General features: G+C 33.3%; 9 protein-coding genes and 1 pseudogene across 9 annotated transcripts; 4 read left to right on the top strand and 6 right to left on the bottom strand.

The window, feature by feature from the left end:
• The first annotated feature begins 3,850 nt into the window (after window positions 1–3,850).
• On the top strand, window positions 3,851–4,491 carry LOC133326314 (peroxiredoxin 2). The gene has a single exon (XM_061534983.1). It carries the CDS (start codon window positions 3,857–3,859, stop codon window positions 4,439–4,441), a length of 585 nt encoding a protein of 194 aa, XP_061390967.1. The 5' UTR covers window positions 3,851–3,856; the 3' UTR covers window positions 4,442–4,491.
• A 12,474-nt stretch (window positions 4,492–16,965) lies between these two features.
• LOC133326313 (small ribosomal subunit protein uS8A-like) lies at window positions 16,966–18,353 on the bottom strand (annotated as a pseudogene).
• A 10,799-nt stretch (window positions 18,354–29,152) lies between these two features.
• Window positions 29,153–64,620, bottom strand: LOC133326312 (CKLF-like MARVEL transmembrane domain-containing protein 4). Its single transcript, XM_061534982.1, has 3 exons — window positions 64,477–64,620; window positions 36,244–36,411; window positions 29,153–29,362 (listed from the first exon to the last, which is right to left on the bottom strand). The coding sequence occupies exons 1-3, from the start codon at window positions 64,618–64,620 to the stop codon at window positions 29,159–29,161; spliced, it is 516 nt and encodes a 171-aa protein (XP_061390966.1). The 3' UTR covers window positions 29,153–29,158.
• Window positions 64,621–67,053: 2,433 nt separating this feature from the next.
• On the bottom strand, window positions 67,054–67,881 carry LOC133326318 (lectizyme-like). Its single transcript, XM_061534986.1, has one exon. The coding sequence runs from the start codon at window positions 67,879–67,881 to the stop codon at window positions 67,054–67,056; it is 828 nt and encodes a 275-aa protein (XP_061390970.1).
• A 1,336-nt stretch (window positions 67,882–69,217) lies between these two features.
• On the top strand, window positions 69,218–74,990 carry LOC133326319 (transmembrane protease serine 9-like). Its single transcript, XM_061534987.1, has 2 exons — window positions 69,218–70,039; window positions 74,149–74,990. The coding sequence occupies exons 1-2, from the start codon at window positions 69,218–69,220 to the stop codon at window positions 74,983–74,985; spliced, it is 1,659 nt and encodes a 552-aa protein (XP_061390971.1). The 3' UTR covers window positions 74,986–74,990.
• A 1,852-nt stretch (window positions 74,991–76,842) lies between these two features.
• Window positions 76,843–77,676, bottom strand: LOC133326317 (lectizyme-like). The gene has a single exon (XM_061534985.1). The coding sequence runs from the start codon at window positions 77,674–77,676 to the stop codon at window positions 76,846–76,848; it is 831 nt and encodes a 276-aa protein (XP_061390969.1). The 3' UTR covers window positions 76,843–76,845.
• A 4,624-nt stretch (window positions 77,677–82,300) lies between these two features.
• On the bottom strand, window positions 82,301–102,897 carry LOC133326311 (cytoplasmic dynein 1 light intermediate chain 1-like). The gene is made up of 7 exons (XM_061534981.1): window positions 102,787–102,897; window positions 87,453–87,643; window positions 85,239–85,639; window positions 84,931–85,160; window positions 84,736–84,847; window positions 83,291–83,470; window positions 82,301–82,602 (listed from the first exon to the last, which is right to left on the bottom strand). Exons 1-7 carry the CDS (start codon window positions 102,888–102,890, stop codon window positions 82,351–82,353), a joined length of 1,470 nt encoding a protein of 489 aa, XP_061390965.1. The 5' UTR covers window positions 102,891–102,897; the 3' UTR covers window positions 82,301–82,350.
• Window positions 92,729–97,936, top strand: LOC133326320 (armadillo repeat-containing protein 2-like). Its single transcript, XM_061534988.1, has 9 exons — window positions 92,729–93,062; window positions 93,159–93,270; window positions 93,391–93,722; window positions 93,797–94,071; window positions 94,777–94,914; window positions 94,988–95,685; window positions 95,744–95,930; window positions 96,855–97,100; window positions 97,166–97,936. The coding sequence occupies exons 1-9, from the start codon at window positions 92,729–92,731 to the stop codon at window positions 97,934–97,936; spliced, it is 3,093 nt and encodes a 1,030-aa protein (XP_061390972.1).
• Window positions 102,898–105,505: 2,608 nt separating the features above from the next.
• Window positions 105,506–108,172, top strand: LOC133326310 (V-type proton ATPase subunit d 1). The gene is made up of 3 exons (XM_061534980.1): window positions 105,506–105,650; window positions 106,032–106,540; window positions 107,755–108,172. Exons 1-3 carry the CDS (start codon window positions 105,524–105,526, stop codon window positions 108,169–108,171), a joined length of 1,053 nt encoding a protein of 350 aa, XP_061390964.1. The 5' UTR covers window positions 105,506–105,523; the 3' UTR covers window position 108,172.
• A 12,608-nt stretch (window positions 108,173–120,780) lies between these two features.
• LOC133326322 (neuroglian-like) lies at window positions 120,781–132,581 on the bottom strand (the record flags this gene model as incomplete). Its single annotated transcript, XM_061534990.1, has 6 exons — window positions 120,781–121,004; window positions 128,842–128,942; window positions 129,020–129,397; window positions 129,466–129,630; window positions 129,698–130,274; window positions 130,345–132,581. Coding segments are annotated over 6 exons (3,682 nt in total), but the record flags the coding sequence as incomplete, so codon positions are not given.
• Between the last annotated feature and the right edge of the window lie 11,598 nt (window positions 132,582–144,179).

Genomic DNA, 144,179 nt, shown 5'->3' on the forward strand with positions numbered 1-144,179 from the left:
AAAAACTCTACGTTGTTGCTCAGTCATTTTTGTGATGTTACCATTATATAATGTTTACGTTACTTGTCCACTAATCCCTTTGTTATGGCTGGCAATGCCATAAATTCAACCCTTTTCAGAAAGCTTATCTGTGTAATAAAAAAGCTTTGTTCAACAACAAAAACAGATGCCGGCATTTTTGCGCCAACAAAACTTTCTGCACACATTTTGTTGTTGTTGCTGTTTTTTCAATAATTTCTTCGTGACAACGAACTATTGGCAACGACATTCGTGAGAATTTGCTTGCGCTAGACGGACACGGTATCGCGGAGTTGCGCTATTCACACAATCGCTAATTTATTCTTTTATTAATTAACAACAAAAAGAAACAACATTTAAAGGTGAGTTGGAACAACAACAAAAATATTTGTTAAAGTGCAAACAAAAAATATGAACAATTAACAATATTTCGATATTTATCTATGTAGAAAAGTGTAATGTGTGAAAGAAAAATTGAGAAGCAAAAAATGAAACGAACTGCAAGTACTCTTGCAATTGTGTTGGTGTCGTTCGTCAGACATTTGTTTGCGGAAATAATTATTTTTCAAGAGTCAAATTGCCATTACATTGTAAATTTTGTTCTCTATTTGTGATTGTGTTAATTGTTTTATAACTATATAAATTATTTATGAAATGGCTAATCAATAGAAGTTCATAGAAATTTATAGAATTTTGATCGATTGTGCCTCAGTCGACGGCCGGTCGTAACAAAATGTGAAATAGTTGTTGCTGTCAAAGATTTGCAAAGTCATGATTTTTTCAAAGTTCTTCATCATCATCGAAGCCGACCAAAAGCAAAAGGGAACATAAAAAACAGCGGAATTGTTGCTTCTTTTCTTCCCCTTTATCTGTCATTGGATGTTGTGTGCGAATTTGTTTTATGCCCTGGGGTATAAATTTTGCACATAAGTTTTGTAGAAAAAACAACAACAACTATAATAATACTCAGTTCATCTCCCTATATTCGTGACACACGATTTACTCATATGTTTTGTGTGTTTCTTTTACAAATTCCCATCATTTGAGGTGTTTCATCGGATGAAAGAAACTACCTAAGAAACCGGTTTTCAAATTTCTTTTTTTATGGGATTTCAATGTGAAGGGGAAAAATCCATATTTCTACATGGGTAACCTTCGAAAGGAGTTGGCTGGTCTACTCATATCACAATTTTGTATTGCGTAATTATTTTTATAACATTTCTTGTTGCTGCTCCACATATCTACCGGTTTGATGGTGGTGTAGGCTTGTTTGTGCAGACCCATTATTTATCAGGAAATGAACTTTAAAACTTTGTTAAATTTCAAAAATTTGTTCTTGTTTTTTTCCAAAGCTATTAATCTTCTCAATCTACTAGTATGTAGTAGTGATGATCTTATCACTAGACGGACGGATCGGGTTATCTGTAATTTATTGCATTGACAACTAGTATAATTATTGTTATGTGTTTATAATTTTTAGCGATAATTTAATGGTATTTTTTGAATAACAACAAACAAATACGACATTTGGGAATGTAAATTATGTGAGCTCACTGTTGGGAAGTTTCCAGAAGTTCGATGGAACACACGTCAATATCAAATTAATACCATATTTGACTATTCGAAAGTCGGCGGTGACGTTTTAAATATGATGGATGGATAAAAGATTATATCAATCGAGTAGAATGATAAATATCTGATTAAGGTGAAAACAATCTCCGGACGTCCTAGCATTTCAGACTAATATGTATCAATATCTGTTATACATTTCAGGAAACAGGAAAAAACATAATCAGTTTGCACATTGAATAAATAATTTTTTATATCCTCCACCATAGTATGAAGTGCGTTTTTCAACCGAAATTGCTGAAATTTGCTACATTGGGTTCTTATTGGGTCCTAAATGTATCCACTAAAAATTATAAATATAGATCCACTTTCTCTGGTAGGCCCCATATAAGGGTACCCCCAATTTGCAGTTTTTTTGAGGGGGGTTTTGGCGGTGTTGGCTGTAATTTAGTACGTTGGGTTCTTATTGGGTAGCAAAACTCTCCACAGAAAATTATATATATAGGTCAATTTTTTTCGCTGTTTCAACCAAATTCAAAGCCTTCAGGCCCATTAAAGATAAATTACAATATGCATATGATGTGCTTAACCTAATAAAGGATAAATTACCCCAAAATAATAACAATAAAAATTAAAACATAAATTCATACAATCGTAAATACCATAATAAAAACTACTCCTGTGCCAAGTTTGGAGAAAATCGGTTCAGATTTAGATATAGCTCCCAAATATAGTTTCGTCCGATTTAAGGTAAATGTTGCACTAAAGTCCCTACATATCATCCGATTTGCATTAAATTTTGCATAGAGTACTGAATTAAGTGCAGAATGATGTGTGCTAAGTTTCGTAAAAATCGGTCCAGATTTAGATATAGCTCCCATATACATCGGTCTCCAAAGTCCCTATATATCTTTCGATTTGCGCGAAATTTGGCATAGGGTACAGAATTGGGTCCAGAATTATGTGTGCTAATTTTCGTGAAATCGATTTGCACGAATTTGGCATAGGGTACTGAATTTAGTCCAGAGTGATGTGTGCTAAGTTTCGTGAAAATCGGTTCAGATTTAGATATAGCTTGGCATTGGCATGTGTAAGGATTGATGTTAGTCGGTTTACTTATAGATAAATATCGCATCATTCGAAAAGACGACATCTGTAAAGATGCATATGTAGAATATCCCCAAAGTGGTGAAAGGTATCATATAGTCGGCCCAGTCCGACTATACTACTTCCCTTACTGGTTTATATTAAAATAGTTAACTGATTTGTTCCGGCTTTTGGGGTTGCCTCCATATACCTGTATGGGGATATGTTGTACTCGGAATTGTCCGTATATATCCTAGATAGTATGGAATTGTAAGACGATTTAGTCGATTTATTCATATGTTGTAATAATTCTTCCTTTGGAGGATATCGATATACAAAACTAGATGGTCGGGTTCGAGAATGACTATATCGGCCAGCATTTAGTCATAGCCCCTACATGAAACCAATTGGCTTAAATTTAGATATGGGAGCTATAACTAAATCTGAACCTATTTTCCCCATTCGAAGGGTATTATTAGCTTCGAAATTGAGCTATAAAAATAATACAAACAATGAATATTATTTATTATTATTATTCTTACACAATATTGTCAATATTGATCCCGCTTTAAGTATGCCTCATATAACTTTGCCCTCCAAATTGCCGTACCATGCGTTCATAATGTAGGCCCAAATTTTGGAGTTTTGAGTTTTGTGAAAACCCCATTAAAATTGCTGAACTTTGTATATAGTCTACATTATCTACAAGGGCGAACCCTATTGAATTTGGAGAAAATCGGTTCAGATTTAGATATAAGTCTCATATATAGGTTTGTCCAATTCCATAATAGTTCATACAAGCCGCAATGTTTGCCCGATTGTGACAAAATTTGGCACAGCGTTATATTTTGCTGAAATAGGTTCAAATTTTATGGAAATTATGCACCCAACACCCAAGATTTGTCCAATTACGTGGGATTTTGGAACAACGCTTCGTATTGAGATAAGAGTTTTAAAAGTAATTGTTTCCTTATTTTCTTATTTTTAGAAGAAATTGTGCATAGTGTATTGAAATGAGTCCAAAAGTTTCCTATAATAATTACATTTCGCATAGGGCGGTTTAGTTTTAAATATAGCTACCCTTCCCTTAAAATAATATAGTTTAGTCCTTATTTATAATTATCTCATTTAATTGTCGACAATTACTTATGACTATTTTCCAACCTTTTTGCTGTGTTTTCAGATGCCCCAATTGCAAAAACCAGCTCCCCAATTCAAGGGTACCGCCGTCGTTAAGGGCGCCTTCAAGGACATCTCCTTGTCCGACTACAAAGGCAAATATGTTGTCTTGTTCTTCTACCCATTGGATTTCACCTTCGTCTGCCCCACCGAAATTATTGCCTTCTCTGATCGTGCTGCTGAATTCCGCAACATTGGCTGTGAAGTGATCGGTTGCTCTACCGACAGTCAATACACCCATTTGGCATGGATCAACACACCCCGCAAACAGGGTGGTTTGGGTGAAATGGACATTCCATTGTTGGCTGATAAGTCAATGAAAATTGCCCGCGACTACGGTGTATTGGACGAAGAAACCGGTATTCCATTCCGTGGTCTCTTCATCATCGATAAAAATCAAAACTTGCGCCAAATGACCGTCAACGATTTGCCCGTTGGTCGCAGTGTCGATGAAACCTTGCGTTTGGTGCAGGCATTTCAGTTCACCGACGAACACGGAGAAGTGTGCCCAGCCAACTGGAAGCCCGGACAAAAAACAATGGTCGCCGATCCCAAAAAGTCTCAGGAATATTTTGCTGCCGCTTCGTAAATGTTGTGCGAGTAATCGTATTTACGATGAAGAACATGAGCATATTCATATTAATTAATTAACAAACAGGGGTGTACAAACATTCGCCCCCTACACCACTATATCAACAGTAATCAAACAGTAGTTTCCTTAAACATTATATTTATAGTTTTAACTCTGGTAGTTAAAACCACTTTTTTCTATTATTTTCGTATCACTACATTTGTCATTCCTGCTGTCACCATTTTCACCCAAACAAAAAACAAAAATGAAATTTGTATCCCCAAAAGAGGCAGCTAAATAAAGTTAACCCTTACAAAAGGGGTTTACTTTGTTTAGCTTTAATAAATTTAATATTAAAAAAAAACAATAGAATTTATTTTTTTTCTTTTATTTGTTTTTATAAACAATTTTTTTTCTATATTTGTTTTGTTTTTTTTTCCTGCACATGTTAGGGTCTTCGACGACACACCATACAATACTTTTTTTCCTCATTATAAGTACACTTTATCAGTACTTTTTCAAATATAGGAAATATATATAGATTTGTGTGTGTGTTCACAACACCTACGAGAGCAATAACAACTATTACAATAAAAAATAGCTTGTTGTATATAACCATAATTAATATTTCTTTTATTTGCTTTGAATTCTCTAGAAGGAAGGCAAGGTGTTGTTTAGTTTCATGGGAAAATGACGTAGCTGTTTCATATTTCTATGACGTGTTATGAAGGAAAATGGACCTTAATAATAACATTAATTCAAAGGTGTATTAAAGAATATGTCCAATCGTGCTATTGTATTTTATTTTAACTTTAACCATTAATTACATTAATAATGGGTAAACAGCGCTATCCAACAAAATGAAGCTATGGTCTGGAAGGTGGTAAATTCCATTTAGGAAAATTTCATAGGTCAAGTTTTGATGTTATGGCGGATGATTTTTTTGCTTTTGCGGCACAAACAAATTTACATCTTTTAAAGTAGTAGGTTAGCCAGTTTATAAAATATTCTTTTAATAGGCGTGGATTTTTACAATACCCTGTGGTACAGCGTATTATGTCTTTGTGCATATGTTTGTAACAGGCAAAAGGAAACGAGATAGACACATGGGCCCTTTTGAGAATATGCATAGAAACACTTCCTGAGTCGATTTATGAATGCCCGTCCGTCTGTCTGTCCATGTTAAATTGTAAACAAAATACAGGTCGCATTTATGATTCGAATTGGATGAAATTTGGCACAGCCCATTTGTTTGGCCCAAGAACGAACCCTATTGAAATTGGAGAAAATCGGTTCAGATTTAGATATAGCTCCCATATAAATTTTCGTCCGATTTTAGGAAAATAGTGCACCAAAGTCCCTGAAAATCTTTAGATTTTCACGAATTTCGGCATAGCGTACTGAATTTTGTCTAGAATGACGTGTTCTAAATTTCGTGAAAATCGGTTCAGATTTAGATATAGCTCCCATATATATTTTCGTCCGATTTAATGTAAGTGGTGCACCAAAGTCCCTACATATCTTTCGATTTACACGAAATTTGGCATAGCGTACTAAATTAAGTCTAGAATGATGCGTGCTAAGTTTCTTGGAAATCGGTTCAGATTTAGATATATCTCCCATATATATTTTCGTCCGATTTAAGACAAATGGTACACCAATTTATCTTTCGATTTGCATGAAATTGTTCATAGCGTACAGAAATTGGTCTATAATGATGTGTGTTAAGTTTCGAGAAAATCGGACGAAAATCTATAGCTCCCATATATATTTTCGTCCGATTTTATGTAAATGGAGCACCAAAGTCCCTATATATTTCTATTTGTACGAAATTTGGCATAGCCTAATGAATTAAGTCTAGAACGATGTGTGCTAAGTTTCGTAAAAATTGGTTCAGATTTAGATATAGCTCCCATATATACTTTCGTCCGATTTAAGATAAATGGTGCACCAAAGTCCTTATATATCGTTCGATTTGCACGAAATTTTGCAGAGTGTAGAGTGATGAGTTTCGGGAAAATCGGTTCAGATTTAGATATAGCTCCCATATATATTTTCGTCCGATTTTATGTAAATGGTGCACCAAAGTCCTTGAAAATCATTAGATTTGCACGAATTTTCGCATTGCGTACTGAATTAAGCCTAGAATGACGTATGCTAAGTTTCGTGAAAATCGGTTCAGATTTGAATAAAACTCCCATATATATTTTCGTCCGATTTAATGTAAATGGTGAACCAAAATACCTATATATCCTTCGATTTGCACGAAATTTGGCATAGGGTAATGACTTGAGTCTAGAATGATGAGTGGTGAGTTTCGGGAAAATCGGTTCAGATTTATACCTCCCGTATATATTTTCGTCCAATTTAATGTAAATAGTGAACCAAAGTCCCTATAAATCTTTTAATTTGCACGAAATTTGGTATAACGCACTGAATGGGTTCTAAAATGATGTTTGTAAAGTTTCCTAAAAATCGGTTTAGATTTAGATATTTTTTGAGGCTATACATAGGCATTGATTTTTGACACATTCTTGCGGACAATTCAAGTTTATTTTTAGATTATTTTGATTTGAGATTCTAGGATCAGGTCGTGGAGCTCATTATGTCAAAAATCAATATTGGATCAAGGTCTTGCCGCATTTTCAACCGAAGTTGCTGCAATTTGTACTCCAGGTTCTTCAACAGTGAAAACCATGTTTAAAGATAAGCATATAATTGACCAATATACTATGTCTTTGGGCCAATAAATATGTTCCGGGCCGTCACATAAAACGGAACATAGAATTTTTCTTCGATGTGGAAATTTTTGCCTACATTTTGGTGAATACTCGAAACATACGTAAGCGCCCGTTGTTGAAATTTCTTTCACCAAAAGCATGACACATTATGATTCCAAAATAGAACCAGTAGTTAATCTTAACATGTGTCATATTCAGATCAATAAATTTAAACCCCTATCTGGGGAACTATCAATTATAAATATTTGGCCCCCATTATGATTTTATTATTTACATTAGGGAATTTAAAAAAGAAATATTTATTTATATATAAGTATTTTTTATTTTGAACTTCACCCAATAAATAATTTTCAAACAAACAAAAACTGACCACTTAACACCCACTTTTTGAAAAAATAAAAACAAATTGATAAAAACCTCAATCATCAATGGCTTTGGACTTCCTTAAAGTCCAATTGTTATTTTGTTAGTGCGTCTGCTTTCTGTGCACAAAGTGCACACGGTATACTCGTTCTTGATACGGGAATCCGCCATGTCTATGTTAGCTAATCTAACGAAATGTTTATGACTCGCATTTTGTTGTTACGTCGTCACACCCCCTTACTCTTCACACCATCATGACTATTATCGGAAAGCATTCCACGATTCTTTCTAGATTTGTCATTAAATAAATGTTAATATATTCCAAGCTGTTGTTGTTTCTGTTCCGACACGTTGCTTTGTCTGTAGATATGTATGAATGAATGTAGGTTTTTTTGCAAAATACAATCGGCGGGTAATAGCGTCATATAATTGCGAAATTAAGTTCGACAGTGAGTGAACCAGATGCTGGTTGGACACTGTTTCCATTTCCGAATACTAATGGAATGGAATAAATTTGGCAAACCAATTTACATTAAAGTTGTTTTAATAAAATGAGTAATTTATATTGTAAATTCCTTTGATCATACATCAAATAAATTATGGATTATTGTAAAAAGTGTAAGTTTAGCGTTAAAATAAGATAGAATAGGGTGTCACATTGGTACAACGTTCTTCTACGGACTTATTAACATGTTGGTATACAGTATTTTCTATTAGAATCTACAAATGGGGCTACATTCTGCTGCATTGTGTATTTATTTATTTTTATTTATTTATTTATTTATTCCAAAAATGCAATTTGAAGCCATTAAGGCCGATTTGATTTAAATTGCAAACTATACTACTCCATTTAACAAGATTTCTTAATGATATCTTAGATGGTATTATTCTAAAAATAATAATATATTTCAATATTTGGCAAGTGGCTAACTACTCAAGTAAGTGTATTAATATCACATATTCAATATTTAGTAATAAACAGCATTGTATAAAATATAAGAATTTAAATTTGTATATTATAAAAAAAAGAAAAACCCCAAATCATTTATATTCCAGTGTCATTGTTCACAAATGTTCTACTTATTATCGTTGTTTTATTGTAATTAAATATTGGTGACATGTAAAATTAATTGTTCCGCATTATCCAGCTTATAAATGCTTTCGAAAAAAAATGCTGGCAATTAAAAAATTAATTTGCAAACAATAGAACGAGATCTGTTTCCGAATAGTTTAATTATACGACACAAAGTTCGGCCGATTCGAACTTGTTGCAACCCTCCATCAGGAGGAGTTGTTGTAGGTTGTACAAATCGAAAGATATATAGGGACTTGCTGCTCTATTTATAAAAAATCGGATGAAAATATATATGGGAGCTATATCGAAATCTGAACCGATTTTCATGAAACTTAACACACATCATTCTAGACTCAATTCAGAATGCTATGCCAAATTTCGTGCAAATCGAAAGATATAAAGGAACTTTGGTGCACCATTTACATAAAATCGGACGAAAATATATATGGGAGCTATATCGAAATCTGAACAGATTTTTCCGAAACTTAACAAACATCATTCTAGACTCAATTCAGAACGCTATGCCAAATTTCGTGCAAATCGAAAGATATAAAGGAACTTTGGCGCACCATTTACATAAAATCGAAAGAAAATATATATGGGAGGTATATCTAAATTTAAACCGATTTTCACGAAATTTAACACACATCATTCCAGACTCAATTCAGTACGCTATGCCGTACAAATCGAAAGATATGTAGGAACTTTGGTACACCATTTACATAAAATCGGACGAAAATATATATGGGAGCTATATCGAAATCTGAACCGATGTTCAACAAATTTTACACACATCATTCCAGACTCAATTTAGTACGCTATACCAAATTTCGTACAAATCGAAAGATATATAGGGACTTTGGTGCACCATTTACCTTAAATCAGACGAAAATATATATAGGAGGTATATCTAAATTTAAACCGATTTTCACGAAATTTAACACACGTCGTTCTAGACTTAATTCAGTAGGCTATACCAAATTTCGTGTAAATCGAAAGATATATAGGGACTTTTGTACACCATTTACATCAAATCGGACGAAAATATATATGGGAGCTATATATAAATCTGAACCGATTTTTCCCAATTTCAATAAGGTTCTCCCTTGGGCCAAATAAATGAGCTGTGCCAAATTTCATGCAAATCAAAGGATATAAAGGGTCTTTGGTGCACTATTTACGAAAATTCGGACGAAAATATATATGGGAGCTATATCTAAATCTGAACTGATATTCACGAAATTTAACAATTAGGTGCACTATTTACATAAAATCGAACGAAAATATATCGAAATCTGAATTGATTTTTCCTAAACTTACCACACATCACTCTAGACTCAATTCAGTACGCTGTGCCAAATTTCCTGCAAATCAAAGGATATAAAGGGCCTTCGGTGCACTAATTACGAGAATTCGAACGAAAGTATATATGGGAGCTATATCTAAATCTGAACCGATATTCACGAAATTTAACACACATCGTTCTAGACTTAATTTAGTAGGCTATACCAAATTTCGTGTAAATCGAAAGATGTATAGGGACGTTGGTGCACCATTTACATAAAATCGGACGATAATTAAGAATTCACCAATAATTAAATATTTTAAATTTTATCTACTTGGAATAATCTCTAGTCGGCGACATACCAATTAAACCAAATACACCTCCGAAAATATTACCCACAAATCACTGCGATCACTTCGTGCATTCAAATTCATGCACAATCTGATTTCCTTATTACGAATTTGATGTCGCAAATGGCTTCCACTCGTATGACACACCGACCCACTAACATGGCAAAATTTCCTCCTTCTTTCCACACACTCACATACATTTTCATGACAACAAAATGATTTCAATGTTAAGTGCAGCGTGTTTTCGTTTCTTTAACACTTGTGCGCCTAGACTAGCTACAATGGAAAACTTGTTTGTAGCCAGAGAAAAACTGTTTAGCTCTCTTGATTGTCTGCATTGACTCTCTCTTGGGGGAATTGCATGACCACCGCCAATAGATTCACTTTTTAATTCCAATACCCCAATGGAGATTTAATTTCGAACAGGTTTTTCTGTATTACATGTGCACACTGACCGCCACCTGGTTAATTTGCAATAAAAAATGAAAAGAATTATTACTACTGAGCGGAATAATATGAAATTCTTACATGCTAGATATAAGCAATTAGTATGCTTACGATTCTCGCTGCTCGGTGTATATGACTTGCATAGTAAATTAAGATTTTTGTACTATTAGAACACCATTTCTCTGGGGAACAATTTTTCTTAAAATTATGAATAGGACTGGTATAACAACGACCCTTAATGATCTTGCAAATGAATTGTTATGGACTAACTATACCGTGGTTATATATATCGGAAGCCGAGAAGTGTGTGCTTCAATTCGTCCAATTCTTCCAACAATTTCCAGTTGAGCAGAATAGCAGCTGCTGCTGATTAGTACAATTTGGCTAGAGGTGCACAAAAAAGAGACAAGACGATATGTGCGAACTATAGAGGAATAAATATTTTTTCGCATCACATATAAAGTGCTATCCAGCGTGCTGTGTGAACGAATGAAGCCAATGGTCAATGTTATTATTGGATCATACCAATGCGGCTTCAGGCCTGGCAAATACACCATTGACCAGATCTTCACTCTGCGCCAAATGCTGGAAAAGACCCACGAAAAATATATCGACACATTTTACCTATTCCTCGAATATACAGCCGAATTCGACAGCCCTATCCGTTCCGAGGGGTTTAAAGCCATGTATGCGTTCGACATTCCTGCAAAATTAATACTGCTATGAAGGATAACTTTTAACATGATCAGGAATTTAAGTCGGAAAATATCTATCGGAGCCCTTTAATACCGAACGAGGATTCATCTTCGTGTGATCTTCTTAACATCTTGGTGGAAAAGGTCATACGATAGGCAAAGCTGAACAGAAATGGCATTCTGTACACCAAACAACACATCGATATGATCGAACATTGCGGGCGGTAACAGGATTTACACGTTTCTCTATGAGTGTATAGCTGTCGTATGAACTAGGATAAAGCCAATCGGTGAGGATCTTCCTTATTTTTTAACTAGGTTTTTGGTCAAAAATCGGCAATTTTCCAAAAATATTTTTTCAAAGGTCCGCCATTTTGTTAATTTTAGAGCGAAGTCAATAATCCTACTTCATACGAGAGCCAGACATGTACTCTTTCTAACACCGTTGGAATTTTCGGATTCCGATGTTCCAGTGAGGAGTTATCATGTCCGCCATTAAAAAAAGGACTTCTCTTTAATTACAAAAAACAACAACAAAATTACAAAATTTTTTTTGTAAATTATTTTTCTTCTCTTTTAAATCTTCATATATATATATTGATTTACCAGCCCATTGAAAATCTTGAAAAATTAAAATCGAGAATGGAGGGGGTTCCCTTAAAACGATTTTAAATTATTCCTCTAACCTATACTTAGCAGCCCATTATTAATTATTTATTGGTCATTAATAAAGTAACTACTAATTTTGGCCAAAGACATACACTAAGCCATAACCACAAACACCTCCCAATGTAATATTTTGCAACAACCCCAATTACTTTCTATTTTCAGACCTTTCAATATTCACGCATTTTTAATCAAATAATAATTGAAGGTTAGTTGGGAAGACACACTTATGGGAAAATATTGACATAAGTTGCTAAAACACGAAAAAAGGTGTTCCATCGATAGCGTGGGAGTAAAAACACATTGGATTCGTTCGTACTTAGCATATGTTCGTGATCCCACCCTCAGAAAGTTTGGTGCTAATAAATCAATTAAATGAATTAGAATAAAAACGAAATTGTTTATTAATATGATATGGCAAATTGTTATCAACACATTACGATATATATCAACAGTAGTGGTAGGGAACAGAAGTGATGAGCAAGTGTATCTCAAAATGCTAATCACCTTGTTTGGTGATAATAATCTTAGGGGTACTTCAACACTTAATCACCCTTAAATGAGACACTGTTTATGAACTTGCAATCAAATATCCATTAAGCAACTCACTCAAACCTTTCTAGCCATATGTTAATTTTTTTTTTTTTTGTAATTAGTTTGGTAAATAACTTTCAAAGGTGTATTGAAATTGAGAATATTTCAATTATATTTATTATTAAACAGTTGAATCACAATAAGTCGTAATTACAAAAAAATAAATTTGAAGTATAATTTTTTATTTTCTATTATTAATTGGGCAGCTAAAACTTGAATATAAAAGAAAAATAGGTCTGTTCCATATCCGGCAAGAATGTAGAACATTTTAATACTATAGCAATTATTATTAGCTGGATTAATATGACTTTTGAAACTATTAAAAAAAATATGTAAATAACCTAAGTTCTATGGGTGTCATGACAAATCGTTAACGAATTTCATTTGTTTGGAATACGAAACATCCAAACATATACATTTAGGCATTGATCATGATTACGAAAGAGGTCTTACGGAATCTTATGATGGTGATTAAACACATAATTGATACGATTTCTCGATGGGATACAAATGAATGCCATACAAATAATTTTGCTAACAAATACGAAAGCATTTTAGATGTCCATCTTTAACTGGTTAAATAAAAATGAATATAACCTCAATACCAGTATACAAATAAACAAATATTTATGAGTAAATAAAATAATCGACAATGGTCGTTTAGAAATAAATACTACAAACCAAACAATCTTAAACAAACGACATTCATAAATGGGCTTTTATCAAAAATAAAAAAATGACAGTCTTTTACCTCAAGTGATATGATTGACTTGAATTAAAAAAAAAACAGTTTTCTTGTATACTGTAGATGTTATTGTTGGCGATTAGAATATTGCATGTATTATATACGTTACTACTTATAAATGTGTATTTGAAGGTGAAATATTCTGGCAGAATACTTTAAAATAAATACAATCGTGACGACGGTCAAGAGCGATAAGCGACATGTCGTTTTACCCTATATCAAATAAAGGCTAGAACATTTCTCAGGACTTTTTGGGATAAGTCGTTTTAACTGGCATGTTGTAATTGAACGACTTTGACTGTTGTATTATATCACTTGAATAAATGATAACAGTTGCTTGACTAATTATATATCAAATGGTAACTCCTAACATTAAATAAAACATAATATGTAGCATACTTTAAGGAGGAAAACAAAAAATATTTCATATTAAAATAATTTTTTATAAAGCCACGTTTGCATTGAAACAATTAAATATCCCATTTTTTAAAGACAATTAACAGCTAACGACATTTATGTATGTTCCTGCTGTTTATCAATATAGAGGAAAATAGCATTAATATAATATTAAAACTATTGCACATCGTCAAATTTTTACCTAACCTAGACGTAGGAATCCAACGGATAACTCCCTCTAGTACCTCCCCCACAAATGGGGCAACATATTTTATTTTATTTATTTCTTTCTTTCAAAAATGCAATTTGAAGCCTCAAAGGCCGATTTTAAATAAATTGCAAACCATACTACTCCATGTAATAATTAAATCTTAATGACTATATCTTATAAAGGTATGATAATCCGAACATATAATATAATTTTAACATGTTTTTTTATACATATTTATCGATCTCTAGTTATTCTAGCAATTTCTGAGCCATTAGCTTCTTTATTTGTATGACTGCCCCAATTTTAGGTTTGCAGTACGAATTGTTGCCAATATAAATAGATTTTACATAATTTTTTTTTAACTTTTTCTTCTGAAAACGATTCAACAGACGGAATTTGTTAACACGAAGTGGTTTTTTATATATATTTTTAATATCAACGGCCTTTAATTTAAAAAATCCAAGATGTGATAATTACGTGTCCCTCTCAAATTTGACTTGTTTCACAAATACCGTTATATATCGTTTGATATATCCCCCAAAAAACGGTACGTACTCCCAAATATCCGTGGTTTTGGTGACTTTTTGGTAGGTTTTTCAACTGAGTTGGATGTATTGAGTTCCCATTGCGTAGCAAATCTACCTACGAAAAATGGGTTCTCTTAACAATATTATTGAAACAAATCAACCCAAACCTTTAAATATCTCAATATAAGAATAAATGGCCTTAAACCACTTTAAAATAAACGGCTCATATAATAATGTTTGGTCCTACCTTGTCAGATCTTTATATACTAATCATAGATTTAGTGAAATTATCGGTTATATAGAACCATCATCTCTAGTACATCCCCCACGAACAGTCACACGAAACTATACAGTTATTCCATAGACATCCACAAACCAAAATAAAGTACAAAAGCCTTCGGCCGGGCATTTAAGACTGTCTCCTATGGACAGATAGCAACTACGGCTACGCGACCGAATCTCCTTTTAATTAGAAATGTTTGTGGGTAGCCTCAGTAAAAATCGTGAGAAAATATAAGTGTCTTAAAAAAACTTTGGATGCCCATATCTCCGGAAATACCGATTCCCACAAGAAAAAAAGGAACAAGTTTAGTCTAGGGGACGCGGATCGTTTTGAAATTTTTACCACATGTAGTCTTTGGGGCCCTGATTACAACAGTATATTTTTTCCTGTGGAAATCGGTATTTCCGGAGATATGTATTTGTATTTTCTCATAAATTTTTAAAATCCACTAAGGCAATATGGGTACCCTTTTAAAGCATTTGATTACAAAAATATAATATTCATATCAAATAAGTTCATACTTTCTGAGATATCGGTCTCCAAAAATTCCACGAGATCCTTTTGAAAAACAATATGGGTATCAATTAAAAGCGTCTGAAACACAAGTAGCAAAAATGTAACTACGACTACGTGACCTAATCTCCGTTTAATAAGAATAGTGTTTGTAGGCAGTCGGTCTTCGGCCGGGGATTTAAGACTTTTTCCTATGGACAGATAGCAACTACGGCTGCGCGAGAGAGAAGATATAAGTGTATTAAAAAAATTATAGGCCCATATCTCCGGAAATACCGATTTCCACAAGAAAAAAACGAACAAGTTTAGTCTAGGGCACGCGGATCGTTTTGAAATTTTTACAAGTAGTCTTTGGGGCCCTGGTTACAACAGTATATTTTTTGTGTTTGTATTTTCTCATAAATTTTTAAAGTCCACTAAGGCAATATGGGTATAATTTTAAAGCATTTGATTACAAAAATATAATATTCATATCAAATAAGTTCATACTTTCTGAGGTATGGGTCTCCAAAATTCCGCGAAATCCTTCTGAAAAACAATATGGGTATCAATTGAAAGCGACTGAAACACAAGTAGCAAAAATGTAACTACGACTACGTGACCTAATCTCCGTTTAATAAGAATAGTGTTTGTAGGCAGTCGGCCTTCGGCCGGGGATTTAAGACTTTCTTCTATGACAGAATTTTCTCTTAATAAACATTGTATCACCATGGCTTTACTCTTTAATACATATGTTTAAAATGATACCCATATTGCCTTTACCAATATTACACAATAACAACATGGGAGGTACTTATGAGAAAATACAAGGGTCCCAACGGAACTTTGGAGGCCCATATCTCTGGAAATACAGATTTCCGCAAGAAAAAAGATCCTCGAGTGGGCCCTAAACTAGACTTCAGCCGTAGCAGCTCCGGCTATTGTTATCCGCTTATTGTAATAAGTACCTCAAATGCTTTAAATTGATACCCATATGTCCTCAGTAAATGTTAAAAATCTAGAGAAAATATAAGGGTCCCAACGGAACTTTGAAGGCCCATATCTCCGGAAATACCGATTTCCGCATGAAAAAAATACACCGTTGTAACCAGGGCCCTCGAGGGGGCCCTTAACAAGACTTAAGCCGCTGCCACCAAAGGATACCATAGTAATCAGGACCCCAAGGACCTCGAGGGGCACTAAACTAGACTTAAGCCGCTGCCACCAAAGAATACCATAGTAATCAGGTCCCCAAGGACTACATGAGGTAAAAGTTTCAAAACGATCCGCGAGGGGGCCCTAAACTAGACTTGTTCCCATATTTTCATAGACATACTTGTACTTTCTCATGGAAACGTCTCGGTCCGAATGAAAATCTTCAATAATAAATTACAGCCAATTATTGCTTTAGTCGATGAATTATGAACAACGACAACACACTAGGGTAGCTGTTTTTATATCTCGGATTCACAACCGGGTTGCAAACTTGACTTGTTTTAATTCGAAAACTGAACTCTGAAAAAATTAACTCTACTTTGTTAAAAAAAGTGTTTAATAATACCATATTTTCCATATTCAATATTTTCAATACCTTCTAAAGTTGAATAAATTCCATAATCATTCCTTGGTATTCCTTCACATTTCCAAATAAAACGGGTTGTTGAAATTTGAGTTTTTCTTTTGTTTATTTTTTTCCTCCTTCTTGTGCTTAAAATTAAGCAAAAATCATTATTTTTTATAATTTATAAAAAAACGTTTGTTTTTATAAAAACAAATTAAAAAAACAAACATCTACCGATTTATAGCTAAACACATGTTGACATTGTGTTATGGTTGCTGGGGCGATGCCGCTGCTTTCCTTTTTTGTGGACAACAGAATTTAAGCGTAGATTTTTGTTGTTGTTTTTATTTGTCTGCATTTAGAAGAAGAAACCCAAAATTTTACCACCCAAATGTTTTCTTCTGGCCTCTTCGTGATCCATAATACCGCCAGAGGTGGTCAAAACAACATAACCGAACTGACGAGAGGGCAACAAGTTGTTGGTCCACTTTTCAATGTCATTGATGGGAACATCGAAACGGGGGAGATGACGCCGCACTTGTTCAAGCGACCGGTAAGATTGACAACAATCTTGCCAGAACGGTGATCATCGACAATTTCGAATTCACCAATGTAGCCATGTTTCATCATGACAGTCAAGAACTTGATGATGACCTTGGAGCAGGGACGGAGGAGGACCTGACGTTTGCCACGCTTTTCAGCGTTGTTAATGCATTTCAAGGCATCGGCCAATACGTTCATACGCACCATGGCTAAAAGGAAGAAGGAAAAAAAACATAAAATTAGTAAAACACACTTCGACATGCATATGCGAAAATAATTTTTGGCGACAACAAATTTCAATGAAATGATTTTTAAATGTAAACAAATTGCAGTTTTAATAATTCGAATCGATTTTGATCGGTGATATCCAGAGCAGCTTCAAATCTTGGTTGGTTTTAGTAAACTGTCAAATCGGGCGGACAACGACGGCACGGCATGTACGAACGAAAACAACAACAACAATGAACATGTCTGCAGCAGACAACTCCGACAACCGGTAAACATTCATCAAAGGCGGTGTAAACAATTCGTATAATCCTTGGAATAGGTCATTCAACTTGAGAACACTTTTCCCCCAGTTATGGGTAACAATAATTTAATGAACAATCACAAACTCTCTCAGTAATTTTCGGGGCATTTATTTACTCATTCCGAGAGTCCATTTCACTCAAGTCTATGTCCAAAACGTCAATATTCAAACAAATTGCAATTTATTCACATTTCTCTAAAACATTTGGTCGAAATTTCATAACCACATCATGGCCAACATTATGCCGGACAATATTCACATCATTTCATTGAAATTTCACTAAATTTTCACAAAGATTACCTAAGATTTATTTTGTGAAAATTTTTAACAATTTTACACGAACGCGAACGTATCGAAAAAGAGGAAGTCCATTTTACGTCAGTTGCCAGTACTGATTTTTGACGTTTCACAGCTGTCAAAAACAGCTGTCAGTTGGTGGCGCCATCTACATGTGAGCGTGTGTTGTCAGTGGGTATACAACCCTGGGACAGTTGAGACGCAAAATAACTGTAAAGTGAAGTTATAACTATTGCAACGCTGACGCAAAGTTTGTTTGTGTTTATAATAAATTGTGAATTGAAAAAAATATTGGAATATAAATTAATTTTAATTTGAATAGCAGTCGGAAGTTGAAGTTTTAACAACGTGAAGGACTAAATAATGTAGAAACAATACGAACTAAAACAAATTGCATTTATGAAAACAATAATTGGTGAAGTTTGCCCTGAACATTTTAACCTTCTTCAGAATAAAGAACATTTATTGGTTGGGCATAAAGATCTTGCAATAAATACATCCATCCTTCGGTCAAATGTAAGATTTGAAGCTTTTCACATTGAAATTCAAAAGAAAAGTTCGTGTACAGAAATTCGTTTACCACTATAACCTGGATAGCGGAGTTAAGCCACTGTGAGTCAGATTCGATATCCTTATTTTCTAATGATTCTGACTTCAATTCGAGTTCAAAGGGAAAAAGAGAGTTCCTGTGTAATTGGTAAGTAACCACATACATAGTTATCAAATGGCAAACATCAAGAATTGTAAATAGTTTTATATTGCAGCGGCTGGCAGGGGCTATTTATTAGAGATATATAGCAAAATTAACCGATATAAACGGAATATATCAGAATATAATGCAGCGCCAGTGTATTAGAGGTAAGTGTGACATGGAATTTTATACAAATACATCTTGCAAAACTTTGGTACACTATAGGTGTCCCAAAGTTCCAGATGTGGACCGATGGGTCCCAAAAGCATTACGGTTTACAAAGTTTGAATCAAATCAGACATTCCATTCCATTTGATATTGAATTAACAAATTTTCAAAATATTGACACTTTGTGGGGAAGTTGACACTTTAAGGATTTACGTATATTAAATTTTCCGCCATTCTGGGTGCATTCTTTCCATTATAATGTACTAAGGCTCATTTGTTTCGAAATTTTGTTTACTTCCCGATGGTATGAACAAATTTTGAAATCTTTTTTATGATAAGTGAGCAAATTGATAATTAGGTAAAATGGTGTTTTTTTGCCAATAGAATATTTGATTAGGGTAAGTGCACCTATAGTTGACACTTTAAGGATTTTCGCACTTTAAACGTTTTACCATCCCAAGAGCATTTTTTTCACTATATTGTATTTAGGTTCATATGTTTCCAATTTTGTTTTAGGGACTCTCCGACGCAATAACAATTTATTTAATTACTTTATATTAAAGTAGATTAAATTGCTAATTAGGTAAAATAGTGCATTTGTGCCAATAGTCGGCACTTTTTCCAATTTCCGGCATGTTGTATGTTAATTAAACAAATTTTATTTATTTAATCGATTTTTCTGGCATTTTCATTAATAAATTATTATTATCGGACGTTTCCATCAGTGTTGTATTAAAAAATGTATATAAAATAATTTCATTTATTAAAATATTGCAACTATAAAACATGGTGCCAACTTCTGGAACCTTTTATCCAATTCTCGACATGGCTAAATAAGGCCAAAAGGTTCAGAGGTTAAAAGAATTTAAATTAAAACCATGTCTTCCATTCACCACTCAAAATGATTTTTTTATAAATTAATCGTTATTTAGAAGACTTATTTAACATTTTTTTCAATTTTAATCCAAAAGCATAGAAAAAGTGCTTATTATTTACCCATATGCCAACTATAGGAAAACATTAAAAATGTTTGTTCCTAAGGGCGGCATCGATAAAAATATAATTATAAATCATTTTTAATAATTTTAATTTCTAAAGTGTTCTCCTGTATGTTCTTAACAATTTCGAAACAATTTTAAGAGTGACAATTCTATTCATTATTGCATATAAATAAACATGCTATGTACAGACATACTAATTTTTATACCCTACATCATAGTATGGAGGATATATTTAATTTGTTTTTCCGTTTGTAACTCAGCGTAAAATTATATGCCGATTTAAGCATGTCCGTATGTCTGTTGCAATAGAGTCATTTATTGTCTGCTGACAGGTCATGTTCGAAGATGGGCTATATCGGTCCACGTTTAGGCATAGCTCCCATATAAGGGTAACACTCAATTTCGGTATTTTAGGGTTCTTGAGCGCGTTTTTCAACTGAATTCGCTGAAGTTTGGTATATTGGGTTCTTATTGTATGCCTAATATCTCCACTAAAAATTAAAAATATCGGTTCACATTTTTCGACCGAATTTGCTGTAATTTATAAAATAAAATTATAGGTCCATTTGCCCCATATAAGGGTACCCTGGTAGCCCCATGTAATGGTACCCCCAATTTTCGGTATTTTGAGGTTCTTGGTCGCGATGTAATTTGGTATTTTGTAGTCGTATATAGTAACAAATCTCCCTACCAAAAATTATTAATATCTCTTTTTAGGGAAAGTCCCCATATAACCTTTTTTATTCCCTTCACCACACTGTGGTACAGGGTATTATGTATTTGTGCATATGTTTGTAACTGCCAAAATGAATCGAGATAGATCCATGGTTCCTTTTGAGAATATGCATAGAATCACTTTCTGCATGTCCGTCCGTCCGTCTGTTGATGTTAAATTCTAAACAAAGTACAGGTCGCATTTATAATCCGATTTGAATGAAATTTGGCACAAGTCACTTATTTGGCCCAGGGACGAACCCTATTGAAATTGGAGAAAATCGGTTGAGATTTATATATAGCTCCCATATATATTTTCGTCCGATTTTAGGTAAACTTTATACAGAACATAGGTTGCACAATGGCATGTGTAGGGATTAATGTTAGTCGGATTAGATATAGATTAAGATCACATATTTAAGTTCGTTCAATTGCATGTCAATGTTCCTTCAAAAAGGCGACGTCTTTTAGGATACATATGTAGTATATTCCAAAGTGGTGAAGGGTATCATATAGTCGGCCCAGTCCGTAAAGTCGGACTTTCCTTACTGGTTTATATTGAAATAGTTAGCTGAGTTGTTCCGTGTGTTGGGTTTGTTCCCATATAGGCGTATTCTGTATCCTACAAAGTGTGGAATTCTAAGACGATTTAGCCATCTGTTGTAATCATTCAGGCTTCTAAAGATATCGTGATAAAGAACTCGAACCTGCCGACAGTGAAATATATCGGTAGGCATTTAGGCATCTTCTCCATATAATGATACCTCCTAAAGGAAAGAATTGAGATACAAAACTAAAATATTGGGCTCGAAATTGACATATATGGGTTGGTTAATTAGGCATAGCCCTAATATAATTATAAACCCAAATATTGGATAATTCCTACACTACGTAATCGATATTGATCCCCTCTTGACCTAGTTTGAGGATTTTATAGACATGTCCCACACTACCATGCACTATCAACGATTTTAGGAAAAATCCCCATTAAAAATTGCTATCACTTGTATTTGGTGTACATACTGGTTTACATAAATCGTTTTGTAGAATTGTCGATATAGGTCCACTTGTTGGCATGTTCCCTATATTTTAATTTCAAGTACCCGTCAGTACACCTATGTTGGAGGGTGTCCAAAGTTCGGCCCGGCCGAACTTACTTGTTTAATCCTGACTTGCGGTCAATTAAATGCAATGTAACAAATATCTACATTTTTTTGATCCATATTGTTCTTAAGCTATATGTACGGTGCTACAACTTATAGAGGGTGGGAACTTCAAAATATTAAACATTTTGTAATTATTGCTACTGAAAACGTGTTGTGCGTACATTTCGAAGGAGGATATTTTCATTTAAATGTTGAAAGCTGAATGTTGTCAAAAGTAAAATTATGAAAAAAATGGAATTATATACCCGCATGAGACTTCCTTACGTAATTATGCCATGATATAGTTACAAGCATGGTACACTTATTCAAGGTAGGCTATCGAAACTTTAAATTACAAAATTTTATATTTGGTTTGATTCACTTTGCCATTGCTTTTTAATTTGACCTCAATTGCACTCTCCTTGAATCTAAGTATTTTTTGGTCCCAATGGATTACAAAATCTACATAGAAACTATATAGCCGGTTCGCAACCTCGGCAGGTTTATCCTTTCTTTCCCATATTGTTCGCTTCCCTATAGTTCATGTATGAGCCGTAATATAGGAAATATTTAAAAGAAAATTGGTTGAAATTAATACACATTGGGTCGGTACTTCTATTCTGTAAAATTTAGTAACATTGGTTATGACTGAACTTTCATTTGTTATTGTAACACCTGCAAGCAATCAAATGAAATTGTTGCCAAAATTTGTAAAAGCTGCAAAACAGATGTTTAGATGTGTTATATACATTAAAAGGTGCGTTTTTATTGAAATATATTTAATAGAATACTGTTTTATAACAATTTTTAGATTATACACAAGTTTTTTTTATTATACACATATTAATACTCAACATACTTCCTTATCGGATTTCATATTCATATATGTATGTTATTTCATGAAATATAATAGGGTTATAGTATGTTTTTTTATGATCCTATGACTATACAAAGATACATATTATCTTAATTAGTGACAATATATCTACACTGTAAAGCTTGTTTAATATGAACATAATTTTATTTACATATATAATTTTATATATATATATATATATGTATGCAGTAGTATGCATATGAAACAATATGCAATATGAAACAATGTTCGACTATTTTATCAATATATCTTTTTTGGTCAATTATTAATTATTTGTTGCAACATATAAATATAATTGTAACCACTTTTGACTATATGATTAACAGTTAATTACAAGAAAAACTAAAATATTTATATGATAAGAAACTTAAAATAAAATGATTAGAGGTAAATTCAAACTACATTTACACATTAAAAGATGGGAATATACACAGACATATATTTATATATTCGATATTTGGTATGGTTTTGGAATCTATGAATTTTTGGTGATTTCTTTCTCATCTTCTCATCATCATTTTTTATATAGTTGCACCACTTCGATGCTGTATAAAAAGTAGGAAGGTTCCGAATCCATAGGCCACACAATTGAAACAACCAAACACCCCAGCTGCAATATTTCGTGTGTGACCCGGTGTATGTGGATAGCCAGACCATTGAGCCAATTGTATTACAAAGCTGATGAAATATAGCAGTGCTGATATGCCCGTTGTTAGAAGTTCCTAGAAAAGAGGAAATTTAAATTGTAATTATTAATAAAAGTATACAAAGGATTTTAAAGTAATAGTATTTTCCTAGAAAAGAGAAAATTTAAATTGTAATTATTAATAAAAGTATACAAAGGATTTTAAAGTAATAGTATTTTGTCTTTGTACAAAGTTTAGAAAATGGAAGAAAATCTTCAGAAGGTATTATGTGTAAATCTTTGAAAATAATGTTTGGACGACCTAAACACGGTTTTGTTCTTCCGTTTGCAATACCTCGAAATAATCGGTCAGACCCTATATAAAGAATATATACCCTTTATTGTCGATTATAATAAAATGATATGTCAATTTAGCCATGTCCAACTATCTGTCTGTCTGTAGAAATAAGACAAGAGATCGCAATAAATTAGATAAAGCTTTGAAATTTTGAACAGATATCGCTAGTACTTCTAGAATTTTTGATAATGTATTGGGATATATCGGTGAACATTTTGGTATAGCTTCCATATAACGCTACCACCCAATCGTCCGTATTTTGAGGATGTAGAACATTTTTTTCAAGCGATTTAGCTATAATTTGTATTTAAGGTTCTCCTTCCTACTAAAAAGTATTATTATTGAGGTCCATAAACATTGGTTGATCTTTTCAATTTTTTCCATCGATGTGATTATAGTTTGGCATTACGAAGTGGTTGCAGTTTTCGTATTTTGGGATCTTGTTGCGTAAACAAAAATCCTTCACTGAAAATGCTCAATATAAGTTAATGTTTCTACACAGTCTTTATAAAAGTTCATTTTCAATATATTCAGGTCAGAGAATATTTTTTTTTTCAATCTGAGTGCCTGTAGTTTGGTATTTCGTATTCCCTTTGGTAGCAATATATCGTGGAGGGAACAACATAGTCAACACGACCAAACATAACGACATTTTAACATGTTAATAATAAATATAATAACGTTTTTTTCAATAATAATGTCAAACATTTTTTGTTTAGGTTTTCATAATGGAAGTCAATTCACAATAATTGAGGCAGCTGATATCCAGTTGGTCTCCCTGGACGGCCTTATTTATAGGCCTAATGTAAAAAAATGGACCATTATTGTGAAAACGGAAACAAAGACCAAAAACAGCTGACTCTCGCTAGCTGGGTGACCTTAATAATACACCTGATTTAGACTTTGTTTACATTTTCATACTGGAAGGCAATTCACAATGATGGATTTTGACAGCGAACTTGGGAAGCAGCTGATTTGGATTTTAACAGCAAACTTGAGAGACAGCTGATATCCAGCTAATCTACCTGGACGACCTTATTTACAGGCCTAATGTAAAAAATGGACCAAAGCCTATAAATAAGGTCGTCAAGGGAGACCAGCCGGTTATCAGCTGTCTCTCAAGTTTGCTGTCAAAATCCATTATTGTGAAAACGTAAACAAAGGCCAACATTTTTACATTAGACTTGAGAAAAAACAGCTGACATTCGCCAGCTGGGTGACCATTTTAATAGATCTTGATTTGGACTTTGTTTACATTTTCATAATAGAAGTCAATTCATAATAATGGATTTTGTCAGCAAACTTTAGAGGCAGCTGATTTCCAGTTGGTCTCCATGAAGATTACCTTATTTATAGGCCTTGTATGTAGTCAATCTGAAAAATATATAATCTTAGGTTGAAGGAGGTCCTTCTGTTCGTAGATGACCTTGAGAAAACCCAGCTGACTTTAACCAGTGTTCGCAAAAAAACGGTACACTATCGTAGTGTACCGTACCAGGAACACAAACACTAAAAATTTTTTAGCGTTAGTGTTCCGGTACACAAACATTAAAAAATATTTTAGTGTTACTGTTCCGGAGCACAACGAAATTCGTAGTGTACCGCGGTCGGAGCACTAAAAATCGTAGTGTACCGCTGTCGGAACACTAAAAAACCGTAGCGTACCGCGGTCGGAACACTAAAAATCGTAGTGTTCCACTTGCCGGAACACTAAAACTCGTAGTGTTCCACTGGCCGGAACACTAAAAATCGTAGTGTTCCATTTGGCGGAACACTAAAAATCGTAGTGTTCCACTTGGCGGAACACTTAAAATCGTAGTGTTCCATTTGTCGGAACACATAAAGATGTATTAATTATATTTTATTTTTTGTATGAATAAAATTTATATATTTTTTTTAATAGATTTAATAAATAGAAAACTTGTTAAATTTGTATTTGTTTATATTTTATTAAAAATTAGTAATATTTTATTAGCATCTACAGTTTAACATAATAAATATTTTATAACTATAAAAGGTCGTCGAGTGAAAATTCAATCTGATGCCAACTCGCAACTGAAAATTCCATTGGATTACATTTTCGCTGATAATCGATTGCGCTGATCGGAAAAATGTATTGCATAAGACTACCTGTGCAAAAATCATAAAGAATATGTGGTTTTGTAAAATTTATCCCAAAATCATAAAAATATTTTTTTCATACCCGCGTAATTTGTACACTTCTTTTAATGAATAAGCAGGTAATAATTATGTTGATTGTGTGACAATCACCAAATTTTGAATATTTTTAAAAACAGACGTGGAACGCTACTTTGTATTGTTCCGACCAGTGGAACACTATGATTTTTGGTGTACCACTGCCGGAACACTACGATTTTTAGTGTTCCGGCAAGTGGAACACTAAGATTTTTAGAGTTCCGATAAGCGGAACACTAACATTTTTAGTGTTCCGTCCAGAGGAACACAAAGATTTTTAATGTACCGCAGTCGGTACACTACGATTTTTAGTGTACCGCTGTCGGTACACTACGATTTTTTAGTGTACCGCAGCAGGTACGCTAAGATTTTCGTTGTGCTCCGGAACAGTAACGCTAAAAATATTTTTAGTGTTTGTGTACCGGTACAGTACGTTATTTTAGTGTACCTATCCACCTTGGTACGGTACAGAACACTATGGAACGGTACCATAATGTTTATTTTCGAACGCTGACTTTAACTTGAGAAAAAACAGCTGACTTTCGCTAGCTGGGTGATCCTATTAATAAACCTTGGTTTGGACTTTGTTTACATTTTCATAGTAGAAGTCAATTCACAATAATGGATTTTGACAGCAAACTTAAGAGGCAGCTGATTTCCAGTTTGTCTCCCTGAATGGCATTATGTATATAGTATGAAGTCAATCTGAAACAATATATGATCTAAGGTTGAAGGAGGTCCCTCTGTTCGTAGAAGATCTTCAGAAAAACAGCTGACATTCGCTAGCTAGTTGACCTTATTAATAAACCAGCATGTCTTTCTGAAAATGTCTTTATTTATATGCCTTGTATGTAGTAAATATGAAAAAAATATATGATCTTAGGTTGAAGGTGATCCCACGGTTCGTAGAAGACCTAAAACATATTTGTCTATAAATGATCTATACAAAATCTTTTCTAGTATATGAAGCGTAAAATTATCTTGTTGAAAGTGGTAGCTGATACCCAGCTGGTCTCCCTGGATGACCTTATTTATAGGCCTTGCATAGATTTTTTGAATTTAGGAGTTTTTTTTCTCTTATGTTGGTAAAGATCAATACCAGCTGGTCTCATCCAGAGAGTCCAACTGGATATCAGCTGTCACTTAAGTTTGCTGTCAAAATCTATTATAGCGAATTGACTTTTATAATGAAAACGTAAAAAAAGTTCAAATTTTTGACAATTGAGAAAAAAACTGTTTTCCGATTGCTAACTGGATGACCTTTTTAATTGGTCCTGGATATATAACAGATATTGTTATTTGATAAATATGACACAATAAATCTACGCTCCAGAGTTGTATTTTCCTCTACTAATTTATATTTATTATTAATTTTAAAAAGTTTCTAAAAATGATTTTCTAAGCCTTTCCCTGATTCATAAAAAAACATTTATAAAACTATTTTAAAAATTTTATTTTATTATTACAAAAAATAGTAAATGAATTACAATTGTAAAAAAATGTTTGCAGTTACATTACATATACATACATTTCAAATATAATATATGATTAAATTTATTGATAAATAAATAATAACAAAATAAACGAGTTGATGATTTTCATTTAGAGTGTAGAAGAAGAAAAATTAAAAACAAAATATACATTTACAGACGGACAGCTATTTAAAAAAAATTAAGGAAAAATAGTAAACAAAAGATTTATAAATAAAATAAAACTTTACGTTTTTCTTTATACAACTACAATTACATAATATAAATTTAAGTAATTTAACAATGTTTTATATATAAAAAAGTTATTGTGCTTTGTTTATTAATTTATTTTTTTGTTAAGGATTTAATTTGAACTGTTGTAACTTAGATTTGCGTATTTTTTATAAAACTATTTCTTGACAATGACTATGAGTTTGATATTTCATATTTTTTATTATTCATGGTCTGTTCCCGCACTGCAAGAATCTACTAATTTTTACTATTTTTCGTAGTAACAAATTTTTCATTAACCTTTCAGGTTAAGGAACAGACCTTTTGTGTGTGTATTTTGGGATATATAAATCGATAAATCGAATTTGGTGTTAATACTCTACATCGTAGTCAAACATTCGCTTTCAAGACCAAGATCTATAAATAAGGTCACCCAAGTAGCAATCAAAATCGGAAAACAGCTGTTTTTTCTCAAGTCTAATGTCAAAAATGTCGACTCTGTTTACGTTTTCATAATGTAAGTCAATTCACAATAATGCATTTTGACAGCAAACTTGAGTGGCGCAGATATCCAGCTGGTCCCCCTGGGTGACCTTACTTGTATGCCATGTTCAAGACCTATTAATAAGGTCATCAAGGAAAATCAGCTGTTTCAGCTGACTTCCATTATTAAAATGTAAACAACGTGCAATTTTTTGACATTTAACAGCTGTTTTTGACATTCTGAGTGACCCCATTCAAGATCTATTAATAAGGTCAACCAGATAGCGAAAATTTGGACTTTGTTTACGTTTTTATAATGGATGCCTGGATGACCTTATTTATAGGCCTTGGTCTTACTAAATTATAGAAAAATTTGATTTATATTCCTTATGCGATGTTTTTTTTATTAAATAATTATTATTTTTTTTTAATTTATTAAAACTTAAAATAACAAAAACATAAAATTTTGTTAATTCACCTCTTAATTAAAGTCAACGGAAAACAAAATGGTGTGATGTGCGTGTGTGATTGAGGAGTCATATAAACCTATGCATATTTTTTTATATATAAAATATTTTTTTTTAAATTATAATTTGTTTTGTTCATAATTTTATCGGTTAGACTGGGGTATGTTTTGTGTGGTGAAGTAATAAAAAAGGTAGGTAGTCGTTTTTTTATGCAGACAACAACCATGCACATTTGAATGCGGGCGTTACAATCAAGCTCCACATTTTTATTAGCTAAGCGCACAATACATACATACACAAAATATGAAAATTGTCTGTCGGTCTGTCTGTCATTCATTCGGTTGATCTGTCTAGGCTATATATGGTTTTGCATTTTAATTTTATTTCTTATTTGTTTGTATTTTTTGTTTACTTCTTAATTTATGGCAGAATTTTTATTTTTCGAAATCTGTGGCGGCGGCTGGCTGCATTTTTCTTCTTTCGTCCATTTCTCAAGAGTCAATCCGCATCTTAGATTGTGGCACCACTCTTATGTTCCAAATACAGGAAATATGTACCGGCAGCATAGGCCAAAAAGTTGAACAGACCAAAGACACCTGCAGCAATATTTGAACCATAACCATAGGACTCCGAGGAATATGATGACCACTTGGCCAATTGTACAATAAAGGCAATGAAGTACAGAATGGTGGCAATGCCAGTATTGAGCAATTCCTAGAGAGAGACAAATAGAGTAGAAGAATGAAAGTGAATTAGTATGTATTGAAAGCAGCTGATTTGATTGGTAAATCATTAAATCGAATTATTACAAATATTAGATAATTTGCCAATTTTGTAAATGTGTGGGTTTTTCTGACAAAGGTGCTGTTAGGATAATTTTAATTGCTGTTTTTAATTAGTTTTTTAAAAGCGTTTAAGTTTTTTTGAAAATTCCGATAGGTTAAATGATTTTTGATTAAAAAATGCCAAGCCGAGCCACGATTTCGCCAAAAAGTCAAATGTTAAATAAGTAAATTTTAGGTTAGGTTACTAGGTATTTGGAATTAGTTGATTGTGTTTAGTAAATCTTCTTAAAAATAGTAAGAAAAATATTCATTTTTAAAATTGTCCTCAGATTGAACGTTTTCATAATGCGAATTCCATTCACAATAAGGGACTTCGACAACAAACTTGAAAATCATCTGATCTTCGTGGATGATCTTGTTAATAGACCGTAGTTATCATTCTGTGAAGTCAATTCCAAATAATGTATTTCGCCAGCAAATAAGGTCTACATAGAAGGGAGAAACCCTTATGTAGAAATTGAAAAACAGCTGTATTTCTCAAGTCTAATTTCGAAAAAATTTCGACTCTGTTTACGTTTTCATAATGGAAGTCAATTCACAATAATGCATTTTGACAGCAAACTTGAGTGGCGCAGATATCCAGCTGGTCTCCCTGGATGACCTTATCCATTATTGTGAATTGACTTCCATTATGGATACGTAAACGAAGTCCAAATCTTTGACATTAGACTTGAGAAAAAACAGCTGATTTTCGCTAGTTGGTTGACCTTATTAATCTTGGTCTGTTTCCCAAGATTGCTATTAAAATCTATTAATTCGGAGTATTACAATGTAAAAAAGCAAGCAAGGCATATAAATAAATTAATTTAAGAACAAAAAATGAATTCTTTAATTTTGGGCAACTTCTTTCGTAAATCGCATAATTCTTTAATATTTCAACAACTATTTGTTATATAAAATAGGTCTGTGACCGAGCTATATTAATAATATATCTCTCAAGTTTGCTGTCAAAAACATTATTGTGAATTGACTTCCATTATGAAAACGTAAACAAAGTCATCCAGGGAAACCAGCCGAAACCCATTATTGTGAATTGACTTGAACGTAAACAAAGTTCAAATTTTTGACATAAGGCTTGAGAAAAAAATAGCTTACTTGTGCCGGCTGGATCTTGTTTTCGACTGTCCAACAATTACGTATATTTTTGTAGATGTTCGATGTGTCACAAACCGAACTAATATTTAAAACTCATATCTCAACAATAAAACGCGTTAGAGTTAGGGACATGCAAGTAGACTTTCTAATAATAGATTAATTGACTTGCTACGCGAAGGAATATCCTTTTAAATAGAATAGTTTTTTGAGTGGGGATTTAAAACATTCTACTATGCACAGATACCAACAATGGCTACGCCAAAGAATGTCCATGTTTTTGTAGGGTTCCATGGCCCATATACATAGTATAAACCGAAATGTGAATCCTGTGTGGTCTAAGCCTAGCATGTACAATAACCATAAATTTAGCGAAAATATCGGATACACCACCATAAAAAAGTACGAAAAGTATAATATGGTACTATATTTGGTACAAATTTAATTTGGAGGTACAAGTCGAGGTGGAATCCTGAAAATTGAAATTAACATTACTATCGGAGTGTAGGATTGGGATATGTACGTAGTTTTGGACATTTTTTACTTATGTATACGAAAAGTACTAAATCGTACTATAATTGGTACAATTTGGATTTGGGTGAACCAATAGAGCTGGAACAATGAAATTTGGAGTCAGGATCACTGCTGGGATGTAGGATTGGGGTCAGGATTCAGTTTAAGAAATTAATAATTATGGGTACTGAATGGTACTAAATTTAGTACAATTTAAATGTTTAGTGGACCGATGGAGCTGTAATCCTGAAATTTGAAGTTAGGATCACTGTTGGGATTTGAGATTGAGATATGTAGGAAGATTTGTACTAAATTTGGTACAATTTAAATTGTGGGTTAAGCGATAGATTTGGAATCCTGAAACATGGATTTAGCATCACTGTGAGGGTGTAGGTTTGGGTTAAGTAGAAAGTTTTGGAAATTCGTACTACTGTGTACAAAATTTGGTACAATTGAATTGTGGGTGAACCGATAAGGTTGGAATCCTAAAACATAGATTTAGGACTGTAGGTTTAGGGGTGTAGGTTTTGGTTAAGTAGGTGAAACGATAGAGTTGAAATCCTGAAATTTGGAGTCAGGGGTGTAGGATTGGGGTATGAGGGAAGTATTGGAAGTTGGTATTACTATGTACTAAATTTGGTACAATTTGAATTGTGGGTGAACCGATAGAGTTGGAATCCTAAAACTTGGATTTGATTTTAGGTGGGTGATTATGGAAATAATATGTGCTCAATGGAACTAAATTTGGTAAAATTTGAATTTGTGTGAACCATTAGATCTCCAATCATGAAATTTGATACTAAATAGTACTCAAATTTAATTTATTGTTATTATATTTTCCATATTCGCTAACGAAGTAGCGGGCATATGCTAGTAAATTATAACCTAACTTAAATTTAGGTTTAAAAAGTCGCTTCGATTTATTAAAAGTGTATATGCACCTATTGCATTCAAATCTTTAGGGAGACTATTTTTCATAATTTTACTATGTTTTCGGAAATGTTGTGCTAACGGAAATTGTTTAAGAAAATAGTCATAGTGTCTTTTAAGAGAAAATTCTGTATATATTTTTTTTTATTTTTTGGTCCCGGTCCAATAAAAGTCATTGATATGGAAAATGTTCCACATGATCGATAGGGTCATGCTTACTGAACTTTCCAATTCATTGTCATTGTATAATAATTAGTTAAATAGAAAGAAGAAAAAGAGAAGACATGTTGAAGAATGAATTGTTATTTACGCAAAAGGGAACGATCAGCCCAAAACCATTTACCGTGAAAACATAAAATTTGTGCTTTTAAAGAAAAAATGACACACACATATTTATATATTTAGGTAATTACATACCTGTTGGTAAAATTAAATTTTATTTTTTTAAATATTTTTTCTTTTGTGTTGTAATTTTTTAAATATTAAAAATTAAATATTTGAAAAAGAAACACTTGTTACACTTATGTGCTGGCTTTACGAACTTTGGCATAGAATTAGTTTCTGAGTGGATTTATTATGTATGGCTCATTTAGCATAGAGCGTTGAATATATATTTTCGTTCGATTTCATATACAGAAGGGCCCACCCAAGATGCTAGGTCTATACGATAGAGAGGATATTGTTCATCGTCATTTGAGAGAGGAGCATCTCTTGTGCAAACCCAAAGTGTGGTGGGGTATCATATAGTCAGACACGTCCGATTTTTGGTTTTTTCTTATTATTTTTTTTTGGATATCTTTTGGGTTCCTTTACTTGCTTTGTGGTTAATATATTTTTTTCTAATAATCTCAAAATCGTTTCAAATGACTATTTATGACGAGATTGTTATTTATCTTGCCGTAACATTAATATTTGGCCTCAAAACTGAACTTGTTTCAATATTATTTCGAAATTCTTTTGCAAATCAATTTACAACTTAAATTCCAAACTTCAGACCGTACAATTACTCTAAGAACCCAATTCCATAACAGCAACAACAACATACTGACCAAAGGCAATAACCAACAATAACAACAACAAGAAAATTCTAAAGAGAAAAAAATTAAAAAACGGTTAACAAGTTACTCTGCTACACCATGCATCTAAAACCGTATTCTAAGCAAGATTTTATGCGATTTTCAAGTACGTTGTATATTTTGCTTGGCTTAATGTGGTTTCTTCAGACGCACACATAGTCTGTGGCGTTTCGAAAACCGGTTGGCATGACGTTTATTAATAAATGTACTTGGCCAACAAAAATCTAAATAAAAACCACAAATCATTACAATGAACGGAATGGAACGGGTCTGGAGTACTACTACATACTATAAAATAAAACAAGTGCGCCAGAGACTTAGTTGGTCGCGCCTCCATTACTGTAAACGCCATTCATTGACGTTGTTGCAATGCGAACATTGTTACCAGCCATGGGAGCACGTCGTTGTTGGGTAGGCAAGCAGGCAGACAGGTTGTCATTATATCGCAATGCTTGACCGACCAACTGTGAAATTTCCACTGAATTTGAAGTTTGTAACTTAGAAATATTTACTCATTTTTTTTCGAAGTAGTAAATGTGGAAAAGGGGTTTGGGTTGAAGAAGATAATAATTTGGGGGGTTTCACTTAGGAATGACACATTTAAACAATTAAATTACTAATTAATCATCATTTTTGGTGTGATGGATTTACACTTCATTATCATCAAAGGGAATGACCGAAATGTGTCATTTTGAATGTTTGACTGATATGAGTAATAAAATAGGTCAGCTAATTCCGAACCCACCATTGTAGGAGGCCTACAGTTTATGCCCTCCGCATTATGGTTAATGAGGGTATAAAAACTTTGATAAAGTTAAAATGGGCCTTATCGAAATATTGGTTTTTGGACCAAATCCCTTTCAGGGAATTTGGAGTCGATTTACAAATATCCGTCTGGCCGTCTGTCTGGTGCACGATAACTCTCGAAGAGACTAATCGATTTCATCCAACCTTTGCACATCTTAATATTTCTTCCTAAGGTCAAATACAGGGTGAGATAAAAAAAACTGCAACAAAGTCAAACGCCATAATTTTTACATTTTTTTTTAATTTTATTGAATGAAAGCAAAACAATTCGGAAATAGTATCAAATTTTAGAATACGTTTAGATTTGTTCGAATTTGTCACGAATTATGGTCTTCAAACGGCTAATGCAACCGTCACACGCTGCCAGAATGTTGATCTGCGGTATTTTGTCCCATTCCCAGTTTTTTCATCCCGATGAAAACGATATTTTTATAAAGCGAATAATAAAACTTGTGTGTAATTCCGAAGACATACGCAAACCATTGGCTGAGGGAATATATCTGTCGGTATATTATATATGGGCTATTAGGGTATTATGTATTTGTACATACGTAGTCGAAAGTAAAAGTTGACTTTCAGACTTTTCGATTTTTTCTGAGTAAAAAGTTGACTTTTCGATCTTTCGATTTTGCCAAACCTGCTCAAAGTCGATTTTCGACTTTTAACGACTAATGCAAAATCAACTATTTTTTAGGCTTAAATATACTTTACGGGCACCTTACAGATCATTTTGAACAGCATAAATTTTCTCGGGGGGAAATCAGTACTTCCCGAGATATGTGGTTAAAAAATTTTAAAAATAATTTTTATTTTTTTCCTCTAAGAGACTCAACTCGGATTGTTCTGATTCAACAGAGGTATATGAAATCTCTGGCCGAATGCCTTCTATTCTGAAAAAATCATATTAAAAGAAAATTCTGCTCGCGTAGCCCAATGTTCCACCTGTCCATAGGTGAAAGTCTTAAATCCCCTGCCGAAAGCCGACTACTCAGTACTCCTTAGTTTTTATCTTTTTGCCCTAAGAGACCCAGTTCGGATTGTTCTAGTTTAACAGAGGTATATGAAATCCCTGACCGAAGCCAGTACTCCTTAATTTTTATTTGTTTGCCCTAAGAGACCCAATTCGGATTGTTCTGTTCTGAAAAAAATCAAATTAAAAGAAAATTCTGCTCGCGTAGCCCAATTTTTTTTTCCACCTGTCTATAGGTATTATGTGGTTGTGATCAGCACCAAAAGGACCAAATATTAATAATGAAAATCGAAAGTCTACCTTGAAATGTTGACATTGCGATTTCCTCAAAGATCACAAGTCGACTTCGACTTTTAGGCCTTTCAATACAGAAAGACGATTATTAGTCGAAAGTCGAGTTACTTATCCCTAGTTTGTAACATGCATAGGCAAACTGCATGAACCCGTAGTAATTTTTGAGGATATACTTAGCATCACTTCCAGAGTAGATTTATGCATTTTCGTCCGTCCATCTGTTAATGTAAAATTGTACAGGTCGCATTTATTTTCAGCATGAGATGAAATTTGGCACAGTTCATTTATTTCGAAATCGGTTCAGATGTAGATATAGGTCTCATATATAATTTTATCCGGTTGTGTGTACCCAATGTGAAGTAGAGTATCATAAAGTCGGTCCCATTCTTGTGTGTACCCAATGTGGAACATTGGCAAAAAATTACTTCAGAGTAATGGCCTTGCACATTTGGTCCTTCGAGTTGCATATAAATTAATCGGAGTTTAATATTATAGTCATACATTTGGTCCTTTGAACTGCATATAAAGTAAGTGCGAGTACGATATTGTTGTTCAAGTGTATGACCATTTATGTCTGATACGAGCGCAGTTCGGAAAGTTCTTAGCCTAGCACAAAAAGAGCAGAAAAAGTTAAAGTTAAAAGTTTTGTTCAAAAAAAAAAAAAAAAACGCATCCGCAATTTTTTCACAATGAAAGCACGCATTTCTAATTTTTCCATTGTAAAGCATTGCGGATGCGTCTTTTTTGAACACCTGCTTCTATATGAAGGAGTTGCCATATCGAAACAAAATTTAACATGTGTTCAAAACAGAGAGAGAGTTTCCAAAACACTTTACTTCTTTCTGTTTATACCGCGCTTTTTGTGCTAAGAACTTTTCGAACGGCCCTCATATTAATATATATGTATATGTCCCATTTTTAAATTTGTATAAGGTTTTTAATCCAGGTCCATTAACCCATGTGATCAGTAATAGCAAAATAATTTTGATTAGTATTTAGTAATTTTTTTAAATGCCAGTCATTAATAAAAATTATTTTTTTTAATATTTGGGATCAAATCAAACTTACCGTAAATATCCAATTGATGGCAACATTCAATGCCTCCCTAATACCCAACAAATAGGCGAATATCCATAGCAAAGTGGCAATAAATGAGACTACAGCAACAAAAAGGAAGAAGGCTGTTGCGGAAATATATGAGGGTGATGCGCAGGCCATACAAATAATGCCAAGGAACTGCAAATAGAGGAGTAACAATAAAAGTAATCATTAAAAAATATTTAAAAAAGTGGAAAAATTAAAAAAATCAAAAGCCTACAAATGTGTCTTCAATTATTTCTTTAAGTTTTGGAATAAAAATGTTAAATAAGTGGAAAGAACAAAAAATCGTATTGATCGATTTACTCTGAAACATGACATGACTTTTTACAGCATTTTTTAAAATTTAAAAATTATTTAAAAATTTAAAAATGATTTCATTTTTATTATTTGCAAACACAGTATTTTTCAAACAACCGCTAATGTTTTTTAATTAAAACAAATGTGGGTGTCGGCAAAAAACACACATTTAAAAATTAATAAAAATTACTTTGTATTTGAATAATAATTTCAAACACACTAATATACAAACAAATAAAATAAAAACAATATTCATATTGACATACAACTGCTGCATTTATTTCCTCCAAATATTCGCAACATCTTAATAGCTCCCCCACAAAAAAAAACGTATTCTCAAAATTTAAATGATCTCCGAAACAAAATGCTGAGCTCATCACCCGCTGACATAAACATAATGCACAACAAATACAATAATCGCGACAACACAGCGTTTTCATTCTGTATTCGAACCTAATTTTTGTTGTTGTTGGTTGGTAAAAAACGCTAAGAAACCAGTTTCCAGTCTTTTTTATTAGCTACTTATAATACGTAAACAATTGTTTATTAGCACTTTTATTTAGTCAACAATGCAAATATTTATAGTCGTGAGCAATAAAAGAGCATACAAGAGGGAAAAATTCTAGAAATTAAAAAAAAAACAAAAATATGTTTTAAATTATAAAAAATATATTAATTTTGAAAAATATAAATTAAAAAAAATATAAAAAATATTTTTTAAAAAATGTATATATTTTTTTCAAAATCTAAGCCTACTGACAATATAAAAAATATATGTTTTTTTAATTTATTTTTCTTTTCAAAAACTAAGCCTACTGAAAATACAATTTTTTCAAAATCTACGTCTATTGAAATTATAAAAAATACGACTAAAGTGATTGACTGACTGACTTAACAATTCATCAACGCCCAGACGAAGCGGCTGAAGCTAGAATCTTGAAATTTTTGGGTGGGGGTCACTCTTGGTCCAAATGTGACAGATAAGGCTGGGTTTTTGGAAATTCGTACTATAACGGTACGAAAAGTAATAAATGTGATACCATTTGTATTTGGCGAACCGGAAGAACTAGAACATTTGGATTGGTGGTCGTTGATGGAGTGTAGGATAGATATACCAAAGGGTTTTTGGAAATTCGAACTATAATCGAGCTGGAATCCTGAAATTTTAAATTACCATTATCGTCGGAGTGTAAGAATGGGATATGTCGTAGTTTTGAATTTTTTTACTGTTGTGTACGAAAAGTACTAAATCGTACTATAATTGGTACAATTTGGATGAATCGATAGAGCGGAAACAATGAAATTTGGAGTCAGGATCACTGTAGGGGTGTAGGATTGGGGTCAGGATTCAGTTAAAGCAATTTATATTCATGGGTACTAAATGGTACTAAATTTGTTACAATTTGAATATTTGGCGAACCAATAGAGCTAGAATCATGAAATTTGGAGTCATTATCACTGTTGAGGTTTAAGATCGAGATATGTAGGAATTTTTAACATTTTTTACTAATGTGTACTAAATTTGGTACAATTTACAAACTTGGATTTAGAATCACTGTGGGGGTGTAGCATTGGAGTATGTATGAAGTTTTGGAAATTGGTAATACTGTGTATTAAATTTGGTACAATTTGAATCGTCAGTGAACCGATAGAGTTGGAATCCTGAAACTTGTATTTGGGATCACTGTGGAGGTGTAGGTTAAGTAGGAAGTTTTGAAAATTCGTACTACTGTGTGCTAAATTTGGTACAAATTGAATTGTGGATGAATCGATAAATTTGGAATTCTAAAACTTGGATTTAGGATAACTGTGGGGATGTGGGTTTGGGTTAAGTAGGATGTATTGGAAATTCGTACTGTTGTGTACTAAATTTGGTACAATTTAAATTGTGGGTGAACCATAGAATTGGGATCCTGAAATTTGAATTTGGAATCATTGTGAGGGTGTAGGATCGGGGTATGCAGGAAGTTTTGGAAATAATGTGTGCTTTGGTACTAAATGGTACTCAAATTTAATTTATGGTCGATGTTAATGTATTGATAGCTTATTTTTTCTGACATATGTGGTTTTCTGTGAAAATAAAATAATATTTTAATACATGTTTAAATATATTCGCTAAAGAAATAGCGGGCACATGCTAGTTGAAATAATAAAATAAATATTTAAAAAAACGTACGCCTATTAATAGCTTCAAAAATATATATTTTTATAAACCTACGCCTATTAGTAGGTTCAAAAATATATATTTTTAAATCTACTAATCTATTATTATGCTTCAAAAATATTTTTTCAATCTACGCTTGTTTTTATGCTCCAAAAATATTTTTTCAATCTACGCTTGTTTTTATGCTCCAAAATTATTTTTTTTTTCAATCTACGCCCAATTATTATGGTTCAAAATTGTTTATTAAAAATCTACGCCTATTATTATGCTTCAAAAATATTTAAAAAAAATACGCCTATTATTTTAAGAAATCCACGCCTACGTATATTCTTAGGCTTGCAAAAATATTTAAAAAAATGAATGCGTATTTCTATTTGTTTTGTTTGTTTTAATTTTTTTCATTACAGTAAAACATTGTTTGTCCGCTTTGTTGTATTGAACAGATAAATAGGTGGAGGTATACTTCAATGTTTACGTCACACCTGTTGCACTGCACAAGAAAAATATGAAAATATTTTCGGTTACCCTTCACCCTTCGTGTGTGTGTTTGTGTTTTTCACATATTTCTGTTTTCACTGTTTAACGTATCTCTGGCTGGCTGTTCGTTCGTTTAATCTTAACTGTCTAGATACGCCCCAACCACCTGAAAAACTTGTTTCTATTTGCAAGTTTTCATCAACATTCATTCTTTTTTTTTGAGTATTCTATTATTAACGCATTTTTTTATTTTGTTCTTTTCACAGGTTACTTTGAAAGAAAACAAAACAAAATAAAAAAATACAAATTAGATGCAAACAATCGGATACAAAAGCTCTTGGCTCCCACAGATTTTGCAGGCAGGCAGGTTGGCATCTGTAGCGAAAACACATGTGCAACCAGTTACGGGGCACACAAACAAACATACATACATACATACTTGGGTACATTACTTTTCGTCGTCTGTCGCATGTTGCATGTGTGTATAAAAATAATAAAATTGACATAATATTAGACAACTACATCAAACACACACAACCGTACAGAGATACAAATATACTCAACTAGAGGCCAAAAAGAAAAACCGCATCCGTTGCTACATGTTGCACAAAATTCTTGGGGTGATTTTTTAGTTAGTTTTTTTTTATTTATTTCCAACAACCCACAATTGTGTCATTATTCTCTGCTGAGATCAGCAGCGAGTGGAAGAAGAAGAATAAGAAAATATTTTGATTTTTTTCATTAGCATAAATTGTAAAGCGTTTGCTCTTAAATGAAATGTATTCAAATTGGAACTAGAAGAAAATTCTATAAAAACCAGCAAGGAAAGTAGTAAAGTCGGTCTGGGCCTTACAATTGCATGTCAATGTTCCCTCGAAGGAACGAATATATATGTATATGTGGGAGCTATATCGAAATCCTAACCGATTTTTACGAAATTTAACACACATCTTTCTATACTTAATTCTGTAAGCTATGCCAGATTTCATGCAAATCGAAGGATACAAAGGGTGCTCTATTACCTAAAATCGGACGAAAATATATATGGGAGCTATATCTAAATCTGAACCGATTTTTACGAAATTTGACACACATCGTTGTAGACTTATTTCAGCACGCTTTGCCAAATTTCGTGCAAATCGAAAGATATATAGGAACTTTGGTAGACCATTTACATTAAATCGGACGAAAATATATATGGGAGCTATATCGAAATCTGAACCGATTTTCATGAAATTTAACACACTTCACTTTAGACTTAATTTAGTACGCTATGCCAAATTTCGTGCAAATTGAAGGATATATATAGGGACTTTGGTGCTCTATTTACCTAAAATCGGACGAAAATATATATGGGATCGTTATCTATATCTGAACCGATTTTTACGAAACTTTGCACACATCAACTCAATTCAAAACGCTATACCAAATTTCGTGCAAATCGAAGGATATATAGGGACTTCAGTGCACCATTTACCTTAAATCGGACGAAAATATATATGGGAGCTATATCTAAATCTGAACTGATTTTTTCCCAATTTCAATAGGGTTCGTCCCTGGGCCGAACAAGTGACCTGTGCCAAATTTCATCCAATTCGGATCATAAATGCGACCTGTACTTTGTTTGCAATTTAACATGGATAGACAGACGGACGGACGGACATGCATAAATCGACTTAAAAAGTGATTGTATGTATATTCTCAAAAGGAACCATGTGTCTATCTCGTTTCCTTTTGTCTGTTATAAACATATGCACTAAGACATAATACCCTGTACCACAGTGTGGTGAAGGGTATAAAAAATGTTTTTTTAAAAAATCTATGCCTAATGAAATTATATTTTTTTTAAGCTAAGCCTATTAGTAGCTTCAAAAATATTTTTTAAAAATCTACGCCTATTAGTAGCTTCAAAGATAGTTTTTTAAATAAAAATTTAAAATTTGAAATTATTCTTAGTTTTGTATTAAGTTTCCCCCATTCATTCGAAACTTATTTTCAATTCTTGTTTTTAAATTTATTTTCCCTTTTAAAATTAACTACAAAAATATTCAAATTATTTCATTATCACAAAGAAAAACAACCATTCATTGGTAAAAGTTTGGAATTTATTAATAATTTTGAATATTTAAAGCCAATAAAAACCACCAAATATCCAAACTATCAAATAAAGCTTTAACTAATTTGCATAAATTGTAGAGTGTGTTTGTGTGTGCGTATAAGTCAAAATTTTATTTTTCGTGTCTTCGAAATTGTTACCATTGTTTTGTTTTCGAAATATAAACACCCATAGCTTAAAACTTAAGCGTGTCTGTCCAGCATTTTTGGTTCGGTTGGGTCTGTCTGTCTTTTTTAGTCAATTAATAAAAAAACGAAAACTATTTTGAATTTTTGGAATTCTTGTGCGCCTTTCAAAGAATTCTCAACATGGGTTTGACACACATATATACATACATATTTATGTCTGTATATACAAATTTCTTTATCGTGTATTTTTCTTTCTGTAAATAATTTGTTGTCAAATAACATCAACATAATGTTTAGCTATTTTTGATTTTTTAGGAATTTGAGAATTGCCACAGGAAATACAGCTTGTTTTTTTTTTTTTTGAGGTGTTAAAATTTACTTGTGATGATTTATTTCAAGGTTGAATGCCATACTGTAGAAACTTTTTGGAGAGAATTTTGTTTTATTTTGAAAATTAATTTGCATTTATGTTTTGAAAAAATATTTTTTATTATTTTTTTACCTATTTGAAATTGATGAAGTATAACTCTATAAGACCTCAAAGGTTGGCTTGATCACCAGTCTTTTTGAATTCTTCTAATTGAAAATAAACGCATGAATGGTATTATTTTTATTAATTCTTTAAAAATGTGTGTGTCACCATTTCATCAACAATTGTCACAACAATTTTTTTTTTGGGGATTTACAAAATTTTCCTTATCAGTTGTCGATAAGTAAAAGAAACCTTATAATTTTGTGACGAAATAATTATGTGTGTTATATCGAAAATGTTGGTTAAAAAATTTTTGATTTTGGGCGATAGCAACAATCACATGCATTCAATAAAATTTGTCGATATTTTTAAATTATAAAATATGAAGAATTTTTTTTAATATTCAACATTTTCTGGAATTTTTAGATTAACAAAAAACTATGTATAGGGTCATAAAATAAGCAATACAATTGTTTTTACCTGATCGTATCTTATTAACCTTTAATCCCCGTAAATCATTGATGGAAATGTACACATTCCGCAAATCGTAAATGATTCATTTAAGGCATTGCACACCTGAATATTTTTTTGTTCACTCATTTGCTTACAGGTGAATAGTTTTACTGATTATCAGTTAATAATATCGCAGATAAAAAAAAACATTTTATTAGTTGTGCAAAAAAAAAACTTAATGAACAAAATGGAGCTTTAATGCACACTCATGATATTAGTCTAGTACAGATAAGATTATATTCTACAAATATATACATATAGAAAAATATTATATATGCAGATATGTGTACAACACAATTTGCCTTTTCTGGAAGGGAAATTAAAATCAAACAAACAGAAAAGTGAAAATAGAATCAACGTTTTATTGCGTATGGCTTCCAGACTTTTTATTACAGAGAAAAAAAAAAATGAAAAACAAAAACTTATATCAGAGATTGCACGGAAATAATTATTACACACCTCATTATGATAACAATATTAAAAATTAAAAACTTTGGCTCGCTGAAAATTATAAATAAAATTGAATGCATTTAAAAAAAATCCATGAAAACTATTTGAAAGAAAACCCTATGTGATATGGTAGTAAGCGAAAAGTATTTATAAAACCTCCATGAATTTCGGGTCTTAGTAAAAATATTTTTTAAAAAAATCAAGAGCTAAGGAAGCCACAAAATTAGAAAAAACAATTGAAAAAGGCTGGGCGTAACTTTGGATACCCTCCACCACAGGTATACTGATAGTTACGTCAATTGAAAATATAGGGAATACACCAAAAAGTATAACTATACCAGCATTATTGGACCATACTAATGCGTCTTCAGACCTGGCAAATCCACCATTGACCAGATTTTCACTCTGCGCCAAATTCTGGAAAAACCCCACGAAAAACACATCGACAAATTACACCTACTCGTCGACTATAAAGCGACACTCGACAGCCCAATCCGCTCAGAGGTATTTAAAGACATGTCTGCGTTTCGCATTCCTGCAAAATTGATTTGACTATGCAGGATAACTGTAACTGGCACAAGATCAGCAGTTAAACTCGTAAAGGACCTCTCGGAGCCCTTTAATATCGAACGACAAGGTGAAAGGTGACAGAAATGACACTCTGTACACCAAACAACACATATTACTCGCCTACGCCGATGACATCGACATAATGGGTCCAACATTGAGAGCGGTAACGGCCACCTTTGAACAAATTGAGAAGGACTCCGCCAAAGTAGATCTGGCAGTAAACGGCGAGAAGGCCAAGCTGATGGTATCAACGTGCAGGACGTCCTGTATAATCGTACCAACTGTCGAACTTGAGAACTACAGCTTTGAGGTATATACCTTGGTACCGCCATAAATAAAACTTATGTCATCAATTTTGAAATTCGGAGAAGAATAATGTTGACCAACAGAAGCTACTATGGTCTGACCAAGCACCTCAAAAGTAAGACCACCGCCAGACCAAACTCACTCTCTACAAGACGATGATACTACCCGTGATGTTATATGGGTCTGCAGCCTGGGTATTTACCCAAGCAGATGATGCAGCTCTTGGAGTGTTTGAGAGAAAAAATCTCAGAAAGATCTATGGGCCGATCTGCGTTAAAGGTGAATATCGCCGAATATCTCGGACATCGGCATTGTTAGACGTGTTAAGCTGCAGCGACTACGTTGGCTAGGTCATATTGTGAGAATGGACGAAGATGGGGAAGGCCAAAAATTGACCTATATTTATAATATTATGTGGAAAGATTTCTTAGCCAATAGAACCCAATGTACCAAATTTCAGCTAATTTGGTTGAAAAACGCGCTCAAGAACCCCAAAATACCGAATATTGGTGGTACCCTTTTATGGGGGCTACTAGAAAAAATTTTCATATACTTATAATTTCTAGAGGAGAGATTTGCTACCCAATAAGAACTCACAGTACTAAATTTCATGGAATTCGGCTGAAAAACGAGCTAAAGAACCCCAATATAACAAAAATGGGGGGGTTACCCTTATACGGGGGCTACCAGAAAATGTGGACCTATATTTATAATTTTTAGTGAGAATATTTAGTATCCAATAAGAACTCAATGTACCTAATTTCAGCGAATTTGGTTGAAAACGCGCTCAAGAACCCCAAAATTTCGGAATTTTGGGCGGTAACGTTATATGGGGGCTACCCCAAAAAATGTACGTATATTTTTAATTTTTGATGAGAGATTTGCTACCCAATAAGAACTCAATGTACAAAATTTCAGCCAATTCAGTCGAAAAATACTCTCAAAACCCCCAAAATACTGAAAATCGGGAGTAACGTTAACGGTATGTTATGGTTATTATATGGTAATCAAGAATTTTTTTAATAATGTTTTTTTTTTCAATCCACGCCATGTGATAATATTTCAAAATCAAGGTATTTGAACTCAAAAAAGATTTGAAGCCGCCGCCGCCATCCACCACCACAATCTATCTATCTACACACAATATGAAATTGTGTTTGTTCAGCAAATATTGCAAAAGTTTTGAAATTTGACACGTTTTTGTTTATTACTCAGAGTTGTTAAAAAAACAACTTTTGTTTTTCCCCGCAATTCTTTGGAGAAGAATATTACAATTAGAATCGATCGATGTGTGTGATTTCATGATCTGACGATACTTATATGGTATCATTGATGTAACTAATATACATATAAACATACATACTTGGAAATTCATTCAAGCGTTGAAGTTAAATAGTACAAGAGATCGATGATATGTTTGTAAATAAATTTTGTTTTGAAAACAAAAAAAAAGTATCGAAAGAAAAAAATAATAGATGTTGACGTAATTATTTTCACGTTGCAAATAACGACGTTTTATTTATGAGTCACAATATTTCCGGTGGGATTTGTTTTTGGTTTTTATATTTTTATTTTCATTTTTGTTTTATTTCCCACGTTGATCGTATGGAATATATTTTTTTCTATAAAATTGAATTTTTTCAGCCGTTCCAAATTTTGATAATATTTAATATTTTTTATAATATTTTATAATACTTGATACTATTTTGAAAGTGAATTTATTTCAATATATATTTTTTATATATTTGTATAAAAATTCTTTAATTTCTTCATTATGCTACGATTATTTTTGTTTTCATGTGGTGAATATGAATGTTAATATTTTACTTATCTTTTTATCTTTTATAAATATGTCTTTTATGAAATCATAATTTATTATTTCCTAATATTACAAATTGAAACATTTCCAAAATTTTCTCTCAACGCATAACACGTTCTTTTTTTCTGCGTTTCAGCTGACTGACTCGTTCTGAGGAAAATGTTGTTTTCTTTATGAACTCAGTATGTCATTAGCTGGCACTTTGCCAGTCATTTATTGTTAAAAAAAACTCTTTTAAGACCAAATTAACCAAAATAAAACACAAACATACAGACGACACACAAATTCAAAATTTTATTAAATATAAAAAAACAAGTGGCTGTATTTTTTTTCGAAAAGCGCCATTGTGTGAGTTTGTGTGTGAAAATTAATCACACAAGATTTATGTTGCTCGGTTTTTTTGTTTTCAAAATGTTTTTTAGCCTTTGCGTATTTGTTGACTAATTTTTCCAAACTAAAAACCAAAAGAAAAAAGACATGTTTATTTTAATTTCTAACAATGAAATATATTTTCTGTAGGTACGGGTAAGAGGATACATAGGTTGTGGATTTAATATATTTATGTTTTACAAAAATATTTTCATGTTGTCTTTTGTACCTCGTGGATTTTTACTGACTGTCTAAATTTTTTTGACTCGTCCAATTTTTTTTTCAAATAATTTTGACTTTTTTTTTAAATATATATATACCCTCCACCATAGTATGGAGGGTATATTAATTTTGTCATTCCATTTGTAACTCATCGACATATTCATTTCCGACCCTATAAAGTGTATATATTCTTGATGTGAGGGTAAAATTCTAAGACGATCTAGCCATGTCCGTCCGTCCGTCTGTAGTAATCACGCTATCTTCTGAAGCAATTGAGATAGGGTGCTGAAATTTTGCATATGTTTGTCTTTTGTTAGGCATAGTTCGAAGACGGGATATATAAAGATAGCTCCCATATTAATTTTCGGTATTTTGGGGTTCTCGAACGCATTTTTCAACCGAATACGCTGAAATTTGGTACATTGCGTTCTTATTGAGTACTAAATGTCTCCACAAAAAATTATAAATATAGGCCCACTTTTTTCTGGTAGCCCCCATATAACGGTACATCCTAATTTTCAATATTTTGGGGGTTTTCATCGTATTTTTCCATCGAATTGGCATTTATTTAGTATTTTAAGTTCTTAATAGGTACCAAATCTCTCCACAAAAAATAATATAAATATAGGTAAATTTTTTCGGATAGCCCCCATGTAAGAGCACCCACAATTTTGGGGTTCTTGAGCGCGATTTTCAACCGAATTGGCTGGAATTTGGTATTTTGTAGTCGCATATGGTAACAAATCTCCATACAAAAAATTAATAATATTCGCCTTCTTTTTGGGGTAGTCTCCATATAACCCCATTTTTTATATTAAAATAGTTATCTGATTTGTTCCGAGTTTTGGGTTTGGTTCTAGGACTCTGTTGTAATCATTTCACCTACGGAGGATATCGCGTTAAAAACTAGAACGCAAGGTTCGATAATGAACTATATATGAAATATAACCCGCATTTAGGTCTAGACCCTGTGTGGGAGTTACCAGAAGGAGTAGGCTGATATTCGCCATCTTCGAGCTTGAACTTAGTTTGGAAGAAATAATAAGATGGGCAAAGTTTGTATGAAATCAAAATATCAAAATTTTCCAAAGAAACATGGGGTCTAAACAATATTTTAAGGCACATGTTCACCGTGTCAATGTGTATACACCCTCATTAGCCATAAGGCTGAGGGTATAATTATCCATTACAAATTTCTCATATTTGTATTATGGTTTATATAATGGGTTTGTAGAAGGTCCACATTTTCTATATTTTCATTTCAAGTACCTGTCAGTATATCTATGGTGGAGGGTATCCAAAGTTCGGCCCGGCTAAACATAACGCTTTTTCACCTTTTAAATAATATTTCCTTCACAGGCCCTGGACTATATATATGTGTTGGTATAAGCTGAGTGCCAATGAGGGTATATACACTTTTATACTGTGAAAATGAGCCTCATCGTAATATTGGCTTGAAACACTTTGTTTCTTTGGACATAATCCGTATAAAAAAATTGGAGCCGATTTACAAATGTCCGTCCGTTGTCCGTCTGGCTAGTGCGCACCATAACTCTCGACGGGAAAAACTTTTTCACATCTGGGGATAATCATTCACTCCTCATAACTTCCACACAAAATTGTGCAACAATTTTATTTAATCATGTCTGGCGAACGAACTATCCTATGAGACCCAAACTTTGCACAGCATATTATCTTTACCAAGCCTAGATCAAGTTTGAAGATGGGATCCATTGATCCACTCCTTCTGTTACCTGCCCCCAAAAGGGTAAAAATGTTCAATATTTATAAATCCAATATCAGGCGAATGGAATGTCCGAATGTCCAAACTTTGGACAACCGATTATCTTTACCAAGCCTAGATCAAGTTTGAAGATGGGATGCATTGGACCACTCCTTCTGTTACCTCCCCCACAAAGGGTAAACATTTTCAAATACATATAGACAAAGATTACATATTTATGCCAATGTTCCTTCGAAAAAGAGACGTCTGTTAGGATACATATGTACAATATACCCAAAGTGATTTTTATCTGCCTTTCTAGTCGCTCTAAAGGCCACAATTATGGTCCGGACGTAGTTTATAGCTGGAATGGTTTTAATGAGATATGCTCGAAATTCGGCTTCACGGAAAGTGCACTAGACGCTATGTCAAGTGTAATGATGTAGGTGCCGTTCGACTACACTGTTTCGATTACTGATTTAAAAATTTAGAAGGTCTGTCATACATATTCATGTATAGACATTCTACATATAGAATATCCTCTATTGATATTCTACTTTAAGTATACCATAAATAATTCAATTATAAATATTTTCAATACCATTTGTTCATCGCTGTTTATTTCAGACTTTTCTGTAATCGATTGCATAGCTTTGCGATAACAATTGTGGCAATCAAAAATCATTTTACTACAATGCTTATCGAATAGGTGAAGGGTTTGTAAATCTGAAATAACATCTCCCCCTGCATAGGGTTCCTCTACAAATAATGATAAGAAAAATAATTTCAAAAATAGGAACTACTCCTAACTCACATACTGGTTCTGTTTATTGACCTCAATTTTCCATTAGTCTGTTGATATGGATGGAACAAAGCTATAATTAGTCGAGGGACCCATAGAGGAGGAGGTTGGTTAAATATCTATTGTTGTTATTAAGTGGTTGGTGTTAGTGAACTGCGTGCTGTCAGAGTTGCCCCTCACATGAGTTGTGACAACTTTCATTATGAGGTGCATATGTAATTTAACACACGCACTCATGTATATATATATATAATAGCTATCTGTACCTGTGGTCGATTTAATGATTAGTAGCCATAAATGTTAAAACCAAATCAACGACGACAACGTCAAAGACAAATGCTGTTAAGTTTGGAGAGGCCTAACGCCTGAAATTAATGTTGAAAACAAAAGAAGCAGAGCATTATGGGTGAAATGGGAAAGTCAACAAAGTGACGACAACAACAACAATGTGCACCATATATAATACATATATAGTAGGTACCTATATGTAAACTTCATAATGATGACGATAAACACCATAAACCCCATAATGACGAACTTCATAATTATGTTTTGTGCTGATGTCAGATCAACCACGATTGGCGGTATGGGAAAAGGGGGAGAGACTGCAGTGTAAAGTTAACGATTAACAATGAAAACAAAATGAACTTAACTCTCTCAACAAAACTCACACACATACGTACGCCTTTTGTGTGTATGTGTCACATACATAATTAATGTCAGATTTTTTAATAATCTATGTGCACATGCGCGTTCAAAGGTGCAGTGAACTTAAAAATGTCATGTAAAAATCAAAGACATTGTAAGAGATTTCATAAAAACCTGTTATTTCATAAATATTGAAAAAAAAATTAAAACTAAAAAAACATATAGGTCGAAAAATAGTGGTAACATAGGGGAAACATTCGTCTGTAGGTTCTAAACCATGGAGCATATTTTTGAATCGTGAGTTAAAGGGTATGGATAGATAAGGTAAACTTATTATACTCTGTGGTCTTCCATTCGATCCTCTGATTCTAGTGTTGGATAACTATTTTAGCTTATCAGAATCTTAACCATCATATGGTGGATAGAAATGGCACACCAAGGTGTGAGAGAGCACCTCTTAGGTCCTTTTTAAACACAATTTGGGATCCTTAATAGCATGCGTTTTGTATTGTTGTACCCTCCTCCATAAAGTGCAGAGTTTTTTATACCCTCAGCCTTATGGCTAATGATATATATACATTTGGATACGATTAAAATGTGTCTCATGGAGATATTATTTTAACCCCATGTGACCAAAATCCGTTTCAGACAATTTGGAGTCGATTTACAAATGCCCGTCCATCTATCTGGCCGGCTGGTGCGCACGATAACTCTCGAAGGGAGTAACCGATTTCATCCAAACTTTGTTCATCTTAATATTTCTTCTAAACTTAGTTCAAGTTCGATGATGGGGAATATCGGTCCACTCCTTCCGATACCTACCCCACATAATGGTCAAAATGAATGTGAAAAAAATGAATTTTTTAGAATATAATGCGAACGAACTATCCGATTTCATCCAAACTTTGTAAACCTATTGTATTTATTAAGCCTCGATGAAGTCCTAGGATGGAGCCCATTGGTCCACTCCTTCTGGTACCTCCCCCTTAAACGATCACAATTTTCAATATTTATAAATCCAATACCAGGCAAATGGAATGTCCGATTTGAACCAAATTTTGCACAACCCATTATTTTAACGATGTCTAAATCAGGTCCTAAAAAGGGGATCCATTTGTTCACTCTTTCTGGTACCTCCCCCACAAATGATCAAAATTTTCAATATTTATGAATCCAATATCAGGCGAATGGAATGTCCTATTTGAAACAAACTTTGTATAACCTATTATCTTTACCAAGAATAGATCAAGTTTGAAGATGGAACCCATTGGTCCACTCCTTCTGGTACCTCCCCCACGAAGGGTCAACATTTTTAATATTTATAAATCTAATATCAGGCGAATTTAATGTCCGATTGGAACACAATTTTGCACAACCGATTATCTTTATCTTTATTTGCACAACCGATCAAAGGTGGCACCCGTCTGTCATCTCCTCTGGTACCTCCCCCAAAAAAGGTCAATATTATACAAACTTGAAAAATGTTTGAAGCAAATTGAATAATCGATTTGAATAACATTAAATACTAATCCTAATTGATAAAAACTTCGAAGACCTCCGTAAACTACAGGCTGAGGGTATATACCTGTCGGCAACACCGACTGGCACTTTTTTAGTTGTTAAATTTGTCATTCCGTTAGTCATGTCCGTCCGTCTGTATATTGAATTGTCACGATAAAGCTTACTATACTTAACATAGAGCTAGATAGTGCATACAGTGCTACTACTCATGGGATGTTTGGTATAGAAAATAGGATATATCGGTCGACATGTTGTACATCCCCAACTCAAAATATACGATATTTTTTTACGATTTTTGGCACGTTATTCAACCGACGTAGCCTTAATTTGGTACTTGGTACATGGATACTAATTGCTTAAACATTTTCCTACTAAAAATAATCAGTATTGGCGCCACTTTTTATCATAGTCCGCATATAACAGTACCCTACATTATCCGGTATTTTGGGAATTATTACATGGTTTTTCTACCGATTTGGCTGTAATTGGTATTTTGGGTTATCATGGAGTAATACATCTTCCTAACAAAAAAGATCATTATTGGTCCACTTTTTAACATAGCCACCATAAGACGATACCCCAAAATATTCGCACCTTTTTTTGCGATTTTTGACACGTTTTATAACCGAATTTGCTGTTATATTGGTACCATCTTTAAGAGAGCCTGCATAAAGAAGTAACTCCCAAATTTCGGTATTTTAAGGAGTATGGGCACAATTTTCATCCGAATTGGACGTAGCTCGATATTTTGTATTCTCATTGGGCGGCACATATTTTCCCCAAGAACTATCAATATTGTCCCACTTATTAGCCCCCATATAACGGCACCATCCATTATCCGGCATTTTGAGGATTATGATTGGTTTCTTAACCCAATTGCCTCTAGTTGGTGTCAAATTTTCCTTTCCCATATTATACGAAAGTCCCGAACGATTAAAGGTATTTTAAATGTCCACCTCATGGTGGAGCAGGCTAACATTATAAATTATTAGTCAAACGATCGCAAAAAATTTAATTGATTCTATAAAAAATATCATAAAAACATGTTGAAGACTTCGGCTTTGAACTCTCTCTGCACTTGGCAATTTTATGAATGGCGACGATATTTTGCAATCCTAATAGTAATAATAAACATAAATAACAATTAATGACACCATTAGCAGACTTTCAAATGCACACACACACACATTTAACGTACATACAGTGGTCGGAATATTTCACTTTTTAACACAATTTTTTTCATATTTGATATTTTTAATTCTTATTGGGTGTCAAATTTTCCTACCAAAAAATTATAATCGAAATCTATACCGGTCCGCATTAAGGTATAACCTCCATTTCAAATTTTACCGGTCCGACTTACGGTATAACCTCCAATTTTCGGATTAGAAGTGGCTGTAAATTGACATTTTGGGTTAATAATAATTCGATTAATAAGTTTTCACAGAAGCGTTTCAATAGAAGTCTATGTTTCCCCATAACCGCCATGCTATGGTCAGGTCCCATTTTGCAACACATTTGGCTTTCTTTTCCTCGTCACCATTTAGCAAAATTATAAAAATTATTTTTTATTTTATTATTGCTCCGATTATTATTAATATTTAAATTTGTTATTTTTAACTTTTTTTATTATTATCAAGTTTTTATTTTTAAAATTCCTTTCAGGGTTTTGATATTTCGAACAATCATGTCTAAAATATATTAAAAATTAAACCCCATATGCCGACCACTGTAAACAGAAGAAATAATGTAATATTTGCCATTTTTGCTTAAATGACACTATGCTACAATGCCTCATAAAGTATTTGAAAGCGAAATAAATTTGTATGTATGGCGTGAGTGCGTATGTCATACATACATAAATACATTTTTCGTAAATTCAAAACTATTGAAATTTTTAAGTGGGTGTCGTCTGTTCCGTTCGCTGAAACAAAGTCATTAAATAGTTGTCTAGTTTGTCATTATGGAGGAGGAGTAGGATACTAGATCTGACGCTGGCGTTTATTGATCGCTAAAATATGCCATATTTTATTTTTTAAATACATGACCAAATTTAAAGTTGTTTAAATGAATGAATTTTATATTTACAAAATAAAGGAGATTTTTAGATTTTTTTTATAAATAAATTAACGTTAGGTGTGACTCCTGTAACGGATCTTATAGTTTTATAAGGCCCTCGAAATATTTTCTGCATACCAGGCCTTATAACAGGTTTGTTTATATGATTTTTTTTTATAAGTTTTAAGAATACCAGGTGGTCTTATAGAAGCCCAAGTAATTTTTTAGAAAATCAAATGATCATTGAGAAGACCAAGCGGTCTTATACCAGATTTGTTTGTATGACTTTTTAAATTTTTGTAATATTTTATTTTTAGCACAAGAATATTATATAATTTAAATTTTTTTTTAAATATTTATTTGTTTAATTTAATATACATTTACATATTTATATATTTTTAATAAAAAACATTTCCTCATACTACATACTTGAAAATTTTTGATATAACGTATACGAGAATCAATAAACAATAATAACAACCATTAATCATGATGATATAATTTTTGGTATATAAACAATAAATTAAAATTGAGCAGGTTTTGAGTATTTTTTTTAACCGATGAGATAATTTTTTTCAAAACTGACATTTAGAAAAAAAATATATAAATAAACATGTTATGTTATCTTTTGGTGCAGCTATTGTGATGTCATGTCAAGGAATCTGGTCAAAACAAACATCTACACATTTTTTTAACAAAACTCAGTGTTTTTATTAAAAGAACAAAACAACACAAGTTATTTGACAAAATCTCTCACAAATACAATTTTCCTTTTTTTGATGCTGGATATATGTAAAGTCATTTGTATATACATACTTATATTTGTGTGTATTTTATTTTAAATGGATTTTTTTGTTATTTATATAGATATAAGAATTTATGCATTCATTAGCCAATGCTGATGTTGATGACAACATCAACGTCGTTTTCATCATGGCTGCATCATTTTTTAATTATAGAATCTAAAAAACAACAACAACAATCTAAATTATTTCTTATACAAAATGAAAACTTTTAAAAAAAGATAATTTAATTTATTTCGTTGTAGTTTCTTTGACTATATATCTAAAAATATTTAAAAATATAAAACGTGACATATACTGTGCACAGTGGGCAAAGAATGTGGAAATTTCAAAATTGAGGAAGTTTCTTTATATACAAAAACCAGTAAGGAAAGAAGTAAAGTTGGATTGGGCCGACTATCTGATACCCTTCACTACGAATGTAAATATGTAATCCTTATAAGCAAATCGGACTAAAATACATAACGGAGCTATATATAAATCTTGACCGATTTTCGCGACACTCAACACTCATAACTCTGGTCTCAATTCAGTACTTTATGCATAATTTCGTGCAAATCGTAAGAAATATTGGGACTTTGGTCCTCCATTAACATAAAATCGGACGAAAATATATATGGGAGCTATATCTAAAACTGAACCGATTTTCACGGAACTTAATACACATCATTCTAGTAATAATTCAATATGCTATGCCAAATTTCGTGCAAATCGAAAAAAAAATATATGGGCATTAACATAAAATTGGACGAAAATATATGTGGGAGCTATATCTAAATCTGGACGGATTTTCGCGAAACTCAACACACATCATTCTAGACTTAATTCAGTACGCTGTACTAAATTTCGTAGAAATCGAATGAAATATAGGGGCTTTGGGACTCACTTTATATAAAATCGGATGAAAATATATATGGAAGCTGTATCTAAATCTGAACCGATTTTCACGAAACTTAACACACATAAATTTAGACTCAATTCAGTATGCTATGCCAAATTTCGTGTAAATCGAAGGAAATATAGGGGGTTTGTTTATCCATTTACAATAAATCGGATGAAAATATATATAGGAGCTATATCTAAATCTGAATCGATTTCCGGCAAACATAACATACATTATTCTACACTTAATTCTGTACGCCATGCCAAATTTCGTGCAAATCGATAGATATGTAGGGGCTTTGGTACACCATTTACCTTAAATCGGACGAAAATATATATGGGAGCTATATCTAAAGCTGAACCGATTTTCACCACATATCATCCTAGACTTAATTTAGTACTATATGCCAAATTTCGTGCAAATCGAAAGATATATAGGGACTTTGGTGCTCCATTTACATTAAATCGGATGAAAATATTTATGGGAGCTATATCTGAAACTGAACCGATTCTCACGAAACTTAACACACATCATTCTAGTCTTAATTCAGTATGATATGCCAAATTTCGTGCAAATCGAAAGATATATAGGGACTTTGGTGCACCATTTACCTTAAATCTGACGAAAATATATATGGGAGCTATATCTAAATCTGAAACGATTTTTCCCAATTTCAATAGTGTTCGTCTTTGGGCCAAATAAATGAACTATGCCAAAATCATCCAATTCAAATTATAAATGCGACCTGTACTTTGTTTACAATTTAACATAGACAAACGTACGGATGGACGGACATGCATAAATCGATTCAGAAAGTGATTCTATGCATTTTCTCAAAAGGAACCATGTGTCTACCTCGTTTCCTTTTGCCTGTTACAATCATATGTACAAAGACATAATGCCCTGTACCACAGGGTACAAATTAGCAGATCAATTGAAATGTCCCCGGCCTATGACATTACAGGGACCATTGATATTAAATTTGTGCGAACATTGATATTAAATTTTTAATTTCATTTTCAATACCTCGAAATTTTGTTGAATATTTTGAAATATTTTATAGGTAAAATAATACCTATTATTGGGAAAGCTTTTATAATTTTGGTCAGCTGCAAGATCATTTTGATTTCTATAAAGGCCCTTTGCATTTAAAAGGATTTCTTGACTCTTTGATCTGCTATTAAATACCAACTGTTCGAGCTGAGTTTCCTTTCCCCTGCTCCATTTCTTGTATCTTCACTGACCTAATCACAATGACACATATACATAAATTCCCGTCTATGTATTTTACAACTCACTTCGACTCATAAGGCCAATAGTTCAATTAATGATAATTGTATTAAAAAATTTGCAGCCAAGCAACGACAAAAAAACTACAAGAAAAAATATCGTTTTCACTTTCATTTAATACGAAATATAAAACAGCAAGAAGAAAAACTCAAAAATAAAAAAACTCACATTGATACCATAATAATCGAACAAGTTACCATATATGGTTAGAATATTTTGTGTTCTGCACTGGATTGACAAGTGTTTGGCCACTAGAGGGGAGGAATTTTAAAATCAACATTGAAAGATACGACGACTATCATGAGCGTCGTCTTGTTGTGAATGGCATTTATTCGCCTCTGATCAATGAATGCAGTAAAAAAAATTGAATCATCATCATTTGGAATACAAATGGAATATGTTGGCGTTGATCATGATGATCATGTCCATGATGGTGGTTCGGATGATGATGATATTGTTGTTGCTGATCGATCGATCGCCATCATCGCCATTGACACGATGACGACAGCCACATTGTGCATCACCTTTCAAATTAAATTATGCCAGCAATTATATTCATCGATATGGGAATGTAGTCATAATAAATTATTTAAGAATGTGTAAACATTTATAGATGCAAAGATAATTTTTTCCGAAATTCAAATGGAATGACATAAATATATGTGTTTGGAGGACTTTATATAGGAAAAATGCCTTCTAAAGGGTTTTTCGAGTTGGAATATATTTTTTAAGTAATTCCAACCTTAAAATGTATGAAACATAATCCGGAATTCTGTCCAAGATAAGTTGTTGCATTTGTGGCTCTGAAAAGTCTAACTTCAAAAAAATACCGCTTATTGGAATCTCCTGTAAATAACAAGGATAACACAAGTCATGTTATAGAAAACCACTTGCTTTTGTAAAAACCCATACCGGGTCTTACAGAAGGCCAAATGGTTTTATAGAATAGCAGCCGATTTAATAAAGACAAAGTTACCTTAGAGAAGACCAATTGGTCTAATAGAATCCCAATGGTATTACTGAAGACCTAATGGTCGTATAGAAAACGATGTGGTGTTATAGAAGACCAAGTGTTTGAATAGAGGGCCATATGATAGAACATCAAAACGTTTTATAGAATACCAAATAATCTCATAGAGAATTAAAAAATAGTTTTGGAGGACACAAGGTGTGGATTTATTAAAAAATCGTTTTCTCACAGGATTTTTTAAAAAATAGTTTTTCCTACACAAGGCGTATTTTTTAAAAAAGCTAACTGATTTTTTAAAAAATAGGAAAACAACTGGATTTTTTAAAAAAAGTTTTGGGCTCCCAACAAGAAATTTTTTAAAAAATAGTTTTGGGCTCCTACACAAGGCGTGGATTTTTTAAAAAATAGTTTTGGGCTCCTACACAAGGCGTGGATTTTTTAAAAAATAGTTTTGGGCTCCTACACAAGGCGTGGATTTATTAAAAAAAAATAGTTTTGGGTTCCTACACAAGGCGTGGATTTTTTAAAAAATAGTTTTGGGCTCCTACACAAGGCGTGGATTTTTTAAAAAATAGTTTTGGGCTCCTACACAAGGCGTGGATTTTTTAAAAAATAGTTTTGGGCTCCTACACAAGGCGTGGATTTTTTAAAAAATAGTTTTGGGCTCCTACACAAGGCGTGGATTTTTTAAAAAATAGTTTTTTACACAAGGCGTGGATTTTTTAAAAATATCCTACACAAGGCGTGGATTTTTTAAAAAATAATTTTTTACACAAGGCGTGGATTTTTTAAAAAATAGTTTTGGGCTCCTACACAAGGCGTGGATTTTTTAAAAAATAACAAAGGCGTGGATTTTTTAAAAAATAGTTTTGGCTCCTACACAAGGCGTGGATTTTTTAAAAAATAGTTTTGGGCTCCTACACAAGGCGTGGATTTTTTAAAAAATAGTTTTGGGCTCCTACACAAGGCGTGGATTTTTTAAAAAATAGTTTTGGGCTCCTACACAAGGCGTGGATTTTTTAAAAAATAGTTTTGGGCTCCTACACAAGGCGTGGATTTTTTAAAAAATAGTTTTGGGCTCCTACACAAGGCGTGGATTTTTTAAAAAATATTTTTGATATATATATATATATATATATATATATTCTATATATCTTATATATATATTCTATATATCTTATATTTATAAAAGATCAAATGGCTTTATAGAAGATCACGTGATCTTTTAGGAAACCATGTGGTTTTATAGAAGATCACGTGATCTTTTAGGAAACAGTGTGGTTTTATAGAAATATATCCCTCTTTTGCTGCAGGACCGGCATAAATAAAAAAATCGATTTTGCAGAAAATGCTTTTTAGAGGTTCAAGTGTTCTTATATATAAAATCAAGTAAGCCAAGTGGTCTTGCTGAAGACCAAATGGTCTTGCTGAAGACCAAATTGTCTTGCTGAAGACCAAGTGGTCTTACTGAGGACAAAGCATGGTAATATAGTATGATATTACTGAAGACCCCCTGTTTTTATATAGCTTTTTAGTAGACCCGCAGGTCTTATAGTAAGCCTACATAGAATGCTAAATGGTCTAATATGAGTTCATGTGGTCTTATAAGAGTGGTCGTTCATAAATCCACATCGCCCTCTAAAAATCTCCCCAAGGGGAAGCCATTTGCTAATCACACACACCCACGCCACTAGATGGCGTGGAAAATATAATCCGTAATTTTGATTTAATTGTTTATCTTACAAAAACTTAATATTTCCCCGCAATCATAAGATACATTTTTTGTTGTTGTATGTGTGTGTTTTTTTTTAAATAAAATTTAAAATGTGTTAACTTGTCGTTGTCACTTTTTTCACCAGGGCATTTGGTTTTGATTTTATCTGGTTTTTTGATGGCGGTTTTGTAACACATTTTGCCATTCCATTGAGCTCACTGCCAAATTTATTTTTTGTTTTTTTCGTCTTCTTTTTTTAGTTAATTCTATAAAATTAGAATTCTATCTTTTCATTTATCATTGAAAAGTAAAACAAAAAAATAAAAGAGAAACGCATACACACGCAAATCTGATATACAAGTAGTAATGGGCAGGGGATTTGCAATAAAAAAATCGGGGGGAAAGACAAAAATACAAATTAAAAGAAAATAATGAAATAAAGAAATATATGGTTTAAAAAAGAGGAAAGGAGTGGGATCAACTGCCTGTGGAAACTAATTAAGAAAAGGAATATTTTGCCAACTTCAAAAATAATTTTAAGAAAGTCAAACCCCTTCGAATTTAATACAGATTTCAGGTGGAAATTTCACATTCAGTGCTACACCTTTTTCATAAAACTTATATACCCATCATCGTATAGGTCTACCTATTTAATAAAAAATAAAAATTTCGTTTCCCGTTCTTTGAAGTGACGACAGTCAAAATTTGTTATTTTTTTCTTTTTAATTTCATTCTCATGATATTGTCATGCCACATAACGTTTATTAGCCCCACTATCTCTTAGACCAAGTTCCGTTCACACCTGCATGATAATGTCAGGGTGTTAGAGTAATAGTTGTTGTACTCTGTTTTTTTTTTTTTTATTGCCATTGACAAATAAAAAATATACAACAAAAAATAAAATAAAAAAATTGCAAAGTTCAAAATTTAGAAAAATCAAATACTAATTTATTTTTGCTCCCAATACAGGTGGCCAATATTTGCGGTTGAATGTATTGAAATATTTAAATATTTGGTTGTTGTTGGTTTTTTGGTTATTGGCCCAATAATAATTGTATATTTTTATAAACAACAACCACACACACACTTTGGCTACTCACAAGTGCCGAAATGTGCGAGTGAGTGGGTCACATCAATTCTTCATTGATTTTTTTGGTCTCGGTTTGGGGCTGTTGTCTGTGGTGGTGCGGTGTATAACAAAAAAATAAGCGCTAAAATTTTGAGAAAACAAACAGCTGCTATATATTTTGTGTGTTTTGTTATTGTTGTTGTGTTTTTTTATTATTTTCCCAGTCCAGTTGAATAAACAATATAAATATGGTCATCCGTATGATCATTAAGGCGGCAGGGTGAATCATGTTGTTGTTTGTGTTTTTATTGCAAAATTCAAATATGTATTAGAAATAATTAAAAAGAAATATTTTCAAATATTTATTAAATAATATAAAAAACTGAAACATTAGGGACACCAAAGCATATGATTGGGAAAGGGGAGATAATTAGGGAGTGCAGTGAACTCTCGATAATGTGAACACTTAAATTGGCATTAAAATGTTGAAAAGTTCAGAGAATTAGCGGTGGATTAGCTGGTCGAAAATATGCACAAATTCGAAAATATGAACTACCCCGACATTAATTAGTTGACATTATCGAGAGTTCGCTGTTTTGGATGTTCACACTATCGAGAGTTCCCTGTATATAGAAGACTTCTACAAGCTAAGTGGGATTTTCTAAAAGTCAAGAGTTTATAAATAAGAAAAGTGTGGATCCATTAAGAAAAATAATCTATTCTATTAGATTATCTGATAATCTATTAGGCCAGTTGGGCTTCTTATAGGCGTTCCATTAGACCAATAGGTCGTTTTTAGGACCTATTGATCTTTAAGTAAACTTATTGGACCTCTTTGGAGCCAGTTGTTACTCTGTCTGATCTCTTGATGATCTCAAAGACTAAATGGTCTTCTAAAAGTCCAGTTGGTCTTATATAAAAAATAGTTTTCAATAAGAATAATATATCATTTATTTGACCACTTGGACTTTTATATGACCACATAGTCGTCCATAACACGGCTTGGTCTTCTAAAACAATTTGTCACCCATTTGACCGGCTGGGCTTCTAATAGACCAGTTGCCCTTCTATAAGACCACTTCATCCACTATAAGTCTCCTTGGTTCTCTATAAGATCACTTGATCTTCTATATTGGCCCTCTATAAGAATATTAAAAACATCTAGGCCTTGTGTCCTAATGGTCCTTGAAAAAAAATATTTAAAAAAAATCTACGCCTTGTGGCCTAATAGTCCTTGAAAAAATATTTAAAAAAATCTACGCCTTGTGGCCTAATAGTCCTTGAAAAAAATATTTAAAAAAATCTACGCCTTGTGGCCTAATAGTCTTTGAAAAAAATATTTAAAAAATCTACGCCTTGTGGCCTAATAGTCTTTGAAGAAAAATATATAAAAAATCTACGCCTTGTGGCCTAATAGTCCTTAAAAAAAATATTGAAAAAAATCTACGTCTAGTGTCCTTGAAAAAAATATTTAAAAAATCTACGCCTTGAAAAAAATATTTAAAAAAATCTACTTGGATCTTATAAGAACCCTTGATCTTCTATAAGACTAATTGGTCCTCTATAAGACCACTTGTAGTCATTGAAGAAAAATATTTAAAAAATCAGCACCTTGTGGCCTAATAGTCCTTGCAAAAAATATTTAAAAAATCTACGCTTGTTATTAGTCTTATAGAAGACCACTTCGTCCTCTATAAGATCATTTGTTTCTGTATAAGATCACTTGGTCCTCTATAAGACCACTTGGTCCTCCATAAGACCACTTGTATAGGACAAGACCACTTGATTGATGTTCCCTGCAATATAAAAGTCCTCAAAAAAAAGCCGTACTTAACCCAATATGAACCCCTTTGTGGATTCCCTAAAACTTGAGTCCATAGTATCATAAACTGTTAGGGATCCCCATGAGGTGTGTGTAACCCTGGACCCCCACGCATTCCAACCTATCCGAGGTAATGGGGCTATCATCTATCGTTGCATAAAAACCCGCCACCTTGAATTATGGTTGGTGTCCTTGCTTATTTTAGTGTTGCCTTTCTCTTCTTGGTGTCGCTATCTCCTAATATTCCATTTATTTTCATTATTAGGTGTCCGTAACCCTTGGATCCAACGCATTGCAACCTGTCCTAGGTAATGGGGCTACCATCTATTGTTGCCCAAAAAATACGCCACCTTGAATTATGTTCCCTAGTTGGTATCCTTGCTTATTTTAGTGTTACCTTTCTCTTCTTGGTGTCGCTATCTTCTGATATTCCTATTTTGCTATATATTCTCATGTGTTGATGCAGGAAATTATACAGGATTTTACTTCGAGGGGCCCACTAGTATAAAATGAAAAAAATCGCTGTTGCAAAAATAAATTTATGATGTGTCCGTAACCCTAAAGCCCCACATATTGCAACCTATCCTAGGTTATGGGGCTACCATCTATCTTTGCTAAAAATAGTGTTGCCTTTCTCTTCTTGGTGTCGCTATCACCTGATATTTGTATTTTGATATACCTTCATGTGTTGATGTTAATATCGAGGTTGAGTATTAGAATTCCATTTATTTTCATTATTAGGTGTCCGTAACCTTTGGGCCCCACGCATTGCAACCTGTCTATAATACGGCTACCTATCTATCTATCTATCATTGCCTTGAAATACGCCACCTTGAACTGTGTTCTATGGTAAGTGTCCTTGCTTATTTTAGTGCTGCCATTCTCTTCTTGATGACGCTCTCTACTGATATTCACATTTTGCTATATATCCTCATGTGTTAATGTTTATATCGAGGTTAATTATTTGAATGTAATATATTTTGATTATTAGCCCATTAAAATATATAGTACCTTTTCCTATCAAAAATTCCTAATTTTCTTAGAATAAATAATAATAATTTTTTTACCATTAAGTCACAGTATTCCAATTGTCTGTCTACATTTGGTAAGGATTTGATTAACTTCTACGTCTATGACGGTGCTTGCCATTCGTGAACGCACGAAGGACAAAATAATTTCCCTGTCCTGTGTACAATTAAAGTGAAAAAGTGGGTGGGTGTGTGGTTAGTAATAAAACTCTAAGTATCCCTCACATAAACTTGTTGTGGGAAACAGCAAAACAACAGTTTTTCATTTCAGTTATTAAATATTTAATGGGAAATTAAATGGTTCGTTTTTTTTTTTCAAGTACATAAAACAAATGGACAAGGTTAATGTTTATATGCCATCATTGGGCTAATTTTATATTGTTTTTATATGAGACCACTGATATTCTAGACACAAAAGACATTTTATTCTTCAAGACATTCTTGATTTCATTCAATTAATTATGGAAAAATCCGAAATGAAAAAAATGTTTGGCAAACTCCTCCATAATTCTTATCAGAATTAATTTTTTCTCTCTTTGATATGATCGTTTCATTTGTTGTTTGGTTTTTGATGTTTTTTTACCTTTGTTTGATATACTTCTTTTATTTTTGAAATTTCTAATTGAATTTTCAAAGATTAGATATAGGTACAAAATTTTTGGGTTATTTTTAAATAAAAAAGCAAACAAAAATGAATGGTAACGATTTTTTGTTAATCTCTTCAATTAATTAAACCCAGTCGCCAGTTGAAAAAAAATAAAAGGGCCAATACTTTCAAAGTACCCAACTAAAATTGGGGCACAATATAAGTTAACGTTGATAAAAAAACTAAATGATTTGAAAGCCTTTTGAATACGTTTATCGGTAAATTAGGTTTCTATAGTTGAATGATATTTTGTAATTAATTTGAAGCTTTTCAAATAATGTCTTTTGTAATAGGGGGCTTTTTAGTTTTTGTTAGTGACGTCGATTTACCTGCATTAAACAGAATAGCATTTAAATTTATTGTATATCGGTCATAATTAAATTTCGCATGATAACAGGGCATAGTATCGAAACTCCGCCAGCTTGAATCTTGGAGAATGTGTCTTGTCGCTGACAGTGTTTTAAAATTCTAATCGTTTATTTTTTTTTTTCAAAAAGTTCCGGTAGAACTTATCGATTTTCATAATATTCAGACCAACAACAATTTTTTTTTTTTAATTATGTTACAGTTTGAAAAAGTTAAAAATTTGGCATTGAAATCGTTCTTCTTATTTCAAACCTGAGGCATTTCAAATAAAGTATTTCTTAAATTTGATTCAATGTTTTACCAGTTTTGTGGGTTCAAGAACGGGTTTTGAGTAAAAAGTTGTAAAACTTTTAAAATTAGTAGATTATTTTAGGTTCTGGAACGGAACAATTGATTTGTTTCTATTGGGAAAAAGTCGTTCATTATTTCTGAAAGGCAGATTTGAGGGTTGTATTTAAAGTTTTTACAAAAGACAAGTTTCCAGTTAGCATATTCAGGTTTAACAGCTGATTGTTTAAATCAGCTGTTTTATGCATTTTGTAGATCATATGTTTTCTTGCAAGATTTGTTTATCAAAATTTTGACACGACAGAACTCAAATACACAAAAGAATTTCCAGCGTATTTTTCACAGAAAATAAACAATCACACCTAATGTGTCAAATAAGCTTCAGATCAAGATTTTAAATGTTGTTGAAAAAGGGTTAGACTTGAATATCCATCCATATGGAGATTTGATTTGAATATTTTTTTTCTGTTTTTTTTTCACAGTTGTCTTTTAAGATTCTCAAAATTTATATTTTCCATTGAGTTGGATATATTCCACAAACAAATTACATTGCTATTCCAATCAACACAACTGTACTTAAACGGAATTCTTTACAATTTCACATTCAAAATTATTTTTTTTTTTAATAAAAAATCATATACATATTTTCCAATTATCAAAACTTACAAATTGTACAAGTTTAATAATGCCAGGAACCGTTTGGAAATATCCAATATTAATCCTCAGGGCCGACAAACCGCCACCTGTACCACCGGGAGCAGTGGTTTGTGTGGTTTGGGTGCGTTCAACGGTAATTACGGTTTCCACCATTTTGTTAAGATATGAAAATTATTATTTTTTTAATATTAAACAAAAAACTGAATTTATTATTTTTTATTTTTTTAGTTTCGAAAAATTCGTTGTTTTTTCTCTTTTAATTTTTGGTGTCAGGTAATATGACGTTTTTATCTTGATTCAAAAATATTTATCGTTCGTCGTCGTTTCACTTGTTTGTTTTGGATTTATTTTTTTGATTTTTCTTCTTCTTCTTGTTTTTCTCCTCTTGGCTCTTTTTCTGTTAACTTGATTTTGTTTTCCCGTCCAATTGCTTCGTAGACAACCAATATGAGCGACGCACGTTTTATTACTAGCACGACTAGCCAGCCTTACTAATTTCAGTTGCCTTGTTTCTGGCCTGTCTGAAACACAAAAACAACAACAACAATAAACCACTCGATTATTTGATTCTGCTGCTGCTGCCGCTGCTTGCCTCACTGACACTGTCAGTACACGCAATAAGTTAACAAGACAACAACAACACAACTGCGGTCGCAGTTAACGTTGACGTTACGCCTGCCTTTGTAGTTGTTATTGTAATTATTATCGTTGTTGTAGTTGTTGTTGCAATTTGGTATCCACAATTCTACTACTACTCAAATCTCTCATTGAAAATTCAAATTACCTCTTTCGTTGTGTGTGTGTGTTTGTGTGCCAGTCAACAGGTATTTTTTTATTGGGGATTTGTTTGTGTTTTCTCTCTCCCCCAAAAAGAGTTGAACGGTTTTACTCTCTCGTTGCTTGTTTGGGGGATCTCTGTTATTGTGGAACATATGAGATCATTTGTATCTTCTTATATGTTTCATTCTCCATGTTATTGTGTGTGCATATTTGAATGCATCGATTAAACGTTTTAACTTTTTGAATCATTCAGATTCAATACAAAATCGTAGTAAATATAACAGTGGGGTAAAAATGAAAAGAATTATATCTTGCTCTGGCATTAACTAAGATTATTGACTTCGCTCGAAAATTAGCAAAATGGCGGAACTAGGAAAATTATGTTTTGTAAAATCGCATATTTTCGACCTTCACCGATTGGATTTATCCTAGTTCATATGTTGTAGGTCCAGAATAATTGGTCAAAACTTGAAACCGATTGTTTTCATAGTTCAGACCTGTCGTGTCCGCAAAATCAATCGTTTATATTGTTCAATTTCCAATTGAAATTTTAAAGAGACATTCTTGAAATGTTATTGGTTCGTACCGAATTTTTTGTGGGAGAGGTGGAAATTTAAAATACCTAAAATCGTTAGGAATATTCAAAATTTAACTTCGAGATGCCTTACTTTCTTTTTCCACTGTAACATTTCAATCATTTTTATAACATGAACCATGAGTCGAAGACCCCACTTCATGTCCGTCTGATTTGTTAAATGGATGGTAGATCGTTGAAGAGAATATTACGCTTTCAAGAAGTCTTTATAGGACCACATATTTCCTATATAACCATAATGCTCCATTTTCGGATTAAAAAGGTTTTTGTCCGATTTTCAAATCGAAGTGGCTTTAATTGTGTACTCCATATTTGTATACCCTTCACCATACTGTGGTAACAGCCAAAAGGAAACGAAATAGACACATGGATCATTTTGAGAATATGCATAGAATTAGATGCGTCCGTCTGTCCATGTTTCCATAAATTTGTCCCATAGTACGCAGACGACTCTGCCCCAACGGAAATTAAATTTATCATATGTTGCAGAAAGACATGAGTATGTTCCTTCGTGAGTATGGTTTAAAGCTGACATTGTTCTTTGTTGAAGTTTAGTCCCCATGCAAAGATCTAATTCCGATTAAGTGCATGTCTTGACATAGGGCCATACAAAGGTCCCTTTCAAATGTTCTTAATAACTTAATTGTCTGACATAACCCCTATGAAACGGTAGCGTTCGATTTTTGGTCTTTTCGAGGTTTTAATGAAATTTTCTAAACGATGTGTCTGTAATTTGGCGTTCCATTTTCTTGGTGCGTAAAATGTCCTGTCCAATTTTAGATTTCTGTCGAAGTGCATTTTCCAAACGAAGTGGCTGTAATTGGTCATTTAGGGTTATTGGAAGAACGTTATTAATAATTTATTTGAGCTTATATCTATCTTGATGTGATGTTGGAAGTTATCAAGCTTCTACCGTTAATATTAAAAAACATTGTGCCACAAATGAAAAGTCCCCGGTCTGGTAAATCGATGGCGACCATATTCACCCTATGTAATGTTAACCAGGTTAGGTTGAAAAAAGGGTGGATGATACCACTTAATATCCAACATGAGAAGGACATACACATAAGCCAATTGACTTCTCCCAGAATAAGTATAGCCACATCCCTTACGTTTTCGATATATAGTAAATATAATAAAACACATTTATTGTTTTTTTTTCAAATGATCGTAATTCAATGTTCAATAAATTTCAATACGCCCCTCCAGCCTTAAGCCATGTAGAAGGAAGTTTGGACATTTTGAATCCATGGAATATAGGCAGAGACACGAGTATAAATCGATGGCATTTGAGCCATGCCACATGGGATGTAACCCCACGAAACAATACCAATCAACTCAGCATCACCCTTGGTGGCGAATTCCTTAACCAATGGACCACCAGAATCACCATTGCAGGCCGAAATGCTTTGTTGCAAAGAATCGGAGCACACATTAGTTTCATGCAGAGGAGCATCAGCTGGCAAAACTTCCTTGCACTTATTGAATTCAACAATTTCGGTGGTTACAGTTTGCAAAGTACTGGCAGCGGAGAATGAGAAAGCCTTAGGTTGTCCCCAACCATACAAATGGGTCTCACCATCGTGGATTTCTTCATAGGCTGGCAAAGCAACAGGTTTCACCCATTCATTGAATTCGAAAGGTTCCGACACATGCAAAATGGCAATATCATAGGGACCAACACCACCGGTATACTGTTCATGGACTACACCATAATCGACAACACGAGCTTGGGTCTTTTCATCGAAGGTAGTACGTTTATGGAGACCAGCAACAATACCCATACCCTCTGGTTTGCTAATGCAATGGGCAGCGGTCAGGACCCAATTTTTGTTAATCAAGCTGCCACCGCAGATGTGTGAGTGCTTGGCAGTGCGACTCAACGACACAATATAGGGGGCAGAGTGGGGTTCAGCATCCTCGCCCTTAATAATGTGGCCGGTGGCAAAACTGGGGATTAAACGTTGGGCCACCGATGACAAGGACCCGGCATTGGCACAGGCCACCAACGCCAAAAGAACCACCACAAAAACTTTCATGTTGTCACTCTAGAGAAAGAAAAGAAAACTGATTGATGTTCGATGTGTAGTTGATGAGGTCTTTTATACTACTCCCGATTTGCTAAAATCGCCTATCTGGAGTTTAGTAGTCAAGATTAGTATTATTTTGTTTTGAGAATAAGATTTACAACCATCTCTATCAGCAGTAAATTTGTAAAATGTTTATAGGGTTACGGATTTGGCGATGCATCGGCGATTTAATTTCTTATCAATCCGATAATGGCGATGCAATATCAAATGCATTTTGAAGTATTTGTTATTGAATTGAAATTAAACATCGTTAATCTTAAAGGGTTTGCCAATTCTACTCCCATACACAATTCACAATACAAATTGATGATCTAGAAATAGAAGAAGTTAGGCAGGTAATTTATAGCTGGTTATTGTATAGCCAGGCGGTATAAACTTAGATATGACACCCTTCCGTGGAAGGAGGAGCTCATTCAGATGCTCTATAGACGAAATACCTTCTATAGACCCTTTCGTGGAAGGAGAATCTCATTCAGATGTTCTATAGACGAAATACCTTCTATAGACCCTCTTTAGACCCTTCCATTGAAGGAGGATCTCATTCAGATGTTCTATAGACGAAGTACCTTCTACAGACCCCCTTTAGAACTCTTAATTATAAGACCCCTCCGTGGAAGGAGGAGCTCATTCCGATGTTCTATAGACGAAAGATCTTCTTCAGGCCTTCTATAGACCCTCTTTAGAACTCTTATAACCAGAATTAATTTCTCTGGCCTTATACAAACAATATACCTTCTTCAGACCTTTTATAGACAAAATATATTCGTTAGGTCTTCTATAGACAGAAGACATCCTTTAATTCTACTATAAAACAAAGGTTTTCTACAGATGTTCTTTAGATAGAAGACCTTCAGGTTTTCTATAGACAGACCATTTTTTTCAGACCTTATATAGTGCGAAGTTTTTTTTTCAGGACTTTTAAATTATAGGTTATTTGTTATGTAGGCCATTCCTCCCTATAACGATTTTTTTAATAATTTTATAACAATGTTTTCAAAAATGTTTAAAAAATTATTGCATGGCCTCTATCGATTTGATAAGCAGTCTCACAATCGATGCATTCTAAATTTACGATCATATCAATAGTCTGCAAAAATATTGACCGTTCGTCTGCCCAAACAAAGATATGGTTGTAAATCTAATTCTCAAAACAAAATAACACTAATCTTGACTACTAAACTCCAGATAGGAACTTGACTAAAGCCAATTGGGAGTAGTATAAAAGTCCTCTACAAATACACATCGAACATCAATCAGTTTTCTTTTCTTTCTCTAGAGTGACAACATGAAAGTTTTTGTGGTGGTTCTTTTGGCGTTGGTGGCCTGTGCCAATGCCGGGTCCTTGTCATCGGTGGCCCAACGTTTAATTCCCAGTTTTGCCACCGGCCACATTATTAAGGGCGAGGATGCTGAACCCCACTCTGCTCCCTATATTGTGTCGTTGAGTCGCACCGCCAAGCACTCACACATCTGTGGTGGCAGTTTGATTAACAAAAATTGGGTCCTGACCGCTGCCCATTGCATTAGCAAACCAGTGGGTATGGGTATTGTTGCTGGTCTCCATAAACGTACTACCTTCGATGAAAAGACCCAAGCTCGTGTTGTCGATTATGGTGTAGTCCATGAACAGTATACCGGTGGTGTTGGCCCCTATGATATTGCCATTTTGCATGTGTCGGAACCTTTCGAATTCAATGAATGGGTGAAACCTGTTGCTTTGCCAGCCTATGAACAGATTCATGATGGTGAGACCCATTTGTATGGTTGGGGACAACCTAAGGCTTTCTCATTCTCCGCTGCCAGTACTTTGCAAACTGTAACCACCGAAATTGTTGAGTTCAATAAGTGCAAGGAAGTTTTGCCAGCTGATGCTCCTCTGCATGAAACTAATGTCTGCTCCGATTCTTTGCAACAAAGCATTTCGGCCTGCAATGGTGATTCTGGTGGGCCATTGGTTAAGGAATTCGCCACTAAAGGTGATGCTGAGTTGATTGGTATTGTATCGTGGGGTTATATTCCCTGTGGCATGGCTCAAATGCCTTCGATTTATACTCGTGTCTCTGCCTACATTCCATGGATTCAAAATGTCCAAACTTCCTTCTACATGGCTTAAGGCTGGAGGGGAGTTTTGAGATGCGTTTAACGATGAAATAATAAAAGAATTTACGAACATTAAAACAAATTGGAACTATGATTTATTATGTTTTGTATAAAAGGGGAAGGGTTTAGACTGTCTAATTAAAGTCACTTCGATTGGTAAATTGGCCTAGTATTATAGAAATCCTAAAATAAGACTTGTCTCCTATAGGAGAACAATGTAAAAACGTTGACTTACATTAAATATTTTCTGCAAATATATTGCTTACTCTGCACGGAACACGGAATATTATATTACAGCCACCTCGACTAAATGCTGATAAATTCTTAAAAATGCATAAAATAGATATAGATATATGGTAGATATACCAAAACTTGGACCGATATATCAATACCGAATATTCCCCGAGTAACGACGACTCTTGATGTATTAAGTGGACTAATTCAATATATTCTCTATTTAATGGTGGATGGCATAAAAACAATATCTATAGGAGATATTTGAAAACCGCCAACCATTCACAACTACCTCCTGCACATTGAGGAACCAAGAAGCCACGATGTCTATTCGTTGAGCCATTCCCAATACTTTGTGTAACTTAGTTTGATGATGGTGTAGCACACAGTACATACATATTGAAATCGCACTAATGCTGGTAGTTATCCCTTGTCTGAACATAATATATTTGTGTCAATGCGAACTCCGTCGGAGCATCTACGCTAAACTGTAAATGCAGTTCAAAACACCCCCTGAAATTTTATTGTAAACCACCACCAATTCATTTTTTCTATTTTGGCTACATAAATATTAACCTATCGCGAACGAAATCCCGTGACGATCGGTCTATAATATCGTTCACAAGTAATAGTAAGCTGAACCTTTTCTGGAAACAGTCAGTTCGTTGAAATATTACAATCGACTTATGCAGATGCTACAAACTCTTTTAATTCCCACCACAACACTTTGAAATATTGACTACAATATATATGCCCTGTGTGCTGTACCATCATCATACTAAGTGACACAAAGTATTGGGAATCGGAAACTCATATACAATATATACAATTCTACTTCGAATTGGCCATGTCAATCTACTGATGTCAATATTTAAGATATAAATTTAACATTGGGCCATGCTATATATAGAATGTTTGGTATGGGTCTTGGAACATTTACGATTCTCAGAGTATAAAATATTCCTCTTAAGACATATGGAAGCTAAGTCAAAACTCAAATTTATAATGATATTCGAGTTTTGACTTGGCTTCCATATAAAAGTACCGATACGTCTGGATATATTATAGGCCTTAATTCCCAATCGAAGCGGGAGTAAATTGCAATTATATTTTATCCGTAGATAACTGATCTCCCTGTAGTAAAAATCCGAATATCAGTCTTTGGTTTAGAATAGTCTCCATATAATTATCAGTTTCGCCATATTTAGTAAATTTTTAAGACCCTAATCGACATTTCCCCTTTATTTCCAATATTAAAAAATCTTTTTTTTCAAATGTTCGTAATTTTTATTAATTCATCGTTCAACAAATTTCAATACGTCCTTCCATCCTTAAGCCATGTAGAAGGAGGTTTGGACATTTTCAATCCATGGAATGTAGGCAGAGACACGAGTATAAATCGAAGGCATTTGAGCCATGCCACAGGGGATATAACCCCACGATACAATACCAATTAACTCAGCATCACCTTTGGTGGCGAATTCCTTAACCAATGGACCACCAGAATCACCATTGCAGGCGGAAATGCTTTGTTGCAAAGAATCGGAGCACACATTAGTTTCATGCAGAGGAGCATCAGCTGGCAAAACTTCCTTGCACTTATTGAACTCAACAATTTCGGTGGTTACAGTTTGCAAAGTACTGGCAGCGGAGAATGAGAAAGCCTTAGGTTGTCCCCAACCATACAAATGCGTCTCACCATCATGGATTTCTTCGTAGGCAGGCAAAGCAACAGGTTTTACCCATTCATTGAATTCGAAGGGTTCCGACACATGCAAAATGGCAATATCGTAAGGACCAACACCACCGGTATACTGTTCATGGACTACACCATAATCGACAACACGAGCTTGGGTCTTTTCGTCGAAGGTAGTACGTTTATGGCAACAATACCCATACCCACGGGTTTGCTAATGCAATGGGCAGCGGTCAGGACCCAATTTTTGTTAATCAAGCTGCCACCACAAATGTGTGAGTGCTTGGCGGTGCGACTCAACGACACAATATAGGGGGCAGAGTGGGGTTCAGCATCCTCGCCCTTTATAATGTGGCCGGTGGCAAAACTGGGAATTAAACGTTGGGCCACCGATGACAAGGACCCGGCATTGGCACAGGCCACCAACGCCAAAAGAACCACCACAAAAACTTTCATGTTGTCACTCTAGAGAAAGAAAAGAAAACTGATTGATATTGTTGGTGCAATTTTTGTGAACTTTTATAGTACCCGAAAATTTGATTTGGAGTTTCACTTCGGTATCAGGAGTCTAGTAATCAAAATTGCTAATATTTTTTTGTGGGGTTGGAATTTTGATTTACAACCATCTCTTTGTTTGGGCCACACGATCGATCAATGACGTTGTGCCAGTCGGCTGCTGATATGGTCTTAGATTAAGAATGCATTGACGATTATCTTTCTTATCAATTTGTTCGATTTTCCAAAATATTTTGGATTTGACCACACAAAACAAAACACTTTTTTTGAACTTTATCATAGAATTGTAAATAAACCATAACATTAGACGGAGTGCAGTCTGGGTTTCCCAAAGAACTACCTAATTGAAAAAAAGCAGAATGCAAAGCAGCCAACTCTAAAGGTTTTGAACTCGTTATATCCTCTAAAAATACCTTTACATATAGCCTTAGCAAAATGTAGTGACAATTGCCCCTAAAAAATATTAAAATATTCGAACCTCTCAATGTATTTTAGGATATCCTACCATATCCGATCACATTCACCATTAAAATCATGACAATGTAAAGATCAACAGCTCCTCCCTCATACAGAGGTAACTTTTCCGGAGTATTTATTAATAGAGCAAACATAAACGTCACGAAAGTATACCTCCATGTTTTGTCATGGGCCTCACATATTTCTCCTGGTATTTTTAGTAGAATTTTCCGATCGATGTTGCTGTATTTAGGAATTTTTGGAATCTCAGAAAATAAAATACCTTCTTGTAGAAAATTTTTCAGTATAGATCCATGGTTTAACATAGCCTCATAATGGAAGTTCATAACAAACTGATGCTGATGAAATTTGGCATTCCGATTTCTCAGAAGATACAACATTTCCTGACAGAAAATGTTCATCGTAGAGCTATGTGTTGACATAGCTCTCCCAAGAAAACCTAATTTTTATTATTTTTAATTTTTTTTAATAGAAAATACATCCTCAGGTGTATCATATAAAACTCACGATCTAGTTTGGTATTTTTGTCCCGAATAAGACGCCACATTTTCCAATCGAAAGGACTGCAATTAGGCATTTCAAATTCTCAGGAAATACAGAGTATTCAGACCTTTGGATATGGTTTGTAACAACGGCATTGGGCCGGCGAAATTGATCGCTATAAGCAATCTGAAAATAGGAGATAACGTTTTTTTTCGGAATTTTGGATATCCTTACAATCGAAATGCTTGAAAAAAGGTATCATTATGAACTAATATACCTATTTTTTCTTAGCTCCCATGCCTTGAGGTTCTTATACAAAATACATTGATATATGATAATATCCATATTAGAAAAAATAATAAAGCCAAGTTATCTATGGTCTACAAGGGATAAAACAGGACCTTCATTAAAAAAATCCCATATTACACAAAGTCATTGCATTTTATTCCCAAACCTTTTTTATTTCTAGAAATAATTTCCAGAAAAAAAATAAATAAACAAAATATTTTTAGATCTCTTCATTCATAAATCATCAAAGAAATATCACAGTTATTGATTAGGTTCCACACACCAACAATTTGATAAGAACGAACTACGTTCGTCTATACCCAAAAAATCCACACTCTCCCGTTTTGCTATATAAACCCTTGCAAATCGCTACTCCGGTATCAGTCAGTCAATTCATAAAACAGTAGCAAAAAAATTAGTAGGAAACTATGAAAACTTTTGTGATCCTTTGTGTCTTGTTTGTGGCTTCGGTCAATGCTGGTCATTTGTCATCGGCGGCCCAACGTTTGATACCCAGCTTTGCCACCGGTTACATCATCAAAGGCGAAGATGCTGAACCCCATTCCGCCCCCTACATCGTTTCGCTGAGTCGTACCGCCAAACACTCACACATCTGTGGTGGTAGTATTATCAACAAGAATTGGGTCCTAACAGCTGCCCATTGCATTAGCAAACCGGTCGGCATGGGTGTGGTGGCTGGTCTCCATAAGCGTACCAATTTCGATGAAAAAACCCAATCTCGTGTTGTCGATTATGGTGTAGTCCACGAACAATATACCGGTGGTGTTGGTCCCTATGATATTGCTATGTTGCATGTGTCGGAACCTTTCGAATTCAATGAATGGGTGAAACCTGTTGCTCTACCCGCCTACGAACAGATTCATGATGGTGAGACCCATTTGTATGGTTGGGGCCAACCTAAGGCTTTTGTCTTCTCCGCTGCTAGTACCTTGCAGACAGTCACCACTCAGATCGTTGAATTCAATAAGTGCAAGGAAGTCTTGCCATCTGATGCTCCTCTGCATGAAACCAATGTCTGTTCGGATTCTTTGCAACAAAGCATTTCGGCTTGTAATGGTGACTCTGGTGGTCCATTGGTTAAGGAATTCGCCACCAAAGGTGATGCTGAGTTGATTGGTATTGTATCGTGGGGTTATATCCCCTGCGGTATGGCCCAAATGCCTTCGATTTATACTCGTGTCTCCGCCTATATTCCATGGATTGCTAATGTCCAGAATAATTATTACAAATCGATTTAAAGGAATTTGGATTTTTGTATGATGAAATTGAAATAAATACCGGAATTCCTAATAAAAATTATGAAAAAATAAAAATAATATTAGTTTTTATTGCGAGGGACCGTGGGTAATCTTAATAAAATATTGAAAATCATTTAATATCTCGAAATTTCCTAAATCCTCATATTGTGGCTTATATGTTTACTATGGACATGATCTGCAGATGTTGACAGTGTATGGCATGCCGGGTTATTTTCTCACAGACAATTTCCAATATGAGCCGCTTATTTTGAAAGCGGTTAAGTCCACTTTTTCATATATGGAGCTATTAAAAGGTTTGGATTTGATTCCTTTCAAAAATATTGTTATACCATAGACAGACGACAGCCTTAATTTGCATTAAAAAGTTCTTAATTTGAATTAAAATTTACCCCTGACAGACGAGAGTTTCTGCATTTATGAACCAGTTTTTTGTTTCAAAACTATTGTTTGTCTGGGTGTAGGAAGAAAATATTGACATTTCTTTACAATATTTTTTAGGATTAGATCTTTTTGAAATTGATACATGGCAGGAAGGAAAACTAACAGCTATAATGAAGATAAAACAGCTCCAAATTTGAAGAAATGTTGAATTTTGCCTTTATTTTTAATTTTTATTTTCGTAAACGTAAACAAATTTGACAACAATCAATTTATTTTCTACAGCAATGCCATATTGAAATTGCTTAATTCATTATAAATTCAGTTTGATTTTGTGCATTAACAACACATAAAAATGAGGATAATGTACAAGTTAATTTGAATTAAGGCTGTTAATGCAAATTAAGGCTGTCGTCTGTCTAGGCTATTAAGTAGTTTTAATTTAGTTTTTTTTCGACAATGGCTCCATATAAGGGTCCTATCGATTTTTAGGATTTTGCTAGTTCAGCTGCATTTTGCAACCGAAGAGACCCCATACAAAGCTTCCATTCTAAATTAATAGCAATAGGCATATGTCCATACGCGAAATAGGCCGAATTTGTTATTCCGGGTTATTATCAGGTGAAAATTTCTTCCCAGAAAATTCACAAAATATGACCATATCACTCATATAAATGTCCCGCCCCAATATGGTATCTTAAAGAAAGTAGAGATACTCTAATCGAATAATTCTGGCATGCAGGGTAAAGAAAATTATTAACAAAGGTCCTTCCAGTTTTAGCTTTTTTCATGGGTCTAGGCATTTTTTCAAGCCCCTGTGGCATTCCAAGTTCATGTTCGGTATTTTGAAAGTCCTACGACCAATAAAAATGTCTGACCAACTTTAGATATTTTTCTGATTGATATAGATCTTTAAAAATCCACTCCTTATTGCTGGGAGGATCCTTGAAAAAATATTCTTTAAAAATCCACTCCTTATTGCTGGGAGGATCCTTGAAAAAAATATTCTTTAAAAATCCACGCCTTATTGCTGAGATGGTCCTTGAAAAAAATATTCTTTAAAAATCCACGCCTTATTGCTGAGATGGTCCTTGAAAAAATATTCTTTAAAAATCCCCGCCTTATTGCTGATATGGTCCTTGAAAAAATATTCTTTAAAAATCCCCGCCTTATTGCTAAGATGGTCCTTGAAAAAATATTCTTTAAAAATCTACCCCTTATTACTGAGATGGTCCTTGAAAAAATATTCTTTAAAAATCCACGCCTTATTGCTGAGATGGTCCTTGAAAAAATATTCTTTAAAAATCCACGCCTTATTGCTGAGATGGTCCTTGAAAAAAATATTCTTTAAAAATCGTCACCATTAATAAATCTCTTCTTAGCTCAAAAAATAAAACAAAACATATTTTTCTACATATTTTTTATTAGGAATTCAATACATCGTCAACAGATCAAAATCCTTTAAATCGACTTGAAATAATTATTCTGGACATTAGCAATCCATGGAATATAGGCGGAGACACGAGTATAAATCGATGGCATTTGGGCCATACCACAGGGGATATAACCCCACGAGACAATACCAATCAACTCAGCATCACCCTTGGTGGCGAATTCCTTAACCAATGGACCACCGGAATCACCATTACAAGCCGAAATGCTTTGTTGCAAAGAATCCGAACAGACATTGGTTTCATGCAGAGGAGCATCAGCTGGCAAAACTTCCTTGCACTTATTGAATTCAACAATCTGAGTGGTGACAGTCTGCAAGGTACTGGCAGCGGAGAAGACAAAAGCCTTAGGTTGTCCCCAACCATACAAATGCGTCTCACCATCATGAATCTGTTCATAGGCAGGCAAGGCAACAGGTTTCACCCATTCATTGAATTCGAAAGGTTCCGACACATGCAACATAGCAATATCATAGGGACCAACACCACCGGTATATTGTTCGTGGACTACACCATAATCGACTACGCGAGATTGAGTCTTTTCATCGAAATTGGTACGCTTATGGAGACCAGCCACCACACCCATGCCGACCGGTTTGCTAATGCAATGGGCAGCAGTGAGAACCCAATTCTTGTTGATAATACTACCACCACAGATGTGTGAATGTTTGGCGGTACGACTCAGCGAAACGATGTAGGGGGCGGAATGGGGTTCAGCATCTTCGCCTTTGATGATGTAGCCGGTGGCAAAGCTGGGTATCAAACGTTGGGCCGCCGATGACAAATGACCAGCATTGGCCGAGGCCACAAACAAAACACAAAGGATCACAAAAGTTTTCATAGTTTTCTGCTACTGTTTTATGAATTGACTGACTGATACTGGAGTAGCGATTTGCAGGGGTTTATATAGCAAAACGGTGAGTGCGGATTTTTGCGTATAGACGAACGGAGTTCGTTCTTATCAAATTGTTGGTGTGTGGAACCTAATCAATAACTGTGATATTTCTTTTGATGATTTATGAATGAAGAGATCTAAAAATATGTTTTTTGTTTATTTTTTTTCTGGAAATTATTTTCTAGAAATAAAAGAGTTGTGGATAGAATGTAATGCAATTTTTTGGCTAGATGGGAGGGATATTTTTAAAGAAGATCCTGTTTTATCTATGATAAAGTTTAGGGTTTAAACGTAGCTTCCTGGGTGGTTTTATCAATGCCAGCAATATGCAAAAAAAGTTGTAGCAAAAAGTGTAAGATATGCCATTTTTGTAAACTCGTCGTCAGCGCCAGCTATTGATGAGTATGATTTATATCATACAAACTTCCAGGCGTATAACTTTTGAATGGATAATACCAACAAAGGTTGTATCATATGAAAGAGAAAATAATCTACTTTATTGCGAAAAGAAATGAGATAGGCATAATTTAAGATCGCGTCGTCAGCGCCATCTATTGGTGAGTATTAGCACATCATTAACATTTGAACTCATCTCTATGACACCGGCGTCATATGAAATAGTTTACTTTACCATGACCAGCAAATATTTTTTTTAAAAACTCTTTGATCAAAACATATACCTCATAAAACCTGTTTGTAATTCCATAGACCTCCAAAAAAGGCTGATGATATATATATATATATCAGGTATACACCTGACTGACACTTTTTTAATAGTTTTTTATTTTTATTTCGTTTCATTTGCTTTGAAATTCTTAAAGAAACAAGTTTTTATATATATCCATATTTCATATTTTTTTTTTTAATTTACTATTTTTTTTTGTAATTTTTAATGGAAATTAAGTAAATAAATATTTTAATAAAAATAACATTCAATTAATTTCCATTAAAAATCCATTGTCATTCGTATTCAAAACCCCCTGTCTAATTAAATATTAATTTATGTTTTTTATTTTATTTGTTATATATAAATATATAATTTATTTTATAGTTAGCATTTTGCATAAATACTTTACATTATGATTTTTTATTTATTTTCTGTGTGTGTAGTATTAATTATTAAATCTTATTAAAGAACACAAAAAATAATTGTTTAAAAATAAGCTTAGAATTAGAATTAAGCAAAAATAGTTTTGTTATTGTTTTTTTATTAAAATATTTATTAATAAAATAGTTAAAAAAATAAAAATCGAATTAACAAAGATATTTATAATTAATTGTTCACATTTTTAATGGAAATTAATATTTTAGAGTTTTTTTTATTTTATTTATTTTTTTATTTTTTTTGTAGGTGTTGGGATAGGAGAGACAATAAGGCCTTGGTAGATTAAGAATATATTTCGAATTTGGGAAAAAAAAACCTTTAATTTTCAAGACACCCTCTTGACTCCGATAGACCACTAACACAGTGATCCATCCGGTGATTGGTCTTTAACATAAAACCTCAACAATAGTATGGATGTCATAATGCCAAAATGACTTTCAGATTCTCAGTAGTCTAATGATACTAACCTCACTTAACTCTGTTTTTACTATCTTCGCCATTAATAAATCTCCTCTTGGCTCAACAAATAACATAAACATATTTTGTTTATTAGGAATTCAATACATCGTCAAAAAATCAAATTTCCTTTAAATCGATTTGTAATAATTATTCTGGACATTGGCAATCCATGGAATATAGGCGGAGACTCGAGTATAAATTGAAGGCATTTGGGCCATACCGCAGGACGATACAATACCAATCAACTCAGCATCACCTTTGGTAGGGATCGTTCAGGGGTTTGGTCTTTTACATAAAACCTCAACAATAGGATGGATGTCATAATGCTAGTACACCGGTATTCCTATGCCAATCTCTATGACGTTTTATACGAAAAAGTGGTTGTAGGTAAAATGTTCCAAATATATCATGCCACTTTAAGGAACTTCCTGATTTTATTGGTCAAGTGTTCCAAAAAATGTTTGTTTTCCATGAACCAACATATCGTCATCATAAATGCAAACCGGAAGTAACTACCGAAAAATTCGGAATTGATTTTTTGTTTGATTATTGTTCGTCTAATCAAACTACATGTTCAAACAAAATTTTTGACATCTAACGTCAAAAACAGCGATCTCATTAAAGACATTCACACGGACGTAACTACACTCCTGTAAAAATCAAAAGCTCGCAATATTGAAGATAGAAATCCTGAACTGAATATTAATGTTACTTCCGGGATATTTGATATGGAAAATGAGATATATCGGCTAATTTTTACAGGTACCCCAAAATTCGGTATTTTAAGACTATTCTTAATTATTTTTAACTAATCAGCTATAATAAGGTATTTTTGTTTCCCACAGGATGGAAATGGAAATATTTAATGTCTTTAGTGCAACATTTACACAAAATCGGTTGAAACTGTATATAGGAGCTATATCGAAATCTGAACCGATTTTCACGAAACTGAACACACAACACTCTAGACTCAATTCAGTACGCTATGCCAAATTTCGTGCAAATCGAAAGGAATATAGGGGCTTTAATGCACCATTTACACAGAATCGGACAAAAATATATGTGGGAGCTATGTCTAAATCTAAACCGATTTTCACGAAACTTAGCACACATCACTCCAGACAGAATTCAGTACGTTATGCAAAATTTCGTGCAAATCGAAAGAAATATAGGGGCTTTAATTCACCATTTACACAAAATCGGACGAAAATATATGTGGGAGCTATATCGAAATCTGAACCGATTTTCGCGAAACATAACAAACGTCACTCCGGACTCAATTCAGTACGCTATGCAAAATTTCGTGCAAACCGAAAGAAAAATTGGGGCGTTAATGCACCATTTAACCAAATTGGACGAAAATATGTATGGGAGCTATATCGAAATCTGAGCCGATTTTCACGAAACTTAACACACAACACTCTAGACTAAATTCAGTACGCTATGCAAAATTTCGAGCAAATCGATAGAAATATAGGGGCTTTAATTCACCATTTACACAAAATCGAACAATAATATATGTGGGAGCTATATCGAAATCTGATCCGATTTTCATTCTAGACTAAGCGTACGCTATGCAAAATTTCGTGCAAAATTTTACAAATTTTAGTCTCAATCGGATAATTATTAGTCGAAAAGTTCCAGCTTTGCTCCGTTTTTTGCTTCTCCGGTAAAATCAGTAAAAGTGTAGTTATGTCCATTTGAATTTATAATGACGATATTCATTTATGCATTCTTATCCCCGCAGTCAATGTGGTAAAAATGCATGTGGTAGGAGTGAGTTAAACATTTCACAAATGTCTTCAACGACCTCTATTCCAAATGTGGGACTTGACCTCTTGTTTTTATTAAAACTTAATGTTGACCGAGGGAAGGATGAAAGAAAAACAAAAATTAAAAAAAAAAAACAAATTGTAATGCCTAGTTTTTAAAAAATACTTTTTTTTTTATTATTCAGCCATATGAACAGTTTATATAATAGGTTTTTTAATTTTTTCGATTTAAAAAAAAGAGTTGTTCCCCTCTTTCTCTGTAACTTTTCGTGTTGCCGTTTACTTTTTGTGGAGAAAATACTTTATAAAGTGTTTGCTTTTTGTTGATTGGTTAAAGTTAATTGATATTATTAACTGATTTTTTTTATTTTATTTTTATTGATGGTATTTAAAACAAAAAAAAATGTAATCAAAAGAAATTTAAAAAATAATAATAATATGAAATACTAGGATTTAAAAGAAATAATATGGAAAATAATTAATAACTGAGCACAATTTTAAAACTATTTTTTTCTTTTTGTTTTTAAAAAAATTATATTTATAATTATAATATATAACAGTTACAATGGAGGAGGAGCAGGCATTTGAAATAGGATAATAATTTAAAAAATATATATATACTTTTTAGTGGTGTGGGGGAATATTGGGAAAAGGGAGCTGTTTGAGTACTTATGAAATACATTTCATGTGGACATGTTTGTTGTAGTTGTTATATATTGTTGTTGTTGTTTTTTTTTTCTTAGAAATTTTTACTAGAGTTTTAGTGTTTTGTTTGTTTGCTAAGTATCATTTTCATTAGTTGTAGATATTTTGTTGTTGTTTTTCTGTATATATTTTATAGTAAGTTACATGTTTACATATACATATAAAGAGATGATGAGGGTATATATTTTTTTGTTGATTTTAATATTTTTTCTTTAGAAAGGCCTTAAGGATCGTTCTCCTAACTCTTAATATGTTTTTTTTTAATTTATTAATTTAATTTTCAATTGTTTTTGTTGTTGTTTTTTTTTCATAAATTAATGCAAATTGTGTGTGTGTGTGTGTTGTTTAAAACTTCTGCTACACTTTACTAAAAATTTTAGGAGTAATTGTTGGAGATATTTTTAGTTTTTTTTTTCTTTTTGTTTAACAAATGTTTGTGTGTTTTATCTCCCAAACAAACAAAAAAATATTTTAGTGCCTCTTGATTTTGGTTCTCTCTCTCTCGATCTTTCTCTTTTTTAAATCTGCCACTTTCCATTTCGTTTGTGTTCTAGGTTAGTTGATTTTTTCCTTGCTAATCTAACATTCACTTTGCGAAAAATCCACATCCTTTTTAACACTTCTCGCCAAACGATCCAATTCGGCAGCAGCATCTGTGCGTACGGATAGTTTATCGGGTGTTAATAGACTATCTGAACCATTGGCCCGTGGTGTGCTCATGGCACCAGGTGGTGTTGCTGGTGAACCGGATTTTTTGTGCAACAATGAATTGAAGAAATTGGCCAAAACGCCTTCGCCTCCGGGTGTGACAGGATTCATTTTTACATCAGGCTGTAAGAAAAAACAAAAAAAACAACAGGACCAAACAAATAAGTCATTGAAGGAAGAATATATAAATTGAAATATTTTTTGGGAGATTGAGTAATTTGTTAAATTATCTGACTACAAATAACAAAATTAATGTAAACCAGTAAGGAAAATACCAATATCGTGTATTATACCTTACACCACTAGTAACCTGTCGTTAGGTATATACCGAAGCAAACGTTCTCCATGTCGATTTATAAGACATCAACAAGGTTCGGGTGTCTAAGGGATTTTTTTAATACTCTCAGCCTTTCTAAACTCCGAAATGAAAATGTCTATATTTCAAAGGGAAGTTTATGGAGCGGTTTCGAACTCAATGTCAAAGTGACAATTTTAAATAACGACTATATATATATATATATATATATATACATATTAAAATTAGAACTTTAATTTTGAAAATGTCTAGCATTGTAATGAAAAATGTTGAAATAAATTAATTTAGAATCTATTATAATGCCGCATTTGAACCCTGGTTGTTAATAGTTTTAAGCAAATTGAAATAAAAAATGTCCAGTGATGTGAATTCTAAGGTTGTGAACAATAAATATAATCAGTGGTTAGTTAAACAAACACAATAAAAATTGTACTAAAAATGTGACAAATTAAAAAAAAATGGAATGGAATGAAAAAAATAAAAACATGGCTTCACCTTTCTACTGGGTGAATTTTGACCAGCTGAACCAGGGGTACGGGGCATAGCTTTGCTAGCCTGCGAGCGTAAAGGTGATCCACTACGTACTTCACCGCCTTGCTTGATGATTTCCTGTTGTCGCGCCAAAAATGTTTGTTCATCTTCGGTTTGCACTTCAATTTCACGATTTGAAACGGTCTGAAAAGAATAGAAAGAACAAAATTATTATAAACTAATATTCAAAATAGAAGAAATTAAAAAAAAACAGTGAGCGGAGCAGTATAGTCGGACGGGGCCGACCATGCGATACCCTACACAACTACCACGAACTCTAACTTTCTGAGGATGTTTATTCCGAGTCTGAGTAATATTTCGTGATATTTGCCCCCTCTTGTCCGATTAGAGGTTAACAACACCTCTTCCTTACTTTTTTCGAATATTCACTACAGTCCTTCTAATTACTTGTCCAGATTACCTTCACGGTGGGTTGTGTTGTGATTTTCGGATTATACTCTACTCGAAAACACACAAAAAATTATGTTTTCGGTCCATTTCATCCCAAAATGTTAATTTGATCATCACCGAAAATTGTAGGCGTTGTTCTTGACCATAACTGGAACTTCATGAAAAATGTCAAAGCCATCAGCGCGATATTTCTCCCTCTAATGTGGTAATGGGTTACTGAATAATATCTGAATACGTAAGCACCTGTAAATATTTGACTGTAACTCCCACATCTGAGTAGATACATCACTATATTTGGCATCAATTTAAAGGCCAACCACTCCTCTTGGATATGCTATCAACTCCTGGGGTCTACATCCTCCAGGAGTAAATATATATGCCATAGAATACAAATTTTGTCATTTTTCACACAAAAGTCAGGGTCCATTTGACCCGCTAAATATTGACCGATCTTTATCAAAACATGCATGCTTATTCTCTGACCCGATCCCCTTCTCCATGCAAAAATTCGCGGTGTTTGGGCCATAATTGCGGCCTCTGGAGCGACCAGAAAAACCGACAAAAATTTAGTATTTGGTCCATTTCATCCCCTAAATATTAACCGATCTTTTCCAAAAACAATAGGGGTCTTCATTGGCCAGAACCCATCCTACATGCAAAATTTCGTGAAGATTGGTCCATAACTGTGGCCTGTATCGTGTTTACAATTTATAATGGACAGACGGACGGACGGACGGACACACATGTCTAGATCGACTCAGCTAGTCGAGATATGACGATCGGTATACTTAAAGGTGGGTCTAGGACCAATATTTCGCGGCGTTACAAACATTTGGGGCTGCACAAAGCTATAATACCCTGACAACATAGTTGTGTAGGGTATAATGAATTGACAACAGAGACAAATTGCAGGGATATGAACTATTATCCATATCATCATCATAAATGCAAAGTCCCTATATGGTCCTAGATTTGTTCCAGAGTTCTACTGTACTTACTTTTCTCGAAGGTGGCGGTGTAATAATGTCTGTATAATAATCTTCAGCTTTACAAGAATGCATATTCTCATATAAAATACTTATTTTCTTTAAGCTATCCCAACCGGCAGGACTGCAAAAGAAAAACAAATACATGAAAATTAAATATTTCAGTTTCCAACCAAAAAACAAAAAACACAAAAATGTATAACCCACATTAGAACTGCATCTTTCTCTACGACTAGGGCAGGTGTTCGGAATGGTAGACCATAGATTCGATGTGTTAAATATTTATAAAGGAGATCACAGTTTTTGTCTTCTTTGACACTTGTGTAGAAGAGTGAGGTGCCATGTTGCAAACAAAAACGCCGTATCCACTGTTGTATGAAATCGAAATGTTCATCTCGATAGTCGTATTCTTTTTCCAAAGTGGTCATGTAGTCCGTCTAAAAAAAATGAAAAAAACGGAACAAGGAGTTAATCAAATAAACCAAAAAAAGACATTGAATTCCATTCTTACTCACCTTTGTAACCACCACAACAATATCCAAACCCAAATTTGTCAACAACGCTCCATCGGTGAGCGGCAGTAAATCATCATCATCTATGGAATTATTACGCATGGTGCGTTTAACCGGTGAACCCGGATCTAAATCATCACCGACCTCACAATAACTTTGCCATGAGGTTATTAAACGTTGGCGGGCTTCTTCTTTTTCACCGGGTTCCAGCTTCAACGATTCAATGTGATCGGATAACACCTTAATCCAGTGATTAAGCTGTTCCAGCCAATACCATGGCTGTGTCATTGATACGGTCAGTATGACCAATGTGTGTGCATAATTTTGTTCATTTAAGGCAAAGTGTAGGAGATTGTTATGACCTGGATCGCCGTCTAATACCCAAACACTTAAACGGGTCATGTCTGAAAGGAAAAGGATGAAACAAATAATCAGGATTAGAAAATAAATTATAATTTAATATGTATCATTGATTGGAAATCAAATTGGGTGCAGAATTTATGTACCCACGGAAGACTGGTTTAATATCATCCATACGACATACATCTTTATGACAAATTGAGGAGGGAGACCCCATAAATTAGATATATTCTTGATCATAGCAAAATTCTTGTCGATTTAATTTTTCCTGAATGTTTTTTTTTTTACAATAAGTTTTTTTTTGTCGCAGATAAATTTCCATATCTTAGAAGCAGCTGCAGACAATTTAAATGACAATTTAACCCTGTAACCCGGCTCAACTTCGTTACGGTTTTTGTCTACATCACTGTGATCAGTCTCACCTCCAAGTCAGAAGGGATTGCCTGATATGACAATAAAGGATTCCGACTTTTTTACTGCGAATGCTGCCGTTTCTGCGTTGGCAGTAGCCGATGCAGTCAGGACCGCATAGTAACATACGACAATCCGCCTTCGGGGAGCAGAGCTGAATGCTACCGGAAACATCAACTGGTTGCGGATAGTTGGAAGCCCAATACTATTAATTGGGTAGCTGTGAATAACAAATAAACAGTCTCAGGGGGAGAGTCTCGAAGGAAATGACCGAGTGCCTATGATCCCTGAGCTGACGAGGCGAGAATGGCGCCCCTAAATAACCATCTCAAAGGTTTGGGTCACTACCTCTCAAAGTGACCCCCCTAACCCTGGGGTGTCATGTGACCTCGTGCCCATCAGCGGTTCCTGACCCGACCGGTATGGCGCCTAATGGAGGAGATGGACAGAATTGGTGATCTCATCATCAGGTGTGACGCCAATACACATCACTTCCACTGGGGAAGCAGTAACACCAATACGAGAGGTGAGTCCATTTTTGAGTTTATACTTAGCTATAATCTTAGAATTTGTAATAGTGGCAATACACCAAGCTTCGTTAATAGAGTGAGAGGTGAACTCATTGACATAACGCTCACTAATATGGACGACTGTCTTAGACTGATATTTTTCCAGATTCCTACCTCTAGAGGTAAACAGAAGTCTTATAGAAATCCTCGGAAGACAGACTGTGACAAATTCAAAGCAAAAACAGAAGTCTCAATCCTAGGTCATAAAGATCTTAAAACGGTTGAGGAAACTGTGAACAATGTTACGATCACTCTTCTGAAGAGGTATGAGGCTTCTTGCCCCCTGGGAAAAATCTCAGCCGGTATGGTGGTCACAAAACCTCGCATCCTTGAGGAAAGCTGCAAGGAAAGCATACAATAGGGGTAGTAAGACAAAACTCAGTACAGATTGGGACGTTTATAGAGAACAGTTCAATAGGTACAAGAGCGAAAACGCGAGTCTTGGGTCTGATATAGTGAGACAATCGAAGGAGTCAACGAAACGGCTAGATTTTGCAAAGTACTATCTAAAGATCCAAAATCTATAGGTAGTATTAAGAGAAGTGATGGAACAAACTCTGGCAGTGCGACTCTTGATCTTCTATCGTCAACCCACTTTCCTAGTTGTTGCCTCTGTTAGGACTTCCCTTAGACAATGTTTCGTTAAAAAGTCATCAGTGTTAGGAAAACATTATGAAGAAGGCCTTTGGAACGAGTTATTTCTATATTAGACCTATACAACGCATCCTCTTGATGAAAGTCATTTAGAATATTTCCTGTTTACAGATAGGCTTGAAGGTCTTCAGCCCATAGAAGTCCTTTTAAAGTGAAATAAAATAAATGTTTTCTTTTCTAAGCTAAATTGTTCATGCTTTTTGAAAAGTGTGTAGCTACTTACCATCTCTGTATTCATCCTTAACATCGATGTAGGCATATTCCAAACCGGAACCTTTTTTCGGATTTTCAACACCCTGAAGTTTGGCCACCAGTGTTGTCTTGCCGGTGGCATTATCACCCAATACTAATACCGATTTATTTGAGGGAAGTTTTGTGCTGCCTTGTTTTTGGACTTCGCTTAATATAGAAGACCTGAAATGGTAACAGAGATAATAATAAATTAGAAAATAAAAAAAGCTCAGGAGACATGCAATAGTTTTTAAACTATAATTATGTGTAATAAAAATAAAGACAAATGTGTCTATATTTATGATAGGGTCGGTCATTTGTCCAGGTTGATTTATGGTGTACACATTAACCTCTCTGTCTGCCGCCCTTTTCCATACCATTGAGAAGAATTGAGTCATTTCCGTCATGGTGTTGTGATGGTAACAGTTTTGAGAGCATTTCGCATTTTAAAAATAAATTTTTCTTTTTATTTAAATGCAGTGTAGAAAATGTATCTTTGAATTATTCCCTTAAAACCAATTTTCTTACTTTTTTCTTTTTAATTTTCCAACTCCTCCTCCTCCATTGAAATTGGCCAATTGTAATTTATTTATTTCCTTGCTGAGCAATTCGAAAACATTAAATTCATTGACACCGTCCGTCATCTGAACCTTTGTCGATAAGTCTTTCATTTTAAACACGACACACCAGAAAAAAACTAAAGCAGCGACCATGCAAATTTCATGAGATCCTTAATTTTGTTGTCCTTTTTAAATTTGAGTATCACAACAAATTGCTAAACGAAATACTTAATAAAATTACTTTTATTTCTTTTTCAATTTGTCGTTTTGAAATAGAATTTGACCACTGCGTGTCCTTGTCACAATCAATGCCCGTTCAATTGAATGTTTACCAACCAGCTGGTAGCTAACTTGTCTAATACCTTCGTCTCTACACTCAATACTCAGTAGTTGTTGTTGTTGTTAAGGATACCGATTGGTAAAGTGGTTGTGACCGGATATTACAATAGGACAATAACTTTTTGTGGGGGATATTTTCGTTATTTACATACATGTATTCCTTTATGTGTTACTGTGTATGTGTGTTCGTGTGCATGTCGAATGAGTTAAATATTGAAATGAGTCGTAATTCAAAATGTATTTATTTATTTTCTTTGTAGTTAGCGAGGGTGATTGTAATATTGATAATTGGAATATAATTTTTGGTATTGAGTGTTTTTTTACAAGCATTTGTTGCTCGCTCTCGTAATTTTTATCGGAATATTTCATTTCTATTGATTTTCTTGTTTTGTTTCTCCCAAAAAAAGGAAAATTAAAAACACAAAGGTGTTATTGTTAAATAACAAGAAAACACTACTAGCGTGCTAAGCTCAATAGAACAGTGGCGTTTCGTTTGAGAAGGATAAATTCCCACATATCATATTCAAAGGGAGAGAAATAAATGTAATAAAGACATAAATTGGTATTGTCATAACTATTATTTTTTTAATAAAGAATTTTGAGACTGATAGTTCCTGGCTTTGAATCCCAAAAAAAAAAGAATATCTGCTTAATGTAGAAGACATCCGATAGGACAGAGACAGAAGTAATTCTAATAGTCTTCGATATACAGGAGACCTTATATATAGGCTTACAAAGTCATTCTATGAACAAAAGACCTGAGAAATAAAGAATTGGCAATCTAATGCTTTATATCGACCATTGATGATCCATGAAATCCACGTTTCCTTTACAAGATCTAGCAAAAATATTTATGTCTCGGCGAGATTTTATAGTAACAAAGTACCTAGAGCCCAGGGCGCCATAGTATGGAGAGTAATAATCATTTCCGAGCCTACAACCCCATATGATCAGAGTAAAATTTTTCGATTTGAACGAAATTTGGCATAGCGTACTGAATGAAGTCAAGAGTGATGTGTGTTAAGTTTCGTGAAAATCGGTCCAGATTTAGATAAAGCTCCCATATATATTTTCGTCCGATTTTATGTAAATGGTGCACCAAGGTCCATATATATCCCTCGATTTGCACGAAATTTGGCATAGCGTACTGAATTGAGTCTAGAATGATGTGTGTTAAGTTTCGTGAAAATCGGTTCAGATTTAAATAAAGCTCCCATATATATTTTCGTCCGATTTAATGTAAATGGTGTACCAAAGTCTTTATATATCTTTCGATTTGCACGAAATTTCTCACAGCGTACTGAATTAAATCTAGAATGATGTGTGTTAAGTTTCGTGAAAATCGGTTCAGATTTAGATATAGCTCCCATATATATTTTCGTCCGCTTTAAGGTAAATGGTGCACCAAAGTACCTATATACCTTTCAATTTGCACGAAATTTGGCACAGCGTACTGAATTGAGTCTAGAATGATGTGGGTTAAGTTTCTTGAAAATCGGTTTAGATTTGTAGTGGTGAAGGGTATCATATAATCGGCCCAGCCCGACTTTACTGCTTACCTTATTCTTTTTTTAATTTTGCAAAAAAAAATGTAAAAAGATATTATTTGGTAAATGCAGAATACATCATATAGGACAGAAGTCATTCTAATAGTCTTCGATAGACAGAAGACCTGAGAAATAAATAATTGACAAACTAGAGCTTTATTTCGACAATAGACGGTCTTTTGACATCCATATATTCCGTAACACTCATATTCTATATAAAATGAATCCATGTTTTCTTTAAGAGGACCTGCAAAAATATTTATGTCTCCGCGAGATTGTATTGTAACAAAGGACCTAGAGTGCCAGGAAGTTGTGTAGGGGTCTCGTCTTTTTTACCCTCCACCTTTGTATGGATCTGTCCAAAATTTAGCATAGAGTCGTCTTTTGTCTGTAGTTCGAAGATGGGATATATTGGTCCATGTTTTTGGTATATGTTACCACCAATTTTCGGTATTTTGGGGATCTAAAGCTTGGTTTTCAAACGAATTCGCTGAAATGTGGTGCATTGGGTTGTTAGACAACAAATTACTTCACTAAAAATTATAAATATACAGTATTGTTCGAAACCTAAGCAACTTTTTCTTAGTACGTAGTCATGGTCTTATATGATATCGTTAAATTAATTTATACTATGTGTCTATAATCTGAAAATAACAACAAATTTAAATTATATTTCTTTGGAAAAAAATAAAGAAATGAAAACAAAATTAACTCACAAAGCAGCTGTTCGAAACCTAAGCAACTTTCAATATTTCGTATGATACCCGTTATTTTTTATCACTGCCGCACATCTTTTTGCCATTGATTCTATAAGATTTGTTAGATTTGTTGTTGGTATAGCTTCCCACTCTGATTTTAAGCAGTTCATTAGTTCCTGTCTGTTTTAAAGGCGACGTGTTCCAATCCTTCGTTTTAAAATGCTGAAAAGGTTCTCAATGGGATTGAGGTCTGGTGACAAGTTTTGCAAGGAAGTATTATACTCATTTACAACCTCACATTGGGTATTACAGCTTAGCCAGCTGTTAAAAAGACTTAAAATCGGCCGATATTTTAGGTTCTTAAAATCAAACTTTGTATTTGAGATAGATCTTACGATTGCAACAGGCAGACGATGGATTTCGTTACAAGTTCATAAGTTTTACAGTTCATAATAAAATTTCCATAAGCAGTGAACATGTTAATTTCTATCGTCTATTTTCTTAAAAAAATCGAAACTTACAAATTCGCTATGATATAGAGACTATTGAAATTCGTAAAAGTAAAAAATGTTTCGCTTATGATGAGTTCGGATAACTGAAATTATTTTCCGTTGAAAAATCCAAATTTTCAGTAAAGCGGAGTCGACTGTATAATGCATTAGTTAATAAAATAAGTACTTTTCATAATTCAATTTAACAAGATAATAAAATACCATGATTACTTACTAAGAAAAAGTTGCTTAGGTTTTGAACAATACTGTATATCCACTTTTTTCTGGTAGCCCCCATATAACGGTACCCTCTAATTTTCAGTATTTTGGGAGTTTTGATCGTATTTTTTACCGAATTGGCTGTAAATTAGTATTTTTAATTCTAAATAGGTCCCAAAACTCTTCACAAAAAATTATAAATATAGCTTCATTTTTTTCGGATAGCCCCATATAAGGGTACCACCCTATTTTCGGTATTTTGGGGTTCTTTAGCGCGTTTTTCAACAAAATTCACTGTAATTTGGTATTTTGTAGTCGTATATAATAACAAATCTCCCTCCCAAATATTATTAATATTCGCCCCCCCCATCTTTGGGTAGCCCCAAATAAGATCCACATTTTCTGGTAGCCCCCATATAACGGTACCCCCTAATTTTCAGTATTTTCGGGGTTTTATCGTATTTTTTTAAGGAATTGGCTGTAATTTAGTATTTTGAGTTCTCAATAGGTTCCCAAACCTCTCCACAAAAAATTATAAATATAGCTTCATTTTTTCTGATAGCCCCCATATAAGGTTATCACCCTATTTTCGGTATTTTAGGGTTCTTGAGCGCGTTTTTTTTCAACTAAATTCACTGTAATTTGGTATTGTGTAGTCGTATATGATAACAAATCTCCCACCCAAAAATTATTAATATTGGGGTAGTCCCCAAATAACCCCCTTTTTATATCTGATTTGTTCCATTAGCGGAGGACATCGAGAAAAAAAACAGAACGTAAGGTTCGAGAATGAACTATAGGGTCATTTAAATTTTAAAATTTCAAAAAAATCTACGTTCATATTTCCGATCAGTAAAAACCCCACTTTTAAAAAAGCAGATTAACGGCTTAAGTCCTGTAATTTCAATTTTATCAATTTGATTTGATTATTCAAAATAATTCTTCAAGAAATTCTTGTTTAAAGTTTCGATGCTCTCTTAAAAATCATGTTTTCTACAGGGTTGAAAGCTTTGAAACCCCTCGTTAGATTCCACGCCAATGTATCTTGCATGTTGTTTACATTTAAGTTTCGGGCTAATCTGCTACAATAATTAGACTGGTTTTATCCTATGAAGAGGTAGTTACTGCTATCCTCTGGCAGTGTGGAACTTCATATTGGTAATAGACAACAAATTTATATGAGTGAGTTTTTTTTTCATTCATCTATTTAGGAGGTTCGACACTCGCCCAACCATTAGTGAGTGGTGAGCGGTCGCTATGGTGCCCAGTGAAATTTTCAACACGAAGCTTTGAGAAACTTAAAGGACTTTCAATGGAAATATTACAGTGGTGGCTCTCAAAGTGAAAAGTTAAAAAAATAGTGAAAATATTTCCAAAAGAAAAAATTTATTAAATTTGAAAAAAAGAAAAAACTATGAGTTTACTGCCTAAACGCAGATCTCGCAGTGAAACACGAGATTCCGCTGCAATGCATTGTGAAAATAATAATAAAGCTGCAATTCCAATAAATAATGGCACCTTGCTATGGGGCAAGGTTCGCCAAAGTAGACAATTGGATAAAATTCTGGTAATGGGTGGTGGTGGCGGGGGTGGGGGTATGGGTAAACGTCGGACTTCGGCCGAAATGATAAGTGAAGCTAAAACATTTTTAAGTGGCGGGGGAGGAGGAAGTGTTGGAGATTTTGCTGGTTCCATGAATAATTTGAATTTCCAAAAACAGCAATCACAACAATTTCAGGCCACAAATGGTAAAGAAAAAAACAAAAACCAAAAGCGAAAAAAAACAAATTGTAAAAGAAAAAATTATGGCTAATGAGTTCATTTATTTTCCGTTTTTTCCATAGTGGTCGGCGGGGTCCGAATGGTTAGTACACGACGTCCGGTAACACCCCGTGAAACGGGCAGAGTATTATATGGTAAGGTGGCCATGGCTGGCCGGCCACCCAGTGCATTTTCGTAAGTGTCCACGCAAATCAGAGAGAGAGAAACATAGAAACTGAGAGAGAGCTCTCTCTCTCTCTTTGTTTTTATAAATGAAATAATAAATTTACCAATATTTTTGTAAATAATTTATAGATTACGTTATTTGCGAAATGGCGAGGCGGCAGCACCGCGTACACCTAATTTGGAGCCCATACAAACAACAACCGAAGAAGAAGAACAAAAACACGATGCAACAACCCCAAGAGGAGCTGTAGTAGATAATCATACCGCTGCTGTTGTTGATAAACAAATTGGTAAAACGAAAAATATTGATGCCGAACTAACACGACGTTCCAGATCCTTTGAATCGTATAATGGTAACAACAATAATGATAGTTTCGATAGTGTTAGTGGTGGTAACAGTAATAAACCATTACCACGTAAATTACCGGCATTAGAAGTCAAAGGTGGTGGATTAAGGAAAGGTACGACATGTGTGAAAGGAACCTTGAAACTAATAATGGACGCATTAACCTTTTGTTGTTGTTGTTATTTACAGATAACTCCATTCAACAACCCAAACAATTACGAGCCAAAACAGCTTATTCGGTCGAGTCATCTGGAGGCTCCTTGAAAGGTGATGCAATTGAAGTTACTCTCATCGATGAAAATGGGGCCACCAATCGTGCATTGACACTTTTGGAGACACGTAAAATTCTAACCCGCTGCAATGATTTGTTGGGTCAATCATCGACGGAAAAACTTATTGATATGCTAAAGGAACATGCCGGGTTGAAAGAGTGTACCGATGAAACGGTGAATCATATTAATTCGGTGAGTGAGAAAGGGAAGACAAAATTTAAATGAGTCAAGGATCCACTTTATTAGCTCCGTAGATCCTTCAAACGATTATAGTTATAATGACCCGTAAAAAACATATCATTAAAAGAAGTTATGGCTCCAAATAAATATTTGGGAGCTATAACCTAAATCTGAAACGATTTTCATGAAACTGAGCACACACCATTCTAGAGTCAATTCAGTACCCTATGCCAAATTTCGTGCAAATCGAAAGATATATAGGGACTTGTGTGCACCATTTACATTAAATCGGATGAAAATATATATGGGAGCTATATCCAAATCTGTACCGAATCTCCCGAAACTCACCACTCATCATTTTAGACTCAATTCAGTACGCTACGCCAAATTTCGTGCTAATCGAAAGATATATAGGGACTTTGGTCCACCATTTATTAGCTCCGTTAGTCCTCAAACGATCACAGCTCTGACGCCCTGTTAAAAATATACATTCCTCTAAATGTATTCTTTCAAAATCTTCGGTGGCCCTTAAAAAATTACCGTTTACAGCTTTTTTGGTCGTTTAAAATTACTCATTCCTTTAAATATATTCTTTCAAAGTCTCCATTTATAGTTCCGATGGCCCTTTAGATTTCAAATCTATAGTAGTTCTGATGGTCCACATTTATAGCTCCCATAATCCTTGAAAAATATTAACATTATTTGTTGTTATTGCAGATTTTAACAGAATTATACAATCGGGTACACAAACATGAAGATAATTTCAAAAAAGGTTTCATATTGGGTGGACTCTATGGTCTAGTGGAATGTACAGCACCCAAGATATTATTATCTGTGGCCAGGGTGGTACTGGCGGTAAGTGAAAATAAACTAATAAAAATTCCTTGCAAACCAAAAAATCCATTAAACTTCTCTCCTCCTTCTACAGCTACGCGTTTCCGGCAGCAATCTGACCGGAGCCTGTAAACTAATCTTTAAAGTGGCACGCAGCGAACAAAATGATCATCTATTTCATGAAAATGACATTTTAGAACTCCTTATCGATGGCTTGGGTCGGGCAAGTCCCCTTGACGATCCGGAAGCTTGCATCTATGGCTATGGTTCAATACGTTTTCTAACATGCAGCACAAATCAAGAAAGAGCCGAATTGACAGCCATTAAAGATCTCAATCGTAATTGGGCCGAACAGGTTACAGAGTTGCCGCGTAAACCAAATACAGCACCAAATTTAGGTGAATATCCAACAAAAATGGGAGGTGGTAGTATTGAAAAGTCGAAAACGGAATATGTTCAAAAACTCTCAAAACAAGATGCTTTGGTATTACGCCTCTCGCGTCATGGTGCTGTTCAGTTGATGATATTACATTTACAAATGTTAAATGAGGCAGGAGCGGCACGTAAACTGGAAGGACCACCATTGCATTCCCTGTATCAGTTATCAGCAGCATTGAGAGCTTTGGCGGATGTGAGAAAAATTATATCGTCTTTAGAAAGTTTGGATATATCACGACCACATTTCGATAATACCAGTATACATTTGGAATTGGCATGTCCACATTTGATCAAAGCGGCCGAGGTGACAATTGGTGAGATTGAGGTGCAGGCGAACATTGTTAGGACATTGAGGTAAATTTTCCGAAAAATTAGAAGAAGAAGAGCTAATAATAATATTTGTGTATTTTAGTGTCCTTTCCGAAGACTGGGATTGCTGTCATGCCATGGAAAAATTTGCTCCTCGTATTGGCATGTTGCTGGGCCCCTGCTGCACCAATCATAACACCAGTAATGCAGAGAAGCTACTCAGCATTATTAGTCGTTTGGGTTATATTTTGGGTAACATCATGACTAGTTATGATTTGGCAAGGATTCAGGTGAGTTGCAGATTGCTTTTTTAAACTAATTTATCCACAATGGATATTTTAATAAGAACTCAAAATGGAAAAGTAGAGTCAATTCGTTTGAAAAGCTCCTAAGAAGAATGCTTGCGCGTACCTTCAAAGGGGGTCCAAGACGTTGACATTGTTATCTCTTTGACCGCATTCGCTAGAATGGCGTCTTCTTTTTATTTCATCATCATTCTTTCTTTGTTACATTTGAATCTTATATCTAGTTGATAGTCGGTAATTTATTACATGGTTGTATTTTGACAATGATGTCAATCTAAATCTACTACAGCTCGGCCAACCTGACGGTTGTGACCGAATTAGAAACTTTAGCCATCATATATTCTTTAAGAAGATTTCAGTCCATTTAGAGGGAATCCAGTTCAAAATTATCACAGATTGCAATTCACATTCTCTGACATTGGACAAGAGAAACGTTAACAGCCGAATTGCAAGGTGGGCACTAGAACTTATACCAGAATAATAGTTATAATATTGTCCATAGACCACGATGGTCACGAATTGGACCATCGGTGATACGCCAAGTAAGGTTTTGTTTGGAATAAATCAAAGAGGGGGAAGTAATAGATAAGTTAACAGAATACCTAGAGGAAAAGTTTTTGGACCCCGGGGAAGGTATTCAGGCCATACGAGACAAAGCAGAGGCTGCAATTGCGAAGTGGCAGGCATATAGCGAGCAACGGTCTAAGGAAATAGTTGGCGTAGTAAATACATTTAAAGCAGGTGACTTTGTAGTGATACGGAATATCGATACTACGATAGGGACCAATAAAAAGTTAGTGCCGAAATATAAGGGTCCTTATGTAGTAAGCAAATTACTTCCGAACGACCGATATGTGAAAAATATTTATTGAAAACTGTTATTTTGAAAATTTCCTTCTATTTTTCCAGTTCTTTCACAATGACGTTGCCATGGAATATTTGTTAAATGTCCTTGAAAACTATTCCAAAGAGCCATTGACACTACACAATTCTCTTGGAGATACAGTATTGGATGTGTTGATAAAAATGATAAGAGTTGTGGCGAATATGAGTGTTGATTCCGAGGTGGGACTAGGCTTGGGAGATACCCGAGCATTGGGTGCCATATTATTGGATATACTGAAGACCACACAACAACTGAAAAGTATTAAAATGGTGAGTTGAAAAAACTATATTCCCCTAGGAACAATTCATTTAATTTAAAATTTCTATATTTGCAGAAACAAGAACTCCAAGAGCTATGCCATGCCACCTTGGGCGCCTTGCACAATTTATGTTTCTATCAGGATCAAATGGCCACGACACCCTCAATGGTACAGGAGGCCAAAGGCAGCTTACGTTCAATTCTACCCGATTTGGCAACACAACTAAGTGGAGTTTTGAAAAACAGCCAAGATGAAATGTCCCAGGTGGAGGCTGCCCGTGTCCTTGGCAATTTGACACGCAATGAAAAGGCCAGGAAATATTTCTGTCGAGCAAAAGGATTAAAACTGGTTGTGAAAATTCTGTCAAATCCCAAGACCAAGGAAATTCATGATCTTCAGGCGTGTACAATTGGTATATTGGTAAATCTATTGGGCGACGTTGAAAATCGTAAGCCCTTTATACAGTTGAAAGGGCCACAAATACTCTTCGAGCTATTACATGACAGCCTGAAGCAACGTGAAGATTGGTTTATGAGCACCATCATTTGTCAGGCATATTGGAATTTATTTATCGATAACATCCATTTGGAAGAGATGGGTGATGCCGATCACATCATAGATGATATCATTGATTTGCTATCGGAATATTTAGATGACGACAAACTATTGCAAATGGATGAAATGTTAAATCAACATCAGATATGGGAAGATTTTACAATGGTCTCATCGTATTTACTCGATCACTTGCAATCGCATTATCAGCAACAACAAGGTAGTGAGGGTGTCAACTCCATGGAGGCAAGTGATATGGATGATGAAGATGATGTTTACATTGAGGGTATATAAAAATACTGTTACTCAAAAAAATTACCTATTTAAATTAGAAAATCAAATCGTAAAGAAATTAAAAAATATTGAAAAAAATATTAAATGTTGATGCCGTGGCAAAAAAAACCTAAACAAAAAACAATCATTTTTTATTTCATTTTACAATAACTTTTACCAAAACCAAAGGCAATGATGTCAACACCATTAATAGGGAGATACGAAAACCTCTACATCGTTTTGTTTTTGGCATTTGATGGCTATATATACCACAGCAATTATTGAAATCAATAGACGGCGATCGATCGATCGTATGGTGGAATCGACACCAAACTCGTCATATTAATTATTAAAACTTGTTCCATTGTCAATTATCGCCAGACATTTGCTTAACCAATTCTCTCTTCCTCTCTTGATTTGCTTATGGATTTGAATGAAATATTTTTTCAATCGCATTTAATACGCTTGTTGAATGCTAATTAGTTTTTCTTTTGTCAGTCTTCTCTGGAAATAGTTCCATTAACTGTCATCATTTTGGCATCTCTTAAGGGTAGCTGTTGTGTATTGTTACTCTGCCAGGTATTATTAATAAATATTCAATCTCTCAGGTATTATTCATGAACGTTGGAGAACAGAAGAAGAACATTAAGTCATTTTGTTAGCCCAACAAAATGATTCATTTTGTGGGTTTTGAGTTGTTAACCTTAGCAATCTCAAACATGAAATGTTTAGCCAACTAAATAATTTATTTTATTATGGGTATTATTAATAGAATAGCGGTAATGTATCGAAAAATCAAATAAAAAATTTCAAACTGTATTGAGTATTATTACAGAATGTTACTTACAGAAGCCTAAATAAGAAGAATTAAAAGCAAGTTAAAAAACAGAGAAAGTTTTTTAACTATCAATAATCCGATATGCATAGAAAATATTAAATGAGGCGGACTTTATAGGGAGATATTTTAAAATATACTGAAGCATTAGCATTATAAGGGGTATAAAACGAAACAAAACCTCAATTTTATTGTTAGATGTTATAATGCTCACTACTAACGTGAGGAATTTCCGGAAAATCGTCCCTCGCTATATAAGGGCTGGACGAATAGCCGAAATAAAAACAAATTTCCCAGCAAAGGCGACGTTATTGGTACCGTCGCAGGAGTGTGCTTCGTCTTATCTTCGTCCTCCCAGGCGAGGAGATGCCACCACAATCAACGAAGTGTAATTTGCAGATGTCATGCAAAACGCTAAGTCATTATATGGATCCGGACGAAATGTTTATGGTAATACATTGAATTACATTGAAGCGTGAAAATTAGGCATGATGATACCGCTTCTGAATCCAGACAAGAGTGTCAGTCCCCAGTAGTAAGTAAGCTTGAGGTAATAATAATCCTCCCATTGATAAGAGACAGATTTCCACTTATTCGATATTAATGTGGGTGGCGGAAATGCACAGCAGCATTAAATGCCTTGAACACACAAGAACAGGCTATTCAATAGAACAATTTTGGTGACAATTGAGCCTTCGATATTGCTAATTAACGCAAGACTATTCGAAGTCATAGAGAAGACCAAACCCTAGCCGTGTATGAAACGTTGATAATAAACTAGATATGTGAAGACCCGCCATATGTGGAATTCAGAAAAAGCAAATCGAAGGTGCCAAGTTCCATTATTGATGACATATGTCTACATTGATGATTTTGTATTCCACAGCCACGCTGTTCGTCATGCTCCTGAAATTAAATTATTCCGACTACAAATTTTTTCAATATATTAGGTGTAAAGATTGTGAGTCATGGAATGTAGGAACAAGATCCAGAAGTCGTGTTAGAAGTCCACACTTTCTCAGATTTTGGTTCCAAAGTTCGACTGGGATCCTTACATAGACTGTCTTCTCTGGACGGATGTCCAAATCGTCTAAGGGACAGAGTCCCATTTTAAATAGAATAGTTTTTGTTCGTGGTTGACCTTCGACAGGGAGTTTAAATCTTTCTTCTATGAACAGATGGAAAAATCGACTTGGCGACAAAATCTCTTTTTAAATAGTTGTATGGGTCCTTCGGTCCATCACCCACTTCCGGGTCAAACAACCAGATACTTCCCCCAAGACAAAAAATATATCCTTCGGTCCTTCGGTCCATCATCGGTCACTTCTCATTTAAAATGATACCAACTTTGGGTAAAACAACCGGATACGTCCCCCAAAACAAAAATATATCACATAATTAGGGTAATACCCCCCTTCCCCCTACTTCTGGAAAAAATATAAAAAACCTATACAATACCCTAGACAACTACCTTCACCGCGGCTTGTGCTGTGATGTTCGGCTTTCAATTGTGGACTATAGATCGACTCGAATAAAAACAAAAAAATTAAGTTTTCACTTTAATTCATCCCAAAATTATTGTCTGTCCATCAACGATAATTATAGGCGTTATCCTTGACCATACCTGGATCCTCATGGAAAATTTCAAAGCGATCGGTATCAATTTAATGTTCAACCACTCCTCTTGGATATACAATCATCTTCTCGGGTCTATGTCCTTAAGGGTAAATATGTACGCTATAGAATATAATTTTTGTAATTTTTCACACAAAAGTCAGGGTCCATTTGATCCGCTGAATATTGATCGATCTTTATCAAAACAGGCAAGCGTATTTCGCGATGTTTGGGCCATAATTGCGATCTCTGAAGCGACCAGAAAAAGAGACAAAAATTAAGTATTTGGTCCATTTCATTCCCTAAATATTAACCCATCTTTATACCAAAAACAATAGGGGTCTTCATTGGCCAGAACCAATCCTACATGTAAAATTTCGTGAAGATTGACCCATAACTGTGGTCTGTATCGTGTTTACAAATTATAATAGACAGACGGACGGACACACATGTCTAGATTGACTCAGCTAGTCGAGATATGGCGATCGGTCTGTCTAGGACCAATATTTCGCGGCATTACAAACTCTTGGGGCTGCAGAAAGCTATAATACCCTGACAACATAGTTGTGTAGGGTATAGATATCTAATCGTTTTTATCAAGTTGTTCCTTACAAAAATCTCCAGGATTTGTTAAACCTTCATACGAATTTGTTATCCACTTCGTTTTCTTTTATATCAGCATGTTATGTCTGAACTTTGAACATTTCTAAAAATCAAAACAAATCATCATTTAGATAAAGAAACATAACCCATTTAAAGTGCACATACTTTACACACACCTTAATGTAATTGATGCATAACAAACAATAAATTCCGGCACACACACTCCATACTCAAATGCCAATCCCTGCCATTGCATACAAAACATAATTTGAAACAATTTTTAATTCTAAATATTTTTTGTTAATCATTCATTCAAAATTACTTCCCTTTGTTCTACGAAAAAAAAAAAACAACTTTGTGCAAAACTCTCCCCATATATTATTATGACACTTTTAATAGAGAGATAGCTTTCACACCTGCGATGTGTCAAAAATTAAAGGAAAGAAAAAAAAACAAAAACAATAGAATGCCGCCGCAGCTACAATTGTTTTTCTTTTTGTTAATGATGACGTTAATAGCAACAACAATTCGTCTACTCATCATATCTCAAGTAGTGTAGCCACGAAATCAAACAGAAAAAAACAGCAAAAATACACACGGAGGGAGGGAATCAAAACGGTGCTCTCATCACCAGCTATGTGTCAACTCAACCAACCGTAACGCTCTCATCCCAGATGCATCTACTTAAGAAGACACAGTCATTACAAAAACCAACAACAACCGAAAAAAAACTTACTCTTGCAGAAAAACTGTAACACAATGAAGGAAAAAATAAAAATAAACAAAATAAAACAAAAAAATCATCATCATGTTGTAAAATGATTCCCATGGCCGAAAAATAAATAAAATTAAATATAAAACAAATAACAAAAAATACCCCAAAACGACTAAGAGAGTGGATTTTGTGTGAGAGTTATTAGAGAAATTCATATGAAACGTCAGCTAGGCTCCCTACAAAAGTGGCAACGGCGGCGGTGGTGGATACAATGATGATTGTTTGTTGAATGCTGATGATGATGACACATCGTAGTGGCTAACCATGATCCCCCTCTTTCTCTCTCTCTCTCGCACAGACTTGCTGTCTTGTTGTTTTCCTCTCCCCCCACCCAACCAACGAAACAACCAAAAATAAAAAGAACACCAACAAACATCAAACAAATGAAGTCAACAAAAATATGCGAGAAATGTTAATACCACACACACACAAAACCTCACTCTCAAAAGAAAAGAAAACAACAACAAACAGCATGACTTCTTTTGGTTAGTTGGTTGATGGGGCTCTATGCGAAAATAAAGGTAAGAAATTAACGAAATTTGTGCAAAACGGAAGAAGGTGCAAAAAAACGTAGAGTGAATGGTAGATAGTGGTTAGTTGATAGTCGTAGACTTTTCTTTTTTGGGATTTGGCATATTTATTTTTTTTGGGGTTAGAATGGCAAAGCGAAAAATAAAACAACCCATAACAACAACATGACTAGAGTATTGGTCACAAATTGTAAGTTGCTTTGCAATTGGAAGTGAAGGGGCCTCCGCCAACAATGAAAGAAGAAAATCCACCCACACACTGTATTGCTCACCACTTACAGCAGCAGCAATCCGCCTGCCAACCAACCAACCACCACATATCATAAATGTAACACACCATTAATCGAGAAAATGCAAAGTGCAAGTTTAAGGCAAAACAGATGAAGGCAGAAAATAGAAACAGGTCTTTTCATGTTCATTTTTTCTGCTACAGCTTTTTACGATGAGTAATATTTTTTTTGCTTCGGCCCTACACACTCAACCTTTTGGCAAAATAGCCATCTCTCCTACTTACCATAGATTTTCTTTGTCAGCATTTGTGGCAGCATCCTTTTTCTTGGATGTAAAGGATGATGTGAGAGCAGCATTACTGCCATTCACCTGGATATCCAAAGCCATCTTCAACTGATCCTCAGCTACTTAACGAAGATGGTTGGTTGGGAAATGATGGATGGAATCAACAACACTACCACCACTTGGCAGGAACAACCACAACAACTTCCCAGCTTAAGAAAAAAGAAGCAATTGTTCCGGCAATAAGAAACACTTCTCTTCTTGGTTAACACTCCCTTTTTGCAAACTTGGTTTGGTTTTTGTATTCTCTCTCTTTGTTCAAACAATAACAGCTTCAGTTGTATTTTTACAATTTGTCTTTTTTGCTTTGACTTTTCTCTATTTATTTAATAACTTAACAATAATTTGTAATTTTCTTTAAAACTTTTTTTAACCAGCCGTGTGTTTAGTTGCGATTTTATTACTGGCTTTTTTTCGTATGAGTGTTACCGCTTTCAATTGCCTGCCCCTCTTTTGCTTATGCTTCTTCTTATTTTTTCTATTTTCAAGTCCAATTGGGAGTATTCGTTTCGTATATTTTTTGTACTTTTTTTCTTTCTTCTTTGTGGTTTTTATTCTCTTGTATTGCCTTTTTTGAACTGTTTTAAACACACAATGATGACATTCGTTTTATTTTTTCCCCTTCGTGTATTATGCCTTTTCGAAACAAAAAGTTTTTTGTTAGTTTCTTTTAGGTTTGCACACACAAAAGTTGGCAAAATTTTCCCTTTTTGTATATAAAATTTGTCAAAAATTTTAATTAGATTTCGCACAACACTTCGAGGAAAAATTACGTTCTCCTTCGTACTCAGAGAACCGAGTTACAATGCAAATGACAATTGACGGCGTTGCTGTATTTTAGTAAAGGGATCTGTAAATTGATATCAATTGTTATCGATTACTTCCCTGGGAAGTCAATGATTTGTGAGTGTTGTATAATATTTAATAAAAATGCATTATAAATGAAATGATATTTATTTGAATATATGTAATGGTGATTTTAGGGGTTGATAAACATATCAACCCGTTTTATAATAATGTTAGAATAAAATTAATAGTTTGTAGTAAAAAATAATCGATAACTTCAGTTTGTCATTTATGCGGTGTACACACTATTATTCAAGGTAGGTCATAGAAAATTAAATGAAATAAATTATGACTTTTTTCATATTGTGGCTTGTTATGCCGCAGTCGTATACCAAATGTATGACTGTGTGTGTAATGTTTTAAAAAATATATATTCTAAAATCCATGGGTTTACAGATGAATTTTACAAAATTAATAAGAAAAAACTTATGATTTGTGAATCAATATTTAAATCCGAAACCGATTTTAACCAAACTTCGCAGACATCAGTCTGCACCTATTTCAGTACTCTGTGCGGAATTTTGTCCCAATCGAAAAAATATTGGGAGTTTGGTGCATCATTCACATAAAATCGGACGAAACTATATATGGGAGCTATATCTATATCTGAACCGACATCAGTCTGGACCTAAATCAGTACTCTGTGCAAAATGTTGTCCCAATCGGACAAATATTGGGAGTTTGGTGTATCATTCACCAAAAATCGAATGAAACTATATATGAGAGCTATATCTAAATCTGAATTGATTAGAACAAAACTTCTAAATCTGAACCGATTCCGATTTGTTCCAATGGATTTGTTCCAATCGGACAAATATTGGGAGTTTTGTGCATCATTTACATAAAATCGGACGAAAGTATATATGGGAGCTATATCTAAGTCTGAATCAATTTACTTCAATTTCAATAGGGTTTGTCCTAGTGCCAAATAAGTGAACTGTGCCAAATTTCATCTAAATCGGATAATAAATGCGACCTATACAATACATGGACGACATGCGTTAATCGACTCAGAAAGTGATTCTATGCATATTCTCTAAAGGAACCATGGGCCTATCTCGATTCCTTTTGCCTTTTACAAACATATGCACAAAGACATAATACCCTGTACCACAGTGTGGTGAAGGGTATAAAAAGGCAGTTAATGATACCAACAAAACGATACCGAGAAAATATGTTTTTAATAATGCTTTTTAATGAAGGAATATTTAAAATTCTTGCCTTAGCATTCATAAGTGATTGTATGCACAACCTTTTTAGAGCCCGTATAGACTACTAAATCCATTCGATTTCAAATCTCAATTTCATAGCGTATACATTACCTTCTCTTCTCTCTGAGTCTTCTCTTTCTCACGTTACGTCTCCCATTCCCATTGTTTTCCTTTTTGCTGTTCTGTGTAGTCTACTCATTTGATGATAGGAAAAATAACATTATTTAGTCTTCTCTTTCTCACGTTACGTCTCCTCTAATTCCCATTTGTTTTCCTTTTTTGTGTCTACGCTCTCTCATTAGGTTGCCACAAACCAAACTGATTACTTGTTATTCATCTACCCAATATCAATTAACCAATTACCATCCAAATACTCTCTAGTCATATGACAGTCGATTGTCGAGTCGGATAAAGAAAAAGAAATAGAGAAAAAGTATTTTTCCTCCAAAGTCACGGAAGAAGGAGAAAAAATCTTTTTGTTTGCGATAAAACAAAAAAAAAACGGATATAACCACCATTTAAGAAGATTTCCGCATAAAGATTTCTTCTGCCACAAAACAAAATACACAATTTGGAAACTTTGTTCCGTTTGTGAAAAGAAACAAAACAAACTAAGCAAAAATGACTGGCTCGGGTTTTATGTTCAACATTGATGGTGGTTACTTGGAGGGTTTGTGCCGTGGTTTCAAGTGTGGCATCTTGAAACAATCCGACTATTTGAATTTGGTGCAATGTGAAACTTTGGAAGGTATGTAAGGCAAGATGGTGCAGGTGGTACTCCCAGATTAATTTGCAACAGGAATAATTAAAATAAATTGGAAATTTACAAAAGAAAAATTTGACAAGGGCAAGTCATGTGACATTTGTGTGTGTGCGTAAGAAAAAAAAAAATAAATACTACTATGTGATGTGTGTTAAATGGAAAGAGATGGCAATAACAAAAGTATTACTGCTACCTACATGTAGTTAATTGTATAGGGGTGAGGTTGGGGGAGGAATACACATTAAGAAATTCTGTTAACAGTCAGTCTTGTGATTGTTTTGTCATGTTTTTTTGTTGTTTTTGTTTTATCTAGTTTCCCTTATCTTGAATTACAGTTTTAATGTTTTTTGTTGTTGTATTTTACAGATCTGAAGTTGCATTTACAAAGCACCGACTATGGCTCCTTCTTGGCCAACGAACCCTCCCCTTTGTCCGTCTCGGTCATCGATGATAAATTACGCGAAAAATTGGTCATTGAATTCCAACATATGCGTAATCATGCTGTTGAACCCTTGGCCAGCTTCCTTGACTTCATCACCTATGGTTATATGATTGACAATATCATTCTGTTGATCACTGGCACTTTGCATCAACGCCCCATTTCTGAGCTCATCCCCAAATGTCATCCATTGGGTAGTTTCGAACAAATGGAAGCCATTCATGTTGCTGCCACTCCAGCTGAATTGTACAATGCCGTTTTGGTTGATACCCCATTGGCTCCATTCTTTGTCGATTGCATTTCGGAACAGGATTTGGATGAAATGAATATTGAAATTATTCGTAATACATTATACAAAGCCTATTTGGAAGCTTTCTATGATTTCTGCAAGAATATGGGTGGATCCACTGCTGATGTTATGTGTGAAATTTTGGCCGTAAGTATTTGCGTTTATAACTTTTTTTAAGTAATTTTAAATTATGTTTTTTTTTTAAATATTTTTTAGCAGATATTCAAGAAAAAAACTATTAAAGATGTTTATGAAAACGTAGAGCATGTTGATTCAAGAAAAATATAATTTGGGCTTCGGCAGTCAAAAATTACCATTAGATAAAAGAAGAATATACAGACGAGCTCAGTACAACTATTTTCTTAAAAAATTTACAAGATTTCGTTTCGTTTCTGTCTGTCCGTCCGTCCATGTATTTTTGTGATCCGATTTGGATGAAAATTGGCACAGGTCACTTATCTGGCCCAAGGACGAACCCTATTGAAATTGAAGCAAGTCGGTTCAGATTTAGATATAGCTCCCATATATATTTTCGTCCCATTTAATGTACATGAAATTTGGCACAGCGTACTAAATTGAGTCTAGAATGATGTGTGTAAAATATATTGAAAATCGGTTCAAATTTAGATATGTTCGACCGATTTAATGTAAATGGTCCCTATATATCTTTCGATTTCTACGAAATTTGGCATAGCGTACTGAACTGAGTCCAGAATAATAGGTGTAAAATTTCATGAAAATCGGTTTAGATTTAGATATAGCTCCCATATATATGTTCTACCGAATTACTGTAAATGGTGTACCAAAGTCCTTATATATCCTTCGATTTGGACGGAAAAGAATGATGGTGTAAAATTACGTGAAAATCGGTTCAGATTTAGATATAGCTCCCAAATATATGTTCGACCGATTTACTGTAAATGGTGTACCAAAGTCCTTATATATCCTTCGATTTGGACGAAATTTGGCATAGCGTATTGAATTAAGTGTAGAATGATGTGATTTATGTTTCGTGCAAATCGGTTCAGATTTAGATATAGCTCCCAAATATATTTTCTTCCGATTTTAAATAAGTGTTGCGCCAAAGACTCAAATATAGACCGATTGACAAAAAATTTAGCACAACGTACTTAAGATAGTATAGCCAAACGTGTGTCAAGTTTTGTTGGAATCCGTCCAGATTTAGATATATCTCATATTTTAGTTCATCCAATTTCATTTTAATGGCCCTTCTGTTAGGATGCATTTTTTTTAATATACTCATAGTGGCGAAGGGTATCATATGGTCGACTCTGTCCGATTTTACTACTTTCCTTACTGGTTTTATTTTACAAATAGTTTCTTTTTTTATTTATTTTCAGTTCGAAGCTGATCGTCGTGCCATCATCATCACCATCAATTCCTTCGGCACTGAATTGTCCAAGGATGATCGTGCCAAATTGTACCCACGTTGCGGTAAAATGAATCCCGATGGTTTGGCCGCCTTGGCACGTGCCGATGACTATGAACAGGTTAAAACTGTAGCCGAATACTATGCCGAATATGCTGCCCTTTTCGATGGTTCCGGCACCAATCCTGGTGACAAGACTTTGGAAGATAAATTCTTTGAACATGAAGTCAAGCTGAATGTGTTCGCTTTCTTGCAACAATTCCACTTTGGTGTGTTCTATGCCTATTTGAAATTGAAGGAACAAGAATGCCGTAACATTGTCTGGATTGCTGAGTGTGTTGCACAGAAGCATCGTGCGAAAATTGACAACTACATCCCAATTTTCTAAATTGTATTATTGAACAGAAAACGATTAGTCTCAACATCCATACACATAATGTTAGCAAGAAGGTGTTGATTGCCAATGTGAACAAGAGAACGAGAGAGAAAGAGAGAGGTGTTTTTACAAAACTTGGTTTAACACCCCCCAATCAAGTTTAACTCCTCCTCGCCCCCTTACCATCCGCTTTATCCATGTTTTATTGGTCTAAGTATTTTTTGTTGTTGTTTTATTATAATAATTATTATAAAAAAGAAAGAAAAGAGTTGTGTAGTTTTTGTTGCAACTTTTTTTTTTTTAATTTTGCTTTAACTAAGTATTCTTCCACCCCTCCGGCCCATTGTTTTTCTTTTTTTCTTGTCGCCATGTAATTATTTTGTTTTTCTTCTTTCAATGGCAGTACATTTCTATATATTTTTCAATACATTTCATAAAATGATATGGAACCGAATCATAATAACCCTACAAACAAAAATATAGATATTTACCATACCTATGAAAATAAACAAATATTGAAATTGTATACATACTATATATATTGTTAGCAAATTATATTGTAATTATGTAAAAAAAATACAAAACCTTAAATATCGTGCAAAATAATATATAAAATATATAAAACAGTTTCCAAACATTCCTTTACACAAACTTGATATTTTCATTTGAAATAGTTTCTCGCGGGGTTTTCAAAAAAAAAGAAAAACAAATAAAATAAAAAAATAACAAAAAATAAAATAATAAAAAATAAAATAAAAAATAAAATACATAAAAATGAAGAGGTAAGTTTCAACAGGATAACAAAAGACCTCATCACCAGATTCACTCCAGTAGATGAGCGAATTGCTATAATTCGTATAAAAGCGAAGTTCTTCTACATCAGTCTCATTTGCGCCCATGCTCCGGCCGAAGATAAAGATCAACAGACCAAAGACATGTTTTACGAGCGCTTAGAAAAAGCATATGATCGTTGCCCTGGCCACGACATTAAAATTCTGCTAGGAGATTTTAATGCAAAATCGGAATGGAAAATATGTTTGGCCCCACCGTCGGAAAATTCAGCCTCCATGAAGAAGCATCAGACAACGGCATATGGTTGATTGACTTCGTGGCATCAAAAAACATGGTAGTTAGCAGCACCAGATTCAAGCATCTCGATATACGCAAGGCCACCTGGATTTCTCCCGATCGAACAACGAGAAATCAAATCGATCATGTTGTGATAGACCGAAGGTATTCATTCAGTGTTTTAGACGTCCGATCGATCCGGGAAGCGAATAACGATTCAGACCATTACCTTGTGGCAGCCAAGGTACGCACCCGTCTTAATGTAGCAGCAAAGGTGCGATCTAATGTAACATGGACATTTGACGTCGAAAAGCTGCAAACACAACAGATAGCAGAAGCCTACTCCGCTCAACTTACCCATCTGCTTGACGAAAGCACTCCTTGTCCCGATAATAATATAGACGCACAGTGGCAGATAAGTAGCAACAAATAATGCGATTGAGAACTGTCGGGAGAAAAGGAGAGAGGAGAAACGTATTTTCAGAAAAAAAGAAGATAGAACAAGAAAAACGTGAGCGTGAGCAAATCGAGATGTACAGGAGTCAGAATGAAGACCAAAAATTCTACCAACGGGTAAAACATCAAACCGAAGGCTTTGGTGCAGGCACATCCTCCTGTAGAGATGAAGAAGGAAACCTGGTGACAGATACAGACCACGTGCTGAGGATCTGGAAGGAGCATTTTGAAAAACTTCTGGTATCAAATAGTAGCGGTGAAGAAGATACCCCAGAACCAATCAGAGATGATGGTATATAGTGTAGCCAAGATGAGGTAATAAAAGCAAGATGAGCTAATAAAATCAAATAATCGGCTCCAGAACAATAAAACAGCAGGTGTCGACGGGTTACAAGACAAGGAGACAAGACAATATGTACCAACTATAGAGGAATAAGTCTCCTTCCCATCGCATATAATGTGCTATCCAGTGTACTGTGTGAACGACTGAAGCCAATAGTCAATGACATTATTGGACCATAACAATGCGGCTTCAGACCTGGCAAATCCACAATTGACCAGATTTTCACACTGCGCCAAATCCTGGAAAAAAACCCACGAAGAACACATCGACACATTTCACCTATTCGTCGACTATAAAGCCACATTCGACAGCTTGAGGAACTTGAGAACTTCAGCTTCGAGGTAGTTAAAGATTTTATATACCTTGGTACCGCCATAAATAAAACGAATGACATCAGTTTTGAAATTCGTAGAAGGATTGTGATGACCAACAGATGCTACTATGGTCTAAGTAAACAGTTTAGAAATAAGGTCACCTTCCGCCAGACCAAACTCACACTTTAAAAGACGCTTATACTACCCGTGCTGTTATATGGATCTGAAGCAAGAAGATGAGGCAGCTCTTGGGGTGTTTGAAAGAAAAATTCTCCGATCTGAATCGACGGTGAATATAGGCGTCGAATGAACAATTTATATGCGGATATGGACATAGTCAGTCGTATTGAGCTGCAGCGACTACGGTGGCTAGGCCATGTTGTGCGAATGAATGAGAATGCCCCAGCTCAAAGCGAGCCTACTGATGCTTCCCGTAGAAGGGGAAGACCACAAGTTAGATGGAAAGACCAAGTAGAAAACAACATCTTGGAATGTGGTCTTTCAAATAGGAGGAGAAGCGCGCAAGACCGAGGCGCTTGGAAATGTTTTTTTAAGCTCGGCTTATGGAACAATCGTTCTGTAACAAGCCAGATAAGTAAGTATGCAGAGTGTAGATTTCTTGATTACTATTTCTTATTTCTTTAAAGCCATAACAGAGCTTTGATTTTTTAAAGAATATTTTCCAAAGCATAGTTTTTGTACACAACATTTTTTGTTGAGGATCACCAGAGCGTAGATTTTGTAATCTACACTTTTTCAAGGCTCCGCAGAGTCGATTATTTAAATAATATTTTTCAGGGTAGAGCGTATATTTTTTTAAAGAATAATGTTTAAAGTACAGCAAGTTCTGGCAAAGCGCACGTTATTTTAAAATATTTTTTCAAGGTCCAGGAGAGTGTAGATTTATTCAAGGAATATTTTTCCAAGGCTCAGCATAGCGTTGATTTTTTTTAAAGAATATTTTTTCATTGCTCAGCAAAGCAAGTGGAAGAGTATTTTCAGGGTCCATTGAATTTTTTTAAGAATATTTTTTTTAAGTTCCAGCAGATTTTTGGAAAAGTATGTTTTTTTTAATTTCCTTTAAAAATATTCTTTTGAAACCACAATTTAAAATAAAAACTTTTTGAAATATTATCATTATTTTTATTATAATATATATTTTTGTATTTCAGATATTCTTATAACTAAATTGTTGGGTTGTTGGTATACATTTTTTTTTTATATTTTTTGAATTGGAAATCTGTTTTTTTTTTCATTATACTAAAAACATTTCAAAACTTTATTTTGAGTACACATTAACTTTAAATTTTATAAATTATATTATTTTATAATTAAATTATATATTATTTTTTTAAATAAAAATAGGCAATAATTTGTTAATATTCGTTTCAAAATTTATATACTTCTAAAAACATTACAAAACTTTTTTTTGAAAATAGTTACATAAAACTTTTATTTTTAATCAATATTGATTTTTTATAATGAAAATATGTTTTAATTTTTAATATATAATTGTAAATTTTTGTAGTGTTTTGGATTAATTTAAAATGTATAATATATATAATAAAAAAAAAATCATTTTTTACGAACCAAAAAAAGTAGATTTTCTAAAAATATCTTTTAACAACCAAATTGTTTTTAATTATAATCATAATCATTATATAATGTTTAGGTATTAATTTAAAGTTTCGATAAATTAAAATGTATGATATATTTGATTAAAAATATATATATATTAGTAAAATCATTTTTTAAGATCCAAGAAAGCAATTTTTTTTATTTTTTTTTATAATCAAGATATTTATTTTGTTTTCAATAAAAGTTACAATATTGAGTTGTGATGTTAAAATTCCCAAATTTTGTATATTATTTTATTATCGGCAGTGAAGAAATTAGACAAATATTGAGTTATAATAAACATAAATAGAAAATTTCATAAAAAAGTTATATTTATTATTTTTTATAATTTAAATTGTTAAGTTTTTTTTTGGATTTTTCATTGACTGCATTGGTTTTCTTCTGTAACGAATCACATTTGTTGCTAATTTTGTTGTTTATATTATAAATTACACATATATATTTTTTAATTTGCATTATCGTTGTTATTTTTTGGGTATATATATTTGAGGGATATTAGGAGTATATATAATAAGAAATGGGATTATAGTGCAGTATTTTCCCCCATAGGGTTTTTGGTTATAATTAAATATAAATTGTTGTAATGAATTATATTTTTTATAATTAATTATAATTTTGTATAATTAATAAAAACGTTTTATAGTTTCATAATTATAAAATTATTTATTTATGTTTAATTTTTTATTTATTTTTTGTTTCATAAAATATTTTTTTATATAGTGTACATATTATTATTATTTTTTTTAATTTATTTTATTAGTAAATTTTTTGTTTTTTATATGTTAAAAAAAGTTCCAAAATATTTTATTTGCATGTTGTTGTTTTATGTGTTTTTAATAATTTATTATATGATTTTCTTTGTGAATACGTCCCTTTTTTGTTTTGTAGTTTGATTTATTTATTTTTTATCGTTGGGATATGCGTGCAGGTGATTTGTATGTATGTTTTTTTTAGTGGGGGTGGATTTTCTATTGGATATTTGATAATAAAATAATACATTGAAAACTGAATAAAAAATATAAATTTTAGTAAAATAAAAAACAAATATGTGTATATCTATATTATTGTGGAAATATATTTTTTTGTCTTCTTATTTTCTGTTAAATTATAATTAATTGTCATTACTATGTATTATTAATATCGAATTGATTTTATGGAAATTGCAATTAATTGTAATAACGCTAATGTTATTTTAGCGTAGCTTATTTAACAAAATTTTTTTTGTTATTATTTATTATTTAATAAAATTATTTATATACCTACAATCACATAATTATAAGATTTCTACTAAAAAAGCCTACACAATATACATATTTAACTAAGAAAACCCTGTTATTTACTATTTAGTTAAAGCGAGTGACTAGATTGTATAATTATATTTATAATAACAACGAAAATACTTGTACATATATAAATTATGATTTTTGTATATTATTTTGAATTAACAAAATTGTTTATTTCCACTTTTTGAGTATTAAAAAATAGACTAAATTTGTTCAAGAATTCCACATCCCAATTTAAAGGCGAAATTGAGAAAAACATATTTAAAATAATTAATTTTTAACCAAAAATCCCTAAAAATATGTTGAACCTTATACAATTTATGAATATTTTATATTTAGTTAGGCGATTTTTCTGTTTATTTGGTTGAAATACAAACAAATTAATGGTTAATAAATTAATTTTACTGAAAAAACCCGTAAAGAAACTGAGCTCTGATTAGAATCTAATTAGAGAATTTAATCATTGTATTACAACAAATACAAAGGGCTATTGAATGCCTGTTTACCCGTATACGCCGCGTATATGGGTAAGCATGCCTGCTTTGCTATGTCTCATAAATCTCTCTCTTTCCTCTCTGCCTCTGCAATGTACGCAGTCACACAGTCATGCAAAAAGACACCATTTATTCTCATTGCATTACATCAGTGATGCTCATATTACTTGCATTGGAATTTGTACATACTCTCTCACCTATGCTAAACAAACGGCAGATCTAAATTGAGAGAGCGACTCCGTGTGGTTTGTTTACACGAAAATGTAAAGGACGGTGATTGCCAAAACGTTTTCTCTTTGTCTCTCTTTGCGTCAGTCATTTTTATTCATGATCAGTGCTGCCAGTTAAATTTCATGAAAATTCGTCAATTTTTCAGAAAAAAATGACTAATACATTGCAATGCAAATTTGTATTTGTGTAGTTGTTGTGTAATGATTACAACAACTACAAGAAAATATAAAATTGCTTTGATTGATTTTGCCCAAATCAATTAAACGGTTTCTCTCTATGCAGCAGCATCCTCCACATTGTGTGTTTGCGCTCTCCCTTTACTTCAGTTGTACGAGAACTTTTTTGACAAACGGTTGTGTTTATTTTTTCCCCATTGGGAAATGTGCCAAACAAGTGTTACTTTTAAATAATAATTTAAAATGTATTGATTTATAACTAAAAAATAAATTGTTAAAATTCAGTGTGGAAAATATATGTAAATGATTTAAAATATTTGCCAAAAAATTGTTAAATTGCAAAGACGAACAAAATGCAAAACTGACGCCAGATTTATTTATTGTTGTTTTTTCTGATGCGATGATTTTGTTGTGTTTGCCTGGCGTTGTAAAAGAATGATCAATGAATTTGGAGTTGTTTTTGGATTAACGGAATATTTGTTAAGTACATATTATAACATGTCTATCTATGTACATATATATGTATATACATATGTCCATTCTAAGGTCCAAAATCATGCGTATTCCAGCAAACAAACGGACTCGATACTTAACTTCTTTGGAGTCAGTATCACTGTTGGGGGTGTGGGATTGGGGTATGTAGGACGTTTTGGAAATTGATACTACTATGTACTAAATTTGGTACAATTTGAATTGTGGATGAAGCGATAGAGTTGGAAACCTGAAATTTGGAGTGTACTAAATTTGGTACAATATGAATTGTTGGTGAACCAATAGAGCTGGAATCTTGAAATATGAATTTGGAATCATTGTGTGGGTGTAGGATCGGGGTATGCAGGAAGTTTTGTTGGATGTTTGAGGTGGGTACTTTTGGAAATATTGTGTGATAAATGGAACTAAATTTGGATTTGGGTGAACCTTAAGAGCTCGAAGCATGAAATTTGGTATTATTAATGTGTGGATTGCTTAGTTGTTCTGACATATGCAGTTTTCTATGAAAATAAAATAACATATTAATACTTCACATATATATCCCACGACTTCGTTAGCAAGGGCATATGCTAGTATTAACATATTTAAGTTTTAAAATTAAATATAATATTTTGTAAAATAAAATGTTGGCATTATCTGGTTAAAATGCAACACTCTAATTAGATACTACAAGAACCATATATGATTATCAACGGATTTTAGCATTTTAGGTTCTTGAAGGGTGTTAATGCCCCTGTATTATGCTGCCGTCCGAAATGGGGGTTACATCAAAACGGGGACCTATATGGATCCTTTTGAATGAATTCAAAATATCAAATAATACCGAATTCAGCTGAAACCAGTAAAACCAGTGTTGACGACAGGATATAGATTGTGCAAAGTTCGGTTCAAATTGGACATCCCATTCGCTTGATATTGGATTTATAAATATTGAAAATTTTGAACATTTGTGGGGGAGGTACCAGAAGGAGTGAACCTATGGGTCCCATCTCTGGACTTGTTCTAGGCTAGATAAAGATAAAAGATTACGCCAAGTTTGGTTCAAATCGGACATTCTATTAGCATAATATTGCATTTCCAAACATTGCAAATTTTGACCATTTATGGGGAAAGTACTAGATGGAGTGCATTAATGGGTCCCATGTTCGAGCTTGATAAAGATAATACGTTGTGCAAAGTCTGGTTTAAATCGAATATTCTATTAGCCTAATATTGCATTTCTAAATATTGTAAATTTTGACCATTTTGACCAGGAGTGGACCAATGGATCCCATCTATAGACCTGATGTAGGCCAGGTAAAGATAACAGGCTGTGCAAATATGGTTCAATTCGGACAATCCATTCGCCTGATATAGGAGCTATAAATATTGAAAAATTTGAACATTTATGAGGACATGATCTAGGCTTATTAAAGAGAATCGGTTGTATAAAATTTGGTTCAAATTGAATGGTCCGTTCGACCAATTTTGACCATTTATGGGTGAGGTACCAGAAGGAGTGATCCAATGGGCCCCATATATGGACCTGATCTAGGCTAAGCAAAGATAACAGGTTGTGCAACAATTGGTTTGGAAATTCCATTTGCTTGAGATTAGATTTATAAATATTGAAAATTTGTGGGGGAGGTACCAGAAGGAAGGACACATTTGTCCCCATCTTCGAATTTGATCAAGGCTTAGTAAAGATAATAAATTGTACAAAGTTTAGTTTAAATCGGATAGTCCGTTCGCATGATATTATAAAATTCATTATAGCACTACTTTTACCATATTGTGGGGGAGGTACAAGAAACAATGGACCGATATTCCCCATTTTCGAACTTAAAATAAGTTTGGAAGAAACATTACGATGTGCAAAGATTTGAAGAAATCGATTGCTCCCTTCGAGAGTTATCGTACGTACCAGCTGGCCAGACGGACGGACATTTGTAAATCGACTCCAAATTGTCTGAAATGGATTTGGTGCAAATAAACATGGGTCTAAAAACTAATATCTCGATGAGGCTCATTTTCACCGTACACAATTTCAAGTGTATATATGTACCATCATTAGCCATATGGTTGGGGGGTATAACAAATGGGGCTACCGCAATATGGAACTATTTAGTGTAGCTTCAATACCAAATATCATAGGAGTAGTAGCAATGTATTTGTAAAAATAATGCAACAAACAGTTGGATATGAGGATATCGACATAGAATTTCTTCTGATCAAGAACATATACATATATTTTATGGGGTCGAGGTGTTGTGTATATAAATCTGTGTTTACTGTAGAATGGCGGAACATGTTAAATCGTCATTGATTGCAATACTACGACGCATGTATAAAATTTAGTTTAAATTTGAAAGTTATTTCAATTTTTATGGGATATAGTTTTTGTTCCCATAGTATTCAACTTCTAACTTGATTAAAATTTGAAGAAAAAAAAAAACAGAAATCGTATCTGTAGATTTGTATACAAGAGGCTGTGCTGATTTTTTAATCAATCGTGTTATCTTTGATGTATTAAAATTAATTTCTTTATACTCACCAATTAAAAATGTTTGGTTCAATTAAAAATTACAAAACCAATATTTTTAAACTATTCCATTATAGGAAAAAATAGAAAAAAATATTTCATTAAAGAAAAATATTTTAAAAGTGAAACAGATAAAATTATACGCAGAAAGAAAAAATAACAAATTTAGATTTTTTTGTTGTATTTTTTGTTTTTATTATGTTTTATTCTTTGATGGATTAAATAATAATAATAAATATAAATTAATTTTATTTCTTTTTTTTTCTTATTAATATTTAGATTTTCGTTTGTGTTGTTCTTTGCGTGTTTAAATTTATAATTATAATAATGATAAATTATTTAACAATTAGGTGTTTTGGTTTTGTTTTTAGATATATAATTTATCAGCAATTAAATTATTATATAAATGAAATAAAAATAATTAATTAAAACTAATTAGGAAAGAATTTATATTTTCTTTTAAAAAATATACACATGTATTTTGTTAATAGGTTTGGTTTTTTCTTAGGTAGCAATTAAAATTATATTAATCTATGGACGTTTTTGATAAAAAAACAAAGGACTAGTTCAATTTTTTTGTTTAAAAAATAATGTAATGAATTTAAAATTGAATAAAATATGGTTCTCAGTTCTATATATTTTTGTGATTGAAAAAAAAATAATGGCAGTAGTTTAAGCTTTATCTATGACCCATTTACGACCTGCTTCCAATGGTTTCAGATTGGCTTTTTCTAATCCCACCGATTAATGTCTTGGGATGATTTTAGTTGAAAATAATGACCGGATTGTTGTTGTGATTCAAATAAATTCGAGTGAGCGTCCTGGTATATTTTCATTACAAAATTTTATAATTTTTCAAAAAATTTAATAATTTTTCAAAATTTTTATAATTTTTCAAAATTTTTATAATTTTTCAAAAATTTTATAAATTTTTTTATTAATTTTTCAAAATTTTTATAATTTTTCAAAAATTTTTATATTTTTTTTAAAAATTTTATAAATTTTCAAAAATTTTTTTTTTTTTCAAAAATTTTATAATTTTTCAAAAATGTATTAATCTTTCAAAAATTTTATAATTTTTAAAAATTTTATAATTGTTCAACTCAGCCGAATTCACTCAAATCTTAGGTCACTTTAACATATTTTATTGGATTGAAGTTTATTGAAAAAATTCAGTTCAAGTTTGTCTGTGGTGGTTGGTTTAAAAATAAAATATTTTTTCGAAAATTATATTTTTTTATATAATAGAAAATTACAAAATTTGTGTGTGTGTGATTTTTTGTTTAATTTTTTTATCATCTGTTTTACAATTTAAGCAACATAAAATGTACACATTACGCATTAATTCAATTTTTATTTTTTTTTTTGCGTTAAATTAACTAAGATTCTTATCAATTAAGCAAACAATATTTAAATTAATTATTAAATATTTATTTTTTCTTTTCTTTTTGTATTATTTGGTTGTTTTTATATTTTATAATTGAATGAAAATTGTATATTTTAAAGCAATTTTTTAAAAATGTGTTGTTTTATTTCCCTTAATTAAAAAAAAAAAATTGTTTTATTTTCGTAAAAAATTATTCATCATTGGCATGGAAAAATATACTTTGCCGTAATATAAAATTTAAAATTGTTTAATTTTTTTCTATTAATGAACACAACATTTAGTTTTGTTTTTTTTTTTTTAATTAGTATTTAAAACAAAGTTCAAAGGTATTATAGGTCGTGAATGATTTTGGAATTATATTAAAATAAATTATTTGTATAACTATAATAATTTAATTCTAAATCATGACGACTCATAATAACACTTTGTTATTTAGTTATTTTTTTAAATAAAATTGGAATTTCTGTGACTTTTATTTATTCTGTTTTATTTCTTTTTGTTACAAAATTACATTTATATATAATTTTTTTTATATAAATTATTCGAACTTATTATGTATTTTATACATATGTTAAAAAAAACATCCATTTGTTTCGAAATTATTTTTGTTTAAGAATTTTTTTTATATTTTTTTATATAGGGATTTTTTATGTATTTTTGTTATATTCATCTATACACATATAGACCAGGAAAATGCTATTAATTATTGGCAATTAAAAAAAAAAAAAAAAAAAACATATCAAAATTCTGTTTTCAAAACAAATCAAAAAATTCCCAAGCCAAAAATCGTTAAAATCGTTAAAACAATCGTTAAAACAAACTTCAAAAGTCAATTTTCTGCAGGGAAATATCTACATGCAAAGGACACATATTTTTTGAAGATCCAACTAAGGGCATTTTTTTTTAAATATTTTTTTCAAGAACCATATATTTAGAAAAATATTTTTTTAGATTTAGATTTTTTAAAGAATATTTTTTCACGGCCTTTTAGGGCGTGGATTTTTCAAAAGAATATTTTTTCAAGACCTATTAAGGCATGGATTTTTTAAAAGAAGATTTTTTCAAGACCTATTAAGGCATGGATTTTTTAAAGAAGATTTTTTCAAGACCTATTAAGGCGTGTATGGGTGGCGTAGGAGGCCACGAATACGATGGAAAGATCAAGTCGAAGACAACATTGCCAAAAATGGTTTTTCCAATTAGAAAAACAGCTTAAAAGACCGACGCGCCTGGAAATCTTTTCTAAGCTCGGCTTATGGAACGAAAGTTCTGTCACAAGCCAGCTAAGTAAGTAAGTTAAGGGTCTTGAACAATTTTTTTATAATTCATAAAAAATATTAATACAAACAAACGCTATAGTGGCTCTTGAAAAAAAGTAATCATTAAAAATATTTTTAAAAAAGAAATCGATCGTTAAAAAACGAGGAATTTCCAACGTCTCCAATTATTTTTTCAAAATATTTTTTTTCAAACTTTTTTTACTATACATACATAGTGGTCCCTTCAGATGGGAATATTTTTGATTTGTATTGAATACTAGAAAGTGGCAGTAAAGTTACTAGAGTCATTGAGGGGAATATTCTCTTACAAATTTGGGAAATAAACTTAAAGTAATTTAAAATATTTTGTTTTACTTTTCATTATGACAAAAATAATCAATAAATTATATTAATTATAATTTTTATAATATTTAAATTATTATTTTTTTATATATAGTACATACAATTATTACAATTATTTTTTTATCATTTGTTTGCTTTTTTTGTTTTGGTAAAGGCTCAAGTGTATAATTATTTTGTTTTTTGAAAATTGTCTTAGAAAAATTCTATATTTTTATAATTTTAGAATATGTTTTGTGTGTGTGTGTTTAATTTGTTTTTTTCGTTATACTTAATATAGAAAAAAGAAGCAAAATAATATACACATTAAATATATATTTTTTGTATAAAATAAAATATCGTTTAAGCATGTTTTTATATATTTTTTGTTTTTGAAAAAATAAGCAAACATTGAAATTAGTTCTGTTGTGTTTTTCTTTCTTTTTTTCATTCTTCAATTGCGCTTCATTTCTCTTTCCAGATGTTTTATGTAATTATAAATTGTTGTTTTTTTAGATTTAGGAATCTATTTCTTTGTATGGACTTTTATAATTTCACAATTATTATTTTTTTTATTATTTCATTTAAATTTTGCCGAAATTTTACTTTCGCTTTTCTTCTTAAACATAAGTTGCCACAGCACCCGTATTTGTACCCGCAGCAGCTGTTGCATTGGCAGCAGTTCCTGTACCACCAGCAGCCGTTGTTGCTGCTGCTGCGGCCGCATTGGGCGCTGTTGGTGTATGGGCAGCTGCTGTATTATTAGCCGGTTGTGGACTTACAGGTGGTTGTAATTTACCCGGTACATATTGTCCAATAAATGAACCATCTTCAGTAAATTGTCCTGCAAAAAGAAATGAAAAAAAAAATTAAATGAATTATTCAATTGTGAGGGGTTTGAAACATTTTATTGTTAGTGTTCTTAGTTAGGGGATTCAATAGGAAACATTTTGGGGGAAATTTGATTTTTTTGTAAGTCATGTTAATTACAATAAAACATATTTTTCAAGACATGAATTTAAAAAAAAAAAAATTTCAAACCGAGGTTTTTTTAAAGAATATTTTTCTTAAAAGGCATTGATTTTTTTAAAGAATATTTTTCAAGGTCTTTTAAGGCGTGGATTTTTCAAAGAATATTTTTTCAAGGCCTTTTAAGGCGTGGATTTTTTAAAGAATATTTTTTCAAGGTCTTTTAAGGCGTGGATTTTTTAAAGAATATTTTTTCAAGACCTATACAAGGCGTGGATTTTTTAAAGAATATTTTTTCAAGACCTATACAAGGCGTGGATTTTTTAAAGAATATTTTTTCAAGACCTATACAAGGCGTGGATTTTTTAAAGAATATTTTTTCAAGACCTATACAAGGCGTGGATTTTTTAAAGAATATTTTTTCAAGACCTATACAAGGCGTGGATTTTTTAAAGAATATTTTTTCAAGACCTATACAAGGCGTGGATTTTTTAAAGAATATTTTTTCAAGACCTATACAAGGCGTGGATTTTTTAAAGAATATTTTTTCAAGACCTATACAAGGCGTGGATTTTTTAAAGAATATTTTTTCAAGACCTATACAAGGCGTGGATTTTTTAAAGAATATTTTTTCAAGACCTATACAAGGCGTGGATTTTTTAACGAATATTTTTTCAAGACCTATACAAGGCGTGGATTTTTTAAAGAATATTTTTTCAAGACCTATACAAGGCGTGGATTTTTTAAAGAATATTTTTTCAAGACCTATACAAGGCGTGGATTTTTTAAAGAATATTTTTTCAAGACCTATACAAGGCGTGGATTTTTTAAAGAATATTTTTTCAAGACCTATACAAGGCGTGGATTTTTTAAAGAATATTTTTTCAAGACCTATACAAGGCGTGGATTTTTTAACGAATATTTTTTCAAGACCTATACAAGGCGTGGATTTTTTAAAGAATATTTTTTCAAGACCTATACAAGGCGTGGATTTTTTAAAGAATATTTTTTCAAGACCTATACAAGGCATGGATTTTTTAAAGAATATTTTTTCAAGACCTATACAAGGCATGGATTTTTTAAAGAATATTTTTTCAAGACCTATACAAGGCGTGGATTTTTTAAAGAATATTTTTTCAAGACCTATACAAGGCGTGGATTTTTTAAAGAATATTTTTTCAAGACCTATACAAGGCGTGGATTTTTTAAAGAATATTTTTTCAAGACCTATACAAGGCGTGGATTTTTTAAAGAATATTTTTTCAAGACCTATACAAGGCGTGGATTTTTTAAAGAATATTTTTTCAAGACCTATACAAGGCGTGGATTTTTTAAAGAATATTTTTTCAAGACCTATACAAGGCGTGGATTTTTTAAAGAATATTTTTTCAAGAACCATTACGGGCGTAGATTTTTTAAAGAATATTTTTTCAAGAACCATTACGGGCGTAAATTTTTTAAAGAATATTTTTTCAAGACCTATACAAGGCGTGGATTTTTTAAAGAATATTTTTTCAAGACCTATACAAGGCGTGGATTTTTTAAAGTATTTTTTCAAGGCCTATTTTTTTAAAGTATTTTTTCAAGGACTATTTTTTTAAAGAATATTTTTTCAAGGCCTATTTTTTTAAAGTATTTTTTCAAGGCCTATTTTTTTAAAGAATATTTTTTCAAGGCCTATTTTTTAAAGAATATTTTTTCAAGGCCTATTTTCTAAAGAATATTTTTTTAAATGCCTATTTTTTTAAAGAATTTTTCAAGGCCTATTTTTTTAAAGAATATTTTTTCAAGGCCTATTTTTTAAAGAATATTTTTTCAAGGCCTATTAAGGCGTGGCATTTTAAAAAAATATTTTTTTTCAAGGCCTTTTAAGGCGTGGATTTTTATACCCTCCACCATAGTATGGAAGGTATATTAATTTTGTTTTTCCGTTTGTAACTCATCGAAATAATCATTTCCGACCCTATAAAGTATATATATTCTTGATCAGCGTAAAATTGATGACGATATAGTCTGTTGTAATAACTCTAGCCTCTAAACGAATTGAGATAGATCGCCAACATTTTGCATAGAGTTGTCTTTTGTGTGCAGGCAGGTCAAGTTCCAAGATGGGCTTTATCGATCCACGTTTAGGCATAGCTCCCATATAAGGGTACCCCCAAAATTTCGGTATTTTGGGGTTCTTGAGTGCGTTTATCAACCGAATTCGCTGAAATTTGGTAAATCGTTTCAGATTTATATATAGTTTCGTCCGATTGAGATAAAATATTGCACAGAGTATTAAATTAGGTTCAGATTAATGTATGCCAAGTTTAGTTGAAATCGGTTCAGATTTAGATATAGCTCCTATATACAGTTTCGTCCGATTTTAGGTAAATGGTGCAAATGGAGGAGCCTATGTCTGTTCGCTTTACATGAAATATTGCATAGCGTATTGGATTGATTTAAATAAAGCTTCCATATATATTTTCATCCGATTTCATCAAAATGATGTACCAAATAACTAAAGTTTGTCCGCTTAAGACGAATTAGTGCACAACGAACCTAGAATAATGTGTATTGGATTTTGTGTCGAGATAAATTTTGGATAACGCATAGTGTTGCAGCTTACCTAATGGCGGATGTCACGGTTGCTCAAAGACGTCCATTTATATATAGATCTTATACATATTTTGCTCGATGATTGACATTAAATTTTTCATAGATTTCAGATTGTATCTGTATTGGTTGTATAAAATTTAGTTCAAATATCTACAACTTCACGCAGTTTATTTCGTTAGATTCAATTTCAATGGTCCTCCAAAGATGATATGCCTATTCTATCGAATGGATATTTTACATATTAGCATCTCTTGTATGTACCCAAAGTGGTGAAGGGTATCATATAGTCGGCCGGTCCGACTTTTGAACCGACCTTACAGATTTTTATTAAAACAGTTATCTGATTTGTTCCGCGTTTTGGGTTTGGTTCTAAGACTCTGTTGTAATTATTTCACCTGTGGAGGATATCGACATCGATTTTCGGTATTTTAAATATTTAACAAAAAGAACTGTATTCTCATGCAAACATTTTAATTTCGAAATAGAGCTATATCTGTTCTCAATTACGTCCAAATAAAACCTGTGTATATTGGTGATGGCCTTATGTAACTGTGACCTCTTAACTGCAGTATTTTAAAGATGTTCCACCCTACCATGCGTAGTCAATATCGGACCACTTTCTGGGTTTTTAGGAAAAATATCCATTAATATCCAATATTTTCGATGCTAGTAAAAAAAAAAAAATATATATATATATATATATATATATTTGTTATCGTTTCAACTCAGTTATATTTTACATAGGTCCAAGAAAAAATTATAAAATATTTAAAAAGGAGTGACAATAACTAACAAAAAGTAAAATCAAAATTTACTACCTTTGTGATATTTTTGTTGTTTTTTATAAAATATGCTCAGTGAATTTTGCAAATTAAAATTCAAATATTAAATAGTATTTACAAGCTATAGAAATAAACAAAATCAAATGAAAATAATATTGAAATACATTACCAAACGAAAAAGAAAAATAAAATTAAAAAATAATAAAAAATATTTTTTTTGTTTCTTTTTTTATTGGATTTTTACGATTTTTGTGTTTTCTTATTTTTGTTTTAAAAATTATTGTATAGTATTATTATAATAATACGCAAAAAAGAGGTACAAATTTAACTTAACTAAAAAAAGTTAAATTTACATTACAAATTATTCTTTTTGTTTTCTTTGTTGTTTTGTCGTATTGGTTTTTGTTTTTACTGTTACTAATACATAAAAAAATGAAAATAATTATGTTAAGGTTATTATATATATAAAGTTTATATATATTTAATTACAGTTACAAGAAAAAAAAAATAAACAGAAAAATTAAAAAAGGACATAGAGAGCATGGAGACTTATTACACATATACATATATAAAAACATAAAAAAATATTAAAATAAAATAAAAAATACATAGATTTATTGTTGTTATGGTAACAGGGATGGATGCGCTTTGTAGGTAGATGGTATTACAAAAAATACACTTAGTTTTTATTTATATACTTTTTTACTTTAAGCAATAATAAACATTTTTTTCTTTAAATTATTATTAAAAAACAAAAGGTCATACATATATATAGAAAAAAGGAAAAAGACAAATTAAAAAAAAAAATCAAAATAAATTTCTCTTGAACAAAAAAATAAAAATTTCAGAAATTTTATTTACTCTTATTTTTCTTTACTACACAATATTAATAGCGAGAGATTGCCAATAAAGATTTGTCGTTTTACAAAATATTCGAGATTGCCTTATAATTTTTTTTTTTAAAATAAAATATAAAAGAAATTATAAAAAAATATTTAGCTGCTGGCAGTAGAGTCAGGGTTTCCTTCATTTACTTTTACATACAAATATGTTTATAGTATAACTTTCATTGCAGGATGGGGTAGCTAGCTAAGTAGTGATGATTGGTTTGGAATATTAACAAAATTGTATTGGTTTTTTGCCAATATTTGGGATTTGGGTTTGATATATAAAAAAAATTGGTGGACAATTCTGTTGCTTAGTTTAATTTTTTATATATAAAGTTGTTTTTTTTTTTGTATTTTTATATTAAACTAAAATTAAATTTTACGTCCATATTGACCTATAAAAGAACCATCTTCATTCAAACCTGGAGAAGATTTTTTTATAATAAAAATAATTATAGAAATAAATTATAATTATAATAAAACACAAGCACAGACACAAAAAGGCAAAAATTAATTAAAAAAAATAAATTTTCATAATAATAAAAAACCCAAAAAGGAAATATGATTTAATTTACAATAAATTTTACAAATATTTAAAAAAAATATTCAAAATAAAAATAACACAAGTTTTTACAAATATCGATGGTGGTGATGACAAAAAGGCCATAATTAAATAATTTCCATGATAATAAAAATCCCAAAAAGCAAATACAATTTGATTTTCAAAACATTTAAAAATTTTTTCAAAATAAAAATAACACAAGTTTTTACAAATATCGATGGTGGTGTACGTTGGATGATGTCATAGGTGGGAGGTGTAGTTGTTGTTGTCAACACAGGTGATGGTGGTTGTTGTTGTTTTTGGGGTGTCACACACATTTTTGTTGGAATATTTCAAGTTGATGTTGGTTTTTTTTACACACACATAATTCAGGGTGATGATATCAGTGGATGTAGAGTAGAATAAAAACAAACAATAAAAAATGAAGAGAAGGGGAAAAAGAAGAAGAAACAAAATAAATTAATAAATAATAAAAATTAAAATTAAAAAACTATATAGGTTTGTATTAAAAATTATATAACATAAAAAATTAACACTTTTTTTGCATAAACGGGCATTAATTTAAATCAAATTGTAATTGTAATTAAAATTAAAAATTAACGAAAATATATTTTTATTAAAAAGTATATAACATAAAAAATAAACGGGTATTAATTTAAAAGAAAAAAATGTAATTTTTTTATAATAATTGGCTGTGTTGTTTTTTGCATGTTGATGAAAATGAGCTGAGTTGTATTTTTTTTTAATTAATTTGCAATGTTGTTTGTTTTTTTTTTTGCTGTAGATGATTTTTTTGTTTATGAAAATAATCATGAATGATAGGTTTGATTTATTTTTTAATAGCAGTGTCGAATTATAAAAAAAACACAAGCATTTGTAACTGTGATCAGCAGAAATTGTAAATGTAAAACAAGCCAGTCAGAGCATGAAATATAATGCCAATTGTCGTTTGCCAAATTTCAATCAAATTAGAAACCATATATAGTTTCGTCCGATTTTATGTAAATGGTGCACCAAAGTCCCTATATACCTTTCGATTTGCACGAAATTTCGCATAACATACTGAATTGAGCCTAGAGTGATGACTGCCAAATTTCATGAAAATCGGTCCAGATTTAGATATAGCTCCCACATATACATATATATTTGTCCGATTTTACATAAGTGGTGCACCAATATCCTAATGCTTTCCGATTAACACGAAATTTTGCACAACGTATCAAATTGAGACTTGAATTATGTTATTTGGGTTTTGTTGAAATTGGTGCAGATGCATACCTCCCATATGTATTTCGGACGGGTGTCTGATTGAAATTAAATTTTTAACAGTGCGGCGTACCGTATAGCGTGTATCAATAAATTTGTCCCATGGTCTAAACCTGCACGAATGAAATTAAATTTATCATCTGATTGCAGAAAGACATGAGTATGTTCCTTCGATGGAACATTGACTTGCAGTTGTAAGGATACATATGTAGAATATACCCAAAGTGGTGAAGGGTATCATATAGTTGACCCAGTCCGACTTTACTTACTGGTTAAATAATATTTTTGGTCTATTAACGTGGGATTTTTGATTAAAATTTGCTAAGGTCTAGCAGGGCGAAAAGCGTGCATTTTTAAATGAATTTTCTCCACCCCTTCCACGCCTTATTTTTCCCATCGAAGTGACATAATTTCTTGACATTACGAAGTGGCTGTAATTTGGCTTTCAGGCACATTGATGAACGACTTCTTCACAAAACCTTTTCAACATAATAACATGTTTCTACATAGCCCTCTTACAAATTTTTCAAATTTCCCAATTTTCCAATTTAAATGTTGACATTTTCTAATATATTTTTTAATTTTGAAATATTTTTCGCGGACTTTCAGAGCTGTAAGCGTGAGCAGAGGTGATTAGTGTGCTGAATTACTATGCCTGGTGGCGCAAATAGCCAAATTTTAATTTAATCATGTTCTTATATAAACTTTACAATTTCAGAGGCTTCGACAACTTCAAAGTCAAATTGAGTACTGGCTAAAAAATTTCCCTAGATTTTGGTGAAACTTAGATTTGATGGAATTGTAATTTTTTGTTTTACTTTATTAGTTAGCATTTTAAGGTAGATTTTCTTAAGCAGTTTTAAAATTGCATTTTCAAAAATTATATCGAAAAAAGTGTTGCTTAAAACTTTAGAACTTAGGCAGTTTTTTTATTTGGCTTATTTTAAATGGCAAAGGTGAAAAAAGGCGGCAAAAACATTTTTAAACATTTTCAATCAAACAATTTGAAAATAACGATTTTAACAACATGCATTCAACTTGTGGTTTACCTTTGAAAATAAATTTCTCTATATTTTATTCTTTGGTAAAGTTTGAATTTCTAACGAAATTAATTTTTATTTTGCAAAAATTCTATTTTTTAATGCCAACAATCGATGAGGAGGATGGTGTTGTAGAGGGAACGGCAGAAGCAGTTTCTTCAGCCTGTTCCGACACGGTGGGCAATGATTGTTGTAGTTTACGTGGCCCAGCGGCTGAGCTCATTTTCAACACATAAATGAAGTAATTGAAAAATAAAATTGAAATAAAAATTAAATTAAAAAATATAGAATTAAAAAAATAAATAAATAAAATTATATGTTTATAAATATTTATAGAAGTTAATTAAAAAAATACATATTCATTTTTTTAACGAATAAAAATATAAATTTTAAAAAATATTCAAAAAAAAAAAAAATAATTTAAAATTTATTTAATAATATACTTATACATTTTTTATAATAAAATAAGTAATTATTTTTTATATAATAAATTAAAAAAATTATATATAAATATAATTATTTTAAGCATCCAACTAAGGTTATAAAGCATTCAATTTTAGTTTTGGAAACCTACCTGTATCACCATCTCCATATTCGGCCATTGAATCGGTATCACTTTCTAGGCCTGGTTTTGCTGAACTAACAGACTGGCGACCAGCGCTCTTGTTGTCCAATCTGAAATTAAAAAATATATACATTTTAATATAATTCCCATATGCTATTGTTTTCACTTAAATTTCCCAAAAACTTACGGTTGTGAGTATTCATGGAAACCACCTTCATCGGGATAGTCGCGTCTGCCATTTGCCAATTCGCGATCATGTACATCGTATTTGCCACCACGATTACGGCGTATAATACAAATAATAATGAACAAGATAATGATAATGGCCAGGGCCAACATCATGCCGATGAACCAGCCGGCATTTGCTAGATTTTCATTGGGCACCTTGATGGGGCCCTCAACAGCACCAATGTCGATTTCTTGAGTTTCACTTTCGGTCATGAAATGACCATCAACGGCGACCACACGGAATTCATAGACAGATTCAGGATCCAAACCGGCAACCTCTTGGTAGTCGCGATTCTTTTCCTCGGGAGTTTGATTCCATTGGGTCTCGCCCTTGATCCTGAGAAGAGAAAATCCAACAATTAAAATATATTCCTTACAAAGGTTTTGAATAAGGTCGTCGCCTACCTGTATTTGGTAAAGAAGTGGGTACCGGCATGGCCCTCACTATTGGGTTTCCAGTTGATGCGGAACTTGGCCAAACCATTGTCCGAGGGTTCTTGGTGATATTCGAAATAGGGTACGGCAGGTTCCTTGGACTCTTCGGTCAATGTTCGTTTTTCAATAAAGTGTCTAAAAAACGAGAAGAAAACAACGGTTAGAACTTTCTCCTCTCTAAAAAATTAAAAATGTAACTTACTCTGTTCCCTCTCCAGCCTTAGTGGTGGCCGCAATGGAAATCCTATATTTAGTATTTGGTTTCAGACCAGCCATTTTCATACTTGTCACCCGAGGATCGGTAATATGGGGATCATATTCACGTCGTTCGCCCACATAACTACCTTTAACTTCTTCATAGTAGATTTTATAACCAGTCAATTTACCATTGGGGTTCAAGGGTTTCTTCCATACCAACCAGAAGGCAGATGAACCCATTGGATAGGCAGACAACGACTCAACGGGGGATGGTACACCTTCAGGTGTATCGAAATCTATAACAGCACTGGGTGGGCCATTAAATTGTCCATTATAGGCCAAGACACGGGCAAAGTTCTTTGAATCGGGTTTGAATTGTGTTACCAAGGCCTGATTGGAATCACCCTTGACATGAATTTCACGCATACCTTCCTCACCCTCCTTTTCGGTCCAGGTTTGGATCTTGTAACCCTTAAAGTGACCGCGTATGGATTCAGGGCTAACAGGGTTCCAGTTCAAAATGGCCGAGGTGGCTCCCACCACTTGGGTCATGCTGAAATTTGTGGGGGCCTCCAAAGGACCTGTAACGGAAATTAAAAACCACATTAAAATTTGTATACATATAAAAATATAATTTGTTGCAATACTTACGATCTTCTCCGGACCAACCAACCACTTCTTCGGCAGCAACATTGGCCTGACCCATTTGATTAATGGCCACCACTTTGATAAGATAACGCACAAATGTCGGCTGATCACCAATTACCAAACTATCCTGTTTCCAATCATAGATGTCCTTGTTTTCCCAACTGGCAGCAGGTATATCACGTTTCCAGGATACACGATATTGGAAATTGGGTCCATTGTGATCGATCTGGGGCATTGCAGTCCAGGTGATTACCAAATTTGTGGGCTCAGTACCCTGACCTTGGACATTATCGGGATTCTTATAGGGTACATCAGGTTGTGTGGTACAAACTTCACTATGATCCGATGGTGGTGAGGGTCCAATTTTATTAAATGCAATCACTCGGAAGGTATAATTGGCCCATGGAGACATATCCACAACGAACGAGGTATCTGTAGAGGGTACCTTTTCGTACGCAGCATCCCAAGTGGCTGGGGCAAATGTCGTATTATATTGGATGGTATAATGCAGGATGGGTGAACGATTATCGCCACGTGGTTCCCAGGTGATTTCAGCCAGACGGGGTTTACATTTCACACTCTTCAGGGCTGGGGCATTGGGTACATCTTGTACAATAAGATTGGCACTTCCTGAAGCCTCATCCAATTCAGTTCTGGCCACACAGGTATATTCTCCGGAATCTAATTCAATTGTCTTGGCAATGGTCAGGGAGTTATCGTTGGTCTTCACGAAGCGGGCTTCGGCATCAAAATCAATCTGCTGGGAATCCTTCCACCATTCAATGGTCAAATTCAGGGTATCGTCATGGGCCTCATTACAACGGAATGTGGCTGATTGACCGGCAGCAACTTCATAATTTTGTGGGGCCTGGGTAATGCGGGTGGCTTCCTTTACTTCCAGCGAACCGTTGGCAGACTTTTCACCAAACTTATTCTTGGCATGGCAGGTGTATTGGCCGAAATCATCATGGATCACCTGTTGAATGTGTAAATCTCCCGAGGGTAAGACAGTGAAACGTCCTCCAGTCAACTCACGACCATTGTGCAGCCATTTCACTTGAGGCTTGGGTGCACCAAACACACGACAACGCATTGTTATATTCTTGCCCGTGACGGTGGCCTCCTTGCGTGGTGGTTCCTCAATCTCTGGCGGCAAAGCCAACACGTTCAAGTAAACATCCTTGTAAACGTAACCCAAAGAATTGGTGGCGTTACAACCATAATTACCCGTGTCAGTTTTCACCAAATCGTGGATAACAATGCGATTCGTTTCAACGGTACGTCTGGGGTTTGGAGGTGCTTGACTAATGGGTTTGCCGTTGTGGATCCATTGAATGGTAGGTTCTGGGACACCTGAAGCCTCACAACGGAATTCCACTGTCTCATCTTCGGCAGCATTTTGTATTTCGGGTTCAACGGTGAAATAGGGCACAGCTTGAATTTCCAATTTAATCGAATATGATTGACCCTTACCGACACCATTGAAAACGTCGCAGGTATAGGTGCCAGCATCCTCAAAGGTGGCATAGCGTATAATCAGCGATTTGCCATAATTACCCTGGGATATCCGATCACCCCATTGAATGGGCTCGCCATTTTTACGCCACACCGTCTCGGGCAATGGAGTACCACCGAAAATACAAAACAGTTCCACATATTTACCTCTTAGGGCCACTTCATTTTTCCTTGTCACATACTGTTGGGTGGGGGCGAATTTATTTTGCGATGGACTAATACCGGTTTGTTTAACATCCAGCAAAACACGATTACCAATTTTATATTCATTACGGAAGACCGAAGTGGCGGAACAGGTGTAGAAAGTGTCTGTGGAGGCATCTTCACGGGTAACATTCGAGAACCATAGAGTACCCTCGGGATCGAGAGTCATACGTGAACTGTTGATGGTTTTAATGCCAGCATCAAAGGTATTTTGAATTAACCAATTGACAGTGGGTTTTGGCCAACCATCTGGAGCCTGACATTGCAACGAGAAGGGTTCACCCTCATTGGCTTCAACAATTTTCTTTTCATCCTCCTTGAAGGCATTCAATTCGGCTTTGCGTACAAATACGGAATTCGAGGTGGCAATACCAAATTCATTTTCAGCAAAACATTGATATTGACCCAAATCTTCATCTTTGGGTGAGGTAATAACCAGGGTACCACGACCCGGCTGTTGCAGCATACGATTATCATAGGCTTGCCAATCGAATTTTTTGCCATTCTTTATCCAGCGGTATCTGTAAGAGAGAAGGAGAAAAAAAGAAGAGGTTAATTAATTTGACTTTTGAAAAGAGGAGAAGGGAAACTTGAGGTTAAATATTTTGTTTACGAATAATTTAACTTCAGCGTAGGCAGCAGAGCAGTTTTAATTGTTGTTTTAATTTAATGGGTTGATTTCCTTTTTGAATAAATACGAGAGCATCAAGAGGAATTAACTTCTGCATAATTAATTTATGTTTGTTATATTTAACTAAAAAATGCAAAATAATGCATTAAAGCAGCAATTACTAGACTGTGTTAAACAGAAATGTGTAGTAACGCCTGCTTTTTGGCGGGCCAAAACAAGAATAAAAAAACATTCATATAAGAGCTGTCAATGTAATCTCTTTCATGAATAAGATATGAAGAGAGTCTCTTTTGCATACATGCAGAAGGAAGTCTCTTTCATAATGAGTCGTGAAGGGATTGCCTTTTGCATGCGTGAACTGTGTCTCTTCTTATAGATTAACTGTGAAGGCAGTCTCTTTTAGAATATGAGATCTAAACGGGGTGCTCTTCTAATTATGGACTCTTTTACATAGTTTTTTGATGCAAGTCATGATATGAATGATGCATGATATCTACAAGAAGACAACTATATTTTCTATGAGCTCTGAATAAAGTAAATGGGAGATAATCATCAAAAATGATTGACGAAAAGAGAAAAAAAGAGAATAACTGTTTAGCCATCACTGCTATCTTACTATTTGTGTATTGTGCTTGAGTGACATGAGAAGAAAGCTAACTAACGGTATTTTATTTTGTATATGCCTAATATATGAGCCTTTTTATAGTCCGGTGGAAGACAAAGAGGATTTTAACCTTATATGAAAAATTACAAATTTCCAAGAATAGATTTTTTCAATATTCATAATGTAAAATCTTAAGTAAACATTTTATTCTGGAGTCACACAGTTTGACCTTCTCTGCTTTCTTGCAAAAAGAAAGAAATCCATTTTTACTACATTAAGTAATTGTGATTAAATTGTGTGTGTGCGTGTAATATTCGTCATACAATTCTAAGCAGCTTCCTACAAATTGTCCATATGGAGCAAGATGGTCGGAGGTCTAGTCTGGACGGAGTCGCTCCGGCCACAGACCGACAATAAATATTAAGTAATACCCGTAATGAAAATGAATTGAAATAAATTATGAAAAGATAAAAAAACAAAAGAAGAAGAAGAGTACTAGTACTTTATATTATTTTATTGTTCGCTATTTATTATAAGCAGTTAAGTAGTAGCAGTATGGATAAGAATTTGAAGAGCTCTTTTGTCAAGATTTTTTAAGGAGGCAACTAGAAATGAATATTACAATGTGTAGGGCCATGGAATATGAAGTGGAGAAAAAAAAACTGAAGCATCATTTTTGAGGATGGTATTGTAATACAAATTAAATTAGGACGATAAATCATAGGGAGTCCGTTGAGGGGATGAGTAGATGAAAATAATTCGGAAAAAATTGGAATCAAATATTAAAGCGCCTACAGGTATGCTACAAAAAGAAACTGTGGTGTCGAAGCCCTCAAAAAATCGTTTTAAAAAATCCAGGGCCTGAAAAAATAATTTTTTTAATCTTCACCTTAAATAAATATTTTTTCTAAATTCACGCACTGAATATGAGGAGAAAAAAGTTATTTGGCTCAAAAAATTGGACAACAAATATTAAGGCGCCTAAATGTATGCTACTAAGAGAAGATATGGTGTACATTTAAATCTAAGACCTTGAAAAAATTGGTTTTAAAAATCCAGGCCCTGAAAAAATATTTATTTTTAAAAATCTTCACCCTGACAAATATATTTTTAATCCACACAATGGGAAAATAACTCTTAAAAAATCTATGCCCTGAATATGAGTATAAGAAAATGATTTGGCACAAAAAAAATTTGGAAATAATATTAAGACGCCTCAATGTATGCTACTAAGAGAAGATATGGTGTACATTTAAAGCTAAGGCTTTGAAAAAATTACTTTTAAAAAATCCAAGCCCTGAAAAAATTTATTTATTTTTTAATTTTTCACCTTGAAAAATATTTTTCTTTTTTTTCTATGCCCTGAAAATGAGTAGAAGAGAATGATTTGGCCAAAAAATTAGCAACACTATTGAATCGCCTTAATGTATGCTAAAAATATATATTTTTAAAAATCTGAATTTTTTTTAATCCACGTACTGGAAAAATAGGAGAGGGAAGACGGGTCCCAACTAGACTTGATCTAGGCTTTGTAAAGATAATAGATTGTGCAAAGTTTGGTTCATATCAGTCATTCGATTCGCCTGATATTAGATTTATAAATATTGAAAATTTTGATCATTTGTGGGGAAGGCACCAGAAGGAGTGGACCATTTTCGCTAATTTAGACTTCGATAAAATAATGGGTTGTGCAAAATTTTGGTTCAAACCGGACATTCGATTCACCTGTCATTGGATTTAAAAATGTTGAAAATGTTGACCCTTTGTAGGGGAGGTACCAGAAGAAGTGGACCAATGGGTTCCATCTTCCTACTTGATCTAGACATGGTTAAGATAATAGGTTGTAAAATGTTTGGTTCAAATAGGATAGGTCGTTCGCATGATATTAAAAAATTATTTTTTTGCACAAATTTAACCATTTTGTTTGGGAGGTACCAGAAGGAGTGGACCGATATTCTACATCTTCGAACTTGATCTAAGTTTGGAAGAAATATTACGATGAGCAAAGATTGGATGCAATCGATTATTCCCTTCGAGAGTTATCGTGCGCATCAGCCAGACAGAGATAGGACGGACGGACATTTGTAAATCGGCTCCAAATTTTCTGAAACGGATTTGGTCCAAAAAGAAAATGGGGTCTAAAACCAAAATTTCGATGAGGCATATTTTCACCGTATTAATTTTTTTTTTAATGCAACCATTTAATTTTTTTTTTATTGTTCGCCTAAATTTTTTTAAAACCGAGTATACACCAAGAAAATATTGTAAATATTCACATAAAAATATTTAAAAATTAAATTATAACAAAAATCTTGGAAACCCCCATCTTACAGGAAAAAATATGTAAACAACTGTGCCTATATATTTTTTTAAAGTTCGTCTAAAAAAATAGAAAATTAAATCTTTTCCCATAAAAAGTATTTTTTGAAAACTTTTTTGTAATGTTTTTTTCAAAATTATATTCAGTCAGTAGGGCACACATTAAGGATAGAAGTAAAAAATAACTCCAAGCCATTCTACCATTCCACCCCCCTTTTTAACCTAGGTCGGCGGCCTAACAATCAACTCGATGCCAATTTAGCCTTGAGCGTTTGAATTATTTATGTAAAAGAACCCAGATAATTACATACATACACAAACGTAGCATACATTACCCAAAACAAGCGAATACGCATGAAGTCATCAAATGCTATAGAATTGAAATGATTACCTTAGCTGTGGCATATATACACAAACACACTTACCTACATACATACATATGTATGTAGATAAATTCATGTATACACCGTTTTTTCCATTTGATGTCATTCACTCCCCCCTAGTCCGCACACTCTCCCCCGCCCTCGAAAAAATGTTGGTATCTTACAAACAATGATTGCATACTCAAAACGCTCGCTCGCTTGTTCGAATACTACACACATAATATTCAATTCTAAAACTTCTATTCGCATTATTATTGGCTTTGTTTGGTTTGGTTTGTCAGAGATTCGACTTTTGTTGTTGTTGTTCCTATTGTTGTTCCATTCCTTTTGTCTTGTGTTCAATATTCAAGCTTCTAAACAAACGGCCTACCACCACCCGAACCTCTTCCACAAACACCATATCCAAACCCAGCAAAACGCAGCATTGAGTCACACACACAATTCGAGCCACAAAAAACAAAACTTTTTTTCTAGGTTTGAGTAAGTAGGTCAAGAGGAGGTGGAGAAATGCCGACCAGACACCAAGCCATCAACCATTTATATAGGAATATTTCCAAATACACACTCTACTCCTCCATCATTCCCAGCTTAAATCCAATAGAATACTCAAGAGCAGAGTAGGGTTTTTTGGATTTCTATGTTTTGTTTTGGTGAAGTTAATGGAGGAAAACCAGAAATTTCAGGAATATGCCTATCAAGGATGATTATTAGCCATTGTTAGGGAAATAAAAAAATATGTTTTTTGGGCAAAATTATCTTAGATGGCTAAGAAATAAATATAATAAGAAAAATTAAATAAAAAACAGATTTTAAGTTACAGCGCCTAAAAGTATGCATCAGACATTGTAAAAGTAACAGCTGACTTTATTTACTGCTTAGCTCATCGAATTTAAACATAGTTTGGAAGAAATATTACGATATGTAAAGTTTATTTGAAATCGGTCGACCAGACAGAAGGACATTTGTAAATCGACTCCAAATTGTCTGAAACGGATTTGGTCCAAAGAAACATAGGGTCTAAAACCAATAGTTTGATGAGGCAATAAAAGTATGAATATTTGATACCTAATGAGACCCAAAATATAAAATTACAGCCAATAGGGTTGAAATTTTGTTCCAAAATATTGATTTGTGAGATATCCTGTTTGAGGGTGTTCCTCAAAAAATGGATCAATATTTATAATTTTTATTAACCCTTTGTGGCCCAATGTTGCCCACAGGCAACAAAATGTTTTAGATCTTATATTTAAAATGCTGCTCGTAGATATATACTCTTTGGATTTCATATGTCAAGTCCTGATTATGGACCAAACATATCACAAGAAAAATCTAAAAAAATCAAATTTTTCGTAAAGTTATAAGCTTTTTAATATAGTGAAGAGGGCAAAAATGAGTACAGTAATAATTTATGTATACAGTCCAAATTATTTAAATCGCTTCGTATTCGAAATGTACAAATTCTGCCATCATAATTGTTATTAATTCTTGTAAAACAGAATATAGAGAATATATAAAATAATTTTTTCGTCGATTTTGCTTTTCTTGATATTGGGCTTTTATTTTTCAGAATGAAAGTACTGTATCTCCCGAAATCAAGGATGTAGCGATGTCAAAATTTGTCCATATCCTATCTAGGATAGTTGCATTAAATCTGTGAACAGAAAATTGTTCTATGATTACGGAAAAAATTCGGGGCTCAAAGGGTTAAGAAAATTTACCACCCAAATGAGATCCAAATACCTATGCATCTCTCCAAAATACTACCCTAAAAAATATGGAATAATATCGATAATTTTTGATAGGAAAATTTGATACCCAATAAAAACCACCAACTCCGCTGGATAACGTGCCAAAATAACGTTGTATAGAGGTTAGTCCGAAACGTGGGCCAAAAACGGACCAATATTGATAATATTTTCATATTTTCAATTTCAAAAGATAGAAAGATAGACCTGACTGAAATCGACACTGAATTCTATTCTCAACAAGAATACAGTAGTTTTGATTTACCTGCACAAACAACACTTGCAATTATATCTATGCAGTAAAGTCAAAAGTGCAGATATCTGCAATATCTTACCTGCCTCAACGTGCACGTAAGTGAAATCGCTGCATAGAAAGGGGAAACAATAGATCTTAAATTTGGTTTGCGACGATGTGTAAAAAAATTACGACTGTTTTTTTTTTTTAATTTCACATTCTCTGTGCAGCTAAGTTCAAAAATTTTAAGTAGCGAAAGGGAATAACTGAAAATATTCCGAGCTCTTATCTTAAATGTGCAGGTATAAATTGTGTTCTTAATCGACATATTTGAGAGAGAATCTGAGAAAAAGTTCTAAAAGATTTGAGCAGATAAATCCAAATTCCAGCTATATACAAGGCAGCTAAGTAAAAACTACTGTACAGGGTGAGATAAAAAAACTGCAACAAAGTTAAACGCCATAATTTTTACATTTTTTTAAATTTTATTGAATGAAAGCTAAAAATGTCGGAAATAGCATCAAATTTTAGAATAAGTTTAGATTTGTTCGAATTGGTCACCTTTGGCACGAATTATGGTCTTCAAACGACCAATGAAACCATCACACGCTACCCGAATGTTGCTCTGCGGTATTTTTGGCCCATTCCCGGGGAAACGCTTGCTCGAGGTGATCGACACTTTGGTATTTTTTAGTGCCAACCTTGGCCATTGTGCTGGAAATGAAGCGAGGGACCTCATTTTTACCATTCTTGGGTGGCGCGTGCTGAGCCCTGTTGGAATGTCCAAGGTCTGCGGCCAAAATGTTTGCGTGCCCAAGGCTTTAATACACCCACCGGAATATTGTCGTTATTGGACATTTATTCTGATGCCACGGTCGATTAATACGAGCAGAGAGCGACCATCGGCTGTTATGGCGGCCACACCATCACCATGGCCGGCGCTTGAGTTCTGGTGGCCAACCGAAGGTACACATTTTCAACTGACCTCTTTGGCAAGTATGCACGATCACGATTTCTCATCGGTGATGAACTACCGAATTTCTCAACTAAATTCGGTAGTTCATCACTTTCTACCAAACGAAGCAACACTTCAGCTCTTTTGCTGAAGAATCCAATGGCTTTACTCCGAGCTCATTTTTCTCTATATTTGCCGAATGGAATATTGCGATATTTTCAGCACACGAGCCATTTTTCGGCCACTGCGACGCGGTTTTCGATCAAGTCGCTTCTTTACTTTTCGAACCATTTCTGCTGACGTTGCTGTTTTCATCCGCCCACTTCCTTGACGTCGGGCTAAGCTACCAGTACCAGTATCACTGTAACGAGCAATAGTACGAGACACAAAAGATTTATTCACATATAAATGCTGGAGTGCTCTAACCATAGTCACTTATGGTTTTCCAGCCTAATATAAAGAAATCACGCATGAATTCCATCACGAATAACTTTTTTCTGGAAAATTCTCACCAAAATGCTTGCGTACGCTTGTAAACAATATAATGAGCTGTCGCTGGAATAATTTTAACTGCTGTCGGACGAGTGGCTTAGTAATGACAGCAGTCTTAAATTGGTTGCATGTTTTTCATCTCACCCTGTATACTGTATGGGGTCTCCAGTGAATAGGTATTGCAAAATGAATGATAAATTTAATATATACTCCACATCAGGGTGGAGGTCCATTAAAAAATATGAATTTAAGTCGCCGAATTCTCCGACCTATCCAAGTAATGTTCGCAGTGGTTGCCACTAAGTCCATTATATTCTAATTAAGAGATTTTTTTCTATAAGGGCTATCTATATACTTCCTTGTGGTTTTGTAAAGCAACTAAAGCTCTTTTTCAGGGTAATTGGTTTCCTTTTATTTTTTTTAACAAAAACAACAACATCAAAAAAGTGAAAACCAATGAAATGAAATACAATCCTCCCTACTCTGTGTCAAACAAAAAAGGTTGCAACTAAACAACAACTGTCAGTTTTTTAATTTCTCCATTAAATCGAAATGTTGGCAATAGCACGAGGTTGGTTGGTCGGCTGTTAACTTGAAAAAATAAAAAAAAAAAAACATCCATCTAGTTTCAAATTTCACATCAATTGTAAATTCGAAAAAAACGATGTGCCCCGCCAACAACAATGAATTAAAACCACATTTGAATGAAATTAAAAACGAAGTGAAGTAGTAACTGCCACTATTCAGGTGGTCGTTGGAGGGGTAATAGTTCAATGAGCCTCATGTCAGTATTGGTGGTGGTGGTGTTAATATATTTTTTCCTGAATGTTAACATTTTCATTTCCAATGTGGAGGTAAAGTTCAAATTTCATTTTATAGAGGAGGTGGAGATTGATACGAACTGAAAATGATTCATTACGAAGTTTAATGATGATGTGGTCTGGGGTCTATGTATGAACTCTCCATTCATAAGCTCTCCATTCATAAGGTCTGTATAAACCCTTCATGATTTATTCGTACAAAGAAAAAATCATTACCACCACCTCACTTTCAAACACTGCACGGGGAAAGTTTCAAAGGGAGATATGAAAAAATCCACCATGTGGTTAATCCAAAAAAAAAAGTGATGGACATGAAAATCATATCTATGAATAAATTGGAAATGCAAATTTTTGTATTTTCAGTGTTGCCAAACCAAAAAAAAAAAAAAAAAAAAACAAAATGAAAACATAACCACAAAAAATTAACCTAACAATGGGAAGAAGAAGAATAAAGGCACTAAAATAGTGACCACATCCCTGGTGGTGGTGATGGTGGTGAATAAAATTACAAATGGTGTTACATATATTTTATTTTCCTGCTTTGGTCATTCCATGAGATGTTGCATAAATGGGTAAAGGTGTCTGATGTCCGGCTGACCGACCATTGCCAGCCAAGCATAATGTCGCGTGTCAATTCTATGGTTCGGTCTGGATCGGCTTGCTCTGTATTTTATTTAATGACTGCATTCAGGTGACCACCACCATCATTACCAAAACCGCCGTGGTAATGGTAACACTCATGCATGCATTCATGTTTGTGCCTGTGCGGCATATCATCAGGAAAAAATCTTGATATGCGTAGATTTTTGAATATTATTTTGATTATAATGTAATTTTACTAACGAAATACCGCACAAATGGTTAAAGGAAATAATAAATATTAATTTTTTTTTTTAAACTAAAAGCGGAGAAAGTCTTTAATTTCGGCCGGGCCGAACTTTTTTGCCCTCCACTGCCATGTGATATATTTAAAATAAATGATATACAAAATTGTCATTCAAAATATACAAAATTCATCGAGACTTTTAAATAAGGGGCCGTGATATGTTAAATTCCTACCAGACGAAACTACTGCCAATCAGGTTCTAAAATTGGACTATAACCTTTTGATCATATCGAAGTAGTCGTCTGACCTTTATATCAACATGAATTAATATTGCAATGTTTTGTGAAGACATTGTTTAACAAAAAGATGCCGGATTTCCACAAAATTAAGTCACTTCGGTTGGAAAAAAATGTGCCTAGGCCATTAAAAAACCCTATAAAAGGGTCAGGACCAGAGGGTTATGAAGGTATGAAGGTTGGTTATACTCAAGGAACAGCCGATATTTACAATTGTTGATAGCAACATTTTCCATTCAATGAGAAAATTTTCCAATGTGCCAGTCAGTGTTGCCGGCAGATATATACCCTCAACCCATGGATTAAGAAGGTCTTCGGAATTAAACACAGGTTTTTTTTATTTTTTGATCAAATCGGTTATTCCATTTGCTTCAATTTAATAAATTTTAATAAAATCGGAAACGGATTTGAAACGGATTTGGTCCAAAAAAACCTGAAGATGGTACATTTTCACCACATCAAAGTGTATATACCCTTAATAGGAATCAGGCTGAGGGTATAAAAATCCACGCATATGGTATTATTGGAAAAATATTTCATTTTGCAATATTCTGTTGGTTGAGTGGAAAAAAATATTAAAAAAAAATACGAAATTCAAAAAGAAACCAGTGAGGAAAGTTCAAAAGTCGGAAGTGGTCAATATAGTCCATAGTCACCACTTTGGTGAAGGGTAAAAAGTAAATTGTTCCCCAATAGGCGTGGATTTTTAAAGTAATTTTTTTCCAAAGACTTAGAGCCCAATAGGCGTGGGTTTTTAAAGTAAATTTTTCCCATAGACCTAAAGCCCAATAGGCGTGGATTTTTAAAGTAAATTTTTTCCCATAGACCTAAAGTCCAATAGGCGTGGATTTTTAAAGTACATTTTTTCCCATAGACCTAAAGTCCAATAGGCGTGGATTTTTAAAGTAAATTTTTCCCATAGACCTAAAGCCCAATAGGCGTGGATTTTTAAAGTAAATTTTTTCCCATAGACCTAAAGTCCAATAGGCGTGGATTTTTAAAGTAAATTTTTTCCCATAGATCTAAAGTCCAATAGGCGTGGATTTTTAAAGTACATTTTTTCCAAAGACCTAAAGCCCAACAGGCGTGGATTTTTAAAGTACATTTTTTCCAAAGACCAAAGCCCACAGGCGTGGATTTTTAAAGTAAATTTTTTCCAAAGACCTAAAGCCCAATAGGCGTGGATTTTTAAAGTAAATTTTTTCCAAAGACCTAAAGCCCAATAGGCGTGGATTTTTAAAGTAAATTTTTCCCATAGACCTAAAGCCCAACAGGTGTGGATTTTTAAAGTAAATTTTTTCCAAAGACCTAAAGCCCAACAGGCGTGGATTTTTAAAGGAAATTTTTCCAAAGACCTAAAGCCCAACAGGCGTGGATTTTTAAAGGAAATTTTTCCAAAGACCTAAAGCCCAACAGGCGTGGATTTTTAAAGTAAATTTTTTCCAAAGACCTAAAGCCCAATAGGCGTGGATTTTTAAAGTAAATTTTTTCCCATAGATCTAAAGTCCAATAGGCGTGGATTTTTAAAGTACATTTTTTCCAAAGACCTAAAGCCCAACAGGCGTGGATTTTTAAAGTACATTTTTTCCAAAGACCTAAAGCCCAACAGGCGTGGATTTTTAAAGTAAATTTTTCCAAAGACCTAAAGCCCAATAGGCGTGGATTTTTAAAGTAAATTTTTCCAAAGACCTAAAGCCCAACAGGCGTGGATTTTTAAAGTAAATTTTTCCAAAGACCTAAAGCCCAACAGGCGTGGATTTTTAAAGTAAATTTTTCCAAAGACCTAAAGCCCAATAGGCGTGGATTTTTAAAGTAAATTTTTCCAAAGACCTAAAGCCCAACAGGCGTGGATTTTTAAAGTACATTTTTTCCAAAGACCTAAAGCCCAACAGGCGTGGATTTTTAAAATAAATTTTTCCAAAGACCTAAAGCCCAACAGGCGTGGATTTTTAAAGTACATTTTTTCCAAAGACCTAAAGCCCAACAGGCGTGGATTTTTAAAGTACATTTTTTCCAAAGACCTAAAGCCCAACAGGCGTGGATTTTTAAAGTACATTTTTTCCAAAGACCTAACGCCCAATAGGCTATATGTAAATCTGAACCGATTTCCACAAAACTTCGTATACGTATAACGGGATATAATTCAATTCGCTCTGCAAAATTTGATCTCAATCGGACCAAAATTGGGAGTTTGTTGTACAATTCACCTAAAATCGGATGAAAGTATATATGGGAGCTATATCTATATCTGATACGATTTCAATGAAACTTAGCACACTCTATCCTAGTCTCAATTCCATACGTTATGCCAAATTTCTTCTCAATCGGACAACAATTGGGAGTTTGGTGCACCATTTACATAAAATCGGACGAAGCTATATATGGGAGCTATATCTAAATCTGAATCGATTTTCTCCAATTTCAATAGGGTTCGTCCTTGGGCCAAATAAAGGACCTATGCTAAATTTTATCCGATTCGGATCATAAATGTAACCTGTACTTTGATCACAAAAATAAATGGACGTACGGACGGCCTATGCAGTTAAAAAAATCTTCCGCCTAAATAAAAAACTCCAAATTTTGAGTGAAAAAAACAATTAAAATCGCCTAATGTTAAATTTTTAAATATAATTAAAACCAGTGAGCGGAGCAGTATAGTCGGACGGGGCCGACCATGCGATACCCTACACAACTACCACGAACTCTAACTTTCTGAGGATGTTTATTCCGAGTCTGAGTAATATTTCGTGATATTTGCCCCCTCTTGTCCGATTAGAGGTTAACAACACCTCTTCCTTACTTTTTTCGAATA

The sequence above is a fragment of the Musca vetustissima genome, unplaced genomic scaffold (assembly GCF_032173495.1).
Source record: "Musca vetustissima isolate MV318-11 ecotype Yass unplaced genomic scaffold, APGP_CSIRO_Mvet_v1 utg12681, whole genome shotgun sequence".
NCBI lineage: Eukaryota > Metazoa > Arthropoda > Insecta > Diptera > Muscidae > Musca > Musca vetustissima.

Coding starts and splice junctions, on each gene's coding strand:
- LOC133326314 (XM_061534983.1), top strand. CDS start 3,857: ATGCCCCAATTGCAAAAACCAGCTCCCCAATTCAAGGGTACCGCCGTC.
- LOC133326312 (XM_061534982.1), bottom strand. CDS start 64,620: ATGGTGGAAACCGTAATTACCGTTGAACGCACCCAAACCACACAAACC. Junction 36,412..64,476: donor TTATTAAACTTGTACAATTT/GTAAGTTTTGAT, acceptor CTCTATTTGCAG/TTCCTTGGCATTATTTGTAT. Junction 29,363..36,243: donor CCATCAATTGGATATTTACG/GTAAGTTTGATT, acceptor GTCTCTCTCTAG/GAATTGCTCAATACTGGCAT.
- LOC133326318 (XM_061534986.1), bottom strand. CDS start 67,881: ATGAAAGTTTTTGTGGTGGTTCTTTTGGCGTTGGTGGCCTGTGCCAAT.
- LOC133326319 (XM_061534987.1), top strand. CDS start 69,218: ATGAAAGTTTTTGTGGTGGTTCTTTTGGCGTTGGTGGCCTGTGCCAAT. Junction 70,040..74,148: donor TCCAAACTTCCTTCTACATG/GCTTAAGGCTGG, acceptor AAAAATTAGTAG/GAAACTATGAAAACTTTTGT.
- LOC133326317 (XM_061534985.1), bottom strand. CDS start 77,676: ATGAAAACTTTTGTGATCCTTTGTGTTTTGTTTGTGGCCTCGGCCAAT.
- LOC133326320 (XM_061534988.1), top strand. CDS start 92,729: ATGAGTTTACTGCCTAAACGCAGATCTCGCAGTGAAACACGAGATTCC. Junction 93,271..93,390: donor CGGCCACCCAGTGCATTTTC/GTAAGTGTCCAC, acceptor AATAATTTATAG/ATTACGTTATTTGCGAAATG. Junction 94,072..94,776: donor CGGTGAATCATATTAATTCG/GTGAGTGAGAAA, acceptor TTGTTATTGCAG/ATTTTAACAGAATTATACAA.
- LOC133326311 (XM_061534981.1), bottom strand. CDS start 102,890: ATGGCTTTGGATATCCAGGTGAATGGCAGTAATGCTGCTCTCACATCA. Junction 87,644..102,786: donor GCTGACAAAGAAAATCTATG/GTAAGTAGGAGA, acceptor TTACCATTTCAG/GTCTTCTATATTAAGCGAAG. Junction 85,640..87,452: donor TAAGGATGAATACAGAGATG/GTAAGTAGCTAC, acceptor TTTTCCTTTCAG/ACATGACCCGTTTAAGTGTT.
- LOC133326310 (XM_061534980.1), top strand. CDS start 105,524: ATGACTGGCTCGGGTTTTATGTTCAACATTGATGGTGGTTACTTGGAG. Junction 105,651..106,031: donor GCAATGTGAAACTTTGGAAG/GTATGTAAGGCA, acceptor TGTATTTTACAG/ATCTGAAGTTGCATTTACAA. Junction 106,541..107,754: donor TTATGTGTGAAATTTTGGCC/GTAAGTATTTGC, acceptor ATTTATTTTCAG/TTCGAAGCTGATCGTCGTGC.